The sequence below is a fragment of the Macaca nemestrina genome, chromosome 4, assembly GCF_043159975.1.
Source record: "Macaca nemestrina isolate mMacNem1 chromosome 4, mMacNem.hap1, whole genome shotgun sequence".
Classification (NCBI taxonomy): domain Eukaryota; kingdom Metazoa; phylum Chordata; class Mammalia; order Primates; family Cercopithecidae; genus Macaca; species Macaca nemestrina.
The window spans coordinates 8,778,763-8,899,740 of NC_092128.1; the positions used below are offsets into that span (position 1 = coordinate 8,778,763).

The window sequence follows — 120,978 nt, forward strand, 5'->3', positions numbered from 1 at the left end:
ACATTATAATGGAGTTATTGGCCAATGCAATCAAACAAAAGAAACCAATTAGGTGAACAAGAATAAGTAAAGAAAGGCAAAATATGGAACATCCATATGATAAAATATTACTCAGAAAAAAAAAGAACAGGCAACTCAGATGATTCTCGAAAGCATTATGCTGTGATGAACGAACCCAATCTCAAAAGGGACTTCTTTTTGTCATCTCTAGATTCTCAGTGTCTGCTCTAGAACCAACCATGAGATATAAGGAGTCAATGAGTGTTAATGAGTGCATGAGTAGGTATGAACTCTCAAAACTCTTGAGAGAAGGAAACATGTCTCACTCTCCTCTTGTATTAATCACAATGCATAGCATTTGGCAAGGACCTCTGTCTGCCTTCTCTCCTGGGAGGCAAAGAGGCAACACTCTTCTTACAGTTTTTCACTGGGGCTTCTCATTTGCTCGCTGCTTCTTAAGTCAAAACCTTTTTCTTTGCCTCATCTGCAGCATTAACCTGAATGCAAGGGTAAGGATAATTGCGTGTGTGTTACACTGAAAATAACCACTGCAGTTAAAGACTTTTTCCTATTAAACCTGAATGTACTTTCTCTTGGGAGGTATGTGTGACTTTTTGTTCAAATATTTGCTTACAGACGGTTGTAATACAATAAGTGAGAGACAAAAGCTGTCTTACTCTGAGTTATTATTTCTAAAGGAATCACACATTTCATTGTGTAGTACTTTTCTTATCTTTGAGCCTTTGCTAACTTTTATTAAATGTACAGTCTAAACTTATTTGTGCTTTGGGGAAATAAGGAAGAAATGTATATCCTATTTTGGACAAAATGATTTAGGGCATGGAGAAGCCAATTTCAAGATGGAGGAACATGGAAAGTTGGCATAAGTCACATGTGACCTCTAGGACATACTGGTAGAACATGAAAACATGCTTTTGGAATTTCTAGAAATTATTAGGTGAGGAGAGCCCAGTAGAAAAGTAGAAAAGGAATAGGAACTCCAACTATTGCTATCTCTATATTAAAGGGAATTTTTGCATCGACAAAACTACACAGGTCTCAGAAACCTTGGTTACACATAATTTCCATCAGCACACAATGAAAATCCAAGGAAGTTGTAGTCTTTGGCCGATAAATGGGTTGAGATTGTGGCTCAAATCTTCTAGGGAAAGGGGGAAGGGGAGATGTCATGAGGGTAGACAAAGTCTAGCTCCAAAATCATCTTGAACTTTTACCATAAAGCAAAATTCATCCCTGTATTATTAGAAGTAGCGGCAGTATTTTCCAAGACAAAACAGGTTCCAATTCTGCACAAATATGAGATAATTGAAAAGTTTTATTATAAACACAATAAGCAAAAAGTTCAATGCAGTGGAGGCAGAAGTGGGATAACCTGCCAAACAATTAGTATTCAAAGTGTTGAGTGAGGGAGGTGAGGTTCAACTATCTTTCTCAAGAAAAGGAGAGAACCGGGTATTCATCAAATTGGTTAAATTGAGGTTGGTCAAAGAGTTTCTACAGATGGCCGGGCGCGGTGGCTCAAGCCTGTAATCCCAGCACTTTGGGAGGCCAAGACGGGCGGATCATGAGGCCAGGAGATCGAGACCATCCTGGATAACCCAGTGAAACCCCGTCTCTACTAAAAAATACAAAAAAAAATTAGCCGGGCGAGGTGGCGGGCGCCTGTAGTCCCAGCTACGCGGGAGGCTGAGGCAGGAGAATGGCGTGAACCCGGGAGGCGGAGCTTGCAGTGAGCTGAGATCCGGCCACTGTACTCCAGCCTGGGCGACAGAGCCAGACTCCGTCTCAAAAAAAAAAAAAAAAAAAAAAAAAAAGAGTTTCTACAGATACACCTGAATATACTAAACATTGCTGTATTATCTGTTGAATTGCTGTCTTTCACTCTTTCAGCATTTGGGGATCATTATTTAGTTGAATTCGTAGAGATCGATTTTCCAGACACATCTCTGTTCTTTAATGAGCAAATGATAAGAAACAATTTGACTCCTTATATGACAATGGAATTAAATAAATTGACACTCATCTAGAAATAATTCTACAATCATCTCCGTCTCTAAGATTACCTACTGCAAACAAATAATTGGTCTTTCTTTCTAACAAACCACATGGGTAAGATGATCACTGTGACTCTGAACGCAAGAGTAAGTGAGTGGAAGCTACAAAGGGAGATTATCTGCTAATATAGAAAGAATCTAGAAGAAAATATTTTATTAGAGGTAACATGATATAGCTTGGAGCCATCTTCTTTGGTCTCTTGCATACATTTTCTCTGCGTGACTAAGGGAGAATTCACAAGGTAGTAAGCACCAATACTTTCTGCTTTGGAGTTTCACAAATTGAAAATTTGTCCCTCTCTTGTTAAGTCAATCAAATATCTACTAATGGCCAATGGTGGTCCTTAGTTATGAGCACCTGAGAGACAGAAACTAGAGCACTCTGACTATGCTAAATGAGTAAGTATGGGGCAAGGTTGCTAGAGAATATACAGAAAATACAAAGAGATTTTCATTAAGTTTAGTCTTCCGCGAACAGCTGTAAGAAAATAGAGGAAGCAATCTCTAATGCTCTCATGATAAATTCAAGTATCCTATCCTGACTCTCCACTTCCATTCTTGCCCCTTGCTGCCTTACAGCACAGAGAGCCTCCTGTTCTGCTAGTTTTTTCTCCATTTGCGCCTTTCTCTTTTCCTGCTCCAGCTTATCTTCCAGCTTTCTGATTTTCTCTTCATACTCCTCTCTTATCCGTGCTTTCTCTCTCTCCAGCTCCACTCTATAGTGTTCTTGTATTGCTTGTGTTTGCTTCTGGATCTCCTCCTCGGCCCTTTGGTACATCCTATTAGTGTAGCAGCCTCCCTTGTTCTCCCTCACCACGCGCTGGATCAGGGCCAGCAACTGTGCCCTCTGGGCCTCCTGCTCAGCGCCTGTTGCCCTGTTGTTGAATGCACAGTAGCGGTCACCAAAAATGTCCATCAACTCTTGAACGTCTCTTGGAGCTTCCCCTAAGTAGTCATGCAAATTGGTGCCATCTAAGTCATCTTTCCGGGTGAATACGAGAATCATGAATCTTCTAGCCCTCTCTCCAAACATGTTCAGGATCTTCTGTGTGGCCTTGTGCTCTTCCTTAGTGTAACGGCCCAATGGGACCACCAGAAGCAGAGCATGAGGCCCTGGGGAGGTCAGGAGAATGCAGCGAGCAATCTCCTTGGATGTTTCAGCATTGTGCACCTCTGTGTCGAAAATGCCTGGTGTGTCAACCACGACAAGTTCTGTTTCCTTCCATGAGCTGCTGCGTTTCTCACATTTCTTGGTAATGGATTTTGCTGCAATGCCAGAATGAAACACTTTCTGGTCAAGGATGCTGTTTCCTGTTGCACTTTTTCCTGCTCCGGTTTTACCCACTAACACAATTCTCAATTGGGAATCTCTGGGCTCTTGCCTTCCAGGCCCTGGGATATCAAGAAAAAAAACAAAAAAACAAAAAAAAGCCATGCTGTTAGAATCTACCTCTAATAGATTCCCCTGCAGGGTCCTCACCCCCAGTGCCCTTCTCTGTTACTGGCTGTGGGGGCTTCTTCTGATGTTACTGCCAATAATAGCTGTTTTGTTTCTTTATTTTTTCTTTTTTTTCTTTTTGAGACAGAGTTTCACTCTTGTTGCCCAGGCTGAAGTGCAGTGGCATGATCTTAGCTCACTGCAACCTCTGCCTCCTGGGTTCAAGTGATTCTCCTGCCTCAGCCTCCCAAGTAGCTGGGATTACAGGCATGCACCACTACACCCAGATAATTTTTGTATTTTTAGTAGAGATGGGGTTTCGTCATGTTGCTCAGGCTGGTCTCAAACTGCTGACCTCAGGTGATCCACCCGCCTCAGCCTCCCAAAGTGCTGGGATTACAGGCATGAGCCACTGTGCCTGGCCAGCTATTCGTTTCTAATGAGGTAGTGCAGGGAGTAACCCAAGATTTGACTTTAGGGTATCTGTAGTGGAGATTTATTTTCCCAATTTATATTCAAAATGAAGCATTTCTTCTTCCCCTTAAGAAGCCAGGGAAGTGGGTTATACAACCTGTCATTATTCTTAAAACACAGTTTCCCACATTTGATAACCAGAATCCCGGGATGAAAGAAACATATTTCCGAAAGTGATACGACTGAGAACACGGGATACAGGAAGGCTAAGATTATCTAAGGAAAGATGTGGGCTGGTGTTCACATTTTTATTTAGTTAGCATCACAGTGGAAGGCTTTGTCCTAAGGATATCCTGAGAGCATTGGTTGGCCATAGGGAAGGAAGTAGGAGAATCATGGGAGGCAAAATGACAAAGCACCAAAGGCCAGCTCCAACACTGCAACAGTTAGTCAGTGTTGACAGCATATGGGTGACAATCCATGGAGGAGATTGTAAATGTAGCCACAATCTATTCCCATCCCTGGATGCATGCCTCTGGGGTGCAGATTTGCAATTCCTCCCATCAAGATGCTATCTGTCTCTTCAACTGTTGGATCTGGGTGGGCCTTATGACTTGCTCTGGACAGTAGGACAGTAGAAAGCCTAGTGCAAGAAGAGACCCCAAAAGTGCTTATGCACTGTGGCTTGCCTTTTCTTTTTGCTCTTCCTGCAACTGCCTTATAAGGAAGCCTGGACTAGCCTTCTTGATGATGACAACAAAGCCAAGTTATCCCTGTTACCCTTGCTGTCTGAGAGCCTGCTAACTACCAGACATGTCCACAAGGCTATCCAAGACCATTCAGGCACTAGCTCACCCCATATGCATGAGCAAGAGCCAAGCTGGCACAGACCCAAGAATGGCACAGTGAATCCACAGAATTAAGAACCAACTAAATGGCTGATGTTTTAAGCTATGAAACTTTGGGATAGTTTATTAAACCAGCAAAATTTCAACTGATATAGTCAATTTCTATGGATAAGGAAGAAAATGGAGGGTCATGTGATACACCGAATGAGCCAGCCAGTTTAATTTGTTGGTTATAGGGAGACCACCAGGAGCTGGGAAATTAGGGACCAGGGTGAGGGATCAATTACTCCCACATTCCTCATTCCCAATCCTCCTCCAGGCTGAAGAAAGGGGCATAAAACAATCAGAGAGGCTACAACCAGCTATTCTGGTATGTCCATGATGTAGGAAGCAAGAGGTAAGAAACTGTACCAAGCCCTGGGTCAATCAGAGGATATTTAATCTCTCTTCTGCTTAGCTGCTACAGCCACACCATGGGCAGAAAGTGCAGAGGGTCAAGAGAGATGAAAGAGCAGGTCAATAATGGTTGAACTAGTTTACAATCCCACCAACAGTGTAAAAGTGTTCCTATTTCTCCACATCCTCTCCAGCACCTGTTGTTTCCTGACTTTTTAATGATCGCCATTCTAACTGGTGTGAGATGGTATCTCATTGTGGTTTTGATTTGCATTTCTCTGATGGCCAGTGATGATGAGCATTTTTTCATGTGTCTGTTGGCTGTATGAATGTCTTCTTTTGAGAAATGTCTGTTCATATATGGCGATTCCTCAAGGATCTAGAACTAGATGTACCATATGACCCAGCCATCCCATTACTGGGTATATACCCAAAGGACTATAAATTATGCTGCTATAAAGACACATGCACACGTATGTTTATTGCAGCACTATTCACAATAGCAAAGACTTGGAATCAACCCAAATGTCCATCAGTGACAGACTGGATTAAGAAAATGTGGCACATATACACCATGGAATACTATGCAGCCATCAAAAAGGATGAGTTTGTGTCCTTTGTAGGGACATGGATGCAGCTGGAAACCATCATTCTTAGCAAACTATCACAAGAACAGAAAACCAAACACCGCATGTTCTCACTCATAGGTGGGAACTGAACAATGAGATCACTTGGACTCAGGAAGGGGAACATCACACACCGGGGCCTATCATGGGGAGGGGGGAGGGGGGAGGGATTGCATTGGGAGTTATACCTGATGTAAATGACGAGTTGATGGGTGCAGCACACCAACATGGCACAAGTATACATATGTAACAAACCTGCACGTTATGCACATGTACCCTACAACTTAAAGTATAATAATAATAAATAAATTTAAAAAAAAGAAAAAAAAGAAAGAAAGAGCAGGTCAAATGAAGAGAAAATGAGAAAGGAGGTCGGAAATATTTTTCTCCTGCTCAAATGGGGACTGGGTGGCAAGGCAGGAGAAACCCCACTCCTATTCCCCCCACATCCTTCACCCCCACTGGGGAGCACTGAATGCCCTCTCACCATAACTGGCCCCTGGTGTGCTGGGGTTGAAGCTCACACTGCCGAATTGGGCTGCCATTGTCGCTTGAACTCCTGTAAATCGAGAAACATAACCAGGTCATTTTAGGGAAATGGAAGCAACTAGAATCCCTGACTGCCTGTAGTCAACAACTTTCTTTTTGCCATGAGCTTGCCACATTGATTTCTCCTGCTCCATTTCCCAAAAGTCTCCTCAACCCTCTCTTTTTAAGTTTCATTTTCAGATTGTTCCTTTTTCTTTACACAAACACAGATGCTTCCAGTGCTTCCTCAGCACTGGTTCTGGCCCCTTCCCCCCTCTACCTAGAGATTCATGGCTTGGATGCCTTTATATGAGATCTGTAGCCTACAACCTCCTCAGAGTTCCAAACTTTTATATCTCACTCAGCTTATAAAAGTTTCAAATTTTGCATCTCACTCCATTTGGCTATTTCATGGGCATCTCAAACAGAACCTGGCCCAAATTAAGCCCTGACCTCCACATCCTGTCTGCCTCCCTGGCTCTCCCCTCAGCAGATGGCACCACCATCTAGCCCCATGGCTCCTGCAGAACCTTGGGGTCATCCACAACTCTTTTATCCTCTCTCTCTCATTAGCCCATCACCAAATCCTATTGATTTTACTTCCAAAAAACTCGAAATCTCCCATTTCTCTCCATCTTTGTGCTAATACAACCCACTGTCAATTGTATGCAACTTAACAGGCTTTTAATTGATCGTCTTCCCTTAAATCCCTTTTCTACTCTACCACCAGATAGTATTTTAAAACTAAAATTTGACATTTTTTCTTGTTTAAATTTCCTAGTGGCTTCCTATTGGTTTCAAAAATAACTTAAGTCCTCAAAAATAACTTAAGCCCTGTGTGATCAGCTGTCTCCTCTCTCCAACGTGTGAGCCACACTACCCTCAATGTCCTGGAAATCTTCTAGGTTCCTTCCACCTTCAAGGCCTTTGCACTATCATTCTCTCTCTCTGGAGCACTCACCCTCCAACGTAGTGCTCAGCTTGTTCCTGCTCAACCCGCAGGCCTTGGCTCTATAGAGAGTCTTCCCCAACACCACTGTCTACCAGCAACACCCTCTGGTATGATCCACTGCACCCCAGGGGGTTCTTACAGAATATGTATTACTTTAGGAAGTTAATTTTTTGATTTTTTTTTAACTGTCTTCTCTTATACTATAAGCTTTGTGATGGGAAGACTACATATGTGTTGTATTTCTCATTATTCCCTGGGGACAAGCACAATAATGGGCAAAGAATGGTTCTCAATCATTATTTGTTAAATAAATAAATGGATAATCTCCCTGCTTCTTGCCTCTGATTCATCACTATGTCCAGCCCACATCTGATCTGTGAAAATGACAATCCTTTCCTTTATTAATTAATATGTAGTGTTATAGAAACATGGCATTAATTTTAAATGTTTCATTTCATTGCTACCTACAAACATTTTGCAATGGAGAAAGATATTTGAAGAACTCTTATTGGAGCAGATTTTGACCAAAACAGGCAGAAAATGGTAGTTGTTAAAGACAGAGTCACCTCATAGGAAGTCAACAAATATGAAACACAGTGAAAAGCCAGACATTTCTTTTGAAAGAATGACTATTTCTTTATCCTTCCAGAACGGGGTATAGGAAAGAGCTTCTTGTAAACAAAGAAGATAAATCAAAGAATTTTTAAAGATCAACTTTAGTGGCTGGTTTTAGGAGAGAGGATAGGACACCAGCAACAAGAAAACAATACTGTGACATTCTGGATTTTTGTGACATTCTCTGGGTGTTTCTTCAAATCATCCTTCTAGTACGTGGGCTCTTTAATGTGCTCTGCTGTTCCTAACTCAGAGGCAAAGCCAGGAGACTGTGCTTCTGTAGATGCTGACCTTAGGTGGCTGAGTTCTCTCTCTGCCTAAGGAAAAAGCACCCATCAGAACCCAGCTTCTCCTGAACTACAGAGAGTCACACCAGGTGGCATCTCCCTCCTCCTACCGCTAAAGGGGAGCTCAACGCCCAGTAAACCCAGGACTGTCCCTGAGGAGGCAGTTTCCCTAACGGGCATCTCTGAGCATACAGTTAAGCCTGTAACAAGACCTCCGACTGTAGAGCCTCCAATCCTGACCTCGGTGCAGTCTTTGTGGGGCCACATACGGAGCTGTGCGCCTTACACATCCCAATGTTCTTCTTCCCACCAGCTCCCCTAGAGCTAATTCTGTTCGCTCACCTAACTTTATCCCTGGAAGAATCAAAGTTTCTATATACATTCCACAACCAGTGAAAGGAAACATTTATTTGTAAAACAAGTATCCTCTGAGCAGCAACCCCTGAAAGAGGCATTAATTTGTAGGGCTCAGCCTTCAAAACAGATTACAACCTAAAATTAGCAAAGACAGGAAACAGGAACCAATAAGAATACAGTCTGAAAACGTGTTTACCAGACGATTTAAGATACAGGTCCCTCCTCACCAAAATCGCACATTTGTCCCGACCCCCACCACACACACCCCTGTTCCCTTACCTGGAAAATCAGGGTCCTGCACCCCTCTCTGATTTTGCACACAATACTAAGCCAGGATGTTGAGAAAGAGGAAAAGAGAGGAAGTAAGGGGAGGAGCTGTCCAGATTTACTTGTGCAAGGGACCTGCCCACCTGATCATCCAGCAGCACTAATAGAACTTTCTACAGGGAGGGGATTGTTCTGTGCTGTCCACGGCGGTGACCCTTAGCCCCATGTGACTACTGAGCACTTGAAATGTGATGATTGTGATTGCAGTTCTGAATTTTAAATTTTATTTTGTTTCAATTTATTTAAAGTTAAACAGCTACTCCATTGTCAGAATTCTAAAAGGCAAAGTCAGGCAGAAAAACTTGCACCAGGCATTTTCTCCAGAAAGAAAGAAGGAATATTCAGTTTGGTATGCCTGGTGGCTACCATACTGAACCTTGCAAAGGCTCTGAAGTGAGACGAAAAACATGAGTCATGCTGTGACATTCTGGAAGAAACTGCTAGGCCAAAACCAGAGAGTCACCAGTTATTCTGAAAGACCCCTGAGCCCCTGAACCCCTGCTCAGCACAACAGGCTTCCCAGCTGAGTCCCCATACCTCTTTCTCCCAGTGCTTCAGGTATGTCCTCTGAGTCCACAGTGTGTCCTGTATTTCCAGGGTATGTCCACGAGTCATGTGCTAGAAGCAAAAGAGAGTAAATGACCTTCATTGGACTGACTAGGATGGGCCCAAATTTGCCTCCTGAGATGGTCCTGGAACCATTGAAATAGTCTAAACACTGACGTCTGACACTACTTACCACTAAAATGGAAACTTTGAGAATATTGTAATGGGGTCCCAGCTCACCGTTATAACCAATTATTTTTCCATTATAGAAGGGGTCTCAATTTACTATTATACTCCACAGCTGAGACCTTATTTAGAATTGCACAGCACTTCAGTAATCATAAAATTGCTAATAATTCTAAAGAGAAGTGTAAGAGACAAGATATATATTTCTTTGAGGATAGAATGTGGTTGGCCTTGGGTATACAAGCACAGGATGGCTACCCTAAAACACAGGACAGGGCAATGGAATATATTTTGTACCAACGGTAAGAATAATTGTACAAGACTGTCCTCAGTGCCAAGTATTACAATTACCACCTCAAGGAACTGGTGTTACCCCTAGAGGGTTGGCACCTAACAAAATCTGACAGACTGATGTTACCCACATTCCTACATTTGGTAAACTTTCTTATGTTCAAGTGTTGATACATTTTCAAAATTCGTATGGGCTACCCACCAAACTGGTTAAGCTACAGCACATATAAAAAGACATTTGCTTTCTTGTTTTGCTGTTATGGGCATTCCACAGAAACTTAAAACAGACAATGGGCCAGGCTACTGCAGTGAATCTTTACAAACGTTCTTACAACAATGGGGTGCGCGACATAGTACTGATATACCCTATAATTCTCAAGGACAGGCCATTGTTGAACTTGCAAATAGAACTTTAAAAACCCAATTACAGAAACAAAAGGCAAAGAGGGGGAATAGTCCACTCCCCATATGCAGCGACGACTGGCTGTTATTACTTTAAATTTTTTGAACTTGTCCATCGATCAGGTTACAACTGCAGCAGAGCAGCATCTAACAGGGCAAAAAATAAATCCCCATGAAGGAAAACTCGTGTGGTGGAAAGATGTCAGAACAAAGACCTGGGAAGAGGAGAGAATCATCACATGGGGTAGAGGGTTTGCTTGTATTTCACCAGGAGAAAATCAGCTTCCTGTGTGGGTGCCTACAAGACATCTTAAGCTGTGCCGTGAGTCAGAATCCAAGGAAGAGGAGAAGACCTCAGAACTTCTTTGCACCCCCAATTCGCCTGATGGCTCAAATGAAGATATCTGCCAAGCAGAAGGTGACCAGCAAGACTCGCCAGGCAACTCCGCCTACCTGGCGGCAGATCAAGAAATTGACCCAGCTTGCAGAAGAGGACCTGAAGTCTCAGGACAAGCCACAGACCTCCTGCAATCTGTTAGTAGCTATGATGGCAGTAATTATCCTGGTGGTGAGTCTCCCCGTAGCTGAGGCTGATCAAAATTATACTTATTGGGCTTACATTCCATTCCCTCCACTGATTAGACCTGTTACTTGACTGGACTCCCCACTTGAGGTTTATGTTAATGATAGTGTTTGGATGCCTGGAACAACTGATAACCAAGGCCCTACTCATCCAGAGGAGGAAGGTATGTTAATAAATGTGTCCATTGGTTATTGCTTTCCTCCTATATGTCTGGGGCCTGCAGCAGGATGTTTAGATTATGACCAACAAAGCTGGAGGGTTTATGTCCCTGCACATAATGGATCAGAGACCTCTGTTCATATAGTTAGTGTAAGGAGTTTTCAATCTAAAACAAAAGTCGTATCCTCAGGAAATTCCTATCATACAGCTAATAGTCTTACTAATCAATTTAGGCCAAGAAAGAAAAAATGCCCAGAACAATTGACAGTATGTTCTAAGGAAGCTGAGGTGCTAACTTGGGAAGACTGCATTGCAAATAGTGCTGTAGTACTGCAAAATAACTCCTATGGAATCATTATTGACTGGACCCCTAAGGGGCAATTTGCAGTAAATTGTGCTGGACAGCACAAGGGATGTCAAGAGTGCAGCTTGCCAATTGAGTATTCTGAAAAAGCGCCTACCCAAAAGTATAGAATAGAAGCCGACTTTCCCATCTTCTGGGAAGGCAGTGATATGGCTCCTCCACTCCCTAAAATGATTGATCCAAGAGTAGGCTCGGAACAACCAGAACCGTAGAAATTAATGATGGTTCAAACCCCAACACGGATTCAAAAAGGAAAATATAAAACAGAAACCCATAGTAAAAAACTTCAATTTGTTGTAGCTTTGACCTCTAATCAGATGCCCCATTACAGGGTTGTGTTAAACCTCTTATGTTGGCAGTAGGACAAATCAATATTTTACCTGATTTTCAAACTATATCATGTCTTGGCTGTCATTTTTTCACTTGCATTGATTCTACATTTGATAAGAATAATAGTATCTAGCTTGTCAGAGTCTGAGAGGGAGTTTGGATACCTGTTTCCCTTAATAGACCTTAAGAAGCTTCCCCTTCCATTTGTATTGTCACTGAAATACTAAGGAGAATGCTTACTTGAACAAGAAGATTTATTTTCACTCGTATTGCAGTCATTATGGGTATTATAGCTGTAATAGCCACAGCAGCATCCACAGGTGTTGCTTTACATTATTCTGTTCAAACTGCTGATTATGTTAACCAGTGGCGAACAAATTCTTCCAAGCTTTGGAATACCCAGAAACAAATTGATCAAAAATTAGCTAATCAGATTAACGATCTCCATCAAACAGTACCGTGAATAGGGGATTGAATTATGAACTTGGAACACAGAATACAAATATAGTGTGATTGGAATACTTCTGATTTTTGTATTACTCCTCAATCTTATAATGCCTCTGTGCATCATTGGGAAAAGGTTAAATGCCATCTAGAAGGAAGAGAGGAAAATCTAACATTGGATATAATAAAATTAAAGGAACAAGTTTTTGAGGCCACTTAACTCTCTTATCTGGTGCTGATGCCCTTGATCAGAGAGCTGTTGATGGGCTCTCTGACCTGAATCCTCTGAAATGGATTAAAACCATTGGAGAATCAACTGCTACAAACTTTGCTTTAATTTGTGTTTGTCTATGCTGTTTATTTTTAGTCTACAGGTGCAAAAGATGCCTCGGGAGAGAAGCCAGACACCACAAGCAAGCCATGATAGCAATGGCAGTTATTAATAAAAAGAAAGGGGGGTAGCAAGTGCTGGTGGAAGCGTTTATGGGGTGTCAGTTTAGCTAGTCACCCCTGTGTAGGACACCTATGGAACACCATAGGGGGCCCCTGAGGAGAAACACCTCCTTAGTGCCATTGTGTCCCCAGGCCAGTGAGCATGGCTGAAAAACTCCCTTGAAGTAGTGCAATGTGACCAGACATGCTGGAGCCCACCAGCTGCAGCCCAATAAGTTAAAGATTATCTCAGTAGTTAGACATATGCTTTTAGCTTAAAGGAAATTCACATAACTGCCACTACTGTAGATCTTTCACTACTGAATGACACACATCCCCCTCCTTCACCATTTCACCCTGTACCATCCCCTTCTTAGGTCAAAAGATTGTACTCAATACATTGTCAGGCAGCCAGAGCCCTGGGCCTTTTGCAGCCTTGACTCCAGCAACTGGCCCCCTAGACTTGCTTTAAATCTTAGCTTGTCTTTTCTCATTCCTTTGTAGTCATCAGACTTTGGGTAGCCACGGGTAGTGTTGAGGCTGGACCCCAACAAAAGGGATGATAACAGACTGTAATAATGCAGTTTTGAGGACAGAGATGCAGATGGACATCTCTGAAGAGCATGGAGTGTACAGATATGTGTACCTCATATTAACACTCATTAAAGGTAATTCAGAAAAAAAGGATATTAATTAATATACCCAATTCTGTGCATGTCAGTCAGCCTCTTCTCCCAACCACACCTGTCCTTGCTTAATAGGCTCATCACATGGTGGTAGGGATGGGGACTATGCATGAATGCAGGAATTTTGACTCCCAGTCTCTGAGGCCAAGCAGGCTACAGCCACTGTTAAGTGACCAAACTAATAAGAGCTAAGACCAACACTGAGCCTTTGATCCAACACCATATCCGAGGGAGATCAGTTGGCCAAATGGTGGCGTCTCCCATGTCTATGGTGGAAAGCACAGAACCAATGTGTGATATCAGAGTGGATCTTCCCACTATTGATCCTAATGAGCCATGTGAAATTGTGGCTTCCCTTACCCACAACTTTGGGTTCTGTTGGCCTCAGTTCCCAGGAAAAGAATGCTTCTCTCATGAACACAATGTTTCCCCAACTGTTGGGGGAACCCGCCCCCAATACTTCAATGTAGCTTCTTTCTATTTTCCTTAAGTGTCAGCCAGCTGAGAAATAAAGAGAGGCAGTAAAAAAGAGGAATTTTATAGCTGGGCTGATGTGGGTGACATCACATATTGGTAGGACCGTGATGCCCCCTGAGCCTCAAACCAGCAAGTTTTTATTAAGGGTTTTAAAAAGGGGAGGGGGTGTAAGAACAGGGAATAGATACAAAGATCACATGCTTCAAAGGGCAAAAAGCAGAACTACTAATAAGGGTCTAACAAAGATCACATGCTCTGAGGGAACAGGACAAATGGCAAAAGCAGAACTACTGATAAGGGTCCAACAAAGATCACAGGGCAAAGGGCAAAAGCAGAACTACTAATAAGGGTCTATGTTCAGTGGTGCACGTATTGTCTTGATAAACATCTTAAACAACAGAAAACAGGGTTGGAGAGCAGAGAACTAGTCTGACCACAAATTTACCAGGGCAGAGTTTTCCCCATCCTAATAAGCCTGAGGGTACTGCAGGAAACCAGGGCATATCTTAGTCCTTATCTCAACTGCATAAGACAGACATTCTCAGGGCGGTTGTTTATAGACCTCCCCCCAGGAATGCATTCCTTTTTCAGGGTATTAATATTAATATTCCTTGCTAGGAAAAGGATTTAGCGATATGTCTCCTACTTGCACATCCATTTATAGGCTCTCTGCAAGAAGAAAAATATGGCTCTTTTTGCCTGACCCTGCAGGCAGTCAGACCTTATGGTTGTCTTCCCTTGTTCCTTAAAAATTGCTGTTATTCTGTTCTTTTGCAAGGTGCACTGATTTCATACTGTTCAAACACACATGTTTTACAATCAATTTGTACAGTTAACACAATTATCACAGTAGTCCTGAGATGACATACATCCTCAGCTTACAAAGATAACAGGATTAAGAGATTAAAGTAAAGACAGGCATAAGAAATTATAAAGGTATTATTTGGGAACTGATAAATGTCCATATTAAAATGAAATCTTCACAATTTATGTTCCTCTGTCGCAGCTCCAGCCAGTCCCTCCGTTCGAGGTCCCTGACTTCCCACAACACCTAACAATATAGAAATGTTCAGATTATGTATTTCTTCTTAAGTGAACTTTGGTAGTTTCAAGAAACTTCTCTATTTCATCAAAGTTGTTGAATTTGTTGGCCTAAAGTTTTCCATGATATTCCCTTATTATCATCTTAATTTATATAGAATCTGTAGTGATGCAATAATTGATATTTTATACTTTCTCCATATTTTTTCTTATACACCTGGATAGAAGTTTGCCAGTTTTATTGATGTTTTTAACAAAACAGTTTTGGGTTTTATTCATTTTTAAAAATATTTTTCTGTGATTTTTAAAATGATTTCCTGTTGATCTTTATTTCTTGTGCTTACTTTGAGTTTAATTTGCTCTTTTTTCTTATTTCTTAATGTGGAAATGGATGTCATTGATATAAAGTTTGTATTTTTTTTCTATTACAAGCATTTAGGGCTATAAATCTCCCTCTAATATTGCATTAGCCGAATCCCACAAATTTTCATATGCTGTGTTTTTCACTCATTTAAAATGCTTTCTAATTTTCCTTTTAACATAGTTTTTTGCCCACAGATTATTTAGAAAATGTAACTTAGTTTCCAAATATTTGGGGATTTTCCAGATATATTTCTGTTATTGATTTCTAATTTAATTTTGTTATTGTCTGGGATAGGCTTTGTATTATTTTGATGCTTCTACATTCATTGAGACTTTTTTGTTGCCTGGAACATGTTCTATCTTAGTAAATATCTCATGTGCACTTAAAAATAATGGGTATTCTGCGATTGTTGAGTGGAATATCCTATCAATATCAATCAGATTAATTTGGTTGATAGTGTGATCAAGTCTCCTATAAACTAATTTTCTGTCTACTTGTTTGAGAGAGGAGTGTTGAAATCTCTATTATTTTGGATTTGTTTATTTCTTCCTACAGGTCTATCAAATTTGCTACATGTATTTTGAACCTCTGTTATTAGAGGCATAATATTTGAGTATTGTTATGTACTTTCGACTAACTCCTTTCTCATTATGAAATTATGTTCTTTATTCTTAGTAATATTTGCCCTGAAATCAACTTTGTCTGGCAGTAATATAGTCACTTTGGCTGTTTTTATTAGTGTTACGATGATGTTTCTATTTCCATTCCTTTACTTTTAACTTATTTGTGTTTTTATATTAAGAGTGGGTTTCTTTTAGGTTTCTTTAAGATACAGTTAGTGTCTTGGTTTTTTAATCCTACCTGACAATCTGCTTCTAATGGAAATATTTAGATCCTTTGCATGCCATGTGATTATTGACATAGTTGGGTTTAAATCTATCATCTTGCTATTTGTTTTGCCCCATCTGTTGTTTCCTTTTTCCTATATTTCTGCCTTCTTTTGGGATTGAATATGTTTATTATTTCATTGTTATCTTTGTTGTCAGCTTAGTGCCTACAACTCTGTTTTGTTTATATTTTAGTGATTGCTTTGGGATTTATAGGATATCTCTTTAACTTATCATAGTCCCCATCTGAGTCCTAGTAAGCCACTCCATATTCAGCAAAAGAACCTTGTGGTACTGTGTTCCCCTCTAGAACTTTATGTTACATGTCATACATTTGACATTTACATGTTTTATAATGATCAGGCCAGGATCAGGATCACAGTGATCAGGCCAGGAAGTGACACTGACAGACAAGCATGGAGAGCTTGGTTTTAGGAATCCTGGTTTAGGGGGCAATACAAGTACAAGCCTATATCTTGAGTGATTTTGACTTCAGGTTCATCAGTAAAATGTTAAATTAGTGACATTTAAGGGTAAATTTGGCACCCTTATTCATCACAGAATAACCAAGCAACCAGGTGACACCATGAGGCACAGGCACTGCGAGATCTAGCAAACCAGACAGCCCCTTCATAGTGGGTCTCCCAAATCCTTCCCTCACTTTGCCACACATTAAAGGAACTCACAGATTTTAAGCCATTCAACGATTAGAATGGTGGGAACAGCATCTTCCAAGTACTACCAGAACCTGGACAGATTATTAAAGAAATTACTGTTCAGTAACACCATACAGCCCTCAAAAGCTTTGCAGTTTAGTTTTTGCCAGTTTCTGTTCTTTTATACATTTATTCCTTCTATTTTACAATTTGACATCTTTTTTTCAACCCTTGTACTCCTTCATATGCGTATACAAATATCTGTACCACTTTATTACAACTTATATGGTAAAGAGACCAGAGGATGACTTTTCAGAGCAGAAGTCTGTGGTCTACAAGTGATGTTGGCCCATTTCCCAGAACCATCTTATATTATGAGAATGAGATTGTTGATTATAAATTTACCTATGTACAACAACACTATCTCTCTGCCTCAGCCAAAACCATTTCCTTCCCCACTTCCTCCACTTTTTGACTTACCCATCACAAATAATTGTGGTCACTTCACAGGATAGAAAAGTTAGAATGCAGGGTCTATATCTGCTATACTATACAATGATTGGTGCTCAGAATGGACTGAAGGTAGAGGTCGGGAAAAGAAGGAATATCCCAGTAAGATCTCAGGATCCTGAACTGTGCTCAGCAGGATATTCCTTGGGCATCTCTCCAAAGTGGTGTTGGACCGAGGGTAAAGGAGAGTTACAGAATATTCCTATAAGCCTCCAACCTGGAGAGGAGGCTACCCAGTTAAGGGTAGCCACAGCTCTATCTTGAGCTGGGTATAATGCCTGATGCGAGTGCTCTGCCTGACTTTGCCTTTTAGAATCCTGACAATGGATTTTTAAAATCCTACACTAATTATTAAAAACTTAGCAGATTCCTTCCTTCTCAAAATTATCAAAATAATTTTTGATTATTGCTTATTTGAACCAATCACAACTTGAAGTTTGCATTAGAATTTCTCTATTTCCAAGTAGTGAATGACTAAAAATGGTTCTGTGTAAACACAAATATGTAAAAGTATATTTCACATTTTCTCTTATTATATTTTATTTCCATTTAGTAAGAGATCAGAGATTTCACAGTCAAGATAGCAAATTGGCCATAAGCTAAGCATTCTGTAAAATAGACTAACGTATATAACGTACATTCTATAAAATAGACTAACACATTCTGTAAAATAGACTAACCACAGACATCCTCACTTTTTGCAAACCCTGTTAAAGTGAGAATAATGATGTTTAAAAGGTTATAAAGCCACAATGTCATAGAGAAAGTGGGAGTATGAGCATCAGTGATAAGAGATTTAACCATATTTCTGTAAGGCAGAGAGAAAGGAGGATGCAGTGGGGCTGCACATTAAAAATGAGCATGAGCCCTGAGAGGCTGGAGCTGAGGTGGCCACAGAGGTTGTCTGGAGTGTCTTGGGAAGGTTCAGGCTTAGAAATGCCAGCTGCAGTGGAGCTATAGGGCTGAAAATGGGGATTGGTTGATGATCTGAACATGAAATAGTTGACCCTACAACACCCTTCCCTTCCCCTGGAACCCAACACTTTCAAAGTATTTCACCCCAGGTACGTGATTAGAAGATTCTTCTCTAATGTCCCAGAGAAAATCCTCTGCATTCTGACATTTACAGTTCCCTCAGCATAACGGCTTGCAGCTGCTCTATCACCTCAGGTGAAGCCTGCGGTCCACATCCTCACCTGTTACAGACCTCTCGTCAGCTTTCCTAATAATTTATTCTTAAGCATGAAAAGGCAACCATATAGAGCTGCTGTCTGAGGAAAGCCTACAACATGAAAGAGAGAAGAGAGGACGTTAAAGGGAACAACAGCCCTGAAGGGAACTGTTAATTTAGGAAACCAAAACAAGGAAACCCAAACAAGAAAAATTCAACTTCCTAATTTAAAAGTTTAATTTTAATTAATTTAAAAGTTTTTAAAAATAATATCTAAAAATTAAAGTTTAATTTAATTAAAGATTGTTATCCTTCATGCTGAAATCAACTAAAGGCAATGGAAAAGACTACATACATATTCTTAAAAGCAGAAAAGAAAATAAACCTTCTCAGACATGGAGCTAAGGGAAGGTGAAAACTCAGTGTGGCAAGAGCTGGACAGCAGCTGGCTGTCACTCTCAGGATGTTTTTACCAAACCTGGAGAACTTCAGCTTTGCTTTTCAAAGACTTACTGACATGAAAATGAGAGATACAGAGAAAAGTTCATTCAAAGGAGAGTCTGACAGGGGTATTTCTACCACAAAACCCAAAGAACTACACCTTCAGTGTGGCGTGATCCAGAAGTCAGTGACTTTACAGTTACTGAACCAGATGATAGATCTAAAAAAAAGTCCAGAATGCAGTCAAAAGAGAAAAAAGATGGCTGACAGAAAGAAAACAAGAGAATAGGGTAGAGGAAATCTTATGTGGTAATGGTTGCATTTTTCCTGAATTGATGAAATTCACCAATCAACAAATTCTAGAAATCTAACCCCAAAGAAGAAAATTAAGGAATCATCTTAACACATATCAGTGAAGTTGTAAAACATCAAAACAAAGAATATCTTAAAAGACACCAGAAAGGACAGGTGACCTTTGAAAGAGAGATGATTACAACTATGCTGATGTCTTAATAGTAACAAAGAAAGTCAGAAAACAGTGGAAACATATTTTCATATCCTGAGAGGAAATAACCATGAACCTAAAATTTTATATTGAGGGAAAATTGCTGTTAAAATATAAGGACAAGATAAACACATGTCAGATAACAAAGATTGAGAGTGCTTGGTACTAGCACCACCTCATTAAAGGAATTTCTAACAAATATGCTTGAGGCAAGAGAAAAGTAAGTCTAGGTAGTAAACAACAGGTGAAAAAAAGACTGAGTCTGGACAAACATACACTGTACAAAATAAAAAGGAAAAAATAAGATAATTAAAATACACAACAACAATATATAGCTGAGGTGGACAGTGAGAATGGAATTAAAATATTCTAACATAACTTGTATAAAAAGAGGTTAAAATATACATTACCCTTTAGACTTTGATAAATTAAGAATGTGTATTCCTTTTTCTTTTCTTTTCCTTCTTTCTTTCTTTCTTTTTTCTAATGGAGTCTCATTCTGTCATCAGCTCAGTGCAACCTCCACCTCTTGGGTTCAAGTGATTCTCCTGCTGGGATGACAGGTGCCCACCATCATGCCCAGCTAGTTTTTGCATTTTTAGTAGAGATGGGGTTGCACCATGTTGGCCAGGTTGGTCTCAAACTCCTGGCCTCAAATGATCCACCCGCCTCGGCCACCCAAAGTACTGGGATTACAGCTGTGAACCACCATGCCCAGCCCAGAATGTGTGTTCTAATCATTGAGTCACCACTAAATAATAAGAAAGAGTGTGCATAACTTCCAAAGAAGTAGACAAAAAATAACATACAAAAGTTCAAGTAACCTCAGCATAAGACCAGACAGAAAGGGAAAAAAAGAATATGGAATAATAGGCTGGACAAAGGAAGAACAAAAACATAAGATTTTACATGTGCATCAAATAGATCAGAATTATAATTACTAAAAATGTACCAAATCTTTCAGTTACAAAATAAATATTTTTGGAGTGCATAAAAAATCCAAAACTAATTTCAGTTTAGAGAAAAGTTTGAAAGCAGGAGTAGAAGGCAAATATAGCAACTGAAGTAAACAAATGAAAAAAATCAAGCTAACTAGACTTTTCATTCAATATTTACTGAGAGTCTACTATGTGCCAAACACTGTTCTAGGCAACTGAATATGTCAGCGAATAATAACAGATAAGATGACCTTTTCTCTTCTGGGTCATTCAGTATTTGGTGGGGAGACAGAAAATAAAGAAAAAAGGAATAACTTTATAAATTATAAAATATATTAGATGTTTACTTATGTAGTAAAGAAATAACCAAGATAATAACGAAGATTAAGAGTTGGAAAGACAAGTTAAACTTTTAAATAATGTGATCAGAGAATAGGTAGAAAGACCTCTTCATTAAGGTAAAAAAAGATTTCATATTTTCAGGTGCCTTATAAAATTTATAGAGGGAGTAATTGAATTACAAAAGAATATAGCTCTAAATAAATCTACATTTATGATGCCAGGTTTTAACAAGTATTTCTCGGTCATTGCTAGAGAAGACAGACAAAAAATCAAAATATTGAAGATGTAAGCAACATAATAAATTTGTCCTAATGAACATATATAGAATATTTCATAAAATTTCAGTCACTGGTTTTCTTTTTTTTTTTTTTTTATTTTTTTTTATTTTTTTTTTATTTTTTTTTACATTTAAGATCTTTTTTTTTTTTTTTTAAATTTATTTATTATTATTATACTTTAAGTTGTAGGGTACATGTGCATAACATGCAGGTTTGTTACATATGTATACTTGTGCCATGTTGGTGTGCTGCACCCATCAACTCGTCATTTACATCAGGTATAACTCCCAATGCAATCCCTCCCCCCTCCCCCCTCCCCATGATAGGCCCCTGTGTGTGATGTTCCCCTTCCTATGTCCAAGTGATCTCATTGTTCAGTTCCCACCTATGAGTGAGAACATGCAGTGTTTGGTTTTCTGTTCTTGTGATAGTTTGCTAAGAATGATGGTTTCCAGCTGCATCCATGTCCCTACCAAGGACACAAACTCATCCTTTTTGATGGCTGCATAGTATTCCATGGTGTATATGTGCCACATTTTCTTAATCCAATCTGTCACTGATGGACATTTGGGTTGATTCCAAGTCTTTGCTATTGTGAATAGTGCTGCAATAAACATACGTGTGCATGTGTCTTTATAGCAGCATAATTTATAATCCTTTGGGTATATACCCAGTAATGGGATGGCTGGGTCATATGGTACATCTAGTTCTAGATCCTTGAGGAATCGCCATATTTCCATAATGGTTGAACTAGTTTACAATCCCACCAACAGTGTAAAAGTGTTCCTATTTCTCCACATCCTCTCCAGCACCTGTTGTTTTCTGACTTTTTAATGATCGCCATTCTAACTGGTGTGAGATGGTATCTCATTGTGGTTTTGATTTGCATTTCTCTGATGGCCAGTGATGATGAGCATTTTTTCATGTGTCTGTTGGCTGTATGAATGTCTTCTTTTGAGAACTGTCTGTTCATATCCTTTGCCCACTTTTTGATGGGGTTGTTTGGTTTTTTCTTGTAAATTTGTTTGAGTTCTTTGTAGGTTCTGGATATTAGCCCTTTGTCAGATGAGTAGATTGCAAAAATTTTCTCCCATTCTGTAGGTTGCCTGTTCACTCTGATGGTAGTTTCTTTTGCTGTGCAGAAGCTCTTTAGTTTAATGAGATCCCATTTGTCAATTTTGGCTTTTGCTGCCATTGCTTTTGGTGTTTTAGACATGAAGTCTTTGCCCATGCCTATGTCCTGAATGGTACTACCTAGGTTTTCCTCTAGGATTTTTATGGTATTAGGTCTAACATTTAAGTCTCTGATCCATCTTGAATTAATTTTCATATAAGGAGTAAGGAAAGGATCCAGTTTCAGCTTTCTACTTACGGCTAGCCAATTTTCCCAGCACCATTTATTAAATAGGGAATCCTTTCCCCATTTCTTGTTTCTCTCAGGTTTGTCAAAGATCAGATGGCTGTAGATGTGTGGTATTATTTCTGAGGGCTCTGTTCTGTTCCATTGGTCTATATCTCTGTTTTGGTACCAGTACCATGCTGTTTTGGTTACTGTAGCCTTGTAGTATAGTTTGAAGTCAGGTAGCGTGATGCCTCCAGCTTTGTTCTTTTGACTTAGGATTGTCTTGGCAATGCGGGCTCTTTTTTGGTTCCATATGAACTTTAAAGCAGTTTTTTCCAATTCTGTGAAGAAACTCGTTGGTAGCTTGATGGGGATGGCATTGAATCTATAAATTACCTTGGGCAGTATGGCCATTTTCACAATATTGATTCCTCCTATCCATGAGCATGGTATGTTCTTCCATTTGTTTGTGTCCTCTTTTATTTCACTGAGCAGTGGTTTGTAGTTCTCCTTGAAGAGGTCCTTTACATCCCTTGTAAGTTGGATTCCTAGGTATTTTATTCTCTTTGAAGCAATTGTGAATGGAAGTTCATTCCTGATTTGGCTCTCTGTTTGTCTGTTACTGGTGTATAAGAATGCTTGTGATTTTTGCACATTAATTTTGTATCCTGAGACTTTGCTGAAGTTGCTTATCAGCTTAAGGAGATTTTGGGCTGAGACAATGGGGTTTTCTAAATATACAATCATGTCATCTGCAAACAGGGACAGTTTGACTTCTTCTTTTCCTAACTGAATACCCTTGATTTCTTTCTCTTGCCTAATTGCCCTAGCCAGAACTTCCAACACTATGTTGAATAGGAGTGGTGAGAGAGGGCATCCCTGTCTTGTGCCAGTTTTCAAAGGGAATTTTTCCAGTTTTTGCCCATTCAGTATGATATTGGCTGTGGGTTTGTCATAAATAGCTCTTATTATTTTGAGGTACGTTCCATCAATACCGAATTTATTGAGCGTTTTTAGCATGAAGGGCTGTTGAATTTTGTCAAAAGCCTTTTCTGCATCTATTGAGATAATCATGTGGTTCTTGTCTTTGGTTCTGTTTATATGCTGGATTATGTTTATTGATTTGCGAATATTGAACCAGCCTTGCATCCCAGGGATGAAGCCCACTTGATGATGGTGGATAAGCTTTTTGATGTGTTGCTGAATCCGGTTTGCCAGTATTTTATTGAGGATTTTTGCATCGATGTTCATCAGGGATATTGGTCTAAAATTCTCTTTTTTTGTTGTGTCTCTGCCAGGCTTTGGTATCAGGATGATGTTGGCCTCATAAAATGAGTTAGGGAGGATTCCCTCTTTTTCTATTGATTGGAATAGTTTCAGAAGGAATGGTACCAACTCCTCCTTGTACCTCTGGTAGAATTCAGCTGTGAATCCATCTGGTCCTGGACTTTTTTTGGTTGGTAGGCTATTAATTATTGCCTCAATTTCAGAGCCTACTATTGGTCTATTCAGGGATTCAACTTCTTCCTGGTTTAGTCTTGGAAGAGTGTAAGTGTCCAGGAAATTATCCATTTCTTCTAGATTTTCCAGTTTATTTGCGTAGAGATCTTTATAGTATTCTCTGATGGTAGTTTGTATTTCTGTGGGGTCGGTGGTGATATCCCATTTATCATTTTTAATTGCGTCGATTTGATTCTTCTCTCTTTTCTTCTTTATTAGTCTGGCTAGTGGGCTGTCAATTTTGTTGATCTTTTCAAAAAACCAACTCCTGGATTCATTGATTTTTTGGAGAGTTTTTTGTGTCTCTATCTCCTTCAGTTCTGCTCTGATTTTAGTTATTTCTTGCCTTCTGCTAGCTTTCGAATGTGTTTGCTCTTGCTTCTCTAGTTCTTTTAATTGCGATGTTAGAGTGTCAATTTTAGATCTTTCCTGCTTTCTCTTGTGGGCATTTAGTGCTATAAATTTCCCTCTACACACTGATTTAAATGTGTCCCAGAGATTCTGGTATGTTGTATCTTTGTTCTCATTGGTTTCAAAGAACATCTTTATTTCTGCCTTCAGTCACTGGTTTTCAAGTACACAGAGAACATTTATAAATGTTGGTCTTTTGTTTGTCCATAAAGAAATGCTCTAAAAATTTCATAGGATTGAAATAGCATAGGTCATATTTCCTGACCACAATGTTATTAAAAGATTTATAAATAAAATATCATAAGCTTGAGAATTGGAAAACATAGTTTTAAGAACTTGTGGATTAAATAAGGTATGACAGTAGAAATTGGTAACTGTCTAGAACTAACATAATTAAACTTCTGTACATCAAAGCTTATGAGATGCAGGAAAAGAAATATAGATTAATTTTTGCTAAGTTTTATATATTGGAAAAGATGAAGAGCAAGAAAGTTAATCAATAAAAAATACATCTTAAGATGGCCGAATAGGAACAGTTCCGGTCTGCAGCCCCCGCGTGAATGATGCAGAAGACAGGTGATTTCTGCATTTCCAACTGAGGTACCGGGTTCATCTCATTGGGACTGGTTGGGCAGTGGGTGCAGCCCACAGAGGGCAAACCGAAGCAGAGCAGGACATCGCCTCACCCGAGAAGCACAAGGGGTTGGGGGATTTCCCTTTCCTAGCCAAGGGAAGCTGTGACAGACTGTACCTGGAAAAGTGGGACACTTCTGCCCAAATACTGTGCTTTTCCCATGGTCTTAGCAGCTGGCAGACCAGGAGATTTTCTCCTGTGCCTGATTCAGCAGGTCCCACGACCACAGAGCCTTGCTCACTGCTAGTGCAGCAGTCTGAGATCGACCTGTGAGGCTGCAGCCATGTGGGGGGAGGGGCGTCTGCCATTGCTGAGGCTTGAGTAGGTAAACAAAGTGGCCCAGAAGCTCAAACTGGGAGGAGCCCACCACAGCTCAGCAAGGCATACTGCCTCTATAGACTCCACCTCTGTGGGAAGGGCATAGCTGAACAAAAGACAACAGAAACTTCTGCAGAGTCAAACGTCCCTGTCTGACTGCTCTGAAGAGAGCAGTGGTTCTCTCAGCACAGTGTTTGAGCTCTGAGTATAGACAGACTACCTCCTCAAGTGGGTCCCTGACCCCCATGTAGCCTAACTGGGAGACACTTCCCAGTAGGAGCCAACAGACACCTCATACAGACGGCTACCCCTCTGGGATGAAGCTTCCAGAGGAAAGATCAGGCAACAATATTTGCTGTTCTGCAGCCTTTGCTAGTGATACCCAGGCAAACAGGGTCTGGAGTGGACCTCCAGCAAACTCCAACAGATCTGCAGCTGAGGGACCTGACTGTTAGAAGGAAAACTAACAAACAGAAAGGAATAGTCCCAACATCAACAAAAAGGACATCTACACCAGAACCTCATCTGTAGGTCACCAACATCAAAGAGCAAAGGTAGATAAAACCACAAAGATGGAGAGATACCAGAGCAGAAAAGCTGAAAATTCTAAAAACTAGAATGCCTCTTCTCCTCCAAAGGATTGCAACTCATCACCAGCAATGGAACAAGGCTGGATGGAGACTGAATTTGACAAGTTGACAGAAGTAGGTTTCAGAAGGTCAGTAATAACAACCTTCTCTGAGCTAAAGGAGCATGTTCTAACCCACTGAAGGAAGCTAAAAACCATGAAAAAAGGTAAGACAAATGGTTAACTGGAATAAACAGTGTAAAGAAGACCTTAAATGGCCTGATGGAGCTGAAAACCATGGCAGGAGAACTTCGTGATGCATGCACAAGCTTCAATAGCCAATTTGATCAAGTGGAAGAAAGGGTATCAGTGATTGAAGATCGAATTACTGAAATAAAGTGAGAAGACAAGTTTAGAGAAAAAAGAGTAAAAAGAAATGAACAAAGTCTCCAAGAAATATGGGACTATCTGAAAAGACCAGATCATTTGATTGGTGTACCTGAAAGTGACGGGGAGAATGGAATCAAGTTGGAAAACACTCTAAGAGTATATTATCCAGGAGAACTTCCCCAACCTAGCAAGGCAGGCCAACATTCAAATTCAGGAAATAAGAGAACACCACAAAGATACTCCTTGAGAAGAGCAACTCCAAGACACATAATTGTCAGATTCACTAAGGTTGAAATGAAGGAAAACATGTTAAGGGCAGTCAGAGAGAGAGGTCTGGTTACCACAAAGGGAAGCCCATCAGACTAACAGATCTCTTGGCAGAAACCCTACAAGCCATAAGAGAGTGGGGGCCAATACTCAACATTCTGAAAGAAAATAATTTTCAATATATCCAGTCAAACTAAGCTTCATAAGTGAAGGAGAAATAAAATCCTTTATAGAGAAGCAAAGACTGAGGGATTTTGTCACCACCAAGCCTGCCTTACAAGAGCTCCTGAAGGAAGCACTAAACATGGAAAGGAACAACTGGTACCAGACACTGCAAAAACATGCCAAATTGTAAAGACCATCAATGATGCTAGCAAGAAACTGCATTAACTAATGAGCAAAATAACCAGCTAACATCATAATGAAAGGATCAAATTCACACATAACAATATCAACCTTAAATGTAAATGCGCTAAATGTCCCTGTTAAAAGACACAGGCTGGCAAATTGGATAAAGTGTCAAGACCCATCAATGTGCTGTATTCAGGAGACCCATCTCATGTTTAGACATATGCATAGTCTCAAAATAAAGGGATGGAGGAAGATCTACCAAGCAACAGGAAAGCAAAAAAAAAAAAAAAAAAAAAAAAAAAAGCAGGGGTTGCAATCCTACTCTCTGATAAAACAGAATTTAAGCCAACAAAGATAAAAAGAGACAAAGAAGGCCATTACATAATGGTGAAGGGATCAAAGCAACAAGAAGAGCTAACTATTCTAAATATGTATACACCCAAAATGGGAGCACCCAGATTCATAAAGCAAGTCTGTAGAGACCTACAAAGACACTTAGACTCCCACACAATAATAGTGGCAGACTTTAAAACCCCACTGTCAATATTACATAGATCAATGAGACAGAATGTTAACTGGGATGTCCAAGACTGGAACTCAGCTCTGTACCAAGCGGACCTAATAGACATTTACAGAACTCTCCACCCCAAATCAACAGAATATACATTCTTCTCAGCACCACATCACACTTATTCTAAAATTGACCACATAATTGGAAGTAAAGAACTCCTCACCAAATGTAAAAGAATAGAAATCACAACAAATGTCTCTCAGACCACAGTGCAATCAAATTAGAACTCAGCATTAAGAAACTCACTCAAAACCACACAACTACGTGGAAACTGAACAACCTGCTCCTGAATGACTACTGGGTAAATAACAAAATGAAGGCAGAGATAAAGATGCTCATTGAAACCAATGAGAACAAAGACACAACATACCAGAATCTCTGGGACACATTTAAAGCGTGTGTAGAGGGAAATTTATAGCACTAAATGCACACAAGACAAAGCAGGAAAGATCTAAAATTGACACCCTAACATCACAATTAAAAGAACTAGAGCAGCAAGAGTAAACAAATTCAAAAGCTAGCAGAAGGCAAGAAATAACTAAGATCACTGCAGAACTGAAGGAGATAGAGACACAAAACACCCTTCAAAAAATCAACAAATCCAGGAGCTGGTCTTTTGAAAAGATCAACAAAATTGATAGACTGCTAGCAAGGCTACTAAAGAAAAAAAGAGAGAAGAATCAAATAGATGTAATAAAAAAAGACACAGAGGATATCACCACCGATCTCACACAAATACAAACTATCATCAGAGAATACTATAAACACCTCTATGCAAATAAACTAGAAAATCTAGAAAAAAGGGATAAACTCCTGGACACATACGCCCTCCCAACACTAAACCAGGAAAAAGTTGAATTGCTGAATAGGCCAATAACAGGCTCTGAAATTGAGGCAATAATTAATAGCCTACCAACCAAAAGAAGTAGAGGACCAGATGGATTCCCAGCTGAATTCTACCAGAGGTACAAGGAGGAGCTGGTACCATTCCTTCTGAAACTATTCCAATCAACAGAAAAAGAGGGAATCCTCCCTAACTCACTTTATGAGGCCAGCATCATCCTGATACCAAAGCCTGGCAGAGACACAACAAAAAAAAGAGAATTTTAGACCAATATCCCTAATAAACATCAATGCGAAAATCCTCAATAAAATACTGGCACAACTGAATCCAGCAGCACATCAAAAAGCTTACCCACCACAATCAAGTCGGCTTCATCCCTGAGATGCAAGGCTGGTTCAACACACACAAATCAATAAACATAATCCATCACATAAACAGAACCATTGACAAAACCCACATGACTATCTCGATAGATGCAGAAAAGGCCTTTGACAAATTTCAGCAGCCCTTCATGCTAAAACCTCTCAATAAACTAGGTATTGATGAAACATATCTCAAAATAATAAGAGCTACATATGACAAACCCACTGCCAATATCATACTGAATGGACAAAAACTGGAAACATTCCCTTTGAAAACCAGCACATTTCACATTTCAAGAATGTCCTCTCTCACTACTCCTATTCAACATAGTGTTGGAAGCTCTGATCAGGGCAATCAGGCAAGAGAAAGAAATAAAGGTATTCAATTAGGAAAAGAAGAAGTCAAATTGTCCATGTTTTCAGATGACATGATTGTATGTTTAGAAAATCCCATCCTCTCAGCTCAAAATCTACTTAAGCTCATAAGCAACTTCAGCAAAGTCTCAGGATACAAAATCAATAAGCAAAAATCACAAGCATTCCTATACACCAATCACAGAAAAACTGAGAGCCAAATCATGAGTGAACTCCCATTCACAATTGCTACAAAGAGAAGAAAATACTTAGGAATCCAACTTACAAGGGATGTGAAGGACCTCTTCAGGGTGAACTACTAACCACTGCTCATCAAAATAAAGGAGGACACAAACAAATGGAAGAACATACCATGCTCATGGATAGGAAGAATCAATATCATGAAAATGGCCATACTGCCCAAGGTAATTTATAGATTCAATGCCATCCCCATCAAGCTGCCAATGACTTTCTTCACAGAATTGAAAAAAACTCCTTTAAAGTTCACATGGAACCAAAAAAGAGCCTGCATTGCCAAGACAATCCAATGCAAAAAGAACAAAGCTGGAGGCATCACGCTATCTCACTTCAAACTATACTACAAGGCTAAAGTAACCAAAACAGCATGGTACTGGTAACAAAACAGAGATATGGACCAATGGAACAGAACAGAACCCTCAGAAATAAGAACACACATCTACAACCGTCTGATCTTTCGCAAACCTGACACAAACAAGAAATCGGGAAAGGATTCCCTAGTTAATAAATGGTGCTGGGAAAACTGGCTAGCCATGTGTAGAAAGCTGAAACTGGATCCCTTACACAAAAATTAATTCAAGATGGATTAAAGATTTAAATGTTAGACCCCAAACCATAAAAACCCTAGAAGAAAACCTAGGCAATATCATTCAGGACATACGCATGGACAAATACTTCATGATTAAAACACTAAAAGCAATGGCAACAAAAGCCAAAATAGAGAAATGGGATCTAATTAAACTAAAGAGCTTCTGCAAGGGAAAAGTAACTACCATGAGACTGAACAGGCAACCTACAGAATGGGAGAAAATTTTTGCAATCTACCCATCTGACAAAGGGCTAATATCCAGAATCTACAAAGAACTTAAACAAATTTACAAGAAAAAAAAACAACCCCATCAAAAAGTGGGCAAAAGATATGAACAGGCACTTCTCAAAAGAAGACTTTTATGCAGCCAACAGACAAAAGAAAAAATGTTTATCATCACTGGTCATCAGAGAAATGCAAATCAAAACCACAATGAGATACCATCTCACGCCAGTTAGAATGGCGATCATTAAAAAGTCAAGAAACAACAGATGCTGGAGAGGATGTGGAGAAATAGAAACACTTTTACAATGTTGGTGGGAGTGTAAATTACTTCAACTATTGTGGAAAACAGTGTGGCGATTCCTCAAGGATCTAGAACTAGAAATACCATTTGACCCAGCAATCCTATTACTGGGTATGTACCCAAATGATTATAAATCATGCTATTATAAAGACACATGCACATGTATGTTTATTGTGGTACTACTCACAATAGCAGACTTGGAACCAACCCAAATGTCCATCAATGATAGATTCGATTAAGAAAATGTGGCATATATTCACCATGGAATACTATGCGGCCATAAAAAAGGATGAGTTCGTGTCCTTTGTAGGGACATGGATGAAACTGGAAACCATCATTCTCAGCAAACTATCACAAGGACAGAAAACCAAACACTGCATGTTCTCACTCATAGGTAGTAGTTGAACAATGACACTTGGACACAGAGTGGGGAACATCACACACTGGGGCCTGTCATGGGGTAGGGGGCTGGGGATAGTGATAGCATTAGGAGAAATACCTTATGTAAATGACAAGTGGATGGGTGCAGCAAACCAACATGGCACATGTATACCTATGTAACAAACCTGCAGTTGTGCACATGTACCCTAGAACTTAAAGTATAATTTAAAAATGACAAAACAAATAAGTAAAGGAAATAATAAAAATAAGAGCCTGATACAAACTGGGTAAAAATGTCTGTGAGTTATGTATTTGATAAAGAAATTACATACCTATTTAATAGAGAACAGAATAATTTATTTATGCTCTGATCTTCTTAAGGATGGGTATCTTTGCTTCTTTCTGTATTTTTATGTGCACATAAATGTTTTATATATTTACTGTGATATCAAATTGGCTTATAAACAAAGGAGTACTCATAAATGAAATAAATAAGCCCAATTTTTTTCAAGTTCATGTGATTTTAGCAGTCTTTGATAAATATAGTTTTTAAATTGTTGTTACAATAGAAATATCTTCAAAATTTAATTTAGACACATTTGTCTTGGTCAGGAAGGTTTATACTGTTTCTGCTGGATGTTTTAAGGTAATAAAACTTGCTGCTGTACTACTTCTGATACTCTGTGCGTTTATTAGCTCTTATGATTGTTTAGGAAGCTGAGTCTCCTCTCTATCAAAGAGTAAAGGTTTTTGCTTTTTGAAATATTTTGGTTATCACTTTGGCTAAATAAATGGCTATTATATCACAGTGACCTATGATATTAAAATAACTCTATCCTCATAAGGATTCCAGATCAGACATTTTGAATGCAAGTCACCATATGATTCAACATTACCATGCTGTGACTGGAATAGCCTTACTATATTTTAAAGTGGAATATTTATTGATTTGAGGGGCTTGATGGAGGATGGAGAATGAAGATGGGGAAGAAAGAGTAGGATCCTATTTTTAGTAAGTGGGTTTTAAAAACACTCTTATTTTAGGTTAAGGCATACATGTGCAGGTTTGTTATATAAGTAAATTCGTGTTACGAGGGTTTGTTGTACAGATTATTTCATCACCCAGGTATTAGGCTTGGTATCCATTGGTTATCTTTTGTGTTCCTTTCCCTCCTCCCATCCTCTACCCTAAGGTAGGCCCCAATGTCTACAGTTCCCCTCTGTTCATGTGTTCTCATCATATAACTCCCACTTACAAGTGAGAACATGCAGTATTTGGTTTACTGTTCCTGCATTTGTTTGCTAAGGATAGTGGCCTCCAATTCCATCAACATTATTGCAAAGGACATGATCTCATTCTTTTTTATGGCTGCATAGTATTCCATGATGTATATGTAACACATTTCATTCAATCTTATTTCTTTCTCTTGCCTGATCTCTGTCTAAGACTTCCAGTACTATATCAAATAAGATTGGTGAAAGATGGCTTCTTTGTCTTGTGTGAGTTTTTAAGGGGGATGATTTCAACTTTGGTCCTTTTAGTATAATGTTGTCTGTGGGTTTGTCATAGATAGTTCTTACTATTTTGATGAATGTTCCTTCAATATCTAGATTATTGACAGTTTTTAACATGAAGGAATATTGCATTTTATCAAAAGCATTTTCTGTGTCTATTGAGATAATCATGTGGTTTTGTCTTCAACTCTGTTCATGTGATAAATTACATTTATTGATTTGTGTATGTAGAACCAACATTGCTTCCCAGGGATAATGCCTACTTGACCATGGTGGATTAGCTTTTTGATGTACTGTTGGATTTAGCTAACCAGTATTTTGTTAAGGATTTTTGCATCAATGTTTATCAGAGATATTGGCCCGAAGTTTCCTTTTTTTGTAATGTCTCTGCCAGATTTTGGTATCAGGATGATGCTTCATAGAAAGAATTGGGGAGGAATCCCTCTTCCTTAATTTTTTGGAATGGTTTCAATGGGACTGGTACCAGCTCTTTACATATGTGGCAGAATTTGGTTGTGAATCCGTTTTGTCCTGGGCTTTTTTTGGTTGGCATGCTATTTGTTACTGATTTCATTTTGGAGCTCATTATTGATCTGTTCAGGGATTCTGTTTCTTCCTGGTTCTGTCTTGAGAGGGTGTATGTGTCCAGGGATTTATTCAATTCTTCTAGATTTTTTAGTTTATGTGCCTAGAGGTGTTCATAGTAGCTTCTGATGGTTGTTTGCATTTCTAAGGGTTTAGTAGTAATATCCCCTTTTTAGTTTCTAATTGTGTTTATTTGAATCTTCTCTCTTTTCTTCTTTAGTCTAGCTAGTGGTCTATCTTATTAATTGTATCAAAACACCAACTCTTGGGTTCGTTAACCTTCTCAATGGTTTTTCGTGTCTCATTCTCCATCAGTTCAGCACTGATTTTGGTTATTTCTTGTATTCTACTAGCACTGTGGTTGGTTTGCTCTTCCTTCTCTAGTTCTTTTAGTTGTGGCGTTAGGTTGTTAATTTGAGATCTTTCTTACTTTCAATGTGGGCATTTAGTGCTATAAATTTCCCTCTTAACACTACCTTAGCTGTGTCCCAGAGGTTCCACTATGTTATGTCTTTGTTTTCATAAGTTTCAAAGAACTTGATTTCTGCCTTAATTTCATTGTTTATCTAAAAGTCATTCAGGAGCAGGTTGTTTAATTTCCATGTAGTTGTATGCTTTGGAGCAATTTTCTTAGTCTCGAATTCTATTTTTATTGCTCTACAATTTAAGAGTGGTTGGTATAATTTCAGTTATTTTGCATTTGTTGAGGATTGTTTTATGTCCAATTGATTTTAGAGTATGTGCCATGTGGTAATGAGAAGAATGTATATTCTATTGTGTTTTTGTGGAGAGTTCTGTAGATGTCTATCAGGCTCATTTGGTCCAATGTTGGGTATAGCTCCTAAATATCTTTACTTGTTTTCTCCCTCAGTGATCTGTCTAGTATTGTTAGTGGGGCATTGAAGTTTCCCACTATTATTGTATGGGAGTTGAAGTCTCTTTGAAGGTCTCTATGGATCTCTGTTCTCCTGTGTTGAGTGCATATATATTTAGGTTAGTTAGGTTTTCTTGTTGAACTGAAGTCTTTACCATTATGTGATTCCCTTCTTTAACTTTTTTTTATCTTTGTTAGTTTAATGTTCTTTTTTTCTGAAATTAGGATTGCAACCCCTCCTTTTTTCTGTTTTCTATTTGCTTTTAGTAGATTTTTCTCCACTTCTTTATTTTAAGCTTATGTGTGTCATTGCATGTGAGATGACTCTCTTGATGACAGCATACCATTGGGTCTTGCATCTTTATCAAGCTTGCCATTCTGTGCCTTTTAGGTGGGGCATTTAGCCCATTTACATTCAAGGTTAATATTGACACATGTGGATTTGATCCTGTTATTGTGTCATTAGCTGGTTGTTATGCTAACTTGTTTGCGTAGTTGCCTTATAGTGTCACCAGTTTGTGTATTTAAGTGTGTTTTCTTGTAGTGGCTGGTAATGGTCTTTCCTTTCCACATTGAGTGCTTCATTCAGGAGTTCTTGTAAGGCAGCTCTGGTGGTAAAGAATGCTCTCAGCATTTGCTTGTCTGAAAAAGATCTTATTTCTCCTTTGATTATGAAGCTTAGTTTGACTGGATATGAAATTCTTGGTTGGAATTTCTTTTCTTTAAGAATGTTGAACATAGGGCCCCAGACTCTTCTGGCTTGTAGGGTTTTGCTGAGAACTCTGTAGGTAGTCTGAAGGGCTTCCTTTTTTAGGTGGCCCTTTCTCTCTAGCTGCCTTTAACATTTGTTCTTTCATTTCAACCTTAGAGAATCTGATGATTATGTGTCTGAGGGATGATCTTCTTGTGAAGTATTTTCAGGGTTCTCTGTATTTCCTAAATTTGAATATTGGCCTCTCTAGCTAGGTTGGGGACATTATCATAAATGATATCCTGAAATACATTTTCCAAGTTGCTTATACTTTCTTCATCTCTTTCAGGAATGCCAACGAGTTATAGATTCAGCTTCTTTACATAATCCCATATGTCTTGGAGATTTCATTTGTTCGTTTTCATTCTTTTGTCTTTATTTTTGTCTGACTGCCTTCTTTCACAAAGTCAGTCTTCAAACTCTGAGATTCTTTCCTCAATTATGTCTATTCTGCTGTTTAAACTTGCAATTATATTCTGAAATTCTTGTAGTGGGTTTTTCAGCTCTCTCAGGTTGGTTACACTCTCTTCTATAACGGTTATTTTGTCTGTCAACTTCTGTATCATTTCATTGTGATTCTTAGCTTTCTTAGATTTGGTTTAAACACTCTCCTAGATCTCCATAATCTTCATTCCTATCCATATTCTGAATTATATTTCTGTCATTTCAGCCACCTCATGCCAGTTAAGAACCCTTGCTAGAGAACTAGTGCAATCATTTGGAGAAAATAAAATACTCTGGATTTTTGAGTTGTCAGAGTTCTTTTGCTTGTTCTTTCTCATCTTTGTGGGCTCATGTTCCTTAAATTTTTGAAGTTGCTTTCCTTTGAATTTTTTTTCTTGTATCCTATTTGATGACCTTTGGGATTTGTTTGTGGTATAAAGTGATTTCAGTCAACTAGCTTCATTTCTGGAAGATTTTAGGTGGCCAAGGCTCAGTCCAGGACTTCTGTACTGCATACTCTAACTCTGGGAGACTGGTATCAAGCCCTGGCTTTTTTCTCTGGCTCCTCGAGGTTAGAAACCTGTTATGCAGGAGGGGCCTAGTTGCTCCTGAACTGCCGGTAACAACACTCCGATGAGTGGTGCCAGCCAAAGCACTTTGTGGGGCAGTGGCAGCAAGATTCATTCTATTTCACATGTATCAGCAGCAGCAGCAGAACAGTGGTGTGCACGCTCTTCAGCTGTGGCAGGTTCCTGGCAGTCTCAGGGTGCCAGCTTCTGTGCAGGTGCTTGCAGCAGTGGCAGTGGCATCATAGTTTGGGGGTCCAGGAGGCCTCTGAAAGCCACTGTATATTGGTTCACACTGGTGGTAGTGTTAGCACAGGAGTGGGCCACTGGGGGCCCAGGACTGTGTGTGCGCTTCATACACATTTACACAGGTGGTGGTGGCCACTCAGGGCAGGGACAGGTCTACTGTCCTCCATGTATAGTTTCACACTGGTGGCAATGTCAGAGCAGGGGCTAGGTGCCGATGGAGATGGGGCTGGCATGCTCTGTGTCCAACAATGATCAAAAGATGATGGCAGTGCAGAGCAGGGGAGGGATGGCAGGATGCATGCACACCAGCAGCAGTAGCATAGCAGAGTGCATATGCACACATGTGCTGACAGGGATGGGAAGGCAAGGTCCTCCCTTGCACAGCAGCACTGGCAAAACAATGGAGAAATAGCTGTGGGTGAGTACATACTGGCAAAGTGGCACATGGGAGGCTGCAGTGGAAGGAGGGTGCAGGCAGGCTGGTGCCCCTCTATAGGGGCCTCTCTACTGGAGCATTCTCCCAGTCAGGCAGAGTCTGCCATCATAGAAGTTATGATGCAGGTCCCCAGGAGGTACCTGAGGGCTGCACTGCAAGGAGGCACAGCCAGACTGGAGCCCTGGGAGTGGGCAGCAGACCAAGGGGTGCTCAGGTCAGACTTGCCCGGTCTCATAGGCAAGACCATCCTGTCAGATTTCAGATCTAACATTTTCCCTAGACTTAAAGTCTTGTAGAGGAGTAAGTGGAGCCTTGGGGAATGGGTGTCCCTGGCCATACTCCACTACAGATGCTTCCACACCAAACCCTCTGGGCTCCACACTGGCTGGAGTTCTGCCCCTACCACTTCAATGAGCAGCTCTCCCTGCCAACTCAAGTGTCTAGTGGTCAAGGGGTTTCCTCCTGCTGGGATTCCAGAGGTCTATGGTGAGAGCAAGTTGTTCTTTGCCTGTTCAACTCAATCCTTCTGCAGGAGTGGTGGGGGGCCAGGAACAAATCCTAGTATGTGATAGTCCTATGCAAAGTTCTGAGCTTACTCCCCCTTCATCCCAGCACCTGTGTCTTCCCTCCATCCATTTTCAATGCTTCCCCTCTGAAGATCTGCTAGGAGTAAGCCAGTCTTCCTGATGTTTTGGTCCCTCAGTGGCAGATATTTCCTGGCTGCATCTAGTTGGCCATCTTGAAGCAGGAAACCTTGAGCAAATGTTTTAAAACTTTGATATTCGATAAACTTTCCAAAATTGAAATTTTCAAATTCTAATTCAATCTTTTTGACCTCAAACTAACTCTTTGGATATTAGAGCTCCTGGAAATCACAGACACATTAGGCTTATTTGTTATGTTAAAATCTCATGGAAATCATTGTCAAATATGAAATGGTGTTTAATTTTCTTTGGGTTATAGTTTTAGACATGTATTATTAATATATGTTCCAAAATTTATGAGATTTCTAAAATTCTGATGTCTTAATATGTCCTAATAATTATTATGTCAAATTGCTGTATACCACAGAAATAGCCAAACTTTCTTGTCAATTGAGCCTTTAACTATGGCTATTCTAAGACTTTTGTCATTCACATGCAATTATTGTTTTACTTTGATTCTTCTCACAAAGTAGTTTATAATTGTTTTAGTCCAAAGTTTGCTTCCTTAAGAATATTCATGGAAAGGACTCTGACAAGTACTCTTGAATACAAGTTTCAGATAACTTTGGAAATCATATCATTGGATTAGGTAAAAACTTTCAGGACTCCAATTAAAAGTTAATGCTTTTATGAGGATTGCTAACCCAACATCAGGCAGAACAAGAATTACTTACATGAAACTGAACAAATAGCGGACTGAAATAATTTTATGACTTCCTTGGTTGTAACATTGCTAATTCTTTTTGTGTTCTGTTTTCCAGAGTCAAGAAAACTTTTTTCTTTTGAGATATTTATAGCTTACAACAAATTGAGTAAAGTATAGCTTTATAAGGAAAAATACGAAGGATTTGTCTTTCTCTCTACCTGATTTCTTCAGAATTTAGAAACTATTTGCGAACATTCTTAATTTATGGTAATATAATTATTCATATAAGTTTAATAATAATCTGTTTTCTTTTATGACAGGAATCAATTGGAGACTGGTTATTTTACTAAGGCTGCGAGAGACATGGCATATTTTCAGATATGCCCAGATTGCTTTGAGGAATTAAGGTTGACTTTATAGACCCAAAAAGAAGCCCTTTGGAAAGACTGGCCTGGCACTTTGTGGGCTCTACCCAGTCCAAACTTCCCAGCAGCTTTGTTCACATTGAGAGGGGAAAACCGCCCTCTCAAGCTTCAGTAATGGTGGACCCATAATTTTCTTCATGATGTTTTTATTTTGCTTCCTAATTTAATAAGATTTATTTTTCATTCTGTCAGAGACATTTTCTTTTGATTGTACTACTCAAATTAACAATGTTATTCATCTCTCATTGTTTTACTTTTTCTAAGAAAACCAGAAAAATGGTATCCTGAAAACTAAAAATAACAAAGCCTGCAAATCTCCTTCCTTTAAAATCCCATTGGGCCAAAGCACTGTTCTGTTAACAATATACCCTTCCTTTAGGCCCAGCGACTACCAGGGAAGAGGTGGATGCATGAGATTGTAAGGGCCAGTTTTAAGGGGTTCAGACCCCCAAAGTCAAAGGCATGTACCTATACACAGATGCCTATTCATGGGGCTAATTGATGGACTTTGCCTCCTGAGCCTTTATATGCCCCCTTTCCGTCCTTCTCAATCATGAAAAAAAAAATTCTGCTTTAACATAAGAGCCCAAACCCAAAGCCTTGGCCACATTCTGGGACCCATGTATATTTGCAATTAAATGTAAAACAGTTTTATTCCTCAAACCTAGACCAATTCCCCTTGTCAGCAAAAAGTAGCTAGAATGGCCATTGTCCCATTTCCCTCAAGATTGAGGAATGCACAACAGAAAGGGAGTCGATATAGTTTGAATATGTGTTGCTGCCAAATTTCATGTTGAATTGTAATCCCCAATGTTGGAGGTGGGGTCTTGGAGGAGGTGTTTGGGTCATAAGGGCAAACCCTTATGTCATAGTGAGTTCATTTGAGATCTGGTTGTCTAAATGTGTGGAACCTTCCCCACCCATTCTCTCTCTTGTTCCTGCTCTGCCATGTGATGTGTCTGTTCCTGCTTCTATACACAGACACTTTTACTTGAATTCTCTATGTTTTTAAATTCAAGAATGAAGAGGAGCTCTTTGTGTAAAATAATGAAATAAAACAGGGGATTTCAAGTAGCATCTTTACCAAAGATTTGGGCAGAATCTTCCACTGGCTTGGACCTAAAGGGTCTAACTGTGGCATTGTAAATGTCAATATTCCAATGAGTGGAGCTGAGATTGCAGATGCATTTAGAGGAGAAAAGCACACTTGCAGTGGCAGGGAGTCTGGTGATGATGCCTGGAAATAGTACCTGAGAAGGTTTACTTGTACCATCAACTATGGTAAGGACCTTCCTCTGGCAAAAGGAATCAAGTTTTGGTAAAGGTTTTTCAGATGAACATTACTTAATTTTAGGTGTTACTGCAGCTGTTTCTGAAGAAGACAAAAAAAATTAAAATACTCCCTGAATACATGCATCATTATGACTATGATAGTGACTAATTATCATAGTCATAATGTTGTTGTTACCGGGGAGTCCTCCCTCCCAGAGCTCCCAAGATGGTGGCAGACTGCTTCCAAAATGGTGGCCGGCCACTTCCAAGATGGCAGCAAGCCTCATGTTCTCTGACCTGGGGTTCTTAGCCTCACGGATTCCAAGAAATGGAATCTTGGGCCATGCGGTGAGTGTTATAGCTCTATCAGAAGCTGTAGGTCACAGAAGAGAATGGTGGAACCCAGTGACTAGTGTTCAGCTCAATTAGGATGAACCCAGGCACTTAGCCATGCAGGAACAATGGCAAGCCTTTAGCCCAATCAGGAGTGGCAATGGGCATCTTGCTGGATCAGGTGCACAGTAGACACCCTGCTGGATCCAGAGGGATGGAAGTCAGTGGTGGGTCTGTGATGGCAGCAAACAGCAGTGGTGGATGGTGAGCGAAAGCTCAGCTCCAGCTGTAACAAACATGGACCAGAAGAGTGCAGTTGCAAGATTTAATAGAGTGAAATAGAATGAAAACAGAGATCCCATACAAAGGGAGGGGACCCAAAGGGGTTGCTGCTGCTGGCTCAAATGCCTGGGTTTACATCCCGATCCTTGTCCCTCCCACTGTGCTCTCAGGTGATAGATGATTGGCTATTTCTTTAACTCCTGTTTTTGCCTAATTAGCATTTTAGTGAGCTCTCTGATTGGTCAAGTGTGAGCTAAGTTGCAAACCTCATGTTTAAAGGTGAAAGTGGTCACCTTCCCAGCTAGGCTTAGGAATTCTTAGTCGGCCTAGGAAATTCAGCTAGTCCTGTCTCTCAATGTCCTATGACCCCAAAGCCCTGATTAAATCAAGAGACTCATTTTTTTAAAAAATCAAAACAAAATTGTCACATTAAAAAATGGTATTGATGAATACAGCACTGCTATAAAAATACCTGAAAATCTGGAAGCAGCTTTGGAACTGGGTAACAGACAGAGGCTGGAAGAGTTTGTGGAGGGCTTCATGTGGTGTTAAGCCTGCAGGCATACAGAATGCAAGGGTGAAGGAAGCTTGGCAGCCTCCACCAAGATTTCAGAGGATGTGTAAGAAAGCCTGGGTGCCCAGAAAGAAGCCTGTTGCAGGGGCAGAGCCCTCACAGAGAACCTTTAATAGCAGGGTTTTGAGGGCAAATGTGGAGTTAGAAGCCCCACACAGAATCCCTACTGAGGCAATGCCTAGTGAAGTTAAAGCTCCCTGAGGCTTCCCTAGAAGCTGAGCTGATGCTAGCACTATGCTTGTACAGCCTGCAGAACCATGAGCTGATTAAACCTATTTTCTTTACAAATTACCCAGTCTCAGGTATTTCTTTATCACAATGTAAGAACTGCTTAATATAGAAAATTGGTACTGAGGAATGGGGCGTTGTTATAAAGATACTTGAAAATGTGGAAGCAGCTTTGGAACTGGGTAGCAGCAGTTAGAAAACTTTGTAGAGATCAGAAGAAGATGGGAAGATGAGGCAAAGTTTGAAATTACTTAGGGACTGGTTAAATTGTTTTAACCAAAATGCTGATAGTGATATTGTAGCAGGACGAGAGGCAGACAAAACTCCTCAGACACCAAGTTAAAGAAGGAAGGGGTTGATTCCAAGTCTTTGCTATTGTGAATAGTGCTGCAATAAACATACTTGCAGCTGGAAACCATCATTCTTAGCAAACTATCACAAGAACAGAAAACCAAACACCGCATGTTCTCACTCATAGGTGGGAACTGAACAATGAGATCACTTGGACTCAGGAAGGGGAACATCACACACCGGGGCCTATCATGGGGAGGGGGGAGGGGGGGAGGGATTGCATTGGGAGTTATACCTGATGTAAGTGACGAGTTGATGGGTGCAGCACACCAACATGGCATAAGTATACATATGTAACAAACCTGCACGTTATGCACATGTACCCTACAACTTAAAGTATAATAATAATAAATAAATTTTAAAAAAAATTAAAAAAAAAAAAAAAAAAAGAAGGAAGGGGTTTATTCGGCAAGGGGCATCGGCAAGACTTCTCTCTCAAGAGCCGAGCTCCCGGAGTGAGCAATTCCTGTCCCTTTTAAGGGCTCACAACTCTAAGGGGGTGCATGTGAGAGGGTCGTGACTGATTGAGCAAGCAGGGGGTAAGCGACTGGAGGCTGCATGCACCAGTAATTAGATCGGAACAAAACAAGATAGGGATTTTCACAGTGCGTTTCTAAATAATGTCTGTAATCTATAGATAACAGAACCAATTAGGTCAGGGATTGATCTTTAACTACCAGACCCAGGGTGCAGCACCAGGCTGTCTGCCTGTGGATTTCATTTCTGCCTTTTAGTTTTTACTTCTTCTTTCTTTGGAGGCAAAAATTGGGTATAAGATGATATGAAGGGTGGTCTCCTCCCTTAATGAGGACAGTTAAGTCCAGGTTGCCAAGATATCAGATGGCAATGAGAAACTTACTGGGAACTGGAGCAAAGGTCACTCTTGTTATGCCTTAGCAAAGAACTTGGCTGCATTGTGTTTATGCCATAAGAGTTGGTGAAGTTTCAACTAAAGAGTGATTTAGGATATCTGGCAGAAGAAATTCCTAAGCAACAAAGCATTCATGATGTTACCTGGCTGCTTCTAACAGCTTACAATCAGATGCAGGAGCAAATAAATGACTTAAAGTTGGAATATTTAAATAGTAAGTAGAGCATAAAAGTTTGTAAAAATTTGCAGCCTAGCCAAGTGACAGAGAAATAAAGCTTTTTTGGGAAAGGAATTCAAGCAGATTTTGGAGCAACCATTTGCTAGAGATATTTGCATAACTAAAAAGGAACCAGGTGCTAATAGCCAACATAATGGGAAAAGGGCTTTAAAGACATTTCAGAGATTTTTGAGGCAGCCCTTCCCACCACAAGCCTAGAGGCCCAGGAGAGAACAATTCCATGGGCCTGTTCTGGGGACCTACTGCCATGCACAGCCTTGGGACACTGTTCCCCATCTCCTGGCTACTCCAACTCCAGCTGTGGCTCAAAGGAGCCGAGGTAGAGCTCAGGCTACTACTTCAGAGGGTGTGAGCCATAAGCCTTGTGGCTTCCATGTGGTGTTAAGCCTACAGGCACACAGAATGAAAGATTGAAGGAGGCTTGGCATCTTCTACCAAGATTTTAGAAGATGTGTGAGAAAGACTGAGTGCCTGCTGCAGGGGCAGAGCCCTCATGGAGGAACTCTAATAGGGCAGTGTGGGTTAGAGGCCCCACACATATTCCTTACTGGGGCACTGTCTAGTGGAGCTGCGAGAAGGAGATCACTGTTCTCCATGCCCAAGAATGGTAGATCCACCAACAACTTGCAACCTCAGTGTGGAAAAGACACGGGTGGAGCTGGTCAAGGCTTTGGGAGCCCACCCCTTCCTTCAGTGTGCCCTAGATATGGGACATGGAGTCAAAGGAGATTATTTTGGCACTTTAAAATTTAATTATTTCAGGGCCGAGCATGGTGGTCCATGCCTGTAATCCCAGCATTCGGGAGGCTGAGGCAGGAGGATTGCTTGAGGCCAAGAGTTTGAAACCAAGCTGGGCAACAAAGTGAGACCCCATCTTGAAAAGAACAAACAGATTTAATGACTTCCTATACAAGTCAGGGTTCCAAACTTGTATGACACCTGTAGTCTATTTCTTGTGGCTGATTGCTTTGTTTTGCGGTGGTTTACCCAATGCCTATAACCCATTGTATCCTGGAAGTAAATAACTTGCTTTGATTTTACAAGCTCATAGGTGGAAGGAACTCATTACCAGATGAGACTTTGGACTTTGGACTTGGAACTTTTCCTTGAGTTGATGCTGAAATGACTTAAGATTTGTGTGTGGGCAGGGGGCTGTTGGAAAGGCATGATTTTATTTTACAATGTGAGAAGGATGTGAAATTTGGAGAGCCAGGAGTGGAATGGTATACTTTAAATATATGTCCCTCCCAAATCTCATGTTGAATTGTAATCCCCAATGTTGGAAGTGGGGTCTGATGAGAAATGTTTGGGTCATGGGAGTGAATCCCTCATGGCTTGGTGCTGTCCTTGCAATAGTGAATGAGTTTCTTGAGATATGGTTGTTTAAGTGTGTTGTACCTCCCCCACCTTCCCCCCTCTCTCTCTTGCTCCTGCTCTGGCCATGTGATGTGTCCACTCCCACTTCACCTTCTGCCATGAATAAAAGCTCCCTTTTATTCATCTCTCTAGAAACTGAGCAGATGCCAGAGCTATGCTTCATCAACCTTCAAAACTGTGCCAGTTAAACCTCTTTTCTTTAGAAATTAGCCAGCCTCGGGTATTTCTTTATAGCAATGCAAGAATGACATAATACAGGGGGCTTATAACCGTGGGACCAGCTCAAACCAATTAACCACTGCTTAAGTTGTTACAGATGTTGCAGAGGCAAAATTGCAAGTCATTTACCACAGCCATGAACAATGTTAACCTCCTGATTTTGAACACTACCAATCTGGCAAACCAGCTGCAGTGGCATCGCCTAGGCCTAGTTAGAAATGCCACTGAAGCTTGGTCCACCCCCAAATTGAAGAGACACATTTGAGCATTTCCTCCTGTCTCCTTGCCAGTAAACTCAAAACGAAGCTTTTATTCTCAAAAGTCAGTGCCATAGTGTTGGCTTCTATGTACATTGATCGGCAAGCCCATTGCTCAATAATACATTTATATATTCTCATGATATTGGTTAGCATCCTTTAATTTCAACCTAAAATACTCCCTTTCGCATGCATGGTAAGGCAGATGGTGATGAATTCCTTCAGCTATTATTTGTCTGGGAAAATCTTTTGTCTCTCCTCCATTGGTAAAGAAGTTTTGTTGAGTATAAGATTCTTGGTTGGCAATTTTTTTCTTTTAGCACTTTGAATATATCATTTCACTCTCTCAGTCTGCAAAGTTTCTGGCAAGATCTGCTAACAGTCTTATGAAGATTCCTTGGCCAGGTGCAGTAGCTTATGCCTGTAATCCCAGCACTTTGGGAAACCAAGGCAGGTAGATCACCTGAAGTCAGGAGTTTGAGAACAGCCTGGACAACATGGTGAAACCTTATCTGTATTAAAAACTAAAAAATTAACCAGGCATGGTGGTGAGCACCTGTAATCCCAGCTACTTGGCAGGCTAAGGCAGGAAAATCACTTGAACCTAGGAGGTGGAGTTTGCAGTGAGCCAAGATTGTACCACTGCACTCCAGCCTGGATGACAGAGCAACACTGTCTCAAAGAAAAAAAAAAGGATTTCTTTCTGTTAAGCTGTATTTCTCTTACTGATTTGAAAATTATATTTGATTTTTTTACTTTTGAGAATTGAGTATAATGCATCTCAGTGAAGATCTCTTTACATTTAATCTACCTAGTTTATAGGGGCTAACTTGGCACCAGGGTCCACTGGGGCCTAGGCTTGTGGGCAAAAGCCTGAAAGCAGGGTTATAATTTAGATCCTGGGTCTATGATGTCTAGAGTCCTTTAGGCTTTATAGACCTAGATGTTCATTTCCCTCTCCAGATTTGAGGAATTTTCTGTTATTGTTTCTTTAAATAAACGTTCTGCTGTTTTTATCTTTCTCTGCTTCTGAAATTTCCGTAATGTGTGTTGGTTCACTTGATGACGTCCCATAAGTCTGCAGGCTTTCTTCACACTTTTCCATTCTTCTTTTTGTTCCTCATACTGGGTAATTTCAAATGACCTGTCTTTGAACTCACTAGTTCTTATCATTCAAATCTGCTGTTGAAGCTCTCTGAAATTTTCAGTTCAGTTATTGTGTTCTTCAGCTTCTGAATTTCATTCTTTTTAACGGTTTCTATTTCTTTGTTGAACAACTCTTTGTTTATGTATTCTGATTATTGTTTAGTTTGTGTTTTCTTGTAGCCCACTAAACTTCTTTCAGATAATTATTTTAAACTCTTAGGCAGTTCATAGATCTGCATTTCTGTAAGGTCTGTTAATGGTGTTTTATTTTGTTCCTTTGGTGTCATGTTTTTCTGATTATCTGTAATCCTTGGGGCCTTAAATTGATGTTTGCATATTTAAAGAAGTAGGCAGCTTTTTCAGTCTTTACAGACTGGATTCAACAGGGAAAGCTCTTCACCAGTCAGCCTGAAGATTCTAGGTAAGCTAACTAATGGGGTTTATCAGTGGGTTTGTGATATGGTTTAAATGTTTGTTCCCTCCAAATCTCATGTTGACATGTGATTCCCAATGTTGGAAGTGGGGCCTGGTTGGAGGTCATTGGATCATGGGGGCAGATCCCTCATGAAGGTTTTAGCACCATCCCCTTGGTAATAAGTGAGTTCTTGCTCTGAGTTCATGTGAGATAACTGGTTGTTTAAAAGTGTGTGGAACCTACCCCCCTTCTCTGGCTCCTGTTCTTATCATGTGACTTGCCTATTCCCACTTCATCTTCCTCCATAATTGTAAGGTTCTTGAGACCCTCACCAGAAGCAGATGCTGGAGCCATCTTGATGCAGCCTACAGGTTGATGAGTCAATTATAACTCTTTACTTTACAAATTACTAAGCCATGGGTATTTCTTTACAGCAGTGCAAGAATGGCTTAACACAGCTTGGTATTGGAGTCCTTGAGCATGCTACCCTGGTCCCTCAGCAAGTAGGTGGGCAGGCTTGGTGCTTGGATCTACAATGACCAGCTTGGAGCCTGGGTCCGCTAGGGTGGCACTGGAGCTTAGGTCCATGCAGGCAGGCCTATCATTAAGAAGGGCCTCACATCTGGGACCATGGGGATGAGCCTGGTTCTGAGTCTGTGGGCCTAGAGTCTACAGGGGTGCAATGGGAGCCAGCTTGGCCCTGGAGCAGGCCTTAAGGCTGATCTTCAGATCCAACACAAACCCTCATCCCATGAGTGCTAGTCTAGAGAATGAGACTGCAGAGGCTTACCTGGAACCTGAGGCTGTGGGACAAGTCTGAAGCCTGGGGCTTTTTGAGGATGGCCTGGTGCTGGAGCAGACCTGGAGCCTGAGGCTATGAGGGCAGACCTATTGCTAGAGTTGGACTAGGACCTGTGTCTGCAAGGTGGCCCTAGAGCCTGGGGCTACAAAAGGCCACCTGACAATGGGAAAGACCTGGAGTCTGGAGCCACAGAAACACCTTTAGTTATACTAACTAAGAAAAAAGACTGAACTATATAATATTATAAATAAAAGCAGAAACATTACAACTGACACTGCAGGTATACATAGGACCATAAGAAATTGTTATAATAATTATAGACCAATAAATTTGATAGCCTAGATAAAATTAGTAAATTCATAGGCATATACAACCTATCAAGATTGAATCACCAAGAAATAGAAAATCTTAATACATCAATGACAAGTAAGGAGATTAAATCCCCACCTAACAAAGAAAAACTCAAGACATGAAGGCTCCACTGGTGAATTTTAACAAACACTTACAGCAAAATGAATGTAATGCCAATTCCACTCAAACTTTTCTGAAAAATTGAAGGAAAAGGAATACTTTCAAACTCATTTTATGAGGCCACAATTACCCTAATACCAAAACCAGAGGACACTACAAGCAAAGAAAATTAGAGGCCAATATCTCTGATGAACATAGATGTAAAACTCTTCAATAAAATACAAGCATACTGAATTCAACAGCACATTAAAAAGATTATACACTTTGAGCAAGTGGGATTTATCCCTAGAATGCAAAAATGGCTCAACATATGCAAATAAATAAGTGTGACACACTACGTTAACAAAATAATGGATAAAAATCATATGATCATCTCAATAGATGCAAAGAAAGCACTAGACAAAATTCAGTATCCTTTCATGACAAAAATGCTCAACTAATTAAGTATAGAAAGAATGTACTTTTATGGTGGCCAAGATGGCCAACGAGAAACAATTAGTATGCATGGCTCTGATGGAGAGGAACAAAAAGAACAAGTAAATACAGCATCTCAAAGTGAAACATCAGGTACTTGCATTGCATCTAATCAAGGAAATAATTTGACCCTGGAGAATGAAGAAAAGCAAGACAGCATGACGGCCCACACAGGAGCAACACAGAGCCAGGGGAATCTCCCCCACCCAGGGAAGCAGTGAGTGCATGTGCGATCTCAGGAACCCACACTTCTCCCACAAATTTTTGCAACCCATGGGCCAGGAGATCTTCTTGTGAACCCACTCCACTGGGGTCTTTTGTGGACAAACAGAGCTGTGGAATCTCAGCAGAGCAGCTGCTCAGGCATGCATGGAGTCCGGAGAACCTTAGCTACTCAGGATTTCTGGCAAAAGTAGCTGCAACTCCAGCAAAGTGGAGGTTAGATCCCTGCACATACCCTTAGGAAAGAGGCTGAATCCAGGGGACTGAGCAGTGACAGCCTGCAGGCCCCACTTCCATGGCACCTCACAGGATAAGACCCATTAGCTTGGAGTTCCAGCCAGCCACTGGTGGCAGCATTGCCCTTCCCAGTGATGGAGTTCCCAGGAGAAGGGGCAGGCCACCATCTTTCATCTTTGTTGTTTGAGCTACTTAGCCCCCAACCAAGCCTTCAGAATTTGGAGAGTCTTGGCTGACCACAGGCAGAAGGGACCCACTAAGAACAGCATAGCTGCTCTAACAAAACGTGGCCAAACTGCTTCTTTAAGTGGGTGTCCAATCCCATCACTCTTCCCTGAGTAGGACTTCCCAACCAGGGCCTCCAGCCACCCCCATTAGTGTTCTCCAGCCAACAGAGATTTTAATACATTGGGATGAAGCTCTCAGCATGAAGGGTGGGCCACCATCCTTGCTGTTTGGGCAACTTAGCTACTCCAACATTCAGGCTTTGGGGTGTCTGAGGCAATGGGGAACTGAAGTGGATCCCAAGCACAGCTTAGCTGCCCTATGAAATGATGGCCAGACTGCTTTTTAAAGTGGGTCCCCAATCACATTTCTCCTCATTGAGTGGGGCCTTTCTATCAGGGTCTCAGGCCACCTCCTACAGGTGTGTTCAGGCTAGCAACAGGCCTGCACCTCCCTGGAATGAAGCTCCCAGAGGGATGGGCACGTTGCCATATTTGCTATTTAACAGCCTTCACTGGTGATATCTCCAGGCACTGGAAAATCCGAGGTGACTAGGGACTGGAGTGGGCCCCTAGCATACCGCAGAAGCCCTATGGAAAAGTGGCCAGACTGTTATGTGGGTGCCCATTCCCGTATCTCCTTACCAGACAGGTCCTCCAGGCTTGGCCTCCAGACACCCACCACCAGAGCTATCAAGCCAATAGCAACTCAGCAACTCCCTGGACAGAACCTTCCAGGGCAACTGAAAACCTCTCTGCCCCTGCCTCTGCAATGGAACTGCCTTTGCCACCCTTGGACTAACATAGGAACAAAGACCCTAAGTGCCTTATACACACCTCCAACAAGCTACATTTGACCCAAGAAGAGGAAGCCAGACAATTTTCCATGGGTCCCCCACACCCCCCATTGCTCATCACCAGACAAGGAATCTCCGGCTTGGGCCCACCAGCACAGACCCTCCATCTTGGGCTAATTGCACTGAGCAGCTGCTGACCTGCATCTTTCTGGGGTAGGGCCCCTGGGAGACAAGCAAAAGACCCTTGTCCACAACCACTACTAAGGTCCTTCCTTTCTGCCTCCAATTTGAGGAAGGAACATCAACACTGAGATCACCCCAGAGCTGCAGTGGGCAGCCCAGGAGCACCAAGCCACGATCTACAGCCAGCACTCAAAGGAGAGAGAAACCAATACTTTCAGAGCATTGAGAGGGAACATGGCCACAACTGTGAGGAAACATAGGGGAGCCACACAACCAAGCAAGAGTCTACAAACTGACCAACAAACACAAGTGCCACCTGCTGGATCACACCCTAAACCTTTAACACCAAAAATACCTCACTAACATGCCCTCCTCTGAAACCAGAGACAAGAAGTCAGCTTCAAACAAAGACCCTGCACAAAGACTTGGCCCTGCGAAAACATCCAGAAAAAGAAGTCTATTGATGTATTCAATCTACACTGGTTAAAGGAACACCAACACGCAGAGATGAGAAAGAACCAACGCAAGAACTCCAATAACTCAAGTAGCCAGATTGTCATATGTCCTCCAAATGGCACACCAGTTATCCAACAAGAGTTCTTAACCAGGCTGAAATGGCTGGAATGACAGAAATAGAGTACAAAATATGGATAGAAACAAAAATCTTCGAGATTCAGAAGGATGGCAAAACCCAATGCAAGGAAAATAAGAATCACAATAAAGCAATACGGGAGCTGAAGGACAAAATAACCAGTATAAAAAAGAACCAATGCATCTGACAGAGCTGAATAACATAATACAATAATATCACAAGTATTAACAGCAGAATAAATCAAGCTGAGGAAAGAATCTCAGAACTTGAAGACTGGAAATAGGAACACTTTTACACTGTCAGTGGGACTGTAAACTAGTTCAACCATTGTGGAAGACAGTGTGGCGATTCCTCAAGGATCTAGAACTAGACATACCATTTGACCCAGCCATCCCATTACTGGGGATATACCCAAAGGATTATAAGTCATGCTGCTTTAAAGACACATGCACATGTATGTTTATTGTGGCACTATTCACAATAGCAAAGACTTGGAATCAACCCAAATGTCCATCAGTGACAGACTGGATGAAGAAAATGTGGCACATATACACCATGGAATACTATGCAGCCATAAAAAAGGATGAGTTTACGTCCTTTGTAGGGACATGGATGCAGCTGGAAACCATCATTCTCAGCAAACTATCACAAGAACAGAAAACCAAATACCACATGTTCTCACTCATAGGTGGGAACTGAACAATGAGATCACTTGGACACAGGAAAGGGAGCATCACACACCAGGTCCTATAGTGGGGAGGGGGTAGGGGGCAGGGATAGCATTAGGAGATATACCTAATCTAAATGGCGAGTTAATGGGTGCAGCACACCAACATGGCACATGTATATATATATATGTGTATATATATACACATGTATATATACATATATATATATGTAACAAACCTGCACGTTGTGCACATGTACCCTAGAACTTAAAGTATAATAATTTTTTAAAAAATCCTATCATCCGCAAAAAAAAAAGCTATTCCACCATGGTCAATTAGGCTTTATTCCTGGGTTGCAAGGTTGGTTCCATATACACAAATCAATAAATGTGATTCATCACATGAACAGAACTAAAGACAAAAACCACATGATTAATAGACACAGAAAGTGCTTTTGACAAAATGCAACATTCTTTCATGTTAAAAATTCTCAATCAACTAGGTATTGAAGGAACACACATTAAAATAGTAAGAGCCATCTATGACAAACCCACAGCTAACATTGCTGAATTGGCAAAAGTTGGAAGCAAATCCTCTGGAAAACAAGCACAAGACAAGGACGCCCTCTCTTGCCACTTCTATTCAACATAGGATGAAGTACTGGCCAGAGCAATAAGAAAAGAGAAAGAAATAAAGAACATCTAAATAGGAAGAGAGGAAGTCAAACTATGTCTGTTTGCAGACAACATGATTGTATATCTAGAAAACCCTATGGTCATGGGCCAAAATCTCTTTGAGCTGATAAACAACTTCAGCAAAGCTACGGGATACAAAAATCAATGTACAAAAATCACTAGCATTCCTATACACCAACAAGATCCAAACCAAGAGTCAAGTGAGAAAGGTAATCCCATTCACAATTGCCATAAAAAGAATAAAATACCTAGGAACACAGCTAACCAGGGAGGTAAAAGATCTCTACACTGAGAATTACAAAACACTGCTCAAAGAAATCAGAAAAGACACAAACAAATGGAAAAACATTCCATGCTCATGAAGATGAAGAATTAATATTGTTTAAATGGCCATACTGCCCAAAGCAATATACAGATTAAATTCTATTGCTATCAGATTACCAACAACATTCTCCACAGAACTAGAAAAAAGGCTATTTTAAAATTGATATAGAGCCAAAAAAGAGCCCAAATAGCAAAAGCAATCCTAAGCAAAAAGAACAAAGCTGGAGGCATCACATTACTCACTTCAAACTATACTACAGAGATACAATATCCAAAACAGCATAGTACTGGTAAAAAAAAAAAAAAAAAAAAAAAAAAAAAAAAAACAGGTACATAGATAAATGGAACAGATTAGAGAGACTAGAAATAAGGTCACACATCTATGACCATCTGATCTTCAACAAAGCTGACAAAAACAAGAAATGGAGAAAAGACTCCCTATTTAATAAGTGGTGCTGGGATAACTGGCTAGCCATGTGTGGAAGATTGAAACCATTGAAACTGGACCCTTTCCTTACACAATATATAAAAATCAACTCAAGATGGATTAAAGACTTAAATGGAAAACCCAGAAGTATGAACACCCTGGAAGACAACTAGGCAATACCATTCTCAACATATGAATGAGCAAACATTTCATGACCAAGACACCAAAAGCGATCACAACAAAAGCAAAAATTGACAAACAGTTATCTAAATAAGAGTTTCTGCACAGCAAAAGAAATATCGACAGAGTCACAGATAACCTACAGAATCAGATACATTTTTGCAAACTATGCATCCGACAAAGGTTTAATATCCAGCATGTATAAAGAACTTAAACAAATGTACAAGAAATAAAAAACTACCCCATTAAAAAGTGGGCAAAGGACATGAACAGACACTTTTCAAAAGAAGGCATATATGCAGCCAACAAGCATATGAAAAAAAGCTCAACATCACTGATCATTAGAGAAATGCAAATGAAAACCACAAAGAGATATTATCTCATACCGGTCAAGATAGCTGTTATTAAAAAGCCAGAAAAATAGCATGCTGGTGAGGTTGCAGAGAAAAGGGAATGCTTATATGCTGTTGGTGGGAGTGTAAATTAGTTCAATAACTGTGGAAAGCAGTATGGCAATTTCTCAAAGAGCTAAAAGCAGAACTACCATTCAACCCAGCAATCTCATTACTTGGTATATACCCAGAGGCATATAAATCATTCTACCATAAAGACACATGCACATGAATATTCACTGCAGCTCTATTTACAATAGCAAAGACATGGACTCAACCTAAATACCCATCAATGACAGATTTGATAAAGAAAATATGGTACATATACACTATGGAATACTATGCAGCCACAAAAAGAATAAAGTTTTGCCTTTTCTGGGAACATGGATGGAGCTGGAGGCTGTTAATCCTTAGCAAACTAATGCAGGAACAGAAAACCAAAAACCGCATGTTCTCATTTATAAGGGGAAGCTAAATGATAAGAACTTGTGAATGCAAAGAAGGAAACAACAGACACTGGGATCTACTTTAGGGTGAATAGTGGGAGTAGGGAGAGGTGCAGAAAAGATCACTATTGGGTACTGGGCTTAATACCTGGGTGATGAAGTAATCTAATTTAATTTACCTAGAAATGGTAGTTTACCTCTGTAACAAACTTTCACATGTATCCCTGAACCTAAAATAAAAGTTGAAAAAAGAAAGAAAAAATGTACCTCAACACAATAAAGGCCTTATATGACAAGCCCACAGGTAACACCACACTCAATGTTGAAAAGCTGAAAGCATTTCCTGCACGATCAGGAACAAGACAAGAATGCTCACTCTTGCCACTTCTAACACGGTGGGAAGTTCTAGCCAGGGCAATTAGGCAAGAAATAGAGATAAAAGATATCCAAATTGGAAAGAAAGACATAAAATAACCTCTATTTACAGATGACATGATGTTATACATAGAAAACTAAAGACTCCACTTGAAAAAAAAAATACAGAAATCAGTTATGTTTCTACCTACTAACAATTCACTATACAAAAAAGAAATTAAAGAAACAATCTTATTTACAATAGCTACCCCTAAAATATTCACGAATAAATTTAACCAAGGAGGCAAAAGACCTATCCACTGAAAACTATAAAACGTTGATAAAAGAAATTGAAGATGACACAAATAGATACAAATATATATATATATATATATATATATATATATATATATATATAGAGAGAGAGAGAGAGAGAGAGAGAGAGAGAGAGAGAGAGTGATGTTTATGGATTAAAGTGATATTGTTAAAATGTCTTTACTACCCAAAGCAATCTATATAGTCAATGAAATTCTGTCAAAATTCTAATATCATTTTTCACAAGAGTTTAAAAAAATCTAAAATCTATATGGAACCACAAAAGACCCTAAGTAGCCAAAGCAATCTTCAACAAAAAGAACAAAGCTGGGGCCCTCACACTACTTAATTTCAAAATATAGTAACCAAAACAAAGCTGTGGCAATCAAAACATACTATTATAATTAAAACAAAGCTATAGTAATAAAAAAAATATGCTACTAGCGTAAAAATGGACATAAAGACCAATGAACAGAATAATAAACACAGAAATAAGGCTACACATTTATGGTCAGTTGAACACAGAACATACAAAGAGAAAAGGATAGTTTCTTCAATAACGGTGTTGGGAAAACTGGATATCCACATGCAGAAGAATGAAATTGGGCCCTTATCTTAAAAAAAAAATCAACTCAAAATTGATTAAATAGTTACATGTTAGGCCTAAAACTGTAAACTACTAGAAGAAACACAGGGAAAATCTTGATCTGGGTGATGATTTTTTATGACACCAAAAGCAAAGGCCACAAAAGCAAAAATAGACAAACATGGTTACCTCAAACAAAACATATCCTGCATAGCAAAAGATGCGATCAATAGTGTGAAGAGACAACCTATGGAATAGGAGAAAATATTTGTAAATCATACATCTCACAAGGCGTTAATATCCAAAATACACAAGGAACTTAAATAACTCAAGAGCAATTAAACAAATAACCCGATTAAAAAATAGGCAAAGGACCTGAACAGACATTTCTCAAAATAAGACATACAGGTTTCTTTATGACAAGGGTATGAAAAAATGCCCAACATCAGTAATCGTCAATGAAAGGCAAATCAAAACCACAATGAGATATTATCTCATACCTGTATATTATCAAAAAGACAAAAGATATCAAGTGTTGGCAAGAATGTGGAGAAAAAGTAACTCTTGTACACTGTTGGTGGGAATGTAAATTGGTACAGCCATTATGGAAAACAGGATGGAAGTTCCCCCAAAAAATTAAAAATAAGAACTATCATATAATCCATCAAGTTTCTGGGTATATATCTGTTATATTCTGATTGTTTATGTTCCCACAAAATTGATGTGTTTAATGTGATGATAAATCTTCATGCTTAATGTGATGATAACAGGAGGTGGGGCTCTTGGAATGTGACTAGGTCATGGGGGTAGTGACCTCATAAATGTGATTAGTGCCCTTGTAAAAGAGGCTCAATAGGAAGTTTAAAACCAAAAATAAAAGAGGCTCAAGAGAAAACCCTTGTCCCTTTCACCATGTGAGGTTAGAGTGAAAAGATAGATGTCTATGAGGAAGTGGGCCTTCACTAGACACTGAATCTGCCAGTGCTTTGGACTTCTCCACCTCCAGAACTGTAGGAAATAAATTTCTGTTGCTTATAAGCCATGCAACTTATAGTATTTTGTAATAGCGGTCCAAACTAAAAGAGAAAATTGGTACCAAGAACTGAAGGTGCTGCTGTAATAAATACCTAAAATATGCAAACAGTTTTGGAACTGGGTGATAAGTATAGGCTGGGAGTGAGAGGTTTGTGCTAGAAAAAGCCTGCATTGCTATGAATGGACCATTAAGGATGATTCTGCTGAAGTTCAGAAAGCCTCAGTTTTCTTAGTGAATACCTAAGTGGATATACTAATAACTTAGGTTATTGGTAGAAATATGGCTGGTAAAGACCATTCTGATGAGATCTCACCAGAGATAAATGAAGAATGTGTTGTTTGGACAATGGAAGAACAGAAATCCTTATCATAAAGTGGCAAATAACTTGGCTGTGTTGTGTTCTTGTTCCAGTATTTTGTGGAAGGTAGAATTTGTGAGTAATGAAATTGGGTATCTGGCTGAGAAAATTTATAAGCAAAGCGTTGAAGGTACAGTGTGGCTTCTCTTCACTGCCTATAGTAAAATGTGAGAAGAGAGAAATGAAAATGGATTTGTTAGTTAAAGGGAAGTAGCATTGAAACATTTAGAAAATTCTTAGTCTGTCCATATTGGAAAAAGATAAGAAAGCTTTATCAGAAGAGAAAATGATGTGGCCTATTGATCATTTGATAAAGAAAATTAGTATGGATCAGCCATCTCAATGGAAGTCATGTGCTATTGACCAAGGCAGTGAGCCATCTAAACCCAAGCGAGGACCTATTGTCCAGGACAATGGGAAAATGACCCCAAAGGCATTTCAGAAATCAGTAGGGCTGACTGCCGTCACAGAATGCTAGGGCCCGTGGGATCAGAACAATTTCAAAGGAGGGGCCACTGCTGCCCAGAGTTACCTCACATTGTGGACTCTGCTCCCCACACTCTGTTGCCATGCTGCTCGGCTCCCCTCGGTGCTGCTCTGGCAGGCTCTGGTGTGGTGTGTGCTGAGCTCAGCAAAGCTGTGGGGACAGGCAAAGCTTTGGAAGCTGGACTACTACCAAAAAGGGTCCAAAAGGCAGGACCTCCATATCAGTGGGCCTTGAGAGCATCAAACCAAAAAAGATTATTCTTGAGTCACAGGGTTTTGGACTTGCATGGTAACTGTCACTCCTTTATTCATTTTTATTTTTCCCTTTCAGAATGAGAATGTCTATTTTATGCCTGCCCCACCATCATATGTTTGAGGCTCATAATTTACTTGATTTCACTGATTCACAACTGGAAAGCAATTTGCCTCAGAATGAATTATACCTTAAGTCTCACCCATATCTGATTTAGATGATAATTAGATGAGACTTTGGAGTTACATGTGAAAATTGATCCTGAAACAAGATTGTTGAGGCTACTGGGATGAAAGTAATGTATTTTGCATGTGATAAGGGCATACATTTTGGGGAGCCAGGAACAGAATGTTATGGTCTAAATGATTACATCCCCCCAAAATTCATATGTTGAAATCCTCACTCCCAATGGGATAGTATAAGGAGGTAGGCCCTAGGGAAGTGATTAGGTCATCGGGTCAGAGCCTCCAGAAATGAAATTAATGCCCTCATAAAAGAGGCTGAAGAGAGACCCCTGAATATATATTCCACTGAATATATATATTCTAGTGGATAAAGATATATTTAATTTCCTTTAGGTATTAGCCCATTCGGGCTGCTATAAAAATATCATGAACTAGGTGGCTTATAAACAACTATATATATATAATATATATGTATATTATATATATATATATTCCACTGAAATGTATCTTTATCCATTGTGAATAATGCTGCAATGAGCATTATTATAGAAATATCTGCACTCCCAGGCTCACTGCAACATTATTCACAATAGCCAAGATATAGAAATAACTCAAGTGCGTCCATGGACAGATGAATGGATAAAGAAAATGTGGTGCACTATTAACATTCCATTAACAATGGAACATTATTCAACCTTGAAAAAGAAGTAAATCGCGTCATTTGCAACAATATCAATGAACCCAGAGGACAGTATGCTAAGTAAAGTAAGCTAAGCACAGAAAGACAAGCACTGCTTGATCTCACTTCCATGTGGAATTTGATAAAGTAGAATGCACAGAAGCAAAGAATAGAATGTTGGTTGCCAGGGGCTGGGTGTTGGGGGAAATGGGGAAATGTTCGTCAAAGGGTACAAAACTTTAGTTATGCAGGATGAATAACCTCTGGAGATCTAACATACAGCATGACAACTATACTTAATAATACTGTATTGCATTTTTGCAATCTGCTAAGAGAGTAGACCTTAAATGTTCTCACCATACCAAAGAAAATAGTAACTGAGAGGTGCTAGATGTGTTAATTACCTTGATTTAATTATTTCACAATGTATATGTGTATATATACACATATATATTAAAAATCACATTATACACATTAAACATTTAATTTTTATTTATCAATGATACCTTAATAAAGCTAAAGGGAGGTAGGTATTTCTGTAACTATCTTGCAAAATACAATTCATCACATTAACAAATCATAGTAAATTAAGAAGAATAAAACTTACATTACTACCAAAAGAAATGCCATATTTTTGAAATCATCTTCAAAATCCTATTTAAAACATCTGCAAATATATTTTTTTCAGCTTCTTCCCTTATATTTTTTATTTTTTCATCACATTTTATTTTTAATAATTTTATTTTTTCCTCCTTTTCTGCCTCTGATTTATGCTCATCCTCTTTTACTAGTTTAATTTCTTCACTTAATTGATCAATGTAGATTTTCCTCAAAATCTCTTCCCGTTGTTTCAGCCTTTCCTCTGTGTCCTTGTATATGGCGTCAGAAAAGTAGGCCCCTTTGTTGCACTGCACCATTTTCTCTATCAGCTCCACCAGCTCCTGCACTTGACCTTCCTTCTCTGCCTCACTGGTTTGGCTGCTGTTGCTAAAGGCACAGCAGCGGTTCCCGCACTCCTGGACGATGCTTTTTAGGTTCACATCCGCATCTGCTATGAAGTCACTCAAGCTCTGGCCCTCCAACTCTTCTTTGCGAGTGAACAAGATGACCATGTGCTTCATGGCTGGCTTCCCAAAGACAGCCTTGATCAATGCAACAGTTTTCTGCTCTTCCTCTGTGTAGCGGCCCAGCTGCAGAACCAGGACAATAGCATGGGGCCCTGGGCAGGAGGAGATGACGCAGCGGCTGATTTCCCTACAGGTGGTTTCCAGCCTCTCCTTGGTGTCAAAGAGCCCTGGAGTGTCAACAACAAGAAGGTGTCTTCCCTGCCATTCCCGGGATGCTTTTTGACAGGTCTTGGTAACAGCTTGGGCAGCAATTCTAGACTCAAAGATTTTCTTTCCAAGGATGGTGTTCGCTGTTCCACTTTTCCCACTTCCAGTTTTCCCTACCAGAACGATCCTGAGAGAGGGGTCCTCACTCTCAGCCATGCTCACGTCAGGAGGCTCTGGAACTTAGGCACGTACAAGACCTTAAAGAGGGGAAGATAGGAAAAAAAGCCGATTTTGGTAAGTGGGATCCATTCCCAACCTTCTTTTCTGCTTTCTCTTTCTTCCTGAAAATTTGTAACATCCTATTATCCATATTAATCCCAGTAAAGACAGAAGGATGAAATAGTCCGATTAATATGGAAGAAATAATAGAGAAAGCAGTTGAAGAGTTTCCCCACAAAGTAGTACCAGGTATAGATGGTTTCACAGGGGGATTCTATTAAACCTTTTAAGATCTGATCATCTCAAAGCTACCTAAAACTGCTCCTGGCCATATAAAAAGAAGGAAAAAGTTACATTTTTTTCTATGAAGCAAGTATATTGATTCCAAAGGCTGACAAATATTTCATCAATAAAGAAAACTACAGATGTGTCTCATTTGTGAATATTAATATAAAAATCCTAAATAAATTATTAGACTCTAATAAATAATAGACTGTGATTAAGTGTGATTTATTTCAGAAATACTATGGTGGGTCAAATATGAGAATGCTGATTGTTACAACACATCCCATTAATAGGTTAAGAAGAAAATTAGCTAGATGCAGGAAAGATATTTGGCCAAATTTAACACGGATTCGTGTTTAAAGTAGTTTGTAGAACAGAAAAAATATATATTTCTTTAACATGATTTTATATAAATATAATTTTTTAATTTTGTCATCTTTATTTTTTTTCTGGAACTAAAATAGTTGATTATAAAGTTCATTTGGATGAAGGAAAGTGCAAGTTAGCCTAGACAATCAAGGAAAGGAAGAACAGGGAAAGATTAGCTCTACCAGACAATTAAACATTATAATCTCTATAATTAAAGCAGTATGATATTGGTGAGTGAACAGAGACGGGCCATGAAACAGAAACAGAATTCACAAATAGGCCATTGCTCATTTTACATTCATTTATATTCAATTCAATTACATTAACTTACATTCTGTGAAGCAACACCTCATACCAATGGGAAAGATGATGGACACTTTTATTAGTAACACTGAAAAAACTATACCACCATATAATTTAATGCAATTTTATCCTTAAAATGTCATACAAATTCCAAATAGATCAGAAATTTAAATGTAAAAAACTATCCCATATAAATAATAAGAGAAACACAGGTAAATTCCTTGTAACCTGGGAGTGGAGAGGATGTTAATAACTAAGATTTAAAATAGTATAAGGAAAAGACTGGTAAGTTTGATTACACAAAAATCTAAAAAATTATGTAAGCCATACAACACTATAGACAAAACACAAATATCAAACTAGGAAAACATTTTTTCCAATTTATCTCAAAGACGGCTACTTTTCCTATTGTACGAAGAATATCTAAAAGTAAAGAAACAAAAGACCAATGACTTGATAGAAAATTGGGCAAAATATAAATACGCAGCCAAGGAAAAAATGCAAATTATCCTTGAATACATAAAAAGATATCCAAGTTCACTCACAATAGAGAAGAATAAATTAAAAACATAGAAAAAATAAAAAATTCTCAGAGATAACTCTTTCTCAACTATAGGTATGGCAAAAATCCACACATTTCCCAGCGTAATCTGGTGGTAAAGGTATGGGGAAAACAGGTAATGTCCTGCATGACTAGTGTGAAGGGGAAAACAACCTAACACCTATAGAGGAGAAAGTAGCAATACCTTGGAAAATTACACATGCATTTACTCTTTGATTATCAATCCCAATTTTAGGATTTATCCCAGCGCTGCACTGACAAAAATACAGAAAGATATATGCATGTGGTTATTCATGCAGTACTATTAGTAATAGCAGAAGATCAAAACCCTATCAGATGGCCATCAGTGGGGACCAGTTGAATAAACTAAGGTATATTCATACAGAAAAGTACTATCCAACTGCAAAAAGGAATGAGAAATAGATCGATATACCAGTATGAAGAGATCTCTGGGATATACTGTTAAGTGAAAAAAGCCAAGTGAAGAAAATAACGTATCTTTTACTACCATTTATATAGTAAGAAGGAATATTAGTTTTATGTATAAATAATTTTTATGTGCATGTGAAAAAGCAATGGCAGAACCATTTGAAAACTAAACAAATGAAAGAATTATTTATATGAAGATGGGAGGAACAAGGTACAAGGGACAGGAACAGAAAATGGTCATTAGACTTCTTTGAATATCCTTTGTTTTTGCAAATTTGATCTTGAGACCATTTCAATGGTTTACATAATTGTACAATAACAATTATATTTTAAAACACCAGTAAAAGTTAAAAGAAATGGAACAAATAAACCTAATTGTATTTTGTGTCAAGGATGAACCACACAAAGATTTGTCCTGAGAGGCTTGAAAATATAGTATTAATAATTTCACTGTGTGTGTGTGTGTGTGTATGTGTGTGTACTGTTTTGAAGTCCATCTAAAAGGCATAAACCATGGTCAGCCAAGTAGCAATGAGTGCACTTAACACCCAGATTGTGATCTTCAAATGGCATTTCCCACAAAATAAATTAGGACTACTAGGAAAAAGTACTGATTGCAGGTCTGGGCCAGTAAACATACAAGTTTAGCCTATAACATCTTTCATACTAGAAAGCAGGGATGTTATCAAAAATTACTTAGTTTTATCAGAAGAACTTGGAAGCTATCTTAAAGAGGTTCCAACTGGACAAAGATGGAACAATTTGAGCATCACTAATAAAGATTGTTCCAATGGATTAAAATATACCAAATATATTGAAATCCAGTAGTTTATAACAACACCATGTTCCTGAAAGAAGCTAATTGCTCCCTTGGAAGTATGCTAGGAAAGTGACTCATCATGCTGAACAATGACAACTAAAGGGAAAGAAGCATTTATTTTGTCTTTCATACATCTCATCTTTTAACTATATCTCACAAAAGTGAAAGAATCGCTGAATGAAAGTTCCTTTGCATAGGACTATTCCATCTAATAAATGAATAAAGAATGATAGAATATCATCTTTTGGTTACTTTTAATGAAACAAATTCATTCTAGACAATCATTAACACCTGCTAACATCACAAAAAGAGAGACACTCAAATATTATGTGCCTTCTAATGGAAGTTTAGGATAGCATCTATGAAGTATTCCCACTAAAAAAACAAAGTCAAACTTTAATCTGATCCAACCTCCCCATTAATATAAATTCACAGAAAACACTAGAGCTAGAAGTGAATGTTAAATGACATTGTTAGGATGCATTCAGCAGTATGAATACTGTCCAGTTCTGTTGGACAAAAGACCTTCCCTTCCTTAAACAAAGAAATTTAACACAACATTAAGTGAAACTTAAGAGATGTCAAACAATTGTAATGTATGAATTTTACTTAGATCCTACCTCAAATGATTTTAAAAATTATGAGATCTTCAGGGAAATCTGAATACAACTGGTAGTATTAAAATTTATAATTGTCTTTTGAAGCCTGTTTATGAAATTGTGGAAATGCTTTTAAATGGTCTTTATCTTTCAGAGACACATACGCAAATATTTACTGATAAAATGATGTAATGTCTGACATTTGCTTCAAAATAATCTGTGATAGAGTTGAGAATAGGAGCAGATAGTTGAACAAGACTGGCATAAATTGACAACTGTTAGATTGTAGTATAGGTACAAGGAAGTTCCTTATATTATTTTTACCTTTGAATAAGTATAAATTTTCCTCAAATAAAAAAATGAACCCATGTATAGTGTAACCACTATCGAGTATATAATGCATATCAGAACACCCTGATAAAACATGTTTTGTATATCTCGTTTACTCTTCAAAAATACTCTACAGTGAAACTAATTTTATTATTCTAATTTTTTAAATGAGGAAGCTGGTGTGGCTCAAAAATTCTGGGAAACATGCCTCTGGTCACTGTGCTAATAGGTATTGGGCAGAGAAGACATTCGATTCAAAGTCTGTCTGACTCTACCATGCTCACTCTTAACCATGCACTCTACCGCCTGTTCTTGGTTACTCTCAGGCCATGATTCTAAATTTTCATTGACATGGCATCAGAGATAGACCAGTGGAGGGCAAAGGAGATGATCCACACTTTCTGCAAAAAAGTGAGCTGGGAGCCAGCCTGTGATAAGGGAACCGTGAGGAGGGCTCTGCATTTCTCATGGACTTTTCCATCTCTCCCATATTGAGAAGCCAAACGTGAGAGAGACAGTCAGAAAAATCACTTTAAAACTTTCTGAAGTGGTTCTTGGAGATCCAGAGGACCTCCAGCTAAGAGACAGGCTGAGAAGTGACAAAAGCATTTACAACAGAGGTGGACAGTTCTAAACTGTGGCCAGACCCAACAGTTCTAGAAAATTTCATAAGCTCCTTGAGATTTAGTTCCCTCCGCTATAAAAAGGGAAAATAAAACCAATCTTGCAGGGTTGTCCTTAGGCTTTCATAGAGTGATTTCTATAAAGGTCTTTTATAGCAACTCTTTTTGTATTGAATGGCGGAGCAGCCCCACAAGTTATACTGTTAGGGACACAGCTTGTCTCTGCTTAATGCTGGAAAAACTCAGCAGGCTGAATTCTAGTGTTCCTCTGCCATGAGTGGTCTGGGTACCCCTTGGATTTGGGATTCTGGGTTAGGATTCTGGGTACCCCTTGAATTGGGATTCTGATTCTTTTTCAGTAAGAAGAGGGACTTAGACAGGTGGACCCTAAATTGCCTGTCACCTCTACAAATCTGCCTTAGGAGCCCTTAATTTCTTATGCAGGTTATCAGGCAATACTCTGTGTCTATCACAACAGCCAGTGAGTGGAGGGTGCACTATGCAGCCACACATGTTCTGTTACATATGAGATGCATAGACTCCGCAAACACATCTCCTCACTGCCCTTCCTTCTCACCCCTCCCACAACACCTTCTATGCAGTGCTGCTAGCACAGTGCCCTGTCCCTCCTCAGGGCAGAGTCCACTCCACCCACACACCCTGTCCTCACTGCCCTTCACAGCCCAATAGCACCAAGCCCTCTTCTCAGCCAGGCTCATCTTCTCTTGAACAAGTTGAGTTTTCAAGTGCAAATAAATCTCCTCACTCCCCTTCCTACTCACCCCTCCCACAGTCCCTTCTCTGCAGTGCTGCTGGCACAGTGCCTTGTCCCTCCTAAGGGCAGAGTCCACTCCACCCACACACCCTGTCCTCACTGCCCTTCACGGCCTGATAGCCCCAGGCCCTCTTCTCAGCCAGGCTCACCTTCTCTTGAACAAGTTGAATTTTCAGATTTTCTCCAAGGAGGCTGCTTGAGCTGTTGCTTTTGCTTTGACTGTGAGGCAGAAGTGCCTGCACCCCCACCAAAGCCTCTAAGTCAGGAAGCTCAGACTGGGTGGAGCCACACACACAAAAAAAGTTTGTCTTTAAAGAAACAGAAATACTGATCCATAATCTGGTGATTGCTTCAATTTTGCTGGTTGAAACCTTTTGCCCATGGGCCTGCTGTAAACACCATTTCCAAAGCTACAATTTTTGCTTCAGGTTATAGTGATGGGTGCAAAAAAGCCTTATTAAACGACCCAAATATTGCCTAGAAAACAAGGCACAGGATCTGATTGTCTTCCCTGGGTGGAGTGGGAGGCTGAGGGGTGATTTGGGGAAGAAGGGAGACAGGCATATACCTTGCTGTTTCCAAGCGTAGAGCTGGGGGTTCTTACTGATTGTGTAATATGGGTTTTTAATTGTAGTCTTTCAGGAAGGCCTCAAGTTACTCATTCAAAAGTTAACAGCACTGAGGCTCAAAGGCAGAGTCTAAATCATTAGGAACCACGGAAAAAAAGGAAGGTGAGGCCTGGAAAAATAATCTGCCCTTGACCACATAGTTTCTCTAGTTGCTTTTCATATAATTCTTCCAAGTTTGAAAATACGCATGACCTAACAAGTAAAGATGCACCCATGGAATAGATCCTACATCCCTTCCCCACCTTCCTCTCTACCCCACATCTTCCTACTCCAGTCTCAGGCAGAGATAGATTTTCCCAAATTTACCCAGTGGATGGTTCCAATCTGCTCTGGAGGTTTCTTGAGGTGAGAGGCATGCTCCCAAAGCTCTCGCAGTTGACCAGATATTCCGGTTGGCTCCATAAGAATACTATGTTTAGAGTTCCAAGCCCATAGCCCCTGTCGCGGCCTTGCCACCCTCCAGCACCCCATGCCAGGAGCGGGCCTAGAGCACTCGCCTTGCCCCTCCATGATCCGGGCTCCGGCACCTGCCCAAGTCCGCACCACTGGCAGCCTGAAGGGAGTCGCTGGCCGTGGTTGCCGCTAGGTATGATGTATCTGCATCTTGAAAGGAAGATGAAACAAAAGCCTTCTTTGGAATATTTGGATTTTTGTCACTTTCTGTGAACTAAAGCGATTTGGTGTCTCCTTTGGATTGTTTCTGCACTTCAAGAACACAAGTTGGATCACTCAAACCCAAAACACAAACCTGAAACCAGCATCCATCAATACTTGGTCGATGAGCCAACCCTTTCCTGGTCGGGTCCATCCACTAGAGCCAGTGAAGTAGTATGTTCCATCAACATTTCTCACTATGAGCTCCAAGTAGAAATAGGAAGAGGATTTGACAACTTGACTTCTGTCCATCTTGCACGGCATACTCCTACAGGAACACTGGTAACTATAAAAGTTACAAATCTGGAAAACTGCAATGAAGAATGTCTGAAAGTTTTACAGAAAGCCATGATTCTATCCCACTTTTTCTGGCATCCCAATATTACAACTTATTGGACAGTTTTCAGTGTTGACAGCTGGCTTTGAGTTATTTCTTCATTTATGGCCTATGGTTCAGCAAGTCAACTCTTGAGGGCCTATTTTCCTGAAGGAATGGGTAAAACTTTAATAAGAAACATTCTCTTTGGAGCAGTGAGAGGACTGAACTATCTGCACCAATATGGCTGTATTCATAGGAGTAGTAAAGCCAGCCATATCCTCATTTCTGATGATGGCCTAGTGACCCTCTCTGGCCTGTCTCATCTGCATAGTTTGGTTAAGCATGGACAGAGCCATAGGGCTGTGTATGATTTCCCACAGTTCAGCACATCAGTGCAACCATGGCTGAGTCCAGAACTACTGAGACAGGATTTACATGGGTATAATGTGAAGTCAGATATTTACAGTGTTGGGATTACAACATGTGAATTAGCCAGTACGCAGGTGCCTTTCCAGGATATGAAGAGAACTCAGATGCTGTTACAGAAACTGAAAGTTCCCCCTTATAGCCCATTGGATATCAGTATTTTCCCACAATCAGAATCCAAAATGAAAGATTCCCGGTCAGGTGTAGACTCTGGGATTGGAGCAAGTGTGCTTATCTCCAGTGGAACTCACACAGTAAATAGTGACCGATTACACACACCATCCTCAAAAACCGTCTCTCCTGCCTTCTTTAGCTTTTTACCACTGTGTTTGCAACAAGATCTGGAGAAAAGGCCATCAGCAAGCAGTTTATAGTCCCATGTTTTCTTCAAACAGATGAAAGAAGATAGCCAGGATTCAATACTTTCACTGTTGCCTCCTGCTTACAACAAGCCGTCAGTGTCATTGCCTCCAGTGTTACCCTGGACTGAGCCAGATTGTGATTTTCCTGATGAAAAAGACTCATATTGGGAATTCTAGGGCTGCCAAATCATTTTATGTCCTATATACTTGACACTTTCTCCTTGCTGCTTTTTCTTCTGTATTGCTAGGTACAAATACCAGAATTATACTTGAAAACACAGTTGGCGCACTGGAGAATCTATTATTTTAAAATCACTCTGTTCAAAGGGGCATCAGTTTGTAGTCCCTTCGGTTCACACAGAGTGCTATGACAACTCCAAGGAAACATCAGAACTACTAATCTAGCTAGTGTTATTTATTCTGGAAATTATTCTAAGCTGTGACTAACTCTCTTGATCTCTCAATATAATTTTTGAGTCAGTTAATTTTTTCAGTATTTTGCTGTCCTCTTGGGAATGGTCCTTCAGAGGATAGTGCTTCCAAATACATCTTCTCCCAGATTCTCTGGCCTTTTTAATGAGCTATTGTTAAACCAACAGGCTAGTTTATCTTGCATCAGACCCTTTCATGGTAGAGGGAAAATGTCTTTACTTTCCCTTTTTCTTCTGTTAATACTTATGGTAACATCTAACTCAGCCTCACTCACATTAAATGATTCACTTGAAATATATAAAAAAGAATACTGTGTTTAAAAATAAAAATAAAAAAGGAATATTATGTTTTTGATTTTGTGTGTATGTGTATATGTGTGTGTGCACAAAACTCGGGGCTTTTTTTCTGCTGCCACAATGCTAGATAAATGCAAAGCTTAACTTACTAAGATAGTGCAGAAATAATAACAGGAGATGAAAGGTATAGTACTGTTCTAGCTCTTACACAAATTAACTATGTAACCTTCGAGTATCAGCTTGCTATTGCTATCATGACAAATTACCAAAAATGTAGTGGCATAAAACAACATAAAATTTTCCTCTTACAGTTCTGGAAGTCAGAAGTCCAAAATGAGCATTATGGGGATAAAATCAAGTTAATTAGCAGGGCATCTTCTAGAGGCTCCATGGGGGAATCTGTTCCTGGCCTCTTCCAGCATCTCTATGCTACTAGTGTTCTTTGGCTTGTGGCTGCACAGCACCAATCTCTGCTGCCATCTTCACATTGCCTTCCTTCTTTGACTTTCTTGTTTCCCTCTTAGAAAGATCTTTGTGTTCAGATTTAAACTCATCTAGATAATCCAGTCTCCTCACTATGAAAGCCTTAATTTAATCACATCTACACATCTACAAAGACTCTTTTGCTATATAAAGCAACAGTCACTGGTACCTCCCAATATCAAGTTTGTATTAGTTTCCAGGACTGCTGTAAAAAATTACCACAAACTGGGTAGCTTAAAACAAGAAAAAATTATTGTCTCACAGTTCTTGAGGCCACAAGGTGTCAACAAGGCCACACTCTCTCTGAAGACTCTAGGGGAGGATCCTTCCTTGCCTCTTTCTGGCTTCTAGTGGTTTCTGGCAATCCTTGCTACTCTTTGACTTGTAGATGTGTCCCTTCAATCTCTGCCTCCGCAGCTACATGGTTTTCTCCCCATGTGCCTATTCAAATTTCACTCATTTTCTGAGGATAAAAGTCATTGCATTAGAAGAGCTTGCCCCAAAACCTCATCTTAACTTGATTACATCACAAAGACTGTTTCCAAATAAGGTCACATTCTCAAGTATTAGGGTACTAGGGATTAGATCTTGAACATTTCTTTTAGTGGATACAATTCTAAATTGTGATAGAAAATTGGTTGTTAAAAAAAAGGTCAGTGTACGCATTTTAAGAGTGAAACACTCTAGATCTCTCCCTTTCCAGTCCCCGTTGCAATGAATTGGTGAAGCCTACGCAGACAGTCCATGTCATGGTAGTTGGAAAGCTCTTACTGCATAAGATTTAGCATCCTTATTGCTAAGCCTGGAATTCAGCTATTGTTGCAGTGTTTCAATCTTTCTTTCTGGGCCAAATCTTCCTCTATTCCTCTCCTTGAGAGGCAATTTAACACAATGTTTCAGTGGAGCTCTGCTTACCTAAAATTCCAATCACAGTTCCTGTTAATACCTATTTCACATGGCTAAAGGAGACAGAGGTATAAAGGCAGTTTCTGAAATGTCACAGGTACTCAGTAAATGCTTTTAATGATCCCATCTTAGTTTGTATGGACTGCTATAACAAAATACTGTAGAATGAGTAATTTATAAGCAACAGAAATTTGTTTCTCACAGTTCTGGAGGCTGAGAAATCCAAGATCAAAGTACTGACAGGTTTGTTATCTGGTGATGGCCTGTTTCCTGATTCATAGATGGTGCCTTTTTGCTGTGTCCCCACATGGTGGAAGGGGTGAAGGGTCTCTCTCCAGCCTATTATAACGGCACTAACTCCATTCATGAGGGCTCCACCATGATGAACTAAGTACCTTCCAAAGGCCCTACCTCTTAATACCATCACTTGGGGATTAGGTTTCAATACATTAATTTGGAAGAGGATACACAAACATTCAGACAGCAGCAGATCCCTCCTCAAGTTGGTTAATCTTCTCTGTGTCTCATAGTCCCACCCCTGAGGCTTTGCTTGTGATATTTCTGTGTTTCCTGTTAAAGTAAAATTAAAAGAAAAAAATAAGCAAGGTCATGATTTTCATGCAAATTTAAAATACATACATGTAAAAGATTTTACTTAACTTATTGATTAATGAGGAAACCAGTAAGATATTATAATTAGTTCAAAGGACATTTGTAAGGGGATAAGGTTTCCCGTGTGCCCATTTAATGACTGTTCCTAAGATGGTCATTGTATTAGTCTGTTCTTGTGCTCCTATAAAGAAATTCCTGCAACTGGGTAATTTAAAAAGAAAAGAGGTGTAATTGGCTCACAGTTCCATGGGCTGTGCAGGAAGCATGATGGCTTCTTGGAAGACCTCAGGAAACTTTCAATATGTTGGAAGGAAAAGGGGAAGTATGTATGTCTTATATGGCTGGAGCAGGAGCAAGAGTGGAAGGTGGCAGTGCTACACACTTTTAAACAGCCAGATCTCGTCAGAACTTACCCACTATCACAAGAACTGCATCAAAGGATGGTGCCAAACCGTTCCTGAAGGACCACCCCCATGACCCAATCACCTCCTACCAGGCCCCACCTCCAACATTGGGGATTACAATTTGGCATGAAATTTGTGCAGGGACATAGACCCAAACCATATCAGTCATAAAATGTAATTTTGGGGTATATGTTCTGCCAGACAAAAAAATTATTTACTTGTCTATAAGCAAAATTGCAAGTTACCTCTCAACAGAGTTGTAGTATCTTAGACATCAGCCAAGCCTCGAATCACACAGAAAGAATACCCATTAATCTATTTTGCTTATTTCCATATGTTGGATCATTTTAATGTCATTTACTACCTTGTAATCATACATAATCTCCAACAATGATTCTTGATCCCTCAACACCATTATTATGTATGGCTTGGTTATTTACAAATATACAGCAAGAGTTTTAATTAGCCAGATAGGCCTTCCTAAGCTTGCTCAGGAAATCCAGAGCCTAACAGTGTTAAATAACTACCAGTGCCAAAGAATGAACTTCCGTTTGGAAATTTTCAAAATGAATCTTGAATTACAATCTTGAAAAGTTCTATTATTTGTTTTCTATCACAAATGTAGAAAACCAAGACAAAGACACTTTTTCCAATGGATTTTACATGCAGTTCTTATAAATGTAGGTGAATTTTACTTTTTTGTGAGGTCTCCAAAATTTGCAGAGGTTCCCAGCCTGACAGGTAGCAGACTTACTTACTGCCTGTGAGACTAGGAGCCTGGATGACAGGTACAATGTCAATTTTCTTGGGAGGGTTTTGGAGGCATTAGTCTCACATAGAATATTAATCACTATTCCTCAGTAGTGGCCTTATTGTACCTGATTAAATGAAAACCACTCTCAGATATCACAGTCTAGATAAGGCCCTAGTGCTGGTGTCCCTGGCTGCCTTCATCACCCATCATCTATCTGACGGTCCAGATAAAAGACAAACTGGGTCAGGCCCAATGTCTGTCCCCACATTGATCCCTGCCTGAAGGAAGGGATGTTTTGTAGCAGAAGTTTATGATTTTGCCTTTTTTGAAGACTTAGGAGGGAAGTGTTTTCAGATACATAGGCAGAGGAGGAGCTGCTGAACCACAAATCAACAGCAACTGAGAACTTTCGTATCTGCTAGTAAGGCACAGTCCTTTCTTGGAATTGGAAGGTGAGGCTGTCTGCAGTGTATAGGTAACATGAGGTAAGTGTTTTCCAAGTCTGCCACCTCTGTCTCTCCCTTTACAGCCTTCAGTTCTATTTATGTATCTGGACACCTATGATGTGAAATTATATAATACATGAGCTTAAGGAGACCAAACCATGATCCTGAGACTGACATCAAGAGTATTACCATTACCATCACTATTGCTGACACCACTACTACTGGCTGACACTTGCTGATCACTTACTGTATGCTGAGTACCCTTCTAACCCCTTTATAGATACTACAGGCACACTTCAGAGATACTGCAAGTTCAATGCCAGCCACTGCAATAAAGCAAATGTAACTATAAAAAGAGCCACATGAATTTTTTGGTTTCTCAGTGCATATAAAAGTTATGTTTATACTACACTGTAGTCTATTACATGTGCAATAGCATTATGTCTAGGAAACAATGTATATGCTTTAATTTAAAAATACTTTATTGCCAAAAGATGCTAACAATCCTCTGAGCCTTCAGTGAGTCATAATCTTTCTGCTGGTGGAGGGACTTGCCTCAGTATTGATGGCTGCTGATTGGTCAAGATGGTGATTGCTGAAGGCTGGGGTGGCTGTAGCAATTTCCTAAAATAAAATAACAATGACATTTGTCACATAGAATGACTCTTCCTCTCACAAAATGTTTCTCTGTAGCATGTGTGATGCTGTTTGATAGGATTTTAAGTGTAGTAGAACTTCCTTCAAACTTGGAATCGATCTTCTCAAACCCTGCGGCTGTTTTATCAAGTTTATTTAATTATTCTAAATGCTTTGTTGTCATTTCAATAATGTTCACAGCATCTTCACCAAAAGTAGTTTCTTTTTTTTTTTTTAAGATGAAGAAGGAGATTTTATTTATTTTTTATTTCAATAGGTTTTGGGGGGTCAGGTAGTGTTTGGTTACATGGATAGGTTCCGTAGTCGTGATTTCTGAGATTTTGGTGCCATCACCTGAGCAGTGTACACTGTGCCCAGTGTGTAGTCTTTTATTCCTCACCCCCTCCCACCCTTTCCCGAAGTCCCCAAAGTCCATTGTATCATTCTTATGCCTTTTCATTCTCATAGTGTAGTTTTCATCTCAAGAAATCAGTTTATTTGCTCATCCATAAGAAGCAACTCCTCATCCATTCAAGTTTTATCATGAGATTGCAGTAATTCAGTCACATCTTCAGCCTACATTTTTTTCTGTTGTTAGAGACAGGGTCTCACTCTGTCACCTAGGCTTGAGTACAGTCATGTGATCATAGCTCACTGCAGCCTTGAACTCCTGGGTTCAAGTGATGCTCACACCTCAGCCTTCCAAGCAGCTGGTACTATAGGCACACACCACCATGCCTGATTAATTATTTTTTGTAAAGACAGGATCTCACTGTGTTGCCCAGTGTGGTTTCAAACTCCTAGTTTCAAGTGATCCTCCCACCTTGGCCTCCCAAATTGCTAGGATTACAGGCATGAGCTAAAACACCTGGCCTCCACTTCTAATTCTACTTCTCTTGCTACCTCCACCATATCTGTAGTGATTCCCTCCAATGAAGTCTTGAACCCCTCCAAGTCATCTATGAGGGTTGGAATCAACTTCTTCCAAACTCGTTAATATTAATATTTTTATCTCCTCTCATAAATCATGAATGTTGTTAATGGCATCTAGAATGGTGAATCCTTCCCAGAAAGTTTTCAATTTACTTTGCCCAGGTCCATCAGAGGAACTATTTATGGCAACTATAGCCTTACAAAATGTATTTCTTAAATAATAGGGCTCAAAAGTCAAAATTATCCTTGATCCATGGGCTGCAGAAGAGATGTTGTATTAGCAGGCATGAAATCTCCTTGTACACCTCCATAAGAGATTTGGGTGAACAAATGCATTGTCAATGAGCAGTAATACCTTGAAAGGAATATTTTTTTCTAAACAGTAGGTATCAACAGTGGGCTTAAAATATTCAGTAAGCCATACTGTAAACAGATGTGCTGTCATCAGGCTTTATTGTTCCATTTATAGAGCACAGGAAGAATAGATTTAACATAATTCTTAAAAGCTCTAGGGTTTTTTGGAATGGTAAGTGAGCATTGACTTCAACTTAGTCATCAGCTGCATCAGCCCCTAATGAGAGAGTCGGCCTGCCCATTGAAGCTTTGGAGCCAGGCATTGACCTCTCCACTCAAGCAATGAAAGTCCTGAATGTATAATCTTCCTACAAAAGTCTATTTTGTCTCCATCGAAAATCTGTTGTTCATTGTAGCCATCTTCATCAGTGATCTTAACTAGATCCTCTGGATGACTTGCTGCAGCTTCTCCATCAGCACTTGCTGCTTCACCTTCCACTTTTATGTAATGGGGACAAGTAATTTCCTTAAACCTCATGAACCAACATCTGCTAGCTTCAAACTTATTTCTTGCAGCTTCCTCACCTCTGTCCGCCTATATAAAATTGTGGGGTCTTTGCTCTGAATTAGACTGTGGCTTAAGGGAAAGTTGTGGCTGGCTTAATCTTCTATCCAGACCCATAAAACTTTCCTTATATCAACAGTAAGGCTGTTTAGCTTTCTTATCATTCATGTATTCACTAGAGTAGCACTTTTAATTTCCTTCAATGACTTTACTTTGGCATTCAAATTTGGCCAATTGTTTGGTGCAAGAGGTCTAGCTTTTGGTCTATCTCAGCTTTTCACTTACCTTCCCCACTAAACTTAATCGTGTATAGCTTTTGGTTTAAGGTGAGAAGTGTGCGACTCTGCCTTTCATTTGAACACTTAGAGGCCACTGTAAGGTTTTTTTTATTATTATTATTATACTTTAAGTTCTGGGGTACATGTGCATAACGTGCAGGTTTGTTACATATGTATACTTGTGCCATGTTGGTGTGCTGCAACCATCAACTCGTCAGCACCCATCAACTCGTCATTTACATCAGGTATAACTCCCAATGCAATCCCTTCCCCCTCCCTCCTCCCCATGATAGGCCCTGGTGTGTGATGTTCCCCTTCCCCTTCCCGAGTTCAAGTGATCTCATTGTTTAGTTCCCACCTATGAGTGAGAACATGCAGTGTTTGGTTTTCTGTTCTTGCGATAGTTTGCTGAGAATGATGGTTTCCAGCTGCATCCATGTCCCTACAAAGGACACAAACTCATCCTTTTTTATGGCTGCAATTCAATATTGTTGTGTCAGGGAATAGGGAAGCCTGAGGCAAGGTTGAGAGACAAGGGAACAGCTGCATGGTGGAGCAGTCAGAACACACAATGATCAATTAAGTTCATCTTCTTATAAGGTGCAGTTTGTGGCACCCCAAAACAATTACAATAGGGACATCATAGATCACTGATCCCAAATCATCAGGACAGACAATAATGAAAATGTTTGAAATACTGTGAGAATTGTCAAAAAGTGACACAGACACAAAAAGTGAACACGTGTTGTTGGGAAAATGGCACCAACAGACTTGCTTGATGCAGGGTTTCTTCTATTTGTAGAAAGCACGTCATCCACAAACTGCAATGAAGTGAGGTACAATAAAATGAAGTGCACCTGTACATCCTTCCTCATTCCTCATCCACATATCTGGCCCAGATGGAACATGAAACTCTCGCTGATGAGAGAAGTAGCTGTAGGCTTTCTCCGAAGGTCATTTTAGACATTACCTGAGACTGTTCCTCGGGTACTTTTCATTTGCCGGGTCTCTCTGACTCTGCAGCTGCCTTCAACCCACTCCCTTTTACTTTACCCTTTCCTACCTCAGATCCTTTGGCAGAAGTATTTAACTTTTGTCATCAATTTATAAACACCAAGACAAAAAAAAGTGTTACCTTTAAAGACAGTCATAGGAAATTAAGGTGTGCAAACAGGCCTTTGAATCCTATGAGGAGCAGACAGACAGTTGAAACAGGAAGAGCTGAGCAGCTTATAAGGCCACCTCTGCCTAAAAGCATGTCCCAGTCTCACCAGCAGGAGCCGATTGCCTACTCTTACAGAATTTCCAATTTATATCAAAACAACTGTTTTATCACTAAAGAGGAGGGTGTTATCCCTTAAAATGAAACAAAACAAGCTTTAATGCATTTAAATATACAGGGGATTTCTCCCTGGGGGACACTGTCAGCACAAGATTACTAACTTTATCTGAGTTGTTTAAGAGTAAACGGTATCTTTCTGTTAGCCCAATGATGCCTGCTTTGTTCCATGAGCTTCAGTAGTAGATTCTCAGGTTAGCATATCAGCACTGGATGTCTCCCATTACTATACAAAATGCAGTGTCAGTGGAAAAGTGTATGAGTCTGATTCTGCCACTGGTAATATCTATGGCTTTAAAGGGGAAAAATGTTACTAAGCACCAGTATCTTTAGGCCTTACCCAATGAGTACAAATTCCCAGACTCTCTCAAATCACGAGCCCTGGCCCACCTACCCACAGTACTTCCCAGATGTTGGTCAGAACATAGTTACAAACCTACAGGGTGGTATGTTGGTCAGAACATATTTATAAACCTACAAAGTGGTGCAGAGAACAATGATCCTCAAAGAGAGACTACAAGGGACAGAACAGTCCTAGGACTTCTCTTGAGGAGTCCGACATGAGGGAGCAATATTAGTACAAGCCCTCTTCTCCCAGTGCCGTTGAGGCCCTATGGTCATGTGAGTAATGTGCAGACAGTTACAGATACCAGCTTTATGTATTACTCGGCACAGAACAGCCAACAAAGCATGAAGCAAGGAAGCAGGTATTTTTCTTCCATAGGTTTCTGCTACTCTCTCCACACCCCAGATTCCTTCCATACTTGTTTACACAGTCTTTTAGCCCCACCCCTCTAAAATCCAGGATTTGCTTATACACTCCTGAATTCTTAGCCATTCCATAATACTAATTGTGGAAGCAAAATATGCTTAGGAGAACAGAAACTGGGGAAATAATTAAGAGGTTGCCATCGCCACCAGATAGCATTCAGTAACTTACCCTCTCTCTATAATTTATAATTAGGCTTGTGCGATTTCTGCTATTATCTTAATTTCCTCATTTTGTTTTCAATTTAACACCCTTTCTTCTTCTGTTTCCCGTAATCCCTTGTATCTTCAAGAAATAAGCTACAAGATGATTTATTGTAAATTCACTGGTTCATTTAAAAAAAAAAAAGCATCCTGCCTCAGCCACAGCCATTTCCTGCCTTACCTCCTTCCCATTCTGTCTTACCCATCACTTAAAGCTGTGGTCAAATCACAGGCTAGAAAGGTTATGCTACAAGGCCCAGGTCTCCATCTTTGCATCTGCTAAAGTATTCAGAAGAAATCTGAAAGAGACAGACAGTGCCAAGAAGAAATATCACCATGGAGATTGCTTTCAACTGTGCTCTGTCTCCTCCTTTGGTCCTTCTTCCAGTTGGTACTGGCCCAGAGATGAGGCAGAAGAGTATTCCTCTGAGTCTCCAAACCCACACCAGTGCCTTGTTCGGAGGTGCAATCATTATCATTCTTGACTCTGACATGAGCTAAACAAAATAAAGTTTGCTGTGAATTGGAACAGGTGCTTATGTGTGTTGCTACTTTTCTAAACCCTAACAATGAAGTTCTGAAAACTTATGTAGCTAATAAACAGTGGAGCAGACTCCGTGTTTTTAAATTGTTCGTTATGAGGAAAGATAATTTGAAAATAGTATTTAAATGACACATTTCTAAGCTGAGAAATATTATAAATGACTATCTGAAAATATAAAGAGGCATCAGCAGTTCTCTTTTTTATTGTTATATATTCTTTTTTTTCATATATATATATATACTTTAAGTTCTAGGGTACATGCCCACAACATGCAGGTTTGTTACATAGGTATACATGTGCCATGTTGGTATGCTGCACCCATCAACTAGTCATTTACATTAGGTATTTCTCCTAGAGCTATCCCTCCCCCAACCCCCACCCCACGACAGGCCCCAGTGTGTGATGTTCCCCACCCTGTGTCCAAGTGTTCTCATTGTTCAGTTCCCACCTATGAGTGAGAACATGCAGTGTTTGGTTTTCTGTCCTTGAGATAGTTTCCTCAGAATTATGGTTTCTAGCTTCACCCGTGTCCCTACAAAGGACACAAACTCATCCTTTTTTATGGCTGCATAGTATTCCATGGCATGTATGTGCCACATTTTCTTAATCCAGTCTATCATTGATGCACATTTGGGTTGGTTCCAAGTCTTTCCTATTGTGAATAGTGCCACAATAAACATACGTGTGCATGTGTCTTTATAGTAGCATGATTTATAATCCTTTGGGTATATATACCCAGTAATGGGATTGCTGGGTCAAATGGTATTTCTAGTTCTAGATCCTTGAGGAATCACCACACTGTCTTCCACAATGGTTGAACTAGTTTACAATCCCACCAACAGTGTAAAAGCATTCCTATTTCTCCATATCCTCTCCAGCACCTGTTGTTTCCTGATTTTTTTAATGATCACCATTTTAACTGACGTGAGATGGTATCTCATTGTGGTTTTGATTTGCATTTCTCTGATGACCAGTGATGATGAGCATTTTTTTCATGTGTCTGTTGGGTGCATAAATGTTTTCTTTTGAGAAATGTCTGTTCATATCCTTTGCCCACATTTTTATCGGGTTGATTTTTTTCTTGTAAGTTTGTTTAAGTTCTTTGTAGGTTCTGGATATTAGCCCTTCGTCAGACGAGTAGATTGCAAAAATTTTCTCCCATTCTGTAGGTTGCCTGTTCACTCTGATGGTAGTTTCTTTTGCCATGCAGAAGCTTTTTAGCTTAATTAGATCCCATTTGTCTATTTTGGCTTTTGTTGCCATTGCCTTTGGTGTTTTAGACATGAAGTCCTTGCTTATGCCTATGTCCTGAATGGTATTGCCTAGGTTTTCTTCTAGGGTTTTTATGGTTTTATGTCTTACATTTAAGTCTTTAATCTATCTTGAATTGATTTTTGTATAAAGGGAAAGGAAGGGATCTAGTTTCAGCTTTCTACATATGGCTAGACAGTTTTCCCAGCACCATTTATTAACTAGGGAATCCTTTCCCCATTTCTTGTTTTTGTCAGGTTTGCTAAAGATCAGATGGTTGTAGATGTGTGGTGTTATTTCTGAGGCCTCTGTTCTGTTCCATTGGTCTATATCTCTGTTTTGGTACCCATGCTGTTTTGGTTACTGAAGCCTTGTAGTGTAGTTTGAAGTCAGGTAGCGTGATGCCACCAGCTTTGTTCTTTTGGCTTAGGATTGTCTTGGCAATGCGGGCTCTTTTTTAGTTCCACATGGACTTTAAAGTAGTTTTTACCAATTTTGTGAAGAAAGTCACTGGTAGCTTGATGGGGATGGCATTGAATCCATAAATTACCTTGCGCAGTATGGCCATTTTCATGATATGGATTCTTCCTATCCATGAGCATGGAATGTTCTTCCATTTGTTTGTGTCTTCTTTTATTTCATGGAGCAGTGGTTTGTAGTTCTCCTTGAAGGGGTCCTTCATATACATTTTTAGTTGTATTCCTAGGTATTTTATTCTCTTTGAAGCTATTGTGAAGGGGAGTTCACTCATGATTTGGCTCTCTGTTTCTCTGTGATTGGTGTATAGGAATGCTTGTGATTTTTGCACATTGATTTGGTATCCTGAGACTTTGCTGAAGTAGCTTATCAGCTTAAGGAGATTTTGGGCTGAGATGATGGGGTTTTCTAAATATACAATCGTGTCATCTGCAAACAGGGACAATTTGACTTCCTCTTTTCCTGACTGAATACCCTTATTTCTTTCTCTTGCCTGACTGCCCTGGCCAGGACTTTCAACACTATGTTGAATAGGAGTGGTGAGAGAGGGCATCCCTGTCTTGTGCCGGTTTTCAAAGGGAATGCTTCCAGTTTTTGCCTATTCAGTATGATATTGGCTGTGAGTTTGTCATAAATAGTTCTTATTATTTTGAGATATGTTCCATCAATACCTAGTTAATTGAGAGTTTTTAGCATGAAGGGCTGTTGAATTTCGTCAAAGGCCTTATCTGCTCTACTAATTGTGGTTTTTGACCTTGGTTCTATTTATGTGATGGATTATGCTTATTGATTTGCATATGTTGAACCAGCCTTGCATCCCAGGGATGAAGCCAACTTGATCTTGGTGGATAAGCTGTTTGGTGTGCTGCTGGATTTGGTTTGCCAGTATTTTATTGAGGATTTTCACCTCGATGTTCATCAGGGATATTGGTCTAAAATTCTCTTTTTTCCATTGTGTCTCTGCCTGGCTATGGTATCAGGATGATGCTGGCCTGTCTTTTTCTATTGATTGGAATAGTTTCAGAAGGAATGGTACCAGCTCTTCTTTGTACCTCTGGTAGAATTCGACTGGGAATCCATCTGGTCCTGGACTTTCTTTGGTTGGTAGGCTCTTAATTATTGCCTCAATTTCAGAGCCAGTTATTGGCCTATTCAGGGATTCAATTTCTTCCTGGATTCGTCTTGGGAGGGTGTATGTGTCCAGGAATTTATCCATTTCTTCTAGACGTTCTAGTTTATTTGCATAGAGGTGTTTATAGTATTCTCTGATGATAGTTTGTATTTCTGTGGGATTGGTGGTGATATCCCTTTTATCATTTTTTATTGTGTCTATTTGATTCTTCTCTCTTTTCTTCTTTATTAGTCTTGCTAGCAGTCTATCAATTTTGTTGATCTCTTCAAAATGCCAGCTCCTGGATTCATTGATTTTTTGAAGGGTTTTTTGTGTCTCTGTCTCCTTCAGTTCTGCTCTGATCTTACTTATTTCTTGCCTTCCGCTGGCTTTTGAATTTGTTTGCTCTTGCTTCTCTAGTTCTTTAAATTGTGGTGTTAGGGGGTCTATTTTAGATCTTTCCTGCTTTGTCTTGTGGGCAGTTAGTGCTATAAATTTCCCTCTACACGCTGCTTTAAACGTGTCCCAGAGATTCTGGTATATTGTGTCTTTGTTCTCATTGGTTTCAAAGAACATCTTTACTTCTGCCTTCATTTCGTTATTTACCCAGTAGTCATTCAGGAGCATGTTGTTCAGTTTCCATGTAGTTGTGTGGTTTTGAGTGAGTTTCTTAATCCTGATTTCTAATTTGATTGCACTGTGGTCTGAGAGACAGTTTGTTGTGATTTCTGTTCTTTTGCATTTGCTGAGGAGTGCTTTACTTCCAGCTATGTGGTCAGTTCTGGAAAAAGTGTGATGTGGTGCTGAGAAGAATGTATATTCTGTTGATTTGAGGTGGAGAGTTCTGTAGATGTCTGTTAGGTGTGCTTGATGCAGGGCTGAGTTCAAGTCCTGAATATGCTTGTTAACCTTCTGTCTCATCGATCTGTCTAATATTGACAGTGGGGTGTTAATGTCTCCCATTATTATTGTGTGGGAGTCTAAGTCTCTTTGTAAATCTCTATGGACTTGCTTTATGAATCTGGGTGCTCCTGTATTCGTTGCATATATATTTAGGATAGTTAGCTCTTCTTGTTGAATTGATCCCTTTACCATTATGTAATGGCCTTTTTTGTCTCTTTTGATCTTTGTTGGTTTAAAGTCGTTTTTATCAGAGACTAGGATTGCAACCCCGGTTTTTCTGTTTTTGTTTTTGTTTTGTTTTGTTTTGTTTGCTTTCCATTTTTTTTGGTAGATCTTCCTCCATCCCTTCACTTTGAGCCTATGTGTGTCTCTGCACGTGAGATGGGTCTGCCGAATACAGCACACTGATGGGTCTTGACTCTTTATCCAATTTGCCAGTCCGTGTCTTTTAATTGGGGCATTTAGGCCATTTATATTTAAGGTTAATATTGTTATGTGTGAATTTGATCCTGTCATTATGATGTTAGCTAGTTATTTTGCCTGTTAGTTGATGCAGTTTCTTCCTAGCATTGATGGTCTTTACAATTTGGCATGTTTTCGCAGCGGCTGGTACCGGTTGTTCCTTTCCATGTTTATTGCTTCCTTCAGGAGCTCTTGTAAGGAAGGCCTGGTGGTGACAAAATCTCTCAGCATTTGCTTGTCTGTAAGTGATTTTATTTCTCCTTCATTGATGAAGCTTAGTTTGGCTTGATATGAAATTCTGGGTTGAAAATTCTTTTATTTAAGAATGTTCAATATTGGCCCCTACTCTCTTCTGGCTTGTAGGGTTTCTGCCGAGAGATCCGCCATTAGTCTGATGGGCTTCCCTTTGTGGGTAACCCGACCTTTCTCGCTGGCTGCCCTTAACATTTTTTCCTTCATTTCAACCTTTGTGAATCTGACAGTTATGTGTCTTGGAGTTGCTCTTCTCAAGGAGTAACTTTGTGGTGTTCTCTGTATTTCCTGAATTTGAATATTGGCCTGCCTTGCTAGGTTGGGTAAGTTCTCCTGGATTATATCCTAGAGATGTTTTCTAGCTTTGTTCCATTCTCTCCATCACTTTCAGGTACACCAATCAAATGTAGATTTGCTCTTTTCACATAGTCCCATATTTTCTTGGAGGCCTTGTTCATTTCTTTTTACTCATTTTTCTCTAAACTTCTCTTCTCACTTCATTTCATTAATTTGGTCTTCGATCACTGATACTCTATCTTCCACTTGGTCAAATCGGCCACTGAAGCTTGTGCATGCATCACGTAGTTCTCATGCCATGGTTTTCAGCTCTGTCTGGTAATTTAAGGTCTTCTCTACACTGTTTATTCTAGTTAGCCATTTGTCTAATCTTTTTTCAAGGTTTTTAGCTTCCTTGCAATGGATTCAAGCATCCTCCTTTAGCTCAGAGAAGTGTGTTATTACCGACCTTCTGAAGCCTACTTCTGTTGACTTGTCAACGTCATTCTCCATCCAGCTTTGTTCCATTGCTGGCAAGGATCTGCAATCCTTTGGAGGAGAATAGGCACTCTGTTTTTTAGAATTTTCAGTTTTTATGCCCTTGTTTCTCCCCATCTTTGTGGTTTTATCTAACTTTGGTCTTTGATGATGGTGACCTAATAGATGGGGTTTTGGTGTGGATGTCCTTTTTGTTGATGTTGAAGCTATTCCATTCTGTTTGTTAGTTTTCCTTCTAACAGTCATGTCCCTCAGCTGCAGGTCTGTTGGAGTTTGCTGGAGGTCCACTCCAGGCCCTGTTTTCCTGGGTATCACCAGCAGAGGCAGCAGAACAGCAAATATTGCAGAACAGCAAATATTGCAGAACACCAAATATTGCTGCCTGATCCTTCCTCTGGAAGCTTCGTCTCATAGGGGCACCTCAGTGAATGAGGTGTCAGTAAGCCTCTACTGGGAGATGTCTCCCAGTTAGGCTACATGGGGTCAGGGAACCACTTGAGGAGGCAGTCAGTCCATTCTCAGAGCTCAAACACTGTTCTGGGAGAACCACTGCTCTCTTCAGAGCTGTCAGATAGAGACGTTTAAGTCTGCAGGAGTTTCTGCTGCCTTTTGTTCAGCTATGCCCTGCCCCCAGAGGTGGAGTCTATAGAGGCAGGCAGACCTCATTGAGCTGCAGTGGGATCCACCCAGTTCAATCTTCTGGGCCACTTTATTTACCGACTCAAGCCTCAGCAATGATGGACACCCCTCCCCCAGCCAGGCTGCCACCTCACAGTTTGATTTCAGACTGCTGCATTAGCAGTGAGCAAGGCTCCATCAGCATGGGACCTGCTGAGCCAGTCACAGGATATAATCTTCTAGTGTGCCGTTTGCTAAGACCATTGGAAAAGCACAGTGTTTGGGTGGCAGTGTCCCGATTTTCCCAATACAGTCTGTCACGGTTTCCCTTGGCTAAGAAAGGGAAATACCCCAACCTCTTGTGCTTCTCAGGTGAGGCAAGGCCCTGCCCTGCTTCGGCTCGCCCTCCGTGGGCTGCACCCACTGTCCAACCAGTCCCAGTGAGACGAACCAGGTACTTAAGTTGGAAATGCAGAAATCACCCGTCTTCTACATCGATCACACTGGGAGCTGCAGACTGGAGCTGTTCCTATTCAGCTAGCTTGGAACCAGTCTTCAGCAGTTCTCTTATCCTTTATAAGCACAACAGATTTGCAATTAGTGGGAGACCAACGACTTACAGATAAATATAGTAACCCAGAAGACAATGTCAATGGATTATTATTTATTGTATTAGAATAAAATTGCTAAATGACTACCCAGGTCCCCATTTAGCAATTTTATTCTAATACAATAAATAACAACAAAAAGGGAAAAATCAACCTCTGCAAAATCCATGCAATCAACAGGAAGAAGAGAGGAGTTAGCAATGTGACCAAAGTTTGATCTAAAACTACTGACAGGCTTTCTACTTCCATAGTACATTATAGACCTATACATAGATTCAATTAGCAAAACACATAGATTCAATTAGTAATTTTAAAAATTACCTACAAAGAAAACCCAGGCCCAGATGGCTTCACTAGTGGATTCCACAAAACATTTAAGAATAATTAATACCATTTCTTCACTAACTTCAAAAATTTAGAAGAGGAAGAACACTTCCCAACTCATTCTATGATACCAAACCAGAAAGAGACAAGCAAAGAAAAACACATATCATTATCTCCTATAACTACAGATTCAGAAAATCCCCAATAAAAACACTAGCAAAGAAAATTAAGCGATCTACAAAAAGGAATATACATCATGACCAAGCGGAATTTATCTTAGGAATGCAAGATTGGTTTAACATCCAAACCAACCATAATGCTGACCAAACATTATGTCAGCAAAATAATGCAGAAAAAAAAATCACATGATCATTTCTTTCTGTGAAAGAGAACTTCTACTACCTGATGAAGGGCATCTATGAAAATGTGATTACTAATACCATATTTAACAGTAAAAGCCTGAAAGCTTTCCCCCACCCAGGAACAAGACAAGAGTTCTTCTCTAGTCACATCAATTTAACATTGTATGGGAGGTTTTTATTGCTATATCAGTCTATTTTTCTTCTTGAGATAGAGTCTCACTCTGTCACCCAGGCTGGAGTGCAGTGGCATCATCTTGGCTCACTGCAACCCCCATCTCCTGGGTTCAAGTGATTCTTCTGCCTCAGCCTCCCAAGTAGCTGGGACTACAGGCACACGCCACCATGCCCAGCTAATTTTTGTATTTTTCGTAGAGATGGGGTGTCACCATATTGGCCAGTATGGTCTTGATCTCCTGACCTCAGGTGATCTACCTTCCTCGGTCTCCCAAAGTGCCAGGATTACAGGCATGAGCCACCGCACCCGGCCTATACCAGTCTGTTTTAAGCTGATAACAACTTAACTTTGATCACATTTTTTTAAAAAACTCTACAGTTTTACTCAAATACACCACCAACATTTTTGATACCATAATTTACATCTTTTTATATTGCACATCCTTTACAAATTATTGTAGCTATTATTATTTTTAATAGTTTTGTCTTTTAACCTTCATACTAATAATATAAGTGGTTTATACATCATTGTGGCATTAGACTATTCTGATTTTGACTATATATTTACCTTTGCTGGTGAGTTTTATACATCCATATGTTTTTATGTTACCACTTAGTGTCTGATATGATTTGGCTGTATACCCACCCAAATCTCATATAGAATTGTAATCCAAATTGTAATCCTCATGTCAAGGGAGGGACCTGGTGGGGGGGTGATTGGATCATGGGGGCAGTTTGCCCCATGCTATTCTTGTGATAGTGCATGCATTCTCATAAGACCTAGTTGTTTGATAAGTATCTGGTGCTTCCCCCTTTTTGCTCTCTCTCTCTCTCCTGCTGGCATGTAAGACATGCTTTGCTTCCCCTTTGCCTTCCGCCATGATTATAAGTTACCTGAGGCCTCCCCAGCCATGTGGAACTGTGAGTCAATTAAACCTCTTTTCTTTATAAATTACCCAGTCTCAGGTAGTATCTTTATGGTAGTGTGAAAACAGACTAATACAGTGTCTTTTAGTTTCAGAATGAAGAACTCCCTTTAGCTTTTCTTGTAAGGCAAATCTAGTGGTGGTGAACTTTCTCAGATCTGTTGGTCTGGGAAAGTCCTTATGTCTCTCTCATTTCTGAAGGACAATGTTTCTGGGTAAAATATTCTTGGTTGACTGTTCTTTTTTTCCCTTCCATTACTTTGATTATAGTATTTGGTTATAGCAGAACTTCTGGTCTGCAGGCATCATTGATAGCCTTATTGGGATTTCCTGGGATGGGATATGCTTCTTTTCTCTTACTGCTTTCAGTATTCTCTCTTTGTCTTTGATTTTTGATGGTTCATTTATAATGTGTCTTGGTGAAGTATTCTTTGGGTCGAATCTGATTCTAGACCTATAAGCTTCACATATCTGGATGTTCATATCTTTCCCCAGATTTGGGGAGCTTTAGCCATTATTTCTTTAAAGGAGCCTTCTGTTCCTTCCTCTCCCTCTACCCCCTCTAAAACTCCTAAAATGTGAATGTTAGCTCTATATGGTGTTCCATAGGATCTACAGGCTTTTTTCATTCCTTTTCATTAGTTTTTTTCTTTTTTATCCTCTGACTGGATGATTTCAAATGATCTATCTTTGAATTTACTTATTATTTTCTTGATACAGTCTGTTGTATTTTTAGTTCTTCTATGTTCAGCTCCAAAATGTGTTTGGTTGCTTTTTGTTTTCTGTCTCTCTGTTGAGCTTCTCGTTTTGTTCATGTATTATTTTCCTAATTAAGTTGTTTATCTGTGTTCTTTTGTAACTCACTGAGATTCTTTAGAACAATTATTTCGACTTCTTCATTTTTTGGGTCAATTTTTGGGGTTCTTCAATCTTTGGGGTCAATTACTGGAAGTTTATTGTGTTTCTCTAATAGTGTCATGTTTTCTTGGTTGTTTTTGATTCTTGTAGTCTTGCATTTGTGTCTGTACATTTGAAAAAGCAGTCATTTCTTCCAGACTTTATGGATTGACTTCATTAAAGAAAGGCCTTCATCTGGGGTGGGGGAATGCTGGAGTGTAGTGGAACCAGATCTAGTCATTCAGGGAATCATGTGTGGAGGCATGTAGTGGTTCCAGGTTTAGGAGGTGTGATGTCTTATCAGATCAGGTAGCTGGGGTCCATCACATCAGCAACTGTGTAGTTCTTGGTGGCAAGAGCTGTGGGAGGTCCCAGTGGCTGCAAGGGCTACTGGAGTGCTCAGCAGCCCCTCTAGATCCAGAGACAGAGGACAAGGGCAGGCACATTTGGGGCCAGAGCCTAAAACCCAAAGTGATATTGAAAGGAGTTCCTTCTTCTGAAGGTTGGGCAGGACAACGATCATCTACAGAACCAGGCATCCAAATACAATCATTAACATAGGCTTCGATAGGAGTGTCCATCCATGTCCTGGCTCGAATAAGAGGAGGAAAAGGAATACAGGCCCAATATGTACAGTTTTTAACAGTTGTGGGGTGACAGAGGGTAGAAGGATCAATGTCATCAGGAGTAGGCAGAGGTTGAGCCAGACCTGGATCGCTGGAGACAAGTTGTTCAGGATGGCTGACTGGATTGTCTGTTGTAAAGGAGTTAGTGTGGTCATTTTCTTCTTTTTGACAGTTGGATGTGTTAGTTGTTTCCTGCTGTGGTGCTTTTTCAGCAAATTTCTCTGTCTTGTTGTTGCAGGCATCTTCAGGACACAATTTCAGGTGTCTAGCAGGAATCCAAACAGGAGATGGATGTTCACCTGGGGAAACACAAGCATAGCCTCTTCCCCACGTTAAAATAGAACCTTTTGACCATATACTAGATTGGACGTCTTTCCACCATACCCTTCCTTGGTTTACCGTAGGATGGTTACCAGGGAAATGTTTTTCAGTAGCAGTAATAGAACTAGATTTAGGAATATTAAAAAAATTTAACGTCAACAATGCCAAGTTTACTTGTATGTGAGGGATAGACAACTCCTTATCCCCCTCTTTTTGTTTAAGTGATCATAATTTTAAAGTTCTGTTACTTTTTTCTACAATAGCTTGGCCTTGTGGGTTATAAGGAATACCAGTAAGATGTTTAGTATGCCACTGATCAAGAAAATTTTTAAAAGCTTTACTGCAATAGGCTGGACCATTGTCTGTTTTGAGCTCACTGGGAATTCCCATAACTGCAAAACATGAAAACATATGTTTTTTAACATGAGAAGTGGCTTCTCTGGTTTGACAGGTAGCCCAGATGAAATTGGAAAAGGTGTCAACTGTGATATGCACATAAGCTAATTTTCCAAAAGAAGGAACATGAGAAACATCCACTTGCCAGATAACATTAGGAGATAGGCCTCGGGGATTAACTCCAGGAGATTGTGTGGGTAAGACAAGAACCTGACATTGAGAACAGTATTGTACAATTTGTTTAGCTTGTTTCCAACTGAGAGAATATTTATATTTAAGACCTGAGGTATTAGTATGAGTGAGTTGATGAAATTGTTCTGCATCTGTAATGGCTAGAGAAACTAGAGTATCAACTTTATGATTACCACTGGATAAAGGTCCCGGCAAGTTAGTATGAGAACGAATGTGAGTGATGAAAAAAGGACGGTTTCAGTTTCTGACAGTTTTTTGTAACAAAGAGAACAAGGAAAACAGATTAGTGTCAGCAATATTTTTGATGGTAGCTGTTTATATTGCTTTAGTGGCATGGACTACAGAAGCTGAGTCAGAGACAATATTAAGAGGCTAATCAAAATCCTGTAATGCAGAGATAACAGCAAACAACTTGGCTTTTGGAGCAGAAGTATATGGAGTAGAAATGACTTTATCTTTTGGTCCTACATACCCTGCCTTTCCATTACTGGATCCATCAGTAAAAAATGGTAATGGTTGTCTCTAGTGGTGATGAACAAGTAAGTTTTGGTAGAATACAGGAATTATTTCACAGAGACTGAAAGAATTTTGACTTAGGCAAATGATTATCAGTAGTGCCAGTGAAGTCAGCCAGATTAGTCTGCCAGCACAAAGATGTAGAAAAGGCATTTTCAACTTCATTTTTTGACAAAGGGACCACAATAATGTTTGGATCAAAGTCGGAAATTTTAGTGATATATTGACGTTCTAACCCAAGCAAAGTGGCTATTTGATCAAGATATATTGAAAGAGTTTTAGAGGCTGAATTAGGAAGAAATACACATTCAACGAGAGAATCGTTTTGTACTGTAAGTCCCGTAGGAGAGTGGATGGAAGGAAAAACTAAAAATTGTAAAGGTAAATTTGGGTCAATACGAGAGACTTGTGTCTCTCTCACTCATTGTTCTACAAAAGACAACTCTTGTTTTGCTGGTTCAGGTAAAGAGCGAGGACTGTTTAAATCTGTATCTCCTGATAAAGTGGCAAATAGATGAGATAATGCATAAGCACAAATGCCTAGGGTTGGTCTGAGATAATTGATGTCATCTAGTAATTTTTGAAAATCATTTAAGGTGTTTAAATTGTCAGTACGAAGTTGGACTTTTGGGGGCTTAATGGAGCGAGCTCCTAGCTGCATTCCTAAGTACAGAAAAGGAGTGGCTTGTTGAATTTTATCAGGAGCAATGTGGAGTCCTGCATTGGCAACAGTTAATTTTAAAGAGGTAAAACATTGAATTAATCCATCTTTAGTGGGGGCAGCAATCAGTATATAATCCATATAATGAAGAATGTAATTATTTTTAAAAATCTGTCGGATAGGTTGTAACACAGTACTGACAAACAACTTACAAATAGTAGGACTGTTAATCATTCCTTGAGGTAAAACTTTCCATTGATATCTAGTTGGAGGAGCAGAATTGTTAATGGATGGTATAATGAAAGCCAATTTTTCACAGTCTGACTTGTCTAAAGGAATATGAAAAAAAGTAGTCTTTATGGTCAATGATAATTACAGGCCATTCCTTAGGAATCATGGAAGGGGAGGGCACACTGGGTTGTAACGCCCCTATAGGTTTAATAACTGCATTAGCAGCTCTTAAATCTGTTACTATTCTCCATTTTCCTGACTTTTTTTGTACAACAAACACAGGTGAGTTCCACGGAGACAAGGAGAGCTCAATAGTGTTTGCTTGCAGTAAATCATTAACAATTTCCATTAAAGCCTCCAACTTGTGTTTGGAAAGTGGCCACCACTCTACCCAAACAGGTGACTCACACATCCATTGTGCAGGGGCAGAGGAAGAGAAGGAGACTGAGGGTGCTGGGATGCAGACTGGGGGGAAGCAGGATTCCAAGCCTCTGAAAGAAGGGGTCCCGGAGTGCCAAAAGAAACAGTAGGCTTAGAAGAGAGGAGAGTTTGAAAAGGACGAGAGGAATGAGAACAAGACCATTTAAATGAATGCCACATGTCCTCCTCTGGCAGAGGGGGAAATGGCTTAGTAGAAGAAGAGTTAACATATACAGGTTCCAAGATAGGAGGCAGAGGGAGGGGATCATCACCAGGTTTCTCCTCTTGGGGAGAAAACATGGAGAGATCAAATTCTTCCTCATCATCAGGAGGGCCAGTAGGGGGGTCAGCTACCCGAGGTAAAGGGAACGGTTCACCATCCATGTTAACTTCTGGCAGTTGAAGAGGATCACCAGACTGAAAAGGAAGTAAAGCAACACGAATAAGAGCCCAGTCAGTCCAAACAGAAATAGGAAGTAAAACACCATCTCTAATGAGTTGGTGGAGAGTGGTGGCAACTCTATCCCAGTCTAACAGATCCATAGAATCTTTGTCAGCAAACCAAGGACAATATTTTTCAATAGTCTGAAATAAGAGAATAAGGTTATTGGAATCAGCTTGATTCCACCCTGTTTAAGAAGAAGTTTAATAAAAGACAGATAAGCCTGGTGTTTAGACTGCGATTGTCCCATAATGACCCTGGAATATTACCGGTTGACAAATCCAAAAAGAGGGGAGAGTCAGAAAAAGCACACCCGGAGACCTTATCATCAAGTCTGAAGACTAGCCATCATGAACCCGCACTCAGAGTGCACTGAGCTGAGGAACAAAGAAGGCCACGTTGGGCACCAGATATTACGGGATCTGGCCAGCAGCCCACAATGCAATGGGGCTCCCTCTTTGTTCCCAGGTGGACTGGCAGGTCGAGAAATAATAGACACACACAAGATAGTGAAAGCTGGGTCCAGGGGGTCACCGCCTTCTGGTCCCGTAGTGCCAACAATGTGCTGGATATGTTAGCATTTATTATTAAGTTTAGTGAGGGCAGGGGTAGGTTTGTGAGGTATTTAGGGTCATTTGATTATGAGGTGAAATGGTCACATGGGGATGAAGTAATTATTTAACATAGCATCTGTATGCAGCAGTATATACAGATACAAATTTACAATATAGTGTGTGCATCAGTAATTTCTAACAGAGCCTTAAAATAAGAATATAGCCTTTCCATAACCTATGATTAGCAAGATATTAATCAGCAGTAACAGTTACAGCAAAAGCTGGTTACAAACAATTCATAGAAACAGGACATGAAGTTAGACAACCGGTTAGACCAGAATTTCTCAGAAGGGAGTATGCCTTAACCCTAAAGAGGCCTAGAAGAGCCGCAGCAAGATGAAGGCGTTTATAGCCCTATCTTATCCATATGGACAGGCGCCCCCATGCGTCTGTTTATAGGCTCTCCACGAGGGTCACATTCTATTCCCAGAGCTATGAACATCTGCTTTTCTGGGATAGGAATCTTGGTGATGTGAAACCTCCCTGACTGCAGGTCCATTCATAGGCTCTCTGCAGGCGGAAGCACATCACGCGCTGTTGGCCCATTCTGGCAGTCCAACCTGGGATTGTCGTTACACAATCCTGCATGCAATTTTGTATTTACAATAATCAGGAGCATTTCATCTTTTATTCTGTAGCAATAGTTTCAGGGGGTCTCCCTACAGCTGTGCAGAAGCTCTTTAATTAGATCCCATTTGTCTATTTTGGCTTTTTTTGCCATTGCTTTTGGTGTGTTAGTCATGAAGTCTTTGCCCATGCCTATGTCCTGAATGGTATTGCCTAGGTTTTCTTCTAGGGTTTTTATGGTTTTAGGTCTTACACTTAAGTCTTTAATCCATCTTGAGTTAATTTTTGTATAAGGCGTAAGGAAGGGATCCAGTTTATATATGTAAATATATTTAAATATATAATTTAAATATTATTCATAAATATACATAATATAAATTTAGGTGTTTATATAAATGTATATATTTAAATATATGTACATATAAAGAAAATTTGATATTTTATAATATGAAATATTTAATATTTAATTAAATATACTATATATATCATATATAAATGTATAACATTTTCTTTATCCAAATATTCATTGATGGATACTTAGGTTGATTCCTTACATTTGTAAATAGTGCTGCAATAAACATGAGTGCACGTGCCTTTTATATAATAATTTCTTTTCCTTTGAGTATGTACCCAGTAGTGGGATTGCTGGACCAACTGGTAGTTTCACTTTTAGTTCTTTGAGAAATCTCCATACTGTTTTTCATAGTGGTTGTATTAATTTACATTCTAGCAGCAGTATAAGCATTCTTTTTTCTCTGCATCCTTCCCAGGATCTATTATTCTTTGTCTTTTTAATAATAACTATTCCACAATTCTAACCAAAAAAGAAAAAAACTGGAGACATCATGTTACCTGACTTCAAATTAAACTGCAAGGCTACAACAACCAAAACAGCATAGTACTGGTACAAAAACAGACACCTAGACCAATGGAACAGAATAGAGAGCCCAGAAATAATACCACACACCTGCAACCATCTGATCTTCCACAGAGCTGACAAAAGCAAGCAATAGGGAAGGAACTCCCTATTCAGCAAATGGTGCTGGGATAACTGGCTTGCTTTTTGCAGGAGGTTGAAACTGGAACCCTAACTTTACACCACATACAAAAATCGACTCCAGATGGATTAAGACTTAAATGTGAAACCTAAAACTATAAAATCTGTGGAAGACAACTTAGACAATACTATTCTGAACACAAGACTTCACAAAGATTTTATGACAAAGACACCAGAAGCAACTGCAACAAAAGCAAAAACCGACAAATGGAATCCAATTAAACTAAAGCTTCTGAACAGGAAAAAAAAAAAAAAAAAAGAAACTATCAACAGGGTAAATAGTCAACCTACAGAATGGGAGAAAATATTTGCAAACTATCCATCTGACAAAGGTCTGATATCTAGAATCTATAATGAACTTAAATTAACAAGCAAAAAACAAACAACCCCATTAAAAAACAAAGGATATGAACAGACACTTTTCAAAAGAAGACATGCATGTGAACAAACAGCATATGAAAAAATGTTTATCACAGCAAATCAAAGCCACAATGAGATTCCATCTCACACCAGTCATAATGGTTATTATTAAAAAGTGAAAGAAAAAAAAAAAAGATGTTGGCAAGGCTGTGGAGAAAAGGGAACACTTATACACTGCTAGTGGAAATGTAAATTAGTTCAGCCGTTGTGGAAAGAGCAGTGTGGCAGTTCCTCAAAGAACTTAAAACAGAATTACTATTCAACCCAGCAAACACATTATTGGGTATGTACTCAAAAGAATAAAAATTGTTCTACCATAAAGACACATGCGTGCATATGTTCACTGTAGCACAATTCACAATCGCAGAGACATGGAATCAACCTAAATGCTCATCAATAGTAGCTGAATAAAGAAAATGTGGTACATATACACTATGAAATACTATGCAGTCATAAAAAAGAACAAGATCAAGTCCTCTGCAGCAACATGGATAGAGTTGGAGGCCATTATCTTGAGCAGGATAGAAAAGCAAATACCATATGTTCTCACTTATAAGTGGGAGTTAACAACAAGAACACATGGATCCTAGGAGAGGAGTAACAGACACTGGGGCTTACTTGAGAGTGGAGGGTGGAAGGAGGGAGAAAACCAGAAAAAATACCTATCAGGTACTATGCTTACTATCTGGATGACAAAATTATCTGTACACCAAACCCCCATGACACATAGTTTACTTACATGACAAACCTGCACATGGACCCCTGAATCCAAAATAAAAGTTAAAATGACAATAATAGCCATTCTACTGGTGTAATATATCTCATTGTAGTTTTAATTTGCATTTCTCTGATGATTAGTGATGCTGAACATTATTTCATACGCTTGTTGACCATCTGTATGTCTTCTTTTACAAAATGCCTGTTCAGAAAAAGAAATAATAAAAATTAGAGCTGAAATCAATGAAATTAAAAATAGAAAATCAACAGAGAAACTAAGCAAAAGCTACTTCTTTGAAAAGATCAATAAAATTGATAAGCCTCCAGCCAGGATAAGAAAAAAAAAAAGAGAAGGCATAAATTACTAACATCAGAAATGAAGGAGGTGACATCATGCAGATCCCATTGACATTAAAATGATAATAAAGAAATATTATGAACAATTCTATGCCCACATATTTGGGCATAGATGAAATGGACCAATTCCTTGAAAGATTTTGTATGCTAAGATTTAGACAAGCAGAAATAGACAATCTGGATAAGTTTATATGATTAAAAAAATTAAACCATTGGGAGGTTGAGGCGGGCGGATCACAAGGTCAGGAGATCGAGACCACCCTGGCTAACTACAGTGAAACCCCGTCTCTACTAAAAATACAAAAAATTAGCCAGGCGTGGTGGCAGGCACCTGTAGTCCCAGCTACTCGGGAGGCTGAGGCAGGAGAATGGCATGAACGCAGGAGGCGGAGCTTGCAGTGAGCCGAGATCACACCACTGCACTCCAGGCTGGGCAACAGAGCAAGACTCCATCTCAAAAAAAAAAAAAAAATTAAAACAGTTATTAACCTTCCAAAACAGAAAGCATCAGGCCCAGGTGGGTTCACCAGAGAATTCTACCAAACATTTAAGGAAGGAATTCTTAAATTCTCTGCAATGTCTTTCAGAAGATGGAAGCAGAATGAATACTATTTAACTCATTCTATGAGGCCAGACTCACCAAATTATCAACAACAGACAAAAACATTACCAGAAGAAAAAAAGCTAAGATTAAAATCTCTCATGAACAAAGAGGCAAAATTCCTCAGCAAAACACTAATCCAACAATGTGTAAAACAAATTATATATCATGACCAACTGGAATTTGTGCTAAGTATGCAGATTGATTGCAGGTAATTGAAAAATTCAATTAATATAATTCATCACATCAACAGACTAAAGAAGAACAATCACATGATCAGATCAAGACACAGAAAACACATTTCACAAAATCCAACATCTATTCATGACAAAAACTCTCAGTAAACTAGATGTAGCGGGGAACTTCCTCAACTTGAAAAAGAATATCTAGAAAAATATCTAGAAAAATAGCTAACATCATACTTAATGGTGATAAACCAGAACTTTTCCCACTAAGATTGGGAACAAGTCAGGGATGACTCTTCTTATCACTCCTTTTCAACATTGTGCTAGAAGTTCCAGCTAATGCAATAAGAAAAATAAAGGGGAAAAAAGTATACAGATTGGGAAGGAAGAAATAAAACTGTATTTGTCTTATGATGTCATGATTGTCCATGTAGAAAATCTGAAGAATCAACAAAAAAAAAAAAGCTTCTGGTACTAAAAAGTGATTTGAACAAGATTGTGGAACACAAGGTCAGTATACAAAAGTCCATCACTTTTCTATATGCCAGCAATGAACTAGTAGAATCTGAAATTAAAAATATAATATCATTTACTTAAGCAACTCCCACAATGAAATATTTGGTATAAATCTAACATGATATTATAAAATGTATATGAAAAAAACTACTAAACTCTGATGAATAAAGTGAAAGAACTAAATAAATGGGAAGGTATTCCAGGTTCATAATAGGAAGACTCAATACTGCCAAGATATCAGCTCTTCCCGATTTGATCTATAGATTCAATGCAATTCCAATCAAAATGCCAGCAAGTTATTTTATGGAAATTTACAAACTAGTTCTAAAGTTTACATGGAGAGGCAGGAGACCCAGAATAGCCAACACAATATTTAAGGAGAAGAGCAAAGTTGGAGGACTGACACTACCCAACCTCAAGTCTTACCATAAAGCTACAGTAATAAGACAATGTGGTGTTGGTGAAAGAATAAACCAATAGATCAATGGAAGAGAAGAGAAATCCGAGATATACACCCATATGAATACTGTCAATTCATTTTCAACAAAAAAGCATAGTTAATATAATTGGGAAAAATTAGTGTTGACAAGACACTGGAACAGTCAGACATCCACATTTAAAACAATAAATCTAGACATAAATCTTATTCCCTTCACACAATTAGGGAATTGTGAATTAGGGGTCAGTCTCCAGTGTAAATGCAAAAGTAAAAAACTTTTAAAAGTTAACATAGGAGAAAATCTAGATGACCATAAGAATGGCAATGACTTTAGATACAATACCAAAGGTTCAACCTATGAAAGATTGAATAAGCAGGGTGGCACCCAAGATGGCTGAATAGGAACAGCTCCAGCCTCCAGCTCCCCACGTGAGTGACGCAGAAGACAGGTGATTTCTGCATTTTCAACTGAGGTGCAGACCGACACATCACACCTCACACGACTGGGTACACCCGGAGACAAAGCTTCCAGAGCAAGAAGCAGACAGCAACACTCACTGTTCGGCAATATTCTATGTTCTGCAGCCTTCGCTGCTGATACCCGGGCAAACAGGGTCTGGAGTGGACATCAAGCAAACTCCAACAGACCTGCAGCTGAGAGTCCTGACTGTTAGAAGGAAAACTAACAAACAGAAAGAACACCTACACCAAAACCCCATCAGCATGTCACCATCATCAAAGACCAAAGGCAGATAAAAACACAAAGATGGGGAAAAAGCAGTGCAGAAAAGCTGGAAATTCAAAAAATCAGAGCGCATCTCCCCCTCCAAAGGAACACAGCTCACCACCAGCAATGGAACAAAGCTAGATAGAGAATGGCTCATGAGTTGAGAGAAGAAGTCTTCAGTCAATCAAACTTCTCAGAGCTAAAGGAGGAACTACGTAACCAGCGCAAAGAAACTAAAAACCTTGAAAAAAGAATGGATGAATGGGTAACTAGAATAATCAATGCAGAGTAGACCTTAAAAGAACTCATAGAGATGAAAGCCATGACATGAGAATTACGTGACAAATGCACAAGCTTCAGTAACTGACTCAATCAACTGGAAGAAAGATTATCAGTGATTGAAGATCAAATGAATGAAATGAAGCAAGAAGAGAAATGTAGAGAAAAAAGAGTAAAAAGAAATGAACAAAGTCTCCAAGAAATATGGGATTATGTGAAAAGACCAAATCTACATCTGACTGGTGTGCCTGAAAGTGATGGGGAAAATGGAACCAAGTTGGAAAACACTCTTCAGGATATCATCCAGGAGAACTTCCCCAACCTAGTAAAGCGGGCCAACATTCAAATTCAGGAAATACAGAGAATGCCACAAAGATACTCCTCGAGAAGAGCAACTCCAAGACACGTAATTGTCAGATTCACCAAAGCTGAAATGAAGGAAAAAATGTTTAGGGTAGCCAGAGAGAAAGGTCAGGTTACTCACAAAGTGAAGCCCATCAGACTAACAGCAGATCTCTCGGCAGAAACTCCACAAGCCGGAAGAGAGTGGGGGCCAATATTCAACATCCCTAAAGAAAAGATTTTTCAACCCAGAATTTCATAACCAGCCAAACTAAGTTTCATAACTGAAGGAGAAATAAAATCCTTTACAGACAAGCAAATGCTTAGAGATTTTGTCACCACCAGGCCTGCCCTACAAGAGATCCTGAAGGAAGCAATAAACATGGAAAGGAACAACCAGTACCAGCCATTGCAAAAACATGCCAAAATGTAAAGTCCATCGATGCTATGAAGAAACCGCATCAACTAACGAGAAAAATAATTAGCTAATATCATAATGACAGGATCAAGTTCACACATAAAAATATTAACCTTAAATGTAAATGGACTAAATGGTCCAATTAAAAGACACAGACTGGCCAATTGGATAAAGAGTCAAGACCCATCAGTTTGCTATATTCAGGAGACCCATCTCACATGACACACATAGGCTCAAAATAAAGGGATGGAGGAAGATCTACCAAGCAAATGGAAAACAAAAAAAAGCAGGGGTTGCAATCCTAGTCTCTGATAAAACAGACTTTAAACCATCAAAGATCAAAAGAGACAAAGAAGGCCATTACATAATGGTAAAGGGATGAATTCATCAGGAAGAGCTGACTATCCTAAATATACATGCACCCAATACAGGAGCACCCAGATTCATAAAGTAAGTCCTTAGAGACTTACAAAGAGACTTAGACTCCCATACAATAATAATGGGAGACTTTAACACCTCACTATCAACATTAGACAGATCAACGAAACAGAAAGTTAACAAGGATATCCAGGAATTGAACTCAACTGTGCGCCAAGCGGACCTAATAGACATCTACAGAACTCTCCACCCAAAATCAACAGAATATACATTCTTCTCAGCACCACATCGCACTTATTCCAAAATCAACCACATAGTTGGAAGTAAAGCACTCCTCAGCAAATGTAAAAGAACAGAAATTATAACAAACTGTCTCTCAGACCACAGTGCAATCAAACTAGAACTCAGGACTAAGAAACTCAATCAAAACCGCTCAACTACATGGAAACTGAACAACCTGCTCCTGAATGACTACTGGGTACATAATGAAATGAAGGCAGAAATAAAGATGTTCTTTGAAACCAGTAAGAACAAAGATACAACATACCAGAATCTCTGGGACATATTTAAAGCAGTGTGTAGAGGGAAATTTATAGCACTAAATGCCCACAAGAGAAAGCAGGAAAGATCTAAAATTGACACCCTAACATCACGTTTAAAAGAACCAGAGAAGCAAGAGGAAACACATTCAAAAGTTAGCAGAAGGCAAGAAATAACTAAGATCAGAGCAGAACTGAAGAAGATAGAGACACAAAAAACACTCCAAAAAATCAATGAATACAGGAGTTGCTTTTTGAAAAGATCAACAAAATTGATAGACCGCTAGCAAGACTAATAAAGAAGAAAAGAGAGAAGAATCAAATAGATGCAATAAAATATGATAAAGGGGATATCACCACCGATCCCACAGAAATACAAACTACCATCAGAGAATACCATAAACACGAGTACGTAAATAAACTAGAAAACCTAGAAGAAATGGATATTTTCCGGGACGCTTACACTCTCCCAAGACTAAACGAGGAAGAAGTTGAATCCCTGAATAGACCAATAGTAGGCTCTGAAATTGAGGCAATAATTAATAGCCTACCAACCAAAAAAAGTCCAGGACCAGATGGATTCACAGCCAAATTCTACCAGAGGTACAAGGAGGAGCTGGTACCATTCCTTCTGAAATTATTCCAATCAATAGAAAAAGAGAGAATCCTCCCTAACTCATTTTATGAGGCTAACATCATCCTGATACCAAAGCCTGGCAGAGACACAACAAAAAAAGAGAATTTTAGACCAATATCCCTGATGAACATCGATGCAAAAATCCTCAATAAAATACTGGCAAACCGAATCCAGCAACACATCAAAAAGCTTATCCACCATGATCAAGTGGGCTTCATCCCTGGGATGCAAGGCTGGTTCAACATACACAAATCAATAAACATAATCCAGCATATAAACAGAAGCAACCTACAGAATGGGAGAAAATTTTTGCAATCTACTCATCTGACAAAGGGCTAATATCCAGAACCTATAAAGAACTCAAACAAATTTACAAGAAAAAAACAACAACCCCATCAAAAAGTGGGCAAAGGATATGAACAGACAGTTCTCAAAAGAAGACATTCATACAGTCAACAGACACATGAAAAAATGTTCATCATCACTCGCCATCAGAGAAATGCAAATCAAAACCACAATGAGATACCATTTCACACCAGTTAGAATGGCAATCATTAAAAAATCAGGAAACAACAGGTGCTGGAGAGGATGTGGAGAAATAGGAACACTTTTACACTGTTGATGGGACTGTAAACTAGTTCAACCATTGTGGAAAACAGTGTGGCGATTCCTCAAGGATCTAGAACTAGACATACCATTTGACCCAGCCATCCCATTACTGGGGATATACCCAAAGGATTATAAGTCATGCTGCTTTAAAGACACATGCACATGTATGTTTATTGCGGCACTATTCACAATAGCAAAGACTTGGAATCAACCCAAATGTCCATCAGTGACAGACTGGATTAAGAAAATGTGGCACATATACACCATGGAATACTATGCAGCCATAAAAAAGGATGAGTTTGTATCCTTTGTATGGACATAGACGCAGTTGGAAACCATCATTCTCAGCAAACTATCACAAGAACAGAAAACCAAATACTGCATGTTCTCACTCATAGGTGGGAATTGAACAATGAGATCACTTGGACACAGGAAGGTGAACATCACACACCAGGTCCTATTGTGGGGAGGGGACGGGGGGAGGGATAGCATTAGGAGATATACCTAATGCAAATGACGAGTTAATGGGTTCGGCACACCAACATGGCTCATGTATACTTATGTAACAAACCTACACATTGTGCACATGTACCCTAGAACCTAAAGTATAATAACAAAAAAAAAAAAAAACAGAAGCAAAGACAAAAACCACATGATTATCTCAATAGATGCAGAAAAGGCCTTTGACAAAATTCAGCAGCCCTTCATGCTAAAAACTCTCAATAAATTCGGTATTAACGGAACATATCTTAAAATAGTAAGAGCTATTTATGACAAACCCACAGCCAATATCATACTGAATGGGCAAAAACTGGAAGCATTCCCTTTGAAAACTGGCACAAGACAGGGATGCCCTCTCTCACCACTCCTATTTAATGTAGTGTTGGAAGTTCTGGCCAGGGCAATCAGGCAAGAGAAAGAAATGAAAGGTATTCAGTTAGGAAAAAAAGAAGTCAAATTGTCCCTCTTTGCAGATGACATGATCATATATTTAGAAAACCCCACCGTTTCAGCCCAAAATCTCCTTAAGCTGATAAGCAACTTCAGCAAAGTCTCAGGATACAAAATCTATGTGCAAAAATCACAAGCACTCTTATACACCAGTAACAGACAAACAGAGAGCCAAATCATGAATAAATTATCATTCACAATAGCTTCAAAGAGAATAAAATACCTAGGAATCCAACTTACAAAGGATGTAAAGGACCTCTTTAAGGAGAACTACAAACCACTGCTCAGTGAAATAAAAGAGGACACAAACAAATGGAAGAACATTCCATGCTCATGGATGGGAAGAATCAATATTGTAAAAATGGCCATACTGCTGAAGGTAATTTATAGATTCAATGCCATCCCCATTAAGCTAACAATGACTTTCTTCACAGAATTGGAAAAAACTGCTTTAAAGTTCATATGGAACCAAAAAAGATCCCGCATTGCCAAGACAATCCTAAGCCAAAAGAACAAAGCTGGAGGCATCATGCTACCTGACTCCAAACTATACTACAAGGCTGCAGTAACCACAACAGCATGGTACTGGTACCAAAACAGAGATATAGATCAATGGAACAGAACGGAGCCCTCAGAAATAATACCACACATCTACAGTCATCTGATCTTTGACAAACCTGACAAAAACAAGAAATGGGGAAAGGATTCCCTATTTAATAAATGGTGCTGGGAAAATTGGCTAGCCATAAGTAGAAAGCTGAAACTGGACCCTTTCCTTACTCCTTATACGAAAATTAATTCAAGATGGATTAGAGACTTAAATGTTAGACCTAAAACCATAAAAACCCTAGAAGAAAACCTAGGAAATACCATTCAGGACATAGGCATGGGCAAGGACTTCATGTCTAAAACACCAAAAGCAATGGCAACAAAAGCCAAAATTAAAAGTGAGGTGCTTATTAAAAATACAGATTAGTAAGCCACAATCTGTAAGAAATAATGCTTTTCACCTTAAAGAGTCCTTTAGACAATTTCAAAAGGTAGCAGTTTGGGGAAGCATTGAACTAGATAATTTTGGAGATACCTCAGAGTTTTACAATTATAGGATTCTACACATTTTACAATCTCCATTAAATATATGTCTTTTGTAACTCCATATTTTGGCACTTAAGAACTTTGCACTAACTTTTGAAACTGTATCCCAAACTCTGTGGGAAGTTCCAAATGGCCTACCTGATTTCTCCAGGTCCCTGAGGCACACTTTCGCCTTGTCGTCGTTGACAAGTACTTTTTGATTCAGTCAAATTCTTGTCCTTTGCTCTGAATCTTGTGGCTGATTCTTCACTTTCTGCTCTGGTGTCAATTATGGTCATCTGTTAATTCCTACACACAAAATAATTAATCACATTAAGGCCCACGGAGTGAACTTTATTGGAGACTTTGGCGGGGGGAGGTTAGGGGAGTTCCTGCAGAGATACAAACAGCTTTGGAATGAGTACAAGGCAAACCTGTTCCAGGAGCCTTCAGCCAGAGACAAGTTACTCAGGCAGCCTCTCTCTCTGCCCTTCCTTCACGTATGGTGCCGATGGGAAAAAACACAGGTACCTGAGTGACCAGGGTGGAAGACACAAAGAGGTGAGTTTGACATGGATGGTGAGGCACAGACAGACGGTTGGGGAGGATCAATAATCCTAGGAGGAGAAGCAGAGCAGGTTGGAGGCCCTGAAATCTGCTGTTTGTGGAGTAGCTGACTGAGTAGGGGATTGGCTGGGAATTAGGCTGGAGACGTAGAGGCAGGGAGAAGTACATTTGTGTTCAGGAGCTTGTGTGATCAGGCAAATTGGATCACAGAGTGTTAGTTATATTAAATAATGTTAGGATTGAGCACAATTACTTTATTTAGAAAAGCCGCAGATTTGAGTAGAAGGACATCAAAAGGTGGAGGACAGCATTTGAGCCTCCACAGCAGAGTTCATATTCAGACAAGCAAATAGATACTTGGCTTTGTGAAAGCAAAGCTAAAAGCTCTGGTGAGCTTGTTGTATGTATTTGTGAACCCAAGAAACTTGAGATTTTTCCAAGTGTCTTCTCATTTGTTTGCTAGGCCAGTTCCCACTAAGGCAATTCCCTAAGTTACCGAGTACATGTTCTGACACTCAGAGTTTTTACTGAAGTCTCTTGTAATCCCCAAATTCCCTAGAAAAAAATGTATTTCTACAGTTCATGTGTCATTGACATAGAATATCCTCTTATTTAGTTTCTGAACCAGAAACTGAAAACATTAAACGGTTCCAAAATGTCCTTCTAACTCAGGAACAGGATGGGTGCCCTTATTCTTTCCTTCCAGATCCTAATATCCTAATGCTAACATTCAATATCTTAATGTCACTCCTAAAGTAGGACTTATCACTGATTCCATTTGTATTCTTGCCCCTCCCCATCCCATCCCAACTCCTACAAACACACACCACAGTACACAACTAGATTCTAAGACTCTTGAAGGCAGGGACAATGTCTTCTCGCTGTGGTTTCCCCAGAATCTTGTTCTCCTCCTGACTTTAGGTGATATATACCTATGTGACAAATGAATGGACAAATGAGCTGTGTTTGTGACTCTTCCAGGTGAGCATGGGACAACAAGGGAAGATGGGAGGCAATGAGGAGCATGTCCATGGTAAGAACTTGTGTCTGGAGGGCACGTATGCCCTCTGTGTTTGTGCCTGGATTGGGTACAGGGGTGGAGAATGACTCAAGGTTGAAGACAGCTAAGATATGTTTCTTTTGGGAGAAAATTCCTTTAGCTATCTTCTAAAAGATAGAGGGGTTGTGACCAGTAGGATATCACAGTGAAAGCCCTGGCACCATCTCTGCTCCTGGTCTGCTGTGTGATGTTGTGGAAAGTCTTTTGACTGCTCTGGCCTCAGTAAGAGAGCATAGTTGAGGCTCTGTCCTTTTCAACAGGGTGAGGACCAAGGGTATAGAGGATAGAGTAAACATGATTTACCAAAGAAAGTGTTGGAGAACAATGAGTAAGAGTTAAAATATTAGGAGAGCTCAAGGGAGAGAAAATGAGGGAGGGAGAAAGAGAGAAGAAAGGGAGACTGAGAGACAGAAGATGGGAAATGGAGACTGACTGATAATGACAAAGAGAGCACCTCTCTAACATGGTTCTGCTGTTGGATTTTACAAACTAAGATCCAAGTCAAGAAGGGGAGACGAACGGGGATTCACATGCATCATTTCCTCTCAATGACCGACTTACATGGTGATGTAAGAGCGGAGTGATGACAGAGCCCAGTGAGGGCACTTAGTTGGGAGAGAGATGACATCCTGACTGAACAGGAAAAGGGGGGGTGGAATAAATCCCAATCATTTATTTCACATCCCACCTTAAAAGAAATGTCTCTGCCTACCTTCCATTTTGGCGGGGCACTACTTATTCAAATGATAAAGGACTCACTTGGTCAGGAAGCCGGCACTGCAGGACAGCCTGTGGATCAGGGGCATCATGAGTAGTTCAGTGTATGACGGGCTCTGTATGCAACATCCCACTTAATTCTCAAAGGAATCTTTAAGGTAGGTTAAACAGTTATTATCTGCATTTTTCAATATGAGGAAACTGAGGATAGCAGAGGTAAAGTCAAGTCAGAAGTAATTACTGAGAAGAGCTATATATGGAAAGAAGTGACGTTTGCCATACACTACAAAATAGTTAACTTGGAAATATTGTGTGGTACTAGGATGGGTAATGAGTCATGCTAGACTCTGTGACAGAAATGAACAAACTTTGAAATTTACCAAGACAAGTGATACAAGAAGATTTTGGAAGGGTATATTTGGAGAGCACCTCAGGGATTATCAAAATTCAACCCCCTTCATTTAAAATGTGACAAAAGTGAAAATCAGAGATTTTCCTGTACATGGACTTCAGACAGCAGCAGGGCAGATGCCACCATTCAGGTGTTCTACCTTCCAGGTATGGGCAGCTCTTAACACCCTGTAGGTGCCTCTCTCCTAATCAGAATCAGAATCAGAAGTCAATTAGTGACTTTTGAATGGGACTAAGAAAATTCAGGAGCACTGGCTTTGTAATTTCCTTGCCCCTGTTAATACAACGGCAAAGGCTGGTATGGCCCAGTTGATTAGGAATAAAGTGTTAGGCTTTGATCTCTGGGGTGGGATGGTAGATTCCACTCTGTCTGCCACTGGCCTAGATAACTTTAGACCTTGAAGTCCCCAGAGCCCCTGCAGAGAATAATGCCAGCCCTCAAATGCCCAGATCCGGATGGGCAGGGACAGAGATTTCAAAAGAAGTTGATCTTAGAGAAGTGAAAACCAATATATTGTCTCACTCTCTTAGGCTCTGTATACAAGGCTGACCTAAAAACAGTTGCCTTGTATCAGCTCAGTTTCCCAGAGATTGGCTCAAAATCACAGACAGGGGCCTTAGAAATGGCACCAAGATCTGAATTTTAGTCAGGAGACCCCCAGATCACATTCCTTATCTACCACCCAAGCTGACATGGTCTCTTATTCCCAGCCCTCTGAAAGCAACGACTCAGATTCACTAAAGATGTTCCACGTGCCAGCCACTCTGCTCAGCATGTATGCGGATTAGCTCATATAACCCTCTCAAGAACCCTCTGAGGAACCATGGATATTATTACTCCCATTTTACAGAAGAAGGAAATTAAGGCTCAGGGAGATTAAATAACTTCCCACAGCTACCCGGTTAGCCAGTGCAGAGGCGGTGGTTCAAACCCAGGGGCTGAGCTGACTCTAGCCCCCACTCAGATCCTACTCCCACTTCCAAAGGGTGGTTTCTGGAAGACTTGTTAGAGAGCCCACCACAGTTGCAGTTGTCCAGAGTGGGAAGGCCAATGCGAAAGCAGGGGAAATAAATCCCTGTGCAGCCTGCATGTGTGCAGATGACCAGAGAGAGCTACTGTCAGATGAGGTAATGGCCTGAAACTATAAAGGGTTCCCCCTGGAGAAAAGTTCCTCAAGCTCTGGGACATCAACAGGGGCATGTGGTGAAGCCAAAGGGGACAGGACTGGATGAGTAAGGACCACCCGGGACGGTAAATCTCTCATTAGATCACCTCAGTGAAGGTTTGCTTTAAAAAGTGAAAGTCGAACGCACTCTTCTCCTTGATTCAGAAGGCATCCAAGAGATCCATTTACCTAGGTATGCTGGCTTAGGTTTGAAAGCTTACAAATAATTTATTCTCGCAGGTTCAGCAGAGGACACCCAGTCCCGGCAGGAGCCCACGCTGAGGCTCATCCTTGTTGGGAGAACAGGGGCCGGAAAGAGCGCCACTGGGAACAGCATCCTGGGCAAGAGACGGTTCCTCTCCAGGCTGGGGGCCACATCTGTGACCAGGGCCTGCACCACGGCCAGCCGCAGGTGGGACAAGTGGCATGTGGAAGTAGTGGACACTCTGGACATTTTCAGCTCCGAAGTGCCTAAGACAGACCCCGGCTGTGAGGAGAGAGGTCGCTGCTACCTGCTCTCGGCCCCCGGGCCCCACGCGCTGCTCCTGGTGACCCAGCTGGGCCGGTTCACCGCCCAGGACCAGCAAGCGGTGAGGCAGGTGAGGGACATGTTCGGGGAGGACGTCCTGAAATGGACTGTCATCGTCTTCACCAGGAAGGAGGACCTGGCGGGGGGCTCCCTGCAGGATTACGTGGGCAGCACAGAGAACCGGGCCCTGCGCAAGCTGGTGGCCAAGTGCGGGGGCCAGGTCTGTGCCTTTGACAACCGGGCCACTGGCCGGGAGCAGGAGGTTCAGGCGGAGCAGCTTCTGGGGCTGGTGGAGGGCCTGGTGCGGGAGCACGAGGGCGCCCACTACTCCAACGAGTTGTACGAGCTGGCGCATCTCCTGCGCTGGGCAGGCCCGGAGGAGCGGCTCCGGAGGGTGGTGGAGGGCGTGGCCGCCCGCATGCGGAGGAGGCCGTGGGGCGCCTGGCTGCGGGCCGGGTTGTGGGCGTGGCCGAAGCCGCTCTGGAGCTGGAGGCTGGGCCTGGCCCTGCTGCTGGGGGGCGCACTCCTGTTCTGCGTGCTGCTCCACAGGCGCTGGTCGGCGGCCTTTGCTGAGGTCAGATCTGACTGACAGATTGTAAACGTGGCTCTGACCCCTCAGCTGATAATCGCATTCATCTTCCTCACTTGGTGTTCAGAGCTCACAGACTCTCCTCTCCTCCCTCACCTCGCCTTAATCCACCACCGTGAGAGTTCTGCCGAGACCCATCTCCCACCAAAACCGTCTCATACCACCCAGCCTCCCTAAGCATTCTCACTACTGAAGCCAAAGACCACTGTTGCTTTGCCTCTTCTCCAGTGGCCTTGGCTGTCTTTCCCTGCACTGAGTTTTCTTCTCTCCAGAGAACAGATGAGGGGTGCTTGTCCCCAATTCCCTGCAGTCCCCACAGGACCACAAGCAAGAACCATCCCAACGCAGAGCTTCAGTCCTTTGCACCCTTGTTTATTCGAATGCAATTTATTTCCATAAATAAATATACTGCATGATCATATTGTGTCAAAGGAAATCAGTCTTTGTGGATGTTTGCTTATCTGTCTTACATGCCCCCTGAAAAAAGACATGACTCTGTCATCCTTACCAGCAAAAACATGCACAGAAACACACACACACACACACACACAAACATACATTCTTGTGTGTAACCATAAAAGAAAGTATGTTGGTGTAAATTTGCCATCTGCACCAGTTGGGGAGTGTCTCCCCATGCATCCCCACTCAGACCCCTCAACAGTTGAATGCAGATGATTCTGCAAGTCCAAGGAGAATATAACTAGAGGCTCAATTCCCAGGGTTTATTGAGGGCTTGCACAAAGCTTACTTCAAGGAGGCTTATATACTCACAGAGTAAGTTATGCAAGATGAATTAGTTCTTGAGATCTGTTCAACTCAAAGATAAATAAAAAAATTAAGAGGTTTGGAAATTTTTATTTTACTAAAAAGGGGCAAACAGGTTTTTGTGGACTGAGAACCAGTGATACGATGATGGAATAGAGACTCCTCTTCTGACCCACACATACCTGGGAGAATCAGATTTCTGGTCCACGTAAAATGAGGCAGGTTAGCTTGTGCTGTCTACCCCTACAGTTCCTCCATATTCCTCCACCCATATTGACTTTGTCTCCAACCCCACCACTCTCACCCACAGATTCCAGCTCATCTCTTTGGTGTTGCTCTGTAATTCCAAACCTCTCCCCTACAGCATCTACCACCCATTGCATTCACAGCCAGAGAGACCCAGGTTACTGATGGCCTCAATGACTGAAGAGACAAGCAAAAAGGGAAAATAAGCTGCAACACCTGAGCTCATGCTGGAGAGCAAGCACACAAGTCCCTCCTGGAAGCCATTGCACACATCAACAGGAACACCAGTGCCAATTGCTGAGACTTGACATTTCCTCAGCAGCAGGGGCTTTTAGGGAGTTGGTTTAGGGAGTTGTGAACAGATCTTAGCAGAGGCCTTGGTAGGAAATCACTTTTCAATATACTCTTGCCACGAACAAACAGAGAAAAGTTCTGCCATTGGCAGCCTGAAGAGAAAGGGAATGATCATTGATGAAAATAAGTGTGAAAAAAGAATAGCAAAGTGCCCATTGTAAGCAGTTGAAGGTTTTAACCCTTGACCCAAATCAAGTGAGAAAAACTAGATTCTTGCTCTTTGGTTGAGGAAGAATGGGCCCAGACAATTCCTAAGGGGCAGTGACTCAGCTGGTGGGAATGTGGAAGGAGCACTCCAGGAATCCCAGAGAGGAAGTTGATTATCTGGTTCAACTGACACCCAGCTAGGGCTGAATGCAGGACATGCTAGGGAAAAGGGTGTGTTTAGTATGCAGTGTGTTACAAGGCTGTCTGTAAGTAGTGGGATATACACAAAAGGATAAAGGATGTCATGAAAAATACCTGAAACAAATTAATGGGTAAAAACAACCTACAGTGCGGAGACAACTGTATATCCACATACGAAAGAATGTTGGACCCCCTACCTCACACTATATGCAAATATTAACTCAAAGCAGATCAAATACCCAAATATAAGAGTTAAAATGATTAAAGTCTTAAAAAGAAAACAGGTGTGTAGCTTCATGCCCTAGGACTAGGCAACAGTTTCTTAGATATGACACCAAAAGCACAAGCAACCAAGGAGAAATAGATACATTAGGTTTTCTGAAGTTTTAGTAAGGTGTACTTGACAAATAAAAATTTTATATACTTAAGGCATATAATTTGGTGTTTTGATATGCATATATATTGTAAAATATCACCACATAGTTACCTTTGTGCGTGGTGAGAACACGTAAGATCTACCCTTTTAGCAAACTCCAAGGACAGTAAGGAATTGCTTAATGACTGGTATGTGTTCGGAGATATGCATTATTAGGCAATTTTGGCATTGTGCAAACATTATAGAGTGTATTTACACAAACCTAGTTGGTATAGCCTACTACATACCTGGGTTATATGGCATAACCTATTATTTCTAGGCTCCAGAGAGAATGGAGTCCTCACTCTGTAGAGAAGGGAACAGAGGTGGCACACCTTTGAGAGATATATCAAGCTCTGCTTCCATCATAGTATAGGGTTATATCCAGATTTCTCACCAGAAACCATGGTGGCCAGAAGTGACACAACATTTTTCAAGTGTTGAGAGAAAAGGGTTGTACAGCATGTTACTGTACCGAATACTGTAGGCAATTATGACACAATGGTAAGTATTTTTGTATGTAAACACATGTAAACATAGAGACATAGAAAAGGCATAATAAAAATACAGTATAAAAGATAAAAAATGGTACACCTGTATAGGGCATTTACCATGAATGGAGCATGCAGGACTGGAAGTTGCTGTGCGTAAGCTAGTGAGTAAGTGAATGGTGAGTGAATGTGAAGGCCTAGGACATTATTGTACACTACTGTAGACTTTGTAAACACTGTACACTTAGGCTACAATAAATTTATTTTAAAAATAAAGTAATTGCACTATGATTTTATGACAGCTAACATATTACTAGGCGATAGAAATTTTCAGCTCCATTATAATCTTAGAGGACAACCATCATATATGTGATTCATCATTAATTGACCAAAACATCATTATGGATCACATGACTACAACACTGTTAACTATAGTCATACAACTTATACACATGTTAACTATAGTCACATTGATTACATTAGAGCTCCATAGCTAACATTTTTCACTCTTTGACCAATATTGCCATATTTTTCATTTGCTTTAGCCCCAGGCAACCACCATTCTATGAGTTTGACTATTTTAGACGTCACAAATGAGTAAGACCATGCACTATTTGTCTCTCTGTGTTCAACCTATTTCATTTAGCATAATGACTGGATTTCTTCAAAATTAAAAATTTTCCCTATCAAAGAATGCCACTAGGAAAATGAAAAGACAACCCCTAGAATAAAGCAAAATATTTGAAAATAATATATCTGTAAAGACCAAGTATCAGAATATATAAAGAATTCTTACAACTCTAAAAATGACAAATACTTCAATTTAAAAATGGGCAAAAGATTTGAATAGACATTTCTCCAAGGAAGATACAAAAATGGCCAATAAACATATGGAAAGATGCTCATTATTATTGGTCATTAAGCAATGCAAATCAACAACCAAAATAAGATGCCGCATCAGATCCACTGGGGTGGTTATAATATTTTTAATGAAAAAATTAACAAATATTGATGAGGATGTGGGGAAATTAAACCCTTATACATTTCTAGTGGCTATATAAAATGGTACCACTGCTGTGGAAAACAATTTGGCATTTCTACAAAAAGTTAGACATAGACTTACCATATGACTCAGTAATTCCATTCTTTGTATGTGCCCGAGAGAAGTGAAGGCATACGCTCATACAGAAACTTCTACATGGATATTCACAGCAGCACTACTCATAATAACCCCAAAGTGGAAACAACACAAATGTCTATCAACTGATGAATGGACAAACAAATATGGCATATTCATACAATGGAATGTTATCTACCCATAAAAAGCAATGAAATACAAGTACATGCTACAATATGAATGAACCTTGAAAGTATTATTCTAGGACAAAGAAGACTGACACAAAAGATCATATAAATACATTATTCCACTTACATGAAACCTCCAGAACCAGGGTGGACTCATAAGAGTGTTCTTCAGAGGATTTTAACTTTAGTTTCTTGCATTCTGTTGACATTTATATTCTGCTTCACTTTTTAAATTTTTCTCTACTCTTATGGTTGAATTATGTTCCCCGCAGAAAAGATATATTGAAGTCCTAACTCCCATGCCTGTGAATGTGACCTTTTTGGAAACAAGGTCTTTGCAAATTTAATCAATTTAATCAAGTTCATATTTAGTTGAGTTAAAATTAAAGTCATAAGAGTTAGACTTAATTCAATTTAATAGGTATCTTTATAACAAGAGGAAGATTTGGACAGAGACACATGCAGAGAAAAGACAGCCATGTGAAGTCGAGGCAGAGATTTAGAGTTTTACTACCACAAGCCAAGAAACACCTGGATCTATCAGAAACTGAAAGAGGCAAGCAAGGATTTTCCTTCGGCGGCTTCAGAGGGAGCACAGCCTTAACAACACCTTGATTTCAGACTCTGGACCTCTTGAACGGTGAGAGAATCAATTTTTATTGTTAAAGTCACCAAGTTTGTGATACTCTGTTATGGCAGCCCTAGGAAACCAGTATATCCTCCATGTTGAGATTCTCTAGTTAATCCTGGTCAACACTAATAATTATATGTTGATGCCATTCTGGGGATGAAAGGGAAGGTAGTATATAAGTGTGGGTAGGCAGGGCAGTGAGGGGAATACAGGCTGCCTCCAACCACCCTCCTCTGAGAAAAGCACGATGGTAGCAGCAGTGACCAAGGGAGCACATTGATCCTGAAGGACCAGGTGCTGACCAAAACCAAAGCAAGGCAAGGCCCACTATAGAACTAAGGGACATTCAAGCACAAAGTGATCCTGGAGAAGCAAATACACAAGGAAAAACTTAAAAGTCCTATGACACTTATACTCCCGACACATAAATATATTGGGATGGGGAAAAGGTGCCTAAAATCTGTAGAGAGAGAACAGAGGTGGCACACCTTTGAGAGGTATATCAAGCTCTGCTTCTATCATAGTGTAGGATTATATCCTGATTTCTCACCAGAAATCATGGTGGCCAGAAGTAAGTGACACAACATTTTTCAAGTGTTGAGAGAAAAGAATTGTCAACCCCAAATCCTATAGCCAGAGAAAACATTTTTCATGAATAAAAGAGGAGTCAAGGTATTATTAGATGAAAAGAAATTACGAGAATTTGTCACCAGCAGACCTCTCTGCAAGACTAAGAGAAGTCCTGTACACAAATAGGAAACAATGCAAGAAGGAACTTGGAACAGTAGGACGGAAGAAAGAACTCAGTAAGCAACAATATGAAGAAATGCAATAGACGTTATTCTTTTGAGTTTTCTAAATTATGATTGATGGTTGAATAAAATATTATAACACTGTCTGGTGTGGTTCTAAGTTTATGTAGAGAAAACATTTATGATAATTTATATTGTAAATAGGAGAAGTTAAAGGGATGTAAAGGAAAGTAACATTTATGTGTTTCACACAAACTGGTAAAATGATAGCATCAGTGGACTGTGATACGTTATGTATCTATATTTTAATACCTAGAGCAACCACTTAAAAAGTTACACAGAAAAATACATTGAAAAAACATGATATATGGGGTAAGCGTACATAATTATCACTTGTCAATTGAAAATAAATTTTAAGGCTGGGTATGGTGGCTCATGTTTGTAATCCCAGCATTTTGGGAGGCTGAGGCAGGCATATCATTTGAGACCAGGAATCTGAGACCAGCCTGGGCAACATGGTAAAACCCTGTCTCTACAAAAAAAATAAATTAACCAGGCCTAGGGGTACATGTGTGTGGTCCCAGCTACTTAAGAGGCTAAGGTGGGAGGACCACTTGAGCCTGGGAGGTCGAGGCTGCAGTAAGCCATAATTGCACCACTGCACTCCAGCCTGGATGACAGAATGACACCCTATCTCAATAAATAAATAAATAAAAATAAAATTTAAAAACACTGTATGTTAATCAAAATAGAATTCTAAAATGTATTCAAGTAACCCATAGAAAATGTAGGAGATATATAAAGAAATGAAAATCAGAGAAAAATAAACTAAAATTCCAGAGAAAAATAAACTAAAATTCCAGACTTATGCCCTAATACACCAATAATTATATTAACTATAAGGTGTCTAAATACACCAGTTAAAAGACAAAAATTGGTAGCATAGATATAAAAATATGACCTGATTCCATGATTTTACAAAAAAAAGTTTCTAATACAATGATAGAGATTGAAAATAAAAGGATGAATATATATATTTAATATATGATATTTGAATAATATATATTATTCAAAAGAAAAAAATGAATGGTTATATTAATATCAGATATTAGATAAAGGAGACTTCAGAGCAAATAAAATTACCAGATACAGAGAGAGACATTTTATAGGCCAACCCACCAAAAAGACATAGCAATTCTAAATGTGTGTTACCAAACAACAAGCTGCAAAAGATATGAGGCAAAACTAATAAAACGAAAAGGAGAAACAGACAAATCTACAACTATAATGGGAGACTTTATACTCCTCTCTCAGCAATCTGTAGAACAACTTCACAGAAAATGAGCAAGGATATAGAAGGATTCAACAACATCACCAACCAACAAGATCTAATTGGTATTTGTAGAACACCCCTCCCAACAATAGAATACACATTATCTTCAAGTGCCCATGGAGCATATACCAAGATAGACCATATCCTGATTTTTTAAAAAACTCAACAAAATTAGAAAAATTGAAATCATACAAAGTATGTTCTCTGACCCAATGGAATTGATAACAAAATAAGAGAAATATACAAACACTTAGAAACTCAACAACACACTTCTAAATAATCTGTAAGCCAAGAAGAAAATCTCAAAAAAATAAAAAATTATATCAAACTCAATAATGTGAAAATAAAATATATCAAAATTTGTAGGACACATCTGAAGCAATGCTGAGAGGGAAATCTATAACACTAAATGCATACATTTAAAAAGAGGAAACTTCCCAAATTAATAATCTAAACTCCCATCTCAATAACCTAGGAAAAGAAGAGCAAAATAAGCCTCTTGCAAGCAGAAGGAAGGAAATTACAAATGTGAGATCACAAATCCATGAAATAGAAAAAAAAATACAGAAAGTCAATGAAACAACAAACAAATTTCTTGAAAAGATCAATAAAATTGAAAACTCTCTAGCAAGAGTGACCAAAAAAAGAAGATACAAATTACCAATACAAGTAATGAAACAGGGGCTATCATTATAGACCCTATAGACATCAAAAGGATAATAAGAGAATACTATGAACAGCTCTACACACATAAATTTGACAACTTAGATGAAATGAGCCAATTCCTAGAAAAGAAGAAGGTGCTGCAACTCATTCCACTTGAAATGAGTAATTCGAATAGCTTTATAACAACTAAGAAAATTGAATTCATAATTTCAAAATACTAAAAATGACATCTGCATGTTCAAATGGCTTCACTGGAGATTTCTACCAACCTTTTAAATAATTAACACAAATTCTACAATCTCCTCCAAAAAATACAGAGGAGAAGACCCTCTCTCACTCATTTTGTGAAACTAGTGTTAATTATTCTGATATTGAAGCCAGGTAAAACTAGTACAAAGAAAGAAAACTACAGACCAATATTCTTCAAAGATACAGATGTAAAAAAAAGTTAACAAAATATCAGCAAATAAAATTCAGCAACAAATAAAATTCAGCAGTATATAAACATCATGAAGGAGTGGAGTTTATTTTAGGGATTTAAGGCTTATTCAGTATTTTAACATCAATCAATATGATCCACCACATTAGCAAGCTAAAGAAAATTTATATAACCATATTAATCAATGCAGAAAAAGCATTTGATAAAATTCAACATTTAAACATAATAAAAACTCTCAAAAAATAAAGAGTATCTACCAAAAAAAAAAAAAAAAAAAAGCCCTTACAGTTAGTATTATACTTAATAGTAAAAGAATGAATCCTTTCTCCCAAGATCGAAAACCAGACAAGGTATCTACTTTTGCCACTCTTAGTGCTGGAAGTTTCAGTCAGTGCAATAAAAAAAGAAAAAGAAATAAAGGGAAAACAGACAGATAAGGAAGAAATAAAACTGCATCTATTTTCAAATGACACCATTGACTATGTAGAAAAGGTCAAGGGACCTATTAAGAAAATCTCCTAAAACTAATAAGTGAGTTCAGCAAAGTCACAGGAAATGAGATAAAAATGCAAAAATAAATTCAATTTCTATACACTAACAATGAACATGTAGAAACTGATATATAAAATACAGTACCATTTCTAATTGCTTACAAGCATATAAAATACTTAGGTATGAATATAAAACCTGTACAAACTTTTTGTACACTGAATACTACACAAAACTAATGAAAAAAATCAAAGAAAATTAGGTAAATGGAGAAACATACCATTTGCATGGATTGGAAGACCCAACATAGTAAAGAGATCAATTCTCCCTAAGATACAGCAATATTTTTGTAGATATAGATAAGATTCTTCTACAATTTATATGCAAAGGAGAATGAAGTAGAATAAATGAAACAGTTTTGAGAAAAGAAGAATGGGAGGAATCAGTCTACCGAATTTCAAGATGTATTATATAACTATAGTAATCAAAACTGTGTGGTATAAACAAAGAGACAGATACATAGATCAATGAAACAGAACACAGAATCAGAAATAGATTCTCACAAATATTCCAGACTGATTTTTGGCAAAGATACAAAAGCAATTTATAGGAGGAAAAGTAGCCTTTTCAACAAATGGTGCTGGAAAAAAATAAATACCAATAGGCAAAAAATGACCTTGAAGTACATCTCACACCTTATACAAAGATTAACTCAAAAATGTATCACCAACCTGAATGTAAAATGTAAAGCTGTAAAACATTTTTTTTAAAGAAAGGAGAAAATCTTCTGGATCTAGGACTAGGAGAAATGTTCTTAGATGATATACCAAAAGCACAATCCATAAAAGAAAAATATGATATACTGGACTTCATCAAAACTGAAAAAAATATGATCTGCAAAAGACCTCCTTGAGAGAATGAAAAAATAAGCTACAAACTGGGAGAAAATATTTGCAAAGCACATATCTGACAAAGAAACGGTATCTAGACTAAATAAAGAACTGTCAAAACTCAACAGTAAAACAACAATCCAATTAGAAAGTAGACAAAACACATGAACAGACATTTCACTGAAGAGGACATATAGATGATTTTTAAAAGTGCATGAAAAAATATTCAACATCATTAGCCATTAGAAAATACAAGTCTCAATAAATTCAAAAATCAAAATCATATCTAGTATCTTCTCAGACCACAGTGGAATAAAATTAGACTCAATGCCAAGAGGAATTCCTAAAACTACACAAATACACAGAAACTAAACAACTTGCTCCTAAACAACTTTTGGGTAAAAAATGAAGTTAAAGCAGAGATCAAAAAAATTATCTGAATCAAATGAAAATAGAGACACAACATAGTAAAACCTCTGGGATACAGCAAAAGCTGTGCTGAGAAGAGATTTCATAGCATTAAATGCTTGAATCTAAAAGACAGAAAGATCTCAAATTAATAACCTAACGTTGCACCTCAAGAAACTGGAAAAACAAGAATAAACCAAACCCAAAACTAGCAGAAGAAAAGAAATAACAAAGATCTGAGCAGAACTAAATGAGACTGAGACCAGAAAAAGGTTAATTTCATTTATCAAAGGATTAATGAAATAAGTTTAGTTCTTTGAAAAGATAAACAAAAAATGAAAAACACTTTGTAAAACATTTAGTATGTAACTGCTGTTTCTAACATATAATAAATCCAATTATTGCAGACTTACTTTGTTTTTCACAATCTCTCTGTTATATGACTGCTCCTTTGGTGCTTAAACCTCAGCAAGACGCATCTGGAGAGGTTCCAAGATGGCCGAATAGAAACAGCTCCCAGCGTCAGCAACAACACAAGATGGGTGATTTCTGCATTTCCAACTGAGGTACCGGGTTCATCTAACTGGGGCTTCTCAGACAGTGGGTGCAGGACAGTGGGTGGAGCCCATGGAACATTAGCCGAAGCAGTGCAAGGCATCACCTCACCAGGGAAGTGCAAGGGGTTGGGGAATTCCCTTTCTTAGCCAAGGGAAGCCATGACAGATGGCACCTGGAAAATTGGGTCACTCCCACCCTAATACTGTGCTTTTCAAATAGTCTTAGCAAACGGTACACCAGATTATATCCCGTGCCTGGCTCAGAGGGTCCCAGGCCCATGGAGCCTCCCTCATTGCTAGCACAGCAGTCTAAAATCAAACTGCAAGGCGGCAGTGAGACTAGGGGAGGGGCACTCGCCATTGCTGAGGCTTGAGTAGGTAAACAAAGCAGCCGGAAAGCTCAAACTGGGTGGAGCCCACCACAGCTCAAGGAGGCCTGCCTGCCTCTGTAGACACCACCTCTGGGGGCAAGGCATAGCTGAACAAAAAACAACAGAAACTTCTGCAGACTTAAACGTCCCTGTCTGACAGCTTTGAAGAGAGTAGTGGTTCTCCCAGCACAGAGTTTGAGATCTGAGAATGGACAGACTGCTTCTTCAACTGGGTCCCTGATCCCCAAGTAACCTAATGGGGCAGCACCTCCCATTCAGGGGCCAACTGACACCTCATACAGTCAGGTGCGCCTCTGAGATGAAGATTCCAGAAGAACGATCAGACAGCAACATTTGCCATTCTGCAATATTTGCTGTTCTGCAGCCTCCACTGGTGATACCCAGGCAAACAGGGTCTGGAGTGGACCTTCAGCAAACTAACAGACCTGCAGCTGAGGGTCCTGACTGTTAGAAGGAAAACTAACAAACAGAAAGGACATCCACACCAAAGTTCCATCGTACATCACCATCATCAAAGACCAAAGGTAGATAAAACCACAAAGAAGGGGAGAAACCAGATCAGAAAAGCTGAAAATTCTAAAAATCAGAGTGCCTTTTCTTCTCCAAAGGAACGCGGCACCTCGCCAGCAACAGAATAAAGCTGGATGGAGAATGACTTTGACGAGTTGAGAGAAGATGGCTTCAGACGATCGGTAATAACAAACTTCTCTGAGCTAAAGGAGGATGTTGGAACCCATCGCAAAGAAGCTAAAAACCATGAAAAAAGATTAGATGAATGGCTCACTAGAATAAACAGTGTAGAGAAGACCTTAAATGACCTGATGGAGCTGAAAACCATGGCACAACAATTACATGCCACATGCACAAGCTTCAGTAGCTGATTTGATAAAGTGGAAGAAAGGGTATCAGTGATTGAAGTTCAAATAAATGAAATGAAGCAAGAAGTGAAGTTTAGAGAAAAAAAGGGTAAGAAGAAATGAACAAAGTCTCCAAGAAATATGGGACTATGAGAAAAGACCAAATCTACGTCTGATTGGTGTATCTGAAAGTGACGGGGAGAATGGAACCAAGTTGGAAAACACTCCGCAGAATATTATCCAGGAGAACTTCCCCAACCTAGCAAGGCAGGCCAACATTCAAAATCAGGAAATACAGAGAACGCCACAAAGATACTCCTCGAGAAGAGCAACTCCAAGACATATAATAATCAGATTCACTAAGGTTGAAATGAAGGAAAAAATGTTAAGGGCAGCCAGAGAGAAAGGTCGGGTTACCCACAAAGGGAAACCCATCAGACTAACAGCAGACCTCCCAGCAGAAACCCTACAAGCCAGAAGAGAGTAGGGGTCAATATTCAACATTCTTAAACAAAAGAATTTTCAACCCAGAATTTCATATCGAGCCAAACTATGATTCATAGGTGAAGGAGAAATAAAATCCTTTGCAGACAAGCAAATGCTGAGAGATTTTGTCACCACCAGGCCTGCCTTACAAGAGCTCCTAAAGGAAGCACTGAATATGGAAAGGAACAACCAGTACCTGCTGCTGCAAAAACATGCTAAATTGTAAAGACCATCAATGCTAGGAAGAAACTGAATCAACTAATGAGCAAAATAACGAGTTAACATCATAATGAAAGGATCAAATTCACACATAAAAATATTAACCTAAAATGTAAATGGGCTAAATGCCCCAATTAAAAGACACAGACTGGCAAATTGGATAAAGAGTCAAGACCCATTAGTTTGCTGTATTCAGGAGATCTATCTCACGTGCAGAGACACACATAGGCTCAAAATAAAGGGATGGAGGATGATCTACCAAGCAAATGGAAAACAGAAAAAAGCAGGGGTTGCAATGCTAGTCTCTGATAAAACAGACTTTAAACCAACAAAGATCAAAAGAGACAAAAAAGGCCATCACTTAATGGTAAAGAAATCAATTCAACAAGAAGATCTAAATATCCTAAATATATATGCAACCAATACAGGAGCACCCAGATTCATAAAGCGAGTCTCTAGAGACCCACAAAGAGATTTAGACACCCACACAATAATAATGGGAGACTTTAACACCCCACTGTCAATATTAGACAGATCAACGAGACAGAAAGTTAACAAAGATATCGTGGAATTGAACTCAGCTCTGCACCAAGTAGACCTAATAGACATCTACAGAACTCTCCACCTCAAATCAACAGAATATACATTCTTCTCAGCACCACATCGCACTTATTCCAAAATCGACCACATAGTTGGAAGTAAAGCACTCCTCAGCAAATGTAAAAGAACAGAAATTATAACAAACTGTCTCTCAGACCACAGTGCAATCAAACTAGAACTCAGGATTAAGAAACTCACTCAAAACCACTCAACTACATGGAAACTGAACAACATGTTCCTGAATGACTACTAGGTAAATAACGAAATGAAGGCAGAAATAAAGATGTTCTTTGAAACCAATGAGAACAATGACACAACATACCAGAATCTCTGGGACACATTTAAAGCAGTGGGAAGAGGGAAATTTACAGCACTAAATGCCCATAAGAGAAAGCAGGAAAGATCTAAAATTGACACCCTAACATCAAAATTAAAAGAACTAGAGAAACAACAGCAAACACATTCAAAAGCCAGCAGAAGGCAAGAAATAAGTAAGATCAGAGCAGAACTGAAGGAGACAGAGACACAAAAAACCCTCCAAAAAATCAATGAATCCAAGATCTGGTTTTGTTAAAAGATCAACAAAATTGATTGACCACTAGCAAGACTGATAAAGAAGAAAAGAGAGAAGAATCAAATAGACACAATAAAAAATGATAAAAGGGATATCACCACCAATCCCACAGAAATACAAACTACAATCAGAGAATACTATAAACACCTTTAAGCAAATAAACTAGAAAATCTAGAAGAAATGGATATATTCCTGGAAACATACACCCTCCAAGACTAAACTAGGAAGAAGTTGAATCCCTGAATAGACCAATAACAGGTTCTGAAATTGAGGCAATAATTAATAGCCTACCAACCAAAAAAAGTCCAGGACCAGATGGATTCACAGCCGAATTCTATCAGAGGTACAAGGAGGAGCTGGCACCATTCCTTCTGAAACTATTCCAATCAATAGAAAAAGAGGGAATCCTCCCTAACTCATTTTATGAGGCCAGCATCATCCTGATACCAAAGCCTGGCAGAGACACAACAAAAAAAGAGAATTTTAGACCAATATACCTGATGAACATCTATGCAAAAATCTTCAATAAAATATTTGCAAACCAAATCCAGCAGCACATCAAAAGCTTATCCACCATGATCAAGTGGGTTTCATCCCTGGGGTGCAAGGCTGGTTCAACATATGGAAATCAATAAATGTAATCCATCATATAAACAGAAACAAAGACAAAACCTACATAATTATCTCAATAGATGCAGAAAAGGCCTTCGACAAAATTCAACAGCCCTTCATGCTAAAACTTCTCAATAAACTAGGTATTGATGAGATGTATCTCAAAACAATAAGAGCTATTTATGACAAACCCACAGCCAATAACATACCGAATGGGCAAAAACTGGGAGCATTCCCTTTGAAAACTGGTACAACAGGGATGCCCCCTCTCACCACTTCTATTCAACATAGTGTTAGCAGTTCTGGCCAGGGCAATCAGGCAAGAGAAAGAAATAAAGGATATTCAATTAGGAAAAGAGGAAGTCAAATTGTCCGTGTTTGCAGATGACATGATTGTATATTTAGAAAACCGCATCGTCTCAGCCCAAAATCTCCTTAAACTGATAAGCAACCTCAGCAAAGTCTCAGGATACCAAATCAATGTGCAAAAATCACAAGCATTCTTATACACCAATAACAGACAAACAGAGAGTCAAATCATGAGTGAACTCCCATTCACAATGGCTTCAAAGTGAATAAAATACCTAGGAATCCAACTTACAAGGGATGTGATGGACCTCTTCAAGGAGAACTACAAAACACTGCTCAATGAAATAAAAGAGGACACAAACAAATGGAAGAACATTCCATGCTTATGGATAGGAAGAATCAATATTGTGAAAATGGCCATGCTGCCCCAGGTAATTTATAGATTCAATGCCATCCCCATCAATCTACCAATGACTTTCTTCATAGAATTGGAAAAAACTGCTTTAAAGTTCATATGGAACTAAAAAAGAGCCCGCATTGCCAAGACAATACTAAGCCAAAAGAACAAAGCTGGAGGCATCATGCTACCTGACTTCAAACTATACTACAAGCCTTCAGTAACCAAAACAGCATGGTACTGGTACCAAAACAGAGGTAGACCTATGGAGCAGAATACAGCCCTTGGAAATAAGACCACACATCTACAACCATCTGATCTTTGACAAACCTGACAAAAAGAAGAAATGGGGAAAGGATTCCCTATTTAATAAACGGTTCTGGGAAAACTGGCTAGACATAAGTAGAAAGCTGAAGCTGGATCCCTTCCTTACACCTTATACTAAAATTAATTCAAGATGGATTAAAGACTTAAATGTAAGACATAAAACCATAAAAACTCTAGAAGAAAACCTAGGCAATACCATTCAGGACATAGGCATGGGCAGGTACTTCATGTCTAAAACACCAAAAGTAATAGTAACAAAAGCCAAAATTGACAAATGGGATCTAATTAAACTAAAGAGCTTCTGCACAGCAAAAGAAACTACCATCAGAGTGAACAGGCAACCTACAGAGTGGGAGAAAATTTTTACGATCTACCCATCTGATGAAGGGCTAATATCCAGAATCTACAAAGAACTTAAAAAAATTGACAAGAAAAACATCAAGCAATCCCATCAAAAAGTGGGCAAAGGATATGAACAGACACTCCTCAAAAGAAGACATTTATGCAGCCAACAGACATATGAAAAAATGCTCATCATCACTGGCCATCAGAGAAATGCAAATCAAAACCACAATGAGATACCATCTCACACTAGTTAGAATGGGGATCATCAAAAAGTCAGGAAACAGCAGGTGCTGGAGAAAATGTGGAGAAATAGGGACACTTTTACACTGTTGGTGGGACTGTAAACTAGTTCAACCATTGTGGAAGACAGTGTGGCGATTTCTCAAGGATCTAGAACTAGAAATACCATTTGACCCAGCCATCCCATTACTGGGCATATACCCAAAGGATTATAAATCATGCTGCTATAAAGAGATATGTACATGTATATTTATGGCAGCACTATTCGCAATAGCAAAGACTTGGAACCAACCCAAATGTCTAACAATGATAGACTGGATTAAGAAAATGTGGTACATACACACCATGGAATACTATGCAGCCATAAAAAGGGATGAGTTCATGTCCTTTGTAGGGACATGGATGAAGCTAGAAACCATCATTCTGAGCAAACTATCACAAGGACAGAAAACCAAACACCACATGTTTTCACTCATAGGTGGGAATTAAGCAATGAGAACACTTGGACACAGGGTGGGGAACATCACACACTGGGGCCTGTCA

General features: G+C 39.6%; 3 protein-coding genes and 1 pseudogene across 7 annotated transcripts; 2 read left to right on the plus strand and 2 right to left on the minus strand.

Annotated features, from left to right (window-relative positions):
- Positions 1-2,203: 2,203 nt before the first annotated feature.
- Positions 2,204-9,457, minus strand: LOC105474887 (GTPase, IMAP family member 4). Of its 2 annotated transcripts, none has more exons than XM_011729755.2 (3): positions 9,401-9,457; positions 6,285-6,356; positions 2,204-3,467 (listed from the first exon to the last, which is right to left on the minus strand). In XM_011729755.2, the coding sequence occupies exons 2-3, from the start codon at positions 6,340-6,342 to the stop codon at positions 2,536-2,538; spliced, it is 990 nt and encodes a 329-aa protein (XP_011728057.1). In that variant the 5' UTR covers positions 6,343-6,356; positions 9,401-9,457; the 3' UTR covers positions 2,204-2,535. The 2 variants fall into 2 exon arrangements, with proteins under 2 accessions (XP_011728057.1, XP_011728056.1); XM_011729754.2 differs by lacking the exon at positions 9,401-9,457 and adding an exon at positions 8,816-8,916.
- Positions 9,458-53,276: 43,819 nt separating this feature from the next.
- Positions 53,277-63,552, minus strand: LOC105474885 (GTPase, IMAP family member 7). Of its 3 annotated transcripts, none has more exons than XM_011729752.3 (3): positions 63,444-63,552; positions 57,314-58,237; positions 53,277-53,956 (listed from the first exon to the last, which is right to left on the minus strand). In XM_011729752.3, exon 2 carries the CDS (start codon positions 58,194-58,196, stop codon positions 57,318-57,320), a length of 879 nt encoding a protein of 292 aa, XP_011728054.1. In that variant the 5' UTR covers positions 58,197-58,237; positions 63,444-63,552; the 3' UTR covers positions 53,277-53,956; positions 57,314-57,317. The 3 variants fall into 3 exon arrangements, with proteins under 3 accessions (XP_011728054.1, XP_011728053.1, XP_011728052.1); XM_011729751.3 differs by lacking the exon at positions 53,277-53,956 and adding an exon at positions 53,982-55,740; XM_011729750.3 differs by lacking the exon at positions 53,277-53,956 and having other exon boundaries at positions 57,188-58,237.
- Positions 63,553-64,958: 1,406 nt separating this feature from the next.
- On the plus strand, positions 64,959-66,053 carry LOC105475003 (STE20-related kinase adapter protein beta pseudogene; annotated as a pseudogene).
- A 3,923-nt stretch (positions 66,054-69,976) lies between these two features.
- On the plus strand, positions 69,977-105,338 carry LOC105475002 (GTPase IMAP family member 1-like). Of its 2 annotated transcripts, none has more exons than XM_024790671.2 (3): positions 69,977-70,056; positions 101,498-101,549; positions 104,111-105,338. In XM_024790671.2, exons 2-3 carry the CDS (start codon positions 101,504-101,506, stop codon positions 104,986-104,988), a joined length of 924 nt encoding a protein of 307 aa, XP_024646439.2. In that variant the 5' UTR covers positions 69,977-70,056; positions 101,498-101,503; the 3' UTR covers positions 104,989-105,338. The 2 variants fall into 2 exon arrangements, with proteins under 2 accessions (XP_024646439.2, XP_070950351.1); XM_071094250.1 differs by lacking the exon at positions 69,977-70,056 and adding an exon at positions 79,946-80,023.
- Positions 105,339-120,978: the final 15,640 nt, after the last annotated feature.

Coding starts and splice junctions, on each gene's coding strand:
- LOC105474885 (XM_011729752.3), bottom strand. CDS start 58,196: ATGGCTGAGAGTGAGGACCCCTCTCTCAGGATCGTTCTGGTAGGGAAA.
- LOC105474887 (XM_011729755.2), bottom strand. CDS start 6,342: ATGGCAGCCCAATTCGGCAGTGTGAGCTTCAACCCCAGCACACCAGGG. Junction 3,468..6,284: donor CACACCAGGGGCCAGTTATG/GTGAGAGGGCAT, acceptor TTGATATCCCAG/GGCCTGGAAGGCAAGAGCCC.
- LOC105475002 (XM_071094250.1), top strand. CDS start 79,949: ATGTTTATTGCTTCCTTCAGGAGCTCTTGTAAGGAAGGCCTGGTGGTG. Junction 80,024..101,497: donor CTCTCAGCATTTGCTTGTCT/GTAAGTGATTTT, acceptor TGACTCTTCCAG/GTGAGCATGGGACAACAAGG. Junction 101,550..104,110: donor CAATGAGGAGCATGTCCATG/GTAAGAACTTGT, acceptor TTATTCTCGCAG/GTTCAGCAGAGGACACCCAG.